General features: G+C 43.7%; 1 protein-coding gene across 4 annotated transcripts; it reads right to left on the bottom strand.

The window, feature by feature from the left end:
• Window positions 1–37,960: 37,960 nt before the first annotated feature.
• LOC147603357 (SNF2 domain-containing protein / helicase domain-containing protein / HNH endonuclease domain-containing protein) lies at window positions 37,961–130,752 on the bottom strand. Of its 4 annotated transcripts, none has more exons than XR_015265617.1 (22): window positions 129,874–130,752; window positions 129,380–129,733; window positions 126,637–126,769; window positions 126,332–126,507; window positions 126,170–126,243; window positions 126,018–126,053; window positions 125,837–125,927; window positions 124,785–124,844; window positions 108,085–108,325; window positions 106,282–106,478; window positions 106,077–106,178; window positions 84,396–84,506; window positions 50,633–50,698; window positions 50,427–50,525; window positions 47,479–47,823; window positions 47,037–47,351; window positions 42,288–42,447; window positions 41,999–42,101; window positions 41,748–41,893; window positions 41,477–41,556; window positions 41,187–41,365; window positions 37,961–39,742 (listed from the first exon to the last, which is right to left on the bottom strand). XR_015265617.1 is itself a non-coding variant. In XM_086796574.1 (22 exons), the coding sequence occupies exons 1-22, from the start codon at window positions 130,504–130,506 to the stop codon at window positions 39,626–39,628; spliced, it is 3,843 nt and encodes a 1,280-aa protein (XP_086652700.1). In that variant the 5' UTR covers window positions 130,507–130,752; the 3' UTR covers window positions 37,961–39,625. The 4 variants fall into 4 exon arrangements, 2 of the variants coding, with proteins under 2 accessions (XP_086652700.1, XP_086652701.1); XM_086796574.1 differs by having other exon boundaries at window positions 42,263–42,447; XM_086796575.1 differs by lacking the exons at window positions 129,380–129,733; window positions 129,874–130,752 and adding an exon at window positions 128,750–129,022 and having other exon boundaries at window positions 42,263–42,447.
• Between the last annotated feature and the right edge of the window lie 13,427 nt (window positions 130,753–144,179).

The raw sequence follows: 144,179 nt of genomic DNA, 5'->3' as shown, positions 1-144,179 counted from the left end.
GCACCTTCATAATATCCTTGGGCTCCGAGGAGCCCAAGATTCTTGGGTACCCGCGGGGGTGAGAGTTCCTGCCTTATGTGCCTCGAGGCCAAAGGTGTACCTAGGGTGGGTTAAGCTTGTTAGTGGGGTTAGTCTTGTGAGTGGGGTTAGCAACCGTGGTGGCGTCTTTAAGGCAAGTTTGGGCAGCTGAGTTGGGTATTGATGAGGTTGTGCAAGACAATTGGGTATTCATAGTGGGGAGAGGCTTCTTTTTAAGAGGCATGGTTCTATATTGGTCGAAGCGCGGAGTGATAGTAGTGGTTAGGGGAGTTGGGGCTATCAACTTGGGGTGGATTAACGGAGGGCAAGGGTTCTTCATCTGTCAGTTAGGACAGTAACTTAGCTGAAGGCCAGTTGTAGGGTGGCATTCCTTACGTCCCAATAATCGATTTGGTAGTAGGTTGTGTCCCAGCCATCCATGCCCTAGAATAATTTCTACACTCATGGTTCTTGCAAGCATCACATAAAACTTCCCTTCTAGGGGGCTATTACTAATGTGGAACAAGGTTGTGATGGTGCCTAAACATTGAATTGATTGTGAGGCCATAAGGGCCTGCCGAGGTAGCTCTTGTATTGAAAAGAGCTAATTTTTGGGTGAAACTTGTAATGGTGGTCATTCCTAACCACAACCGAGCGGGTTTCACTTCCCAGCCTTCTTCTTTGAGGTCTACTACTTGGGCCATGTTGACCATGATGTTTTTGTCTTGAAGTTTTGCTTGCCTCTCGTTGGGCTACTTCTTTCATCTCTTCCTACTGTTTTTTTTGTTGTTTTTTGGCATGAATGGCCCTGAGTGTGGTTTTAGCAGGTAGTGAGTGGGCCATAGTAGTGTTTCAGTTTGCTACCATTAAAGTATCCCACCATCTCGATGCCATCGAGCGTTTCTATGTGCACTGTGCCTTGCGGGGTTATCTCAGTGACTAGAAAAGGTCCTAATCCTCTGAATTTGAGTTTCTTTTTGTTGTTTTTTGTGCTATAGAAGAGGACCATGTCGCCCTCATTCATTTGTTTATCTTTGAGTTGGTCATCAAACCACTATTTACGCCTCAGTTTTTCTACAATCATACTGCATACAACAAGGAGGCATGTTTCATTGAGCCTTTCTAGCTCGAAAAGGTAACAGCCAAGGACATTGCTTGTGAGTTTTTCCTCTACTCCAATTTTCAAGATGTATATCTCTACTCCATAGGCATGACCGCTTCAGTACCATAGGTTAAGCTGAAGGGTGTTGCATTTGTGGTTATCCTGTAGGATGTGTGATATGCCCAGAGTGCAGCGGGCAATTTCTATTCCCAATCATTGCGGCTGGCCTCAATTGTTTTGGTCAGGATGGCACAAAGGACTTTATTTGTGCTTTCGGTTTGGCCATTGGCTTGGGGATAGGAAGGGGAAGATTTTTTTGGGCCACCATAGCCCTGCTTTCCAAGTGGAATTGACACAGAGGTCATCCATGAAGACTTTAAGAAATTTTCGTAGATACTCCTTGTAGTAGGCGATGTGCACATTAGGTGCTAAAAGGTGCCTGGCGCATTGGTTAGCCCAAAGGGCATGACACGGTATGCATACGTGCCCCATTCAGTCAAAGGCTATCTAATGTAGATCCTTTGGATTGATCAAAACTTGGTTATATCCAAGCTTCTTTCCCCGCGACTCTCTTGAGCACATGCTCTATGAAGGGCAAAGGATAGTAATCCCGTATTGTGGCGGCATTGACGTTTTTGAGGTCTATGCACACTCGCACTTTTCTATTCTTCTTGGGCACTATCACTATGGGTGAGACCCATTTTGTGTGTGCTATCTCGTAGATGAATCTAGCGTTATGAGTCTATCAATTTCCTCCTGAACCATCTTGGAGTATTTAGGATTCACGGGGTATGCTCTCTGCTTTACTGGTCTCACTCCATCTACCATAGGGATGGTGTGTTTGACCAATTCGAGAGGTACACTCTTCATATTTGTGTACTTTCCAGGCGAAGTAATCCTAGAATTTTGTGAGGAGAGCGACCAGATCTTTTTCTTCTTTGGCCAAGAGTTGGCTAGACCATCATAAGAGGTCCCTGGCTCTCTGTTGTGGGTTCTTGGGCAAGTCATATTGTACAAAACAATCAGCCATCTTGAAAGTTCTAAAGTGATCAGGGACTTGTTTAATCTCCTCAGCTTTAGCGCTCTCTTCTTCTACCAATTTCTTGGCTTCTTTTTTGCAAGTGCTAACTTTTGTTGCAAGCAGCATAGCTTTTGCGGTTCGCGGTGACCTTATTGATTGGAATAGAGACATCGGTGAGCTTTTTTTGCCAAACTTGGCTAAAGTACGCATGTGCTTCAATAATGGTTCGAGATATGTCGTTAGAGGCTCATCCTCTAGTTGAGCTTGACAATCCCTGACCAACTCTTGAGCTGCCTTTAGCCTCTTCTTTTCCTCAATGGGGTTAGGGTATTCAACTAACTTCCTGGGCAACTGGTTAGGATTAATCAACTCTCTAGCTAAGGGGCTAAAGGTAGTAGTTTCTCCTCTTCAGATGCAAAGGTTGACACATGGGTGGTTGTCCCATCCTCAAACCCACTTTTTTATGAACACCTAGCTCTCCCCTTTGCCTATCTTTGTGGATTTCTTTCACGAGGGACTTATCGCAGGTGCTTGTTCCAAGAGATCCCTTTGGGATAGAAATTTTGCTTGTCCCTAATTTTGCGAGGTCAATGCCTCTATTGTAGCAGTGTGAGCTGTGGCCTTTTGTCTGTTTTGCAATCTAGTCATTGCATTAAGAGGGACCGTGTGGATGAAGCCATCTCTTACACTGAGCAAATTAATGCTAGTGCTAGGATTAGCTTTATGGGCTTTTCCCACTATGCCTGCTCTTAGCGCGGCATGGACACTCTTTATACATGTGGTCAATTCCGCACCTTATGCATAAAGGGGTTAAGGTGGAAGCACTCACAGGAGGACTTGTCATTCCTTTTTTAATCGGACACTTAGTTGCTCGGTGAGGTCCTGCACAATGATATCATTGCATGGGTGGTCGTTTAACCACGTTGTTCAAGTCCCATCCCCGTTGATTTGGCATGGCTAGGTATACGAGGTACATCTAGTCTCCCTCCAACACATAGTGACTTGGTGGCTAGGTATACGGGGTACATATGGTCTCCCTCCATCACATAGTGACTTAGAATCTAGGAGGGTGGACTGTTTGATTCAAGGGGCTCAAAGGTGGTTCCTTCAGTAGCTTCCCCCTCATCACCTTCTTCGAAGATTTAAGTCAAGGTTAATTGACGAACAGTGGTGATTCAAGGTAATGGGAGTTGTGGTGGAAGTATAGGAGGTGGTAAGGGCACTTATGGTACCCTAAGAATCTCTTTCTAGGCCACTTCATGGCCTGGTTGAGGTGTGTTATACCATGCAAGTGTGCTGGCAAGGCCAAAGGTTGCCTGGGGTTTGCAGACAATGCTTGGGGTAGGGCTTGGGCTTGAGTAACTCTTTGTTGGTAACAATTTGCGATTTCATGATTGCCCCATCTTTGGCAATAAGTACAGTAGAGAGTGGGACAAGGTCTCAAATGTGGACACTCCGTGCTAGTATAGTTAGCTTGACAAATCGGGCACCACACTAGTTCCCTCTTGGGGTAAAGATGGAGTTGGCCAACTTGGCTGGTTCTCCAATGTTTTGGTCATTTGCTACATCAATGTTGTAGCCAGCTGTTCAACTTGTTGTCCTAAGGTGGACTCCTTGCCTTTCCCGTCAAATCATGTACTGGTTTTTTTGAAGGAGGTCTCGGACGTGCCCTCATATAGTTTGTGGAAATGGTTTCCCTTGAAATTATCCTTAAATTCCATAGCACTCCTGCAACATTGCTGAAAGGAAGAGCAGGCTAGAGAATATAAGGAATTATGTAAGGGTACATCATCAAGGCCTTCAAGGAATCTCTCAGTCGACCTTTCATCAAAGAACTTGTCTCGATCACTACAACGGGAATGGAGATGCCTCACTCGGTTGATGTAGTCTTGGATGGTTTCCTCATTCTTCTGTTTTACATTGTGCAGTAGCTCAACTGGTCTCCATCGAGTTCCTTGGCGGGAGTATCTAACTTTGAAGGCCTCTTTCAAGGCTTCAAAGGTGGCCTTATCATCTGCCTTTAGGGATCTAAACCACTGGCTAGCTTTTCCATCTAGGGTGAGGCCAAAAGCACTTACCTTGACTTGATCGTTGACATGGCCGAATGCCTCACAGATCTGATTAAACATTTCTAAGTGTGGTATGGGATTTCCAGTTCCATCAAACTTGGTGATGATCAACTTAGAGATGTTAGCTAGTTTGTTTCGCTCATGTCTCGACCCTTGTGTTGGTGGCTAAATTGGTGTTAGTAGTGTGCTTTCGGCATAACTACTCCCTCCCTATTTCCGTGGCTATCCTCAACATTTCAGGAGTTAGTCCTACCATGGCCAGAGCGAGTGTGGCTGGGGTAAGATAGGCGGGGGAGCTAGGCCAGGTGGATAATATACCATCGGGGGGGTCCTTGTCTCACGGGAGGACCCGTTTGTGCTTTGTAAGGTCCCATATGGTATCTAGGGTACACCCCATGAGGCAAGTACTGTTGGTACATTGGTGCAATGGGTTGATATGACTGGGCCGGATACTCTCTCTCTCTCTCTTCGATAGGACATTTTAGGCCCCTAGAGAGCTGGTTCGTGACACCTAGGTTTGGCACTGGCCTATGGTCTTGGTATGCGTTAGCCATTTCAGTGGGGTTGACATGGCCCCTTAGACTAGTGGGTTGGGTTACTTTCACTTTTCCCCATTTTCGGTCTATGGTCTAGAGGTGGCATGGGCTTTCTTTCGGGTTGGCATTCCATTCCTCTATCCCTACAGTTTGGATTGTTTGATTGTGTGTTTCTTGCCAGGATAAAGTTTCGGAGTCTCAAAGCAAGACTTCTTTGTGAATGTGTAGGGGACTCTGGCTCTTGCTCCGAGGTAGGTGGTTTGTCCATGCACTCAGCTCCTGTCTCTAAGTCAGGGGTAGCGCATCCCATGCTAGGATGCTCCTCACTCTCACTAATGTTATCAAAGACCAACACCATTTGGCTCCACGCTATGTTGACCAAAGGGTCTTTTCTTACAAGCGAGGAAGCATAAGGAAGATTTATGTCGTCGAATAGAGGGTTGTTTCGCACCAATTTCCCCGATCGTGAGTGCATGAAGGTGGGAAGTGGTAGTGCTGGATCTTTCTCTAGATAGTTTCTGATTTTTTAGATTTTTTTTGTGGGAAGGTACGACCATATGGTGGCTAAGGTACGGGCATATGCTTGACTCATAGGCATGGCTTGTTGAGAAAGACATGGGCATACTCTTCTAAAGGTACGATTGTACGCTTGTCAGGTCAAGTAGATCTCTTAATGGTGTAGGGTAGACGTGTCTTCTGACAGCCACGCTCTGATATTCCCCTAACAATACAATAGTACCCTATTTATACCCCTTTTTAACGCTCTTTACACCCTTATAAATACAATTTATTCTCCTTAATTCCCCCCTACTCATATTAATCAGACAAATTTGGAAGGTTTTCCCAAGAGGAAGGTATGGACGTGGCTAAGGAAGATACGAGCATGTCTTTGAGAAGCGTACGGTCGTACTCTTCTTAGAAGGCAGACAAAGTCAAAAATGCGCCTATCCTTCCTTGATTTCTGAGGCTTTGGGTCCTTCCTTGATGATTTTTTATGTTTCTCTTTTTGTGAGTTGCTACCCAAAGGTACCTAGAATGCTTAATAAAACCTAATTACCTAAGAATAATTAAGTGATTAAGCTATTTGTGTAAAGTTAGATAAATATTGAAGAAAACAAAAATTCATGAACTTCAAGAGAAAAGTTTAGGCACTTACTTGTGTCTCCCACTTCCGATGAAGACTCCCAAGCTCCTTATGCTCCATTGAACTCCATGGTTGAAGTAGACAAGATAAAAAAACAACAAACATACCAAACATACAACCGTACTCTTCTCAGAAGGCAGACAAAGTCGATAATGTGCCTATCCTCCTCCCCTGATTTCTGAGGTTTTGGGTCCTTCCTTGATGATTTTTTTGTGTTTTTCTTTTTGTGAGTGGCTAGAGCTATCTTGGTACCTAAAATTCTTAATAAAACCTAATTACCTAAGACTAATTAAGGGATTAAGCTATTTGTGCAAAGTTTAAAAAATATTGAAGAAAACAAAAATTCATGAACTTCAAGAACAAAGTTTAGACGCTTACTCGTGTCTCCCACTTTCGATGAAGACTCCCAAGCTCCTTATGCTGCATTGAACTCCATGGTTGAAGTAGAAAAGATCAACAAACAACAAACAACAAACATATCAAACATATCAAACATACAGTCCCACCAATGTATTTGCATTCCAACCAGGCTATGCAATGACTCTAGCAAGTGATAGAGTGTGGCGGACCCTGAGCTAAATGCCCATCCCCTGTAGCGGTGGCGCCAAAGATGTTAACCAAATCAACATGATACCTTACAAAAAGAGAGTGAGAGAAGAAGAGGAAGAAAATTGTGCAAGGGTCGGTTTGGAGGCGGTTTAGAGACTAGCACTTAGCCAACCATAATGAGAGTTTACTCTTCGATGTAAGACCGCTAGGGGATCACTCCACCTCCACTTGTGTCACTCAAATGGAGCTTCCCACAAGCTAGTAGAGAGAAAAGAGAAAGGGAGCTAATGGAGAGCTCTACCTCAACTCAATGCCTATGTGTATGCAAGAGTGATCTCAAGGAGAAGACAAGAAGAGGGAGAAGAGAGGGCAAGACAAGAATCATCACCTACATGCACACACCATAATCAAGCAATTCACCAATACAAGCCTACCACCAGAGTGAGAGAGAGAGAAAAGGCAAAACTCAAATGTGATATTGGGATTGTCCCTTTTTATATTTCATAAATAACTTATATACATGAGCTCTCTTTTTACAATGGCCGGCCACCCATTTACAATTGTGGGCCCAAAACTAACTTCCTAGCTCTATGTACATCTAGGCTCATTCCTGTGAAACCAAAATTACACAAGTTGTAAGCTCGGTCATCCCATATATCTTTTTCATTAAACGCTTAGAGAGGTTGCATAACAATGGATTATAAAGAGCGTAACCGCGCTTGAAAAATGATGTTAACCAGTGTGGTTAACACCAAGTGGGTGTGAAAGACCAATACAAATATGATGGTACAATAATAAAGAAGTACAAGGAACAGATAGTAGCAAAAGTCTTTACGTAGGTCTTGACAAGGGGTTCAACTATTAGGAGACATTGGCTCCCAAAACTAGATTTACCACCATTTGCATCGTGCTAGCTTTGGCTACTCATGGGAAGTGGCCATTAATGAAGGTGGATGTGAAGGATGTGAAGACCACCTTTCTTAATAGACATCTCAAGGAGGAGGAGCATGTTTCAAATCCCCTAGGATCGTACATTAGAGAAGTAAAGGCATGGCTGGTGGTAAATGACTTTGCTAGCTTTGCACAAGTCGAGGGATTCAACTTTTAGGAGACACTTGCCCCCACAACTAGATTGACCAAAATAGTACTAGCTTTGGTTGGTCATGGGAAGTGGCCAATACTAGACATGGATATGACACCTGCCTTTTTGAATCGACATATCAAGGAGGAGGTGTGTGTTAAATATCCCCTAGGATAAGTGATGCCATGCGGTCTCAGATGTTCCAGTTTGCAGAGCAAGTTTCTTAAAGGTATTTGGTATAAGCAATCTGAGAATTAAAAACATCTTAGTAAATGTGGTCCAAGAAAGTTTTTCTTTAACATTTAGCACACATGAAACCCCCCAATATTGTTTCCTAAAGCAATGGTTGGGAAACTTCATCGCCTTCAACGGAGAAGTACTACCTAACTCAAACTTCACACATCTCCCCGACAATTTTACCAAAAGAGAGGTATACAATTTATATGTGGAGTCACACAAAAAGAAAGTCTAAACCCCACTCTCTCACTTCCCTCTTTCTTGACAATATGGAGACAAGATTTCTCTCATAACAAAATTCCCAAGAAGAGCAAGATGGGTGTTTGCCAAATATGTGTGGAGTTGAAAGCAAAGCGAGACATAGCAAAGACTACAGAAGAAAAATGTAAGTTAAGTTTGAAGTTCTAGATCTTTTAAAGTGGCTATGTTGGTTATTTTAAATTAATTTTATATATTGAAAAAATATTGACACTCTTGAATCTCTTTTACATTGCCCATTCCACATGCCGTTGAAGATTCACAAGGAGCAGCAGAGCACAGAGCGCCAAAAATTAGCAAAGAACATGAAAAAGTGTTTAGAGAAGAAGGAGAAATATTTAGGCCTTGTCATTGATGGCATGGATAAAAAAAGAACCATGTAGCCTCATTTTATGCATCCTCTCAAGGAGGAAAATTTTATCCAACTCCATGTTGTAGGAGCCTTAGTTTTCAATGGTGTCATGTTGTAGGAGCCTTAGTTTTCAATGGTGTCATGTCATCAAGGATCTTTGTTAATTTTCTTATAACGATCCTAATTTAACAATAACCATTATTCAAAATATCATCGGAGAATGGCAAGGCAACCGTTCTCTACTTACAACTGGATAACACTAGCAGAGAAAACAAAAACCAAGTTCTCCTTGCGTACTTGAATATGCTGGTACAAAAAAAGATATTCAAGAAAGTAAAGCTTGGATTTTTGTTAGTGGGACACATACATGACCAAATTGACGAGATGTTTAGTAGGTTCTTGATCAAATTGGCAAAGAAAAGTGCATTTCCATAGATCTGCACCTTGCTAGAGTATACATATGTTCCCAAGCCCTCCATCAAAATCATGGAAGAAACATATGATTTTAGATGCTTTGCAACCAGCGAGGCCACTAACATGCCATCACTTGCACAGCTCGATGATCATAGTTTTCAGCATGAATTTAGAATCAAGCAAGGGGAGGAACATACTCTCATGTGGTCCAAAAAATATTCAAGCTTTCAAGATTGGTTGCCAGTAGAGGGTTTGAAGTTCTTACTATTTTTTCCTTGTCGTGAAATTAAATGAGCAACGTACATGCTGCTCTCTACAACGAGCGAGACAAAAAGCTGAGAAAGAAAATCGCTATGTTGATTTTCTGCAATGCTTGAACGAGATCAAGGAGACAATACATGTTGCACATGTGTATTTTCCAGCTAGCTCTCTAGCATGGTGGAAGAGTTTTTTTGCAAAGCAGGAGAAGCTGGTTGAATAGTTCAGGGATGACACATTTCAGCTACAACATGCATTTGTGTGGCACGAGAGTGGCCTTCATGAAAGGAGTGACAATGTTATAGTTGTTGGTGTCAGCAATGTGCCAATTTCAGTAGAGTTATTATCTCTTGTTCATGGAGAAACAAGGGAAATGTATGTTGGTCCTGCACAATGCGTTGACAACAAGAGAAAGAAATGTGGGAAGGAAATGTAAATGAGCTAAGTGAGGGCACAATGATCGCGGTGGTTATTGCTACCAACGATGAAAATGATAATCCATTTTGGCTTGCAAAAGTCACAAAGGTTTTCAAAGAGCAGGATGTATTAAATGTTGTGGAAGTGCATTAGTATCGAACAACTGGAGAAGATCCATTGAAAGGCAAGTACGATCCTGAGATGCTGAAACAAAGCAAAAAGGAGAAGAAAGCTGGAAGTTGTCGCCGTGTGGACACACTGAATCTAGAGGATGTAGAAATCCTTGTGTATGGGTTTGATTTAAAAAAATCTGGTCATTTTTGCACGACAACCATAGAGATATTGAAGCAAAAGGTCAAAGATCTCTCTTAGTTTTGCAAGGAGAAGAATTTATTTTCTGCAATTATTGTAATGTTTTTTGTACTCAAATTTCCTTGGAATGTGATGGTTTTGGTTTGGTCCAAATCAAGTCTTTTTTGAGAGTTCTCTTGATTTAAGCAATCAAATGCATTCTAAAATGTCTGAAAAGATAGCAATATTTATTAATTTTTTAAAGCGTACCTACATAAAAGTGAGTATTTCAAACAATGTCTAAAAAGTAGTCCTTTTTTTATGTTTTTTTTAGCAAAATGGGCTTGAGTTGTCGTTTGCACGATTTTGTTGCCGTTTTTCATGACTTGTTATTGAGGGTGGATAAGGAAGAAAGAGTGAGAGGGGGAAGAGGGTGAGAGAGAGAGAGAGAGAGAGAGAGAGAGAGAGAGAGAGAGAGAGGAAAGAGGGTGGGAGATTGAGAAAGATACACACACACACACACACACACACACACACACACACATATAGAGAGAGAGAGAGAGAGGGAGGGAGAGATAAGGGAGAAGCTAAGTTGGGCTAGAGGGGAGAAAGTGGGCTGGGCTGAGGTAGTGGAGGTTGTAGGAGAGTGGTGAGCTGGACTAGAGGTAGTGGTGGAGGGATTGGAGAGAGAATGTTCACATTTTTAAGAGAAGAGTTATGAGTAAAAGCTCCCTCCACCAAGCTCCCTGAAAAAACACACTCCTTTCAATGATTCTCCCAAGGCTGATTTGAGACACCAACTATAAAGCTGATACCTAGACATGTAAAGAGAAGAGTTGCTAGTATAAAAGCTCCCTCCACCAAGCTCCCTCAAAAAACACACTCGCATCCGTTCCTTTCAATGATTCTCCTAGGGTTGATTTGAGAATCTGATCAATACACCAACTATAAAGCTGATATCTAGACATGTATTGCACATGAAAATCTAACTTTCCATACTCCTTCATATCCAAAAGTGGAGAAGTATCTTTTTTAGATAACTTTGTATTAACCTCCATGGGGGTGCCAACTGACTTGGAGAAAGCTATCAAGCGCGTGGAGGAAGCGGCATGAAGCTTATACCACATCACCCTTGTTTTGAAGCTTTGAAGCTTTTCTGTGGATGCTTTTTGTGTGAAACCCCTGAGATAATACACAACTCTGCTCTGAAGCTTTTTTTGCCCATGTTGAAGCTTTGAAGGTTTTGTGTTGAGTCCCACAGCTGTGCGCATGCGCCGACCTACGATGAGCCATTGATTTGCAATTTGCATGGTTGATTTGCAATTAGCATGGTTGATGTTTTTGTTTTGTATATGCGCTGGCTACATTTGGAGCAGCACCTTCTCCTCTTCTCTCGGCGATATTGGCCACCAAAGCATGGTTGTTTTGTCTTGTTGATGCCTGCGATTGTATTGGCCACCAATGCAATGACTTATCCTCTTCTCTCAGCGGTGCAACCACCCACCTCCGGTTGTTCCGGATTCCAGCAATTTCTCGGCGGTGTTGGCCACACACCAACCCACGCCTCTAGTTCTCTCAGCGATGTCCGCTTATCCTCTTCTCTCGGTAGTGATGGCCGCACACCTAACCCACATGTCCGGCTGTTTTGGACGCCAATGTTCTCTCGGTGGTGCTGGTCTCACACCCAACCGGCGATGATGGCCACACATGCGACGGGGGGAGATGATCTTCTCCTCTTCTCTCTCTCTCTCTCTCTCTCATCTACACATGCGAAGAGGGGAGAGGACATGAGGCGGCCGGTTAGTAGCTAGCATATGGGCGGAAGGGAAGCGGAGTTGACTGGATTTTTTAGGTAGAGAGAAGTGGTGGTGGCCATTGTGGGGGACTGAAGAACCGTCACCTTCCACTAAGGGAGAGTAGTACAGTAGAGAGAGGTGGCTTGCATGTGTGTTTTTTGTTCGCTGGGGGACATGCTAGAGTTTTCCAGAGGGTTTGATGCTTTGAAGGTTTGATGCCCAAGATCACACGCAGCTGCACATGATCACACACAGTTCTGTTGAAGTTTGGCTGCCCATGTCGAAGCTTTTTTGTTGAATCTTTGAAGCTTTCGAGATGAATGATGTTCTCAGCAGATGGGGCTTGAGGGATGAAAAGAAAAATTTCATCCACACCATCAGTTGCTACACATACATTGCCACAGCTCCCTTGCAATCGACCTCGAATTTTTGTGCTACCAAACCCGGTTGCCTACACTAACCTACGTGCACTATCAACCACCCGCCTTTGCAAGATTCTAGAATACCTCTCCTCTTTCTACTATTTTTTTATTCTAGTTTTGTCTGTCACTTATTTTTTCCTCTCTAGTGGATTCTAGAATCCATGATTAACTTGTAGCCATGATTAACTCTTTTTTTGTAGGTTATGGCTTTTTTCTTATTTTTGGATTCTAGTTTTGCCAATCACTTCTCTTATCCTCTCTGGTGGATTCTAGAATCCATGATTAACTTTAAGCCATAGTTGTTTCTTCTTCTTTTTTTTGCAGGTCAATCTTAAGTTTTTCATACAAGCAAGAAGTCTAAAACTTCAAGGCAAGCTTTTGTGCAACCACAACCTGATTTAAGCTCAAGGAGGGGACACTGAGGTGCATTGATGTCTTCTCAGTTGGTTCCCACACCACGGAGTCCGAGTTTTGAAGTGATGAGGCTTTTTGAAAGTTCATCTCATTCTTCTCGTCAAGAGCTTCTACCTACTAAACAATTCTCTCGCGAGCCAGTGACTCAGCATACCAAAGAGCATTGCCAAAAGGTTAGAAAGGGAAAAAGTCAAGACCTTGCACCTGTGAGAGAGGCAGATACCCTTTCAAAGCTCTCAAGCAAAAGACATAAAGTTCCTGCCAAAAGTAAGTACGAGCATGCTTGGACACTCGGCTTTGGGCATCATGGGGATCGTAGGCAATTAATTGATTCAAAAACCCCTTTTTCTATTGTTACAAAACACAAAGGACCTTCAAGTGATTCTAACAAGTACTCTTTTGCTAGACGCATCGAGAAAGTGCCAGAGAAAAAAGGTAAAAATAGGATATATTTTCTTATTGAGCATGATGACTCCACTCGCTTTGCCATTCTTGTTTTATTGACGGAATTTGAGATGGATGAAATAAATCCTATGAGCAAAAAAAACGTGATGATTGATGCAATGCAAACTCGAGGCTTGGTAAGACATTTGGCAAAGCCTATAGTGAGGTGCTAGAGGGTCTTTTTGTCTTAGATAAGAACTTCAAGTGACCACATCGAAGAGGAAAGAGAGGAAGAAGAAGAATCAATTTCTTCAAGTGATAAGGAGATTGAGAAAGAAAGCCTCCCCTCTCCATTGATGCAAACCCTTATCACAGGTAAGAAATGAAGCACAAAGTCAAGTAAATCAAAGGACTCTAAGTTTCTTCTTGAATCAGAGATTTTTCCATCTGATCCTGGTGCCCCCTTACCCGACACAAGAGATTCAAGATCTTTCAATGTTTTAAGAGAGAGGGTCAACAAAAATAGCATGGTGGATCCTTTGCCTATATTTTTGCCCATAAGTGTGATTGAACATCCACGAGTGGATCCCCAAACAGGAAGAAGACCCTTAGAGGTTCGCGCTGTTGTTGAACATTATGTTCATTTTCTAAATGTCCATTTTTTTAGGTGAAGGCCAATGCTGATTCTTGTAGATATTGGGTTCTTGGAGACACTCATTCTTTGCTTGCCAAGCAAAAGTTTGCTATCGAATATGAGCATGTTGACAGTTACAAAATGGCAATGTGTTGGGTGGTGTATGCTGGTTTAACAAATGAGGAGGCAAATGTACTTACTCTTGACCATAATATTGACTTAGACTTTTGAATAGAAATGACTTTCATTCAAAAGATAAGGTTCTTTCATAATGAGTGGGTTGATTCCTTAGCGTGGTGAGAAAATTGATGACAAGTTTTGAGCTAGACTTTGTGAAAAGTGTGGTCTTGAATCAAAAAAGAAAGGTGGTCATAGAGCAAGTCAAAAGCCCAATGTGAAACAATATGATAACTATGTTCAACTTATCTTTCGTGATGGAGAAATTTGGGATCTACAAGAAGATAATTTTAAGGTACATGAACAGGAAAAGTTAAAGGGCCAAAAATTCAGCAACTTGCCTTTCATAATGGAGAAATTTTGGATCTACAAGAATATATTTTTAAGCTACATAAGCAGGGAAAGTTAAAAGGTCAAAAGTTCAGCAAGTCTGTAGCTTCCAAAGGCAAAGGTGCCTCAAGTGATGAAGCACCAAAGCCCATTTCCGAAGAAATGAAGATAACAATGTGGAGACATTTACAAGGAGTTCGTGAGAAATCATTGATCAGTGCAGTTCTCTCATGTTTGAAGGGTGGAAGCATCTCTCTAGAGCAAATGGGAGAAGAATTTGAAAGGTTTATTTGTTAAATTGACTCTTTTATTTTTTAAAGTTTTACTTGTTTCATTAGCTCTAATTTCTTTGGTTGTGTATTAAGCAAAAACCCATGCTTCACATGTAGAGAATAATGATTGAAAAGTTGAATTGCTCTAATTGGGAAGGATGAGGTAGTGCTCTACCATCCAGACTCAAGCAAACCCCAAGTGTTGGAAAAGTACATGCTGTTATTTGGTAACACAGCGAGTTGTTCATCTTGCTTTTAGCTTTGTTTAACAAACCTTTTTCTTTCACCTCTCACAAAAAAGATCCATGGGTTGCCATCAAGCAAATCCCTCTTGATTTTGAGCAATTTCTTTCTTATTGTTGTCTAGAGAGGAGGAGGAGACAACAGCCCCAAAGCATTGAAATCACTCTTGGTCTCACACTTTTCATTCTTGTTAATGTAGAGGAGTCTCCAACTCATTAGTGTGTTCACAAAGGCAGAGTTGAAAACATGAACACTTTTGTCACAACACGTTCTTACACTTTGGCCATTGCAGATGCTTCTTATGGTTTTTGTGCTCCAAACTCAGTCAATGTGTGATGCCTCCTCTACGGCTGCGTCTTCCTCAAGCCGCCATAGCCTAGCGTGGAGAAGAAGAGAGGGTGGAAGTCGGTTCACCTCCCAACCATATAATGACGAGTTAGGGTTTCTCGTTGGGTTTTATACCAAAACCCTGGCCTGTGTCCACACCTCCTAGCCCGGCCGCCCATCTTACTTAAGAGCCGTGCTAACTTAGATGTGTACACACATCGACCAAGCCCTAACGCCCATTAACCCCTGAACCCCGCTAGCACTAATAATACTCTCGAGACTCCGAAAGCTATTAACTTATGCTAGGGTTCGACTTCCCCATCTTACTTAAGAGCCGTGCTAACATAGATGTGTATACACATCGACCAAGCCCTAACGCCCATTAACCCCTGAACCCCGCTAGCACTAATAATACTCTCGAGACTCCGAAAGCTATTAACTTATGCTAGGGTTCGACTTCCGTAGGACCATAGTCCTGACACAATGTGATGATGTGAAGTACGGAGTATTTGCCTACAAAAAAGTCATAGAGGCTTTTAGCAAGGTCACTACTTGTGACCTTGCTATAAAAAAAAAGTCATAGAGGCTTTTAGTAAGGTCACTACTTGTGACTCTTGGGCACTAGTATTTTTTCATGCCCATGATCAAATTACTGCAGCACAAAAAGCCTTCACCGACTCAAACATGACATGTCAAATGATGACATGGTGAGTAAAACTTTTAAAAATTTTGATACTAGCATTAAGGTGGTATTATGTGTTGCTCTTTTCTTAGATGTTAACTTGATTTTATAGGAAAAAGCCAAACATCCATGGTTATAAACTTGATTTTGTTTCTTGGGCTTGTGAGTTTGCTACATTGGTTTTTATTCATCTTTCGGCATGCAAAGTAGAGAATCATAGAATTTTGCTATGAAACCAAATCATACAAATGTTTTTGAACAACCAGGAGTTTGTAAAAAGTTCAAGCACACCAGTGTGGGTCTATAAGGAGTCATAAATTCATATCATGTTACCATATTATAGTAGTGATGTGTGTGAACACACTTAGGACCGCCGGGGCACTTTTTCCCTCACTAGGAGGTTTTTTCCCCCGTGCATTGTATATACGCCCATTATCTTCTAGGGCTTGTGATCTTTCATTTTTGGCACTCATAATACACTACTGTGTTGTGCTCAAGCTTCCTCATCTTCTTGAAGTTGTGTGTGCATTCCTGCAACCCTAATTCCAACAATTGGTATCAGAGCAGGCTTCCTCCTCCCGGGCAGCATCACCGGCACCTGCCGCTTCATCTCCTCCGATTGCGACGAGGTTTCACGAGCGTCTGCAGGTTAATATATGCCGTGGGAGAGCCCGTAGGGCCTGTTCGTTTCAGAATTTTGATCTGAAGTCATTTCGCCCTCCGTTTTTGCATTCCAAGTACTGCGCAGGCAAAATCGTCCTACTGTGCAGATTTTCTGTCAAGATTAAAATCTGCAGGACAGGTGCCCATTCGTCTGTTTTGGGCTGTGCTACATAGCACAGGTCGATTTTATACAGGTTTACCTCTTACAGACAGCATTTACATCTAGTAGTACAGTCATTGGCCATGGCTGACAACAATGATGTATTCCGCATGTTGGCTGCTGAGGATAAGTTGGATGGCACCAACTATCCATTGTGGGCATATATGATGCGACATGTATTGGTAGCAAAGGGGTTATGGAACATTGTGCAGGGTATTGATGCACGTCCTATTGTGGCTGGGAATGCTGCAAACACATCAGAAACAGGTACTGTTGATGATGGTGCAGGCACAAGTGCTGTAGCAGCTGTTCGAGAACCCCCACTTTCAGCAGAGCAGATTCGTTGGGATGGTAGAGATGCGCAGGCTCATGCCTTGATTGCGCTGTCTGTCAAACGTACCATTATCCCACATATTCGCTCCTGCAGGACTTCTAAGGATGCTTGGGATGTACTTGCCACATTGTATCAGGCAAGAAATGAGGCTCGTGTTGCTTACCTCCGAAAACAGTTGGAGAGTGAGCATATGAACGAAGGTGATTCTATGGATAGCTTTTTGACAAAGATCAAGGATTTCAAAGAGCAACTCATTTCTGCAGATGAAATCCTGTCAAACAGTTCACTTGTGCAGACTGTTTTGAATGGTCTACCAGATTCTTATCAGGGTTTTGCTTCCACTCTTCGCTTGATGATGAAAGGCAATCCCAATGCCTTATCATTTGAGGAGTTAGTTTCTGTTTTGCTGCAAGAAGACCAGTCAAGGCAAAACAGGAATATTATGCGTGTCGCAGATCAAGCTTTCGTTGCTAGTCAGAGAAGCGGGAAAGGTAAAGCTGGCTTTTCTTCTAGTAAGCAGAAATCTGCAAATACTGCGCAACCAAAGAAGGAAGACAAAGATGAGAAGAAGGGTGACAAACAGAAGACATTTTGCAAGTACTGTAAGGGAAATGATCATGTCATCAAAGCGTGTCCTAAGCTGGCTGCGAAAGAGGCTAAGAAGAAAGAGGCTGGTATGGCTGTTGCAGATGCCTCTCCTTCTAACAATGAATCTGCTAATGTTGTTCAAGATACAGAATGGGCATTCAATGCGCAGTGCAGTTATGACCCATCTTTGCATGACACATGTATGTCTGCAGTAAATTCAGATGTATGGTACTTTGACAGTGGTGCCACTAAGCATATCACCTCGCAGCGCAGTTTATTCACTTTCCTTGAGTCTGCTTCCACAGGGAATACTGTCACTTGTGCCAATAACTCCTCTTATCCCGTTAAAGGAGTTGGACAGATTGTGCTGAATGTTGCAAATTGCAACACCTTTACACTTTTTGATGCATTGTATGTGCCAGGGATCAAAAAGAATCTGCTGTCAGTCTCCGCATTTGCCAAAACAGGTTTGGTTGTAAAATTTGTGGATGACAGATGTACTGTTCATGATCTCTCTTGTGGTGACATCATTGTAGCATCTGGTTCACTATGTCGAGGGCTGTATAAGCTCAATATGGATGGCAAATGTGTAGAGGATTCAGCATGTGCTATTATGGATACGCAGGCTATTTCAAATGCAAAACTGTGGCCTGCACGTTTTGGTCATCTGAATTTTGCAAGTTTGCTGCGCCTGCAGAAATCTGAAATGGTGTCTTCTTTGCCTAAGCTTGAGGCACCTGTCAAGCATGTTTGTGAGGGCTGCATATTGGGTAAAATGCAGCGTGCTTCCTTTCCCAAAGATGGATCAGTGAGAGCTGAACGCAGATTGCAGCTTGTTCACAGTGATGTTTGTGGTCCCATGCAAACTCCATCATTTGGAAACTACCTTTACTTCGTGACTTTCATTGATGATTTTACCAGGCATGCATGGGTATATCCTTTGAAGGCAAAGTCCGAAGTGTTTTTGTGCTTCAAACAGTTTTTGGTTATGGCTGAAAATGTGTCAGAAAGTAAGATGGGCACCCTCCGTTCAGATCGAGGGGGGGAGTATATGTCTTCAGAATTTAATGCATTTCTGGCTGAGCGTGGGATAAAACACCAATGTACAGTGCCGTATACACCACAGCAAAATGGTGTGGCTGAGAGAAAAAACAGGTCTCTCATGGAAATGGCAAGATGTATGGTTAAGAGTCAAAGTCTACCACATGGTTTTTGGCTTGAGGCTGTCATGTGTGCCACTTATGTACTAAACAGGTGTCCCACCAAAGCATTACAGGTTGTCACTCCATATGAGGCTTGGCATAGCCGCAAGCCATCTGTTGGCCATTTACGTGTTTTTGGTTGCCTGGCATATGCATTAGTGCCTGTGCAACATCGCAGAAAATTGGATGACAAAGCTGTCAAATGTATTTTTGTTGGATATAGTGCTGAGAGCAAAGGCTATCGTTTGTATCATCCACAGACAAAGCGCATTTTGGTTAGCCGTGATGTTGTATTTGTGGAAGATGCAGTTCAGCCCTTGGTTTCATGTACTAAGGAGACAGATATCAGCTCACGTGATGTCTATGATACATTGTTGCCTCTTTTCAGTGGTGCACAGTCAAGTGCAATACCTCATGAGGCAGTTTTTCAGCCTATGCAGGTTTTAAATGATAGCACAGATCAGCCTATATCTGATGCAGATGTGCATGATGCACTTGAGGATGAGAGACAAGAGATTGAGGGCTCTAGGAATATGCCTAGATGGCTGGTGCAGACTTTGCGTGACAGCAAGTTGGATGCCCCTTTGTCTAGTCGCACTCGTTCTGGCTCTCATGGTGCCTCTTATGCGTCAGATTGTTATGCATTGGCTGTTTCTAGTATGTGCGATGAAAGTGAGCCTGTTTCATTTGATGAGGCACAAAGTTCAGAAAATTGGATGGCTGCTATGCAAGCAGAATACGATGCTATTATGAAGAATAGTACATGGTCTTTATGTGACTTGCCCCCTGGCAAGAAGGCCATTGGCACTAAGTGGGTATACAAATTGAAGCGTAAGCCTGATGGCACAGTGGATCGCCATAAGGCTAGGCTTGTTGCAAAAGGTTATGCTCAAGAGAAGGGCATTGATTTTGATGAGACTTTTGCTCCCACATGTCGTATGACCACTGTTCGTAGCATCTGTGCATTAGCAGCTCATAATGGTTGGAATGTACATCAGCTGGACATAAAGACTGCGTTCTTAAATGGAGATTTGCATGAGGAGGTGTATGTATCGCAGCCTCGTGGTTTTGTTCAAAGAGGGCAGGAAAACAAAGTGTGCAGGTTAAAAAAGGCTTTATATGGTTTAAAGCAAGCTCCACGAGCTTGGTATGAAAAAATACATGCATATTTGACTGCACATGGGTTTCAGAATAGTCCAACAGAAAGCACTTTGTATGTTAAACGTGTGGATGGTGTACATCTAATCATTGCTCTCTATGTCGATGACATGCTGCTCACAGGACCAAATGAGAGTCATATTGCTGATTTTAAGGCTGATTTGAATGCCTCTTTTGAGATGTCAGATTTGGGGCATTTGCATCATTATTTGGGGATACAATTTAAGCAGTGTGATGGAGGTATTGCTTTGTGTCAGACAAAGTATATTGAAACATTGTTGCGGAGATTTGGCCTTGAAGACTGCAAGCCTATTGCTACTCCAATGGAGACAGGTTTGAAGTTGAGTCTTCATGATGCTGGAGATCACTTTGATGTCACACTCTATCAGACAGCTGTTGGTTGCCTCATTTATGTATGCATTACGAGGCCAGACATTCAGTTTGCAGTCTCACAGGTGAGCAGATTTATGCATAGCCCAGGCATTAAGCATTGGCAGGCAGTGAAGCGTATCTTTCGCTATTTGAGTGGTACTCGGCATCTTGGGTTGTTTTATCCCAAGGGGGGATCATTGCCGCCAGATTTACATGTTTTTTCAGATTCTGACTGGGCTGGTTGTTATGACACACGCGTGTCCACGAGTGGTTTTTGCTTCATGCTTGGAAGCTCATGCATATCATGGTTGAGCAAGAAGCAGCCTACTGTGGCCACTTCTAGTTGTGAAGCTGAGTACAGGGCAGCTTTCACAGCTACGGTTGAGTGTGTGTGGCTCAGACGCCTTATGGCTGATTTGGGTGTTGGGCAGCCATCTGCCACCACCATCTTCACTGACAGTCAGAGCGCATTGGCAGTTGCGCGGAACCCAGTGTTCCATGCTCGTACGAAGCACATTGAGGTGCACTACCATTATGTCAGGGAGAGACTCTCTGCACGAGAGATCAGTTTGGCTTATGTGCCAACACAGGATAACCTTGCAGACCTTTTCACAAAGGCTCTGCCTCGTGAGAAGTTCGAAGCTTTTCGCAAAGCTTTGGGCTTACTCCCTTTTGTGGATTCGTCCACATAGCTAGACACTTCCCTATACATGAGTGCTAGCTCTTGTTCACCGCATCACTCCAGGGGGGATTTGTTACCATATTATAGTAGTGATGTGTGTGAACACACTTAGGACCGCCGGGGCACTTTTTCCCTCACTAGGAGGTTTTTTCCCCCGTGCATTGTATATGCGCCCATTATCTTCTAGGGCTTGTGATCTTTCATTTTTGGCACTCATAATACACTACTGTGTTGTGCTCAAGCTTCCTCATCTTCTTGAAGTTGTGTGTGCATTCCTGCAACCCTAATTCCAACATATCAAAAGTCTCATCTTTGATAATGGATTTAATTGATTCACTTTCTAGGAAAGGAGAGCGGTTGATGGATTTGTTTGCGGGGACTAGTACCACAACTGTCAGTGTATTGAAAAGAGGTAGAAATGTGGTTGCAATGGAATGTAGAAATGTGGTTGATGGATCTCTTTGCAGGGACTGGTACCACGACTATTAGTGCATTGAAAAGAGGTAGAAATGTGATTTCAATGGAATGTGATCCACTCCAGGTAAAATTTATTGAGAGGTGGGAATGAAGAGCATGGTATCTGATCCTTGTTTTCTTGATGCATCTGGAGAGCCATAGCCTTCGATTGGTAGTGAGAAGGGTGGGGAGATAGTTGACCTTGTGGATTATGAGCCAAATGGCCTAAAGGTTGAGGAAAAAGTTACTAACACTACTCTTGCAACAATCACTTCAATGGGAGAGGAGGCAAGGAATGAGGAGGAAGACAAACTTCCCATTCGAGCATAGTTGTCATGACTTTTTAAGATCATGTTGACACATGCTTTTGGTTTCAAAAAACTTATCATTTTGTTTGGTTGTGAAGATACTTGTTTCAATTTGTAGTTCAAATTGTTTGCAGCAATTGTTTGTTGAAGTTTGGCATGTTTTGAACTTTAATTGGCATGTGATGTAGTTTTATTCATGGGTTGTAAATTCAATAAGCTGCTTGGGAGATTGCATGCATGTAGGCCTAGTACCTTGATATCTCTTAAAGTTTTTTGGCATATTCATTGAATGCCTAGCTATAGAAGCATCAAAACTATGAAAGTTGTTTTTCTAGAGTCTCAAATTTGATTGAGGCTGTTGAAAAAGGCTAATTTGTTGAATGCCTAGCTATAGAAGCATCAAAACTATGAAAGTTGTTTTTTGGCATATTCATTGAATGCCTAGCTATAGAAGCATCAAAACTATGAAAGTTGTTTTTCTAGAGTCTCAAATTTGATTGAGGCTGAAAAAGGCTAATTTGTTTTGCTAAGTTTTGGAAACATAGCTTTGTAGGTGGTGTATATGTTGTTTTTTTGTTAGAAAAATAGCTTGTTTGTCGAGACAGATAAACCATCAAGTAATGATATGAAATTTTACTTTTAAAAAATAGCCTTTTTTAAAACAAAATTGCAACTCTTTGTTATAAATGGATTTACATGTGTGAAAAAGTTACCATTTTTTAAGTTGTGAAATTTTGGATGAGCCCTTGCAAATTACAACTCACGACTCCTGCTAATTTTTTATGACTCGGTGTTCCTCCCTCTAGCTCTGTCTCCTTCCCTTTATCTCTCTCTTCAAACCTCTTCCCTTTCTCTCTTCCTCTCTCTCTCCTTCTCCCACCCTCTCTCCTTCCTTGCCCTCTCCCTCCCTCTCTCACCCTCCCTATGCATAATCTCTCTCTCTCTCTCTCTCTCTCTCTCTCTCTCTCTCTCTCTCTCTCCCTATGCATAATCTCTCCTCTCCTTTTCCCTTTATCTCTCCCTCACCCATCGTCTTTCCCCTCTCACTCTTTATCCCTTATCCACCCTCTCTCTTAAGCTCTCTCCTTCCCTCTATCTCTCTCTCTCCCACCCTTGTCCCTTTCTCTCTCCCTCTCACTCTCCTTCTCCCTCTCCCACTCTCTTCCCTCTCTCCTTCTCCCAACCTCGTCCTTTATTTCGGGTTATCACATGTGCACAAAATATTAAACACCCTCTCTCTCTCTCTCTCTCTCTCCTTCTTCCAACCTTATCCTTTCTTTCTCCCTCTCCCTCTTTCTCCCCTTTTTCCACCCTCTTCCCTCTCTCCTTCCTTGCCCTCTCCCTCACTCTTCCTATGCATAATCTCTCCTTCCCTCTCCCTCACCCTTCCTATGCATCATCTCTCCTTCCCTCTCTCTCACTCTTTCTCCCTTTCCCACCCTCCCTTCCTCTCTCTCTCTCCCCCTCTCCCCCTCTCCCAACCTTTTCCTTTTCTCTCTCTCACCCTCTTCCCTCTCTCTCTCTCTCTCTCTCTCTCTCTCTCTCTCTCTCTCCCCGTATCCCACCCGCTTTTTTGGAATCGAGAGAGTTCTTTCCCCCTCCATCAAGAGAGAGAGGGACGAAGAGAGTGGGAGAGAGAGGGACGAAGAGAGTGGGAGAGAGAGGAAGGGAGAGTCATGACATAATTTAGAGGGAGAGGGTGAGGAGAGAGAGAGAGAGAGAGAGAGAGAGAGAGAGAGAGAGAGAGAAAATGACAATATTACATCCTCAAGATCAAGGTTACTGCTTCCAAGTGGAAATAAAACCAAGTTCATTCACATACAACTTCCAAAGACAACTCTTTTATCATAACTATTATACACCATCATCTTTACTTCTATGGGTGTCGTTTGTCCTCTGGGGTGAAGGCACAGAGTAAGCAAATGGTGTTCGTTCCCTTCCGCACTTCCTCAAGCAAGAGACGCTCAGATGTATCATCAATAAAACCATGGGCTTGCCATATGGCAATTAAGCCCACCACTTTGGTCTTCACTTAAAAAAAATATCATCATCACTACCACGAAGTAAGGATGTGAGACCTTTCCATGCTTTTGCACCATCTACGGTCTTTTGCTTGAAAGTTGACCTCCACATTGGTGGCCTCCCTAGCGATACACGTAGAAACAACTTCAATGCCAAATATTTGGTGAGGCCATCACAAACAATATGAAGGAGGGTTGTGGGTGGTGTACTCTACTAAGAAGGCTTAGCTAAATGGTGGTTAACAAAGTTCTATGGAGGTTATCTCTATATTTATCGTAGTGGGAGAGGTGTACTCTACTTTTGCACAAAAAAAAAACACCTTTCTTTTATTTCAATGTCAATAATAAAGGCATCTTTCCAAAATATCCTACACCCCAATAATAAAGGAATCTTTTCGTACTTTTTTGGGGAAGAGCGAGTATGCATATATATATATATATTTTTTACATCCCATTTTAGAGATAAGTATTTGTGTGCTTCATATACATAGGTACTCCTAATGTGAATACCATTCATTACATGTACTTTAGGAGTATTTCACGTCTATATGTGCATGTGCATATCACTGGATGCCTTTGCATGTGACTTAATGTCATTGCTTCATGTCATAATAGAAACAATAAACAATACAAAATTGAAAAGGATAATACTGCATCCAAAATATAATTTTATTCCCCAAAAGAAATTACATCGGGGTCACATATTGTTTCCTAAAAACAACAAACAACTTAAAATTTGACAAGGTGATTAATAAAAATGACAAGGCAAATTACAATTAAAAGAAAACTTTATTCTCAAAGGGTTGTTACATCATCCTTGCATATTGTTTACTAAAGACAACATGACAACCTTATGTAACTACATAAGAGTTCCTACAACTAAGTACTTATAAGGGCTACAACTTTATATACTATTTACAAAAGACAACCTAACATAACTACATAAGGGTTCCTACACCTATATGCTTTTATGGGCTACTCTATTCTTTAACTCCTCTCATAGGGACTCCTCCTTTTCTTCAACAAAGTACCTGTAACTTTGCTAAGTGCCGATGGTGCTTCCAATCTTCATATTCTAGATATATAGATCTTAGGAATTAATGGGCTCATCTAGGATCTTGCTCCAAAGATTATGAACCTCTGTCATGATTTTTAGATATTCTTTCACATCACCTGACTTCATGCACAAATCTTTACAAACAACATCAAGGGTATCCTTGAGAGTATAGTTGGGACCATTTGAAGAAGACATAATGAGATCCACAAAGATAGAGGATGAGGGAGAAGGTGAGGGTTGGTAAGGTAGAGAATGATGGTGAGGGAGAGTGAAGTGAAGAAGGATGAATAGGGAGGGAGAGAAATACAATAAGAGAGAGAGGGAGGCAATGAGATATGGGAGTGAGGGCTAGAGAAAGAGACAGGGGGTCATATATATAGATACATCATGCTAAAAGCAAAAAGGGATTTTGCATGGATATTTCTTAAATTTAGAAAAATAAAAAAAAGAATAAGTGCTTTGTGTAGGAAAAATAATTGCATGAGTTAGTGCTATATTTAAGAAAATTAATGTAGACATCAACATCGAGAAGATCTTAAAATAATAAATGAAGATATTCCAACCATTGATATACAACCATATTTATTTTCTTACTAAGACATTAAAAAAATGAAAAGTAAATATACCTTTATAGAAAGTTGATAGAACCATGACATAAAGGACATTTTATTATCACAAAATGAAGGACATTTTTAAAATAATAGTACAATGTCATCAACAATACAAGTTTCTTTTCAAATTGTTCTCCTAATGCTAACCATTCTCATCAGGTCCTCCTTTTTTAGAGTGGGTTGATGTATAAACACGTTATGGTTCGCATCTAACCCAATGGCTCATCTTAAATTGCTAAATTTTTGAATACAGTGTTAAGTTTTTTAAAATAATAATGAACTAATTAGGTTCGCACTGACTATAATATTCAAGAATGTTGTATTAAGACATCCATGTGTTGATGCTATCCTTATTAGATTCAATGAGGATAGCGAGGGGGAGGTCCTCATAGTCATAGCTCGCTTAAACAAGTAAGGGGACATACACATTGTGAGAATATATGTCTTAAATCTCTTTAACTTAGGATGGTCCAAGTGTAGTATGTTTTATCTTTCTTCATAACTCATAATTTGATTGCCCCCATAGGATGAATGAAGTGGGATATGTTTTGTTGTCTCTTGTGGACAAAGTGTGCCTCATTATAGGACACTTGGATTAGCAAATAAAGAAACAATTATGAAGCACACAAGAGCGATGAACAAGTCATGGATGGAGAAGCATGCCTCAATGTAAATTAAAAAAAAGGTTTCCCATCCTAGTACAATTGTGAGCTTGCATAACTATCCCAAATAGTATTCCAAGTACAATCTTCTATCTTCTAACATTTGCGATATATGATTAGCATTTATATATTGTTAAACTAATGTAATAACCTGTGAATAATAGGATGAGTACCTCATAGCCACCCGAGAGATTGACCCCCTAGTAGATACCTTGACTGCAAATGAGTTCGAAGACAAATGGAGAACTACATTTTATAAAGATGAGAGAAAGTGGAGGCATGCTACTAGATGGCTAGTCGTGATTGCAAACCCTACACAAGGAGAAGGTTTCTTTGAGTAACAAAGCCTACACTCTTCCCTCTTTGTCTTTTTGGTAGGCAATGACATATTATGGTTTTAATGTTGTGGTTCAATTTTGGTGTTGTGTGTTACAAGCAACTACTACAAGTAAATTGGGATAAGAAACCAGATTGTTTAATGATGGAGGATAGGCTGTATAGCTTAGCATCTAGCTCATTGCCAAATGACCAAAAAGCAATGATTTTAGATATTTGGATTGATGGAGATTTGTAAAGGCTCAAGCACTTACAAATTCCAAAGAGTATGTAATAATTACTTCCCCTATTTTCTTAATATATACAAAGCACCATATTTTGTATTAATAATAATTTCAATGCCAATGCAAAAAATGCAAGTTTATTGAGAGATTGGCTAAGAAGAGAAGTCATATGGCACGAGATTGGAGCACGAGGTGTGGCGGCAGTCCTTCCAAAAATAATAGATAAGTACAAAATACATTTTCCAGATACATTTTAGGAGAACCTCGCCGATCTCAAGAGAATGTATTTTGGGAAGCTGTTTGAGAAAATGGTGGGATTCTTGAAAAAACAAGGTGTGGAAGCTTTAAACCATGCTATCATCAAAGCTACTAAGCATGTTGTGTTTAGGTACGTAACATTCTAGAAAGACCATTTACTACTTACTCATAATCTGAACGAAAACAATCATATGTAGATGGATTAGTAAGTGCCATGCCGAGAAATATATTCCAGTTGTGCCTACCATCATAAATGAGTAGCGCGATCCATAACATGAGAGTACAATGTATACACAAATAGCAGCAACTTCGAGAACTTTGGGATGTAGGGATATACGAGAGATGACCATTATTTCTTGACTTTCCAACAAATGGATAATTTCCCAAGAGCTAGAAGGAGATGTACACTTGGGCTTGTAAATCAAAGCAATCTAAGATGGTATGTACTATATAATTAGATATTTCAGTTCATTTTTAATATTGTATATTATCTTTTCAAATCATGATTTATATTGTGAAGACTCGAATTCGACGTGACCAATCACATCTTTAAGACAAGGGCAAAGGGCTTATGGAAGATCAAGGGGCTGAAGATGAAGAGGATGATGATGATGAAGTGGCAAAAGTGCCAAAGAAGGATTCCATGATGGAAGAGGAAGAAGCAAAGGCACAAAGGGAAGAAGATAGCTATGACGTCTCTGCATCAGAGTATGATGAAAGAGACTCCGCGAGGATAACACTCGAAGGATCAAGGTAACCCCAAAAGTTGACTAAGTGGGTCATGCAACAACACACAGGCAGAACACTCTTTTACTCATGATTGATTAGTTTTATTATTAATAGTTTGGATACTAATGTACATGATTTAGTTAGGGTCCAAAGATGCTTAGCAACACAGGTGAGGGGTTTGATTATTACATAGCTAGAATATTAACGCAAATGAAAAAGTATGGATCCAAATAAGCTTGGCAAGAGGTGAAACACCAAATGCACCATTACATAGCTAGAATATTAACGCAAATGAAAAAGTCCAAATAAGCTTGGCAAGAGGTGAAACACCAAATGCACCATTGCGATATAATAATCCACCTAGCCTAGGTGTTCTGACACCAATCCAAATGAATTTGCTAGGTATTATTTTACTAAATAGTAATGACAATGTAATGTATATGTGCAGTGCATGCACTTACAAAATGTATGCTTTGTAGGAGTGTCTCATCGTACGTCCTCTACAATAGTACTCGGTGTTCCGAGTGTGTTGCAACATCAAAGTGCTAGTTCCTCTACTATTATAGAAGCCTTAGTGTTGGACAGGTGTACCAATCAATTTTGAACACATGTAAGGACTGTAAATGTGTGTCTTTTATATCATGTAATGACAATTTATGTGTAACTCTTCTCAAAACATGGTGTAGCAAGGCATGATTTTCCAAAGGTGAGAACATTTGTTGGGGATCCTTTCAAGATAGGCCGTGCAGTTCATAACTAGGAGTGTCTAGAGGAGGTAGTATGTCTTTTTGATATGTTATAAATCGTCGAAGAGGCAAACCAAACCTTTAATACAAGCGGTGTCAATACAAGCATAGGGTGCGATTGTATTGTAGTGAGGTTGCCCCACAGGAGGTTCCGTTTATAGCTACCCGATAACATTTGCCCACCATGGAATCTCTATACATGTGAGTGATCAAGAGAAAATTTTCATCGTTAAGACCGTAGGTGTTATTGTGTATACGTTGGGTATAAATTCTCACATTTTATGTCTGCCATGTAGACGGAGATGAGCCTTTATTGCTTAAGATTTGTGAGACCATCCTAGACGATAATGGCTCCTCTCTTATTGTCAATGGTATTATGTATTAAGTGACAACCATGATAGCGCATGCCAAGCAATGCAGCTTCGTATTAGACACCCTGGTGAATGTGCAGTGTACAACACAGATTGGAAAGGCATTTAGACAAGAGGTAAGAAACACTAACCATAGATGTGCTTATGATTCTCGTAAAAGGTTGCCATTGAATATCCCTGTCTGTTAAAATAAATCATCTCATACACGTGCAGATATATACCCTCATCGTCTTATTGCTACCTTCATGAGCATAGTTAGAATAAACCATGCACAACCTTTCTCTCCTGATTATATCATTGACCCTTGCACCATGATGCATTGCGGAAGACACCCAGATGGGATAGCAAGGTGAGGTATGGTATAAACATATAAGTTCTCCACATTATGGGTGTTGCATATTATGTAGAATTTAGAGAAATGTTTTCTTTGCAGGTGGATGCCAACATGGATATGGCTTTTGGGATAGCCTATTGAAACATTATGCAAAAGAAGGGAAAGTGATAGTAGAGCTTTATGCAGGATGTGGAGATTGTGCTATGGTAGCACACAAATTAGGCATGAACATTGTTTGTATTGATCCCAAAGAGGATGTTGTGGATAGTTTCTTGATGAAGATGTCATTGTAGTATAATGAATATATTTGTTTACAAATATTCAAGTGATTGGGTTTAACTATTGTTTATGATTATGTTATGATCTTATTTTACATATGAAAAGAGAGAGGGAGGATGAGAGCAATGCATGTTGGGGTTTTGCAATAAGATAGATTGACAGTTTCAACAATGTTTGTGCTCAACATGTCATACAAAGGAATAAAGAATTGAAATTTTCTGTATTGTGCGGATAAATAAGGTAGTGTTAAGTTTATAGACTCGAAGGATCTGCACACAAAACATGAGTTAAGTGTATTGTGTTGAGAAATGAATGATAAGAAGGATTAGAAAAAATGATTTAGGAAGAGAGAGACAGTGATAAGTCACTAATGAAATAGACGAGGAAATAGGGTTAAGGGTCACGGAGACAAGGAGGAGGGAGGAAAGAGAGAGTGAGCAATAAGAGAGAGAGAGAGAGAGAGAGAGAGAGAGAGAGAGAGAGAGAGAGAGAGAGAGAGAGAGAGAGGAGAGGGAGCATAAGACGAGAGGAGAGGCGTGGGAGAGAGAGAGAGAAGCGATGGAGAGATGTGAAATGGCTGAAGAGAGAAAGGAAAGGAAGAGAAGATGATAATAGATAGAAAGAGAAAGGGATGAGCAAGATTGATGGTGGAGGGAGCTGGGTTGGGCTGGGCTGGGATTGGGGCTGGGGCTGGGAGGTGGTGGGCAGAGATGGTGGTGGGAATAGTTAGAGAGAGAGTGTTCAAAGTAGAGAGAAAGGGTAGCTAAGAAAATCTCCCTCTAAAATTCCCTCCACCAAGCTCCCTCGGTGACCATCCCCCCAGGGATGTGATACATCCAAGGTACACTTAGGTACGACATTGCCTACACCACACACAAGAAACTCTTGTGATTCCGATTGGGTAGGAGATTACAATAGCAACAAGTCAGTTTGTGGTTATTATTTTTCACCTCTTGGATCAGTTAAAAAGTACAAGCAGCAGTATGCTATGCTTCTACAGAGATTGAGTACAAGAACGAGGCATGCTATACTTCATGTGAATTAGTCTAGTTGAGGAGAATTTTGGAAGACATGGGTATGCCTCAGGAGTAGCCAACTGAGTTATTGTGTGACAATCAAAGTTACATGGAAATTGCGAGGTGTTCCATGCTCGCACGAAGCACATTGACATACAATATTCCTCAATGCACAAGCTAAACTTGGACAAAGAGCTGGAGCTTCCACCAACAATTGAGAACTATGCAAATATCTTCACACAGGCTTTTGGGAGAGATCTACTGGAGAACTAGAGTGGCATTGTAAGATCCCTGTTCCCACCGAGCAACGGATTCAGGATACTAGCAGCGGAAGTAGCACTTCTAGTGCGGGACAGGGGTCCCACATTCGGGGCCTCACCCACGGATATCCGGATAAGAGGCCAATCCGTCGGTTGTTCCAAAACCGAACCCGGAAAAACTTCCTTTACCGAAAAGCACGGGTGATTCCACCAGGAAAACTTTTTACTCTAACGTAGTCAAGATCATTTCTGATCAAGCTGATCCAATCGCATCTTCAAGATACTTGATCAGATCAAGGAAGAAACTTGCACTTGGATCATTGGGATCAACGCTTTTTTCCCCATTCAAGAGGCACAGCCGTACAACAATTACTGTCCCGGATTTACTTTATCTATCGTAATAACAAAAGTTGAGTCTCGATTTACGGATCCATCAGTCCAGCCTAACCCCATCCGATCCCATGGGTTAGTAGCCAACCGCCCAACCACTGTAGTGATGGGATCCAATTAGGAATTTGGTTAGGTTTTGTCCCGGGTACCAGGGAAAAGAGTTCCAAGGCCCCCTAGCCGGAAGTTCATGAAAATATAAAACTAGTCACACCACTTACACACCTAATATGAAATTGCCTTTTTCTCAGCATCAGCTAACTTTAAAACAATCCTTTAATGAAAACCATTATGTCACTGGTGACAATCTTCCAATTTATCCGGTTGATTCAATTTCCCATCATTCCTTCATCAGAGTATCTATGGCATCATTGGCAACTAGAACGCTCACCACCTGTCCACTCAGGGGCCTTTTCAATAGTTCCTAGCCCATAATACTCGGCAATATAATCACTTATCAAGATGGACTCTCGTTGAAGATCAGCAAGATCAACCAACAGATCCATATAAAGAGCCATGGACTCATCCATTGAAGACCAGCAAGGTCAATCAACCAGATCCATGCCCGGTTTCAGAAAACAACTCTTACTCCTTGTTCCAATATCTTCCTCGACGCACGCGTGGGTATCCTGGGCGACCTAGAGCCCGAGCACCGTATGGTCAGCACCCTCTAGGATCCTTCGCAGGTGACCTAGCGCTTCACTCATAGGCCGTTTCCTTGGCCCCTCATCCACTGTACCGGAAGCTCACCATTTTAATCGAACCGAGGCTGGTTAAGACCTCGGCCGACCTTGCTTTGCGAGACGTCATCCATTGACTCTCCGTCAGCAGTTGCAACTTTATTAGTTAGGTCACCATGACCTTAATCCATAAGACGGTCAAAAAGCTTCCCCAGCATTCTTGACATAAAACAGTCATTTACAAACAGTCACAAAATACAGTTTCTATATCGAACTCCGTCTTTCCACATTATCCCTCCTCAATCCACATTACTTATTCCACATTCCCTTCATATGTACTCATTCTCATCCATTCATTCATATCAACGACACATTATTTCCCATACACATTCACCTTCATAACTCTTCATACATATCCATGCATACACCCATTTTCACATCCTTATTCATACATCCATATCCACATACATACATCCATACATACACATCCACATGCATACATCCATCTACATGCATACATCCATACATACACATCCATATGTCTACATCCACATCCTCATTCGTACATCTACATCTACATGCACATTCATGCATCTTCATCCATACATCCACATTTACATGCACATTCACATTCATACTCCTCTTACATACATCTATTTTTTCCTTCCCATTCATATAGCCCCATACACCTTCACATCTATTCTTTTACATCACATCCATTCTCGCCTTATGACAACCCATATACATCCTCGGGGGGGTCACTATATATAAATCCTCTATATCACGTGCGTTCAAGGCCTATTTAAAAAGTCCCTTATCTGTGAATTTTTTAGTGAATATAATGTATCCTTTCCTATTCAAATCTGTAAATTTTTTTTAAAATACAATAAATAAATCCCCTCTGTAAATATATTTCTGTAAGTTTTAAATATTTAAAATGTCCTTCTGTTGAACCCACGTGATACTTACATATTTATACGAGTGACCCCCCCGAGTATACATCTTATCTCATCACATACACTTGTTATCTCATCCCATACACATCTTATCACATCTTATCTCATCTTATCACATCCTAACTTATCTCATATACATCTTATCTCATCTTATCACATCTCACATTCATACTCCTCTTACATACATCTATTTTTTCCTTCCCATTCATATAGCCCCATACACCTTCACATCTATTCTTTTACATCACATCCATTCTCGCCTTATGACAACCCATATACATCTTATCTCATCACATACACTTGTTATCTCATCCCATACACATCTTAACACATCTTATCTCATCTTATCACATCCTAACTTATCTCATATACATCTTATCTCATCTTATCACATCTCATACACCTCTTATCACATTTCATACACCTCTTATCACATCTTAACTCATCTTATCACATCTCATACACCTCTTATCACATTTCATACACCTCTTATCACATCTTAACTCATCTTATCACATCCTAACTCATCTTATCACATCCTAACTTATCTCATATGCATCTTATCTCATCTTATCACATCTCATACACCTCTTATCACATCCTAACTCCTCTTATCACATCCTTACTTATCCTTTATGCATACCTTTATACAAGAATTTCAATTATGATAAAAGTAACACTTTTACAATAAAATAATTATTTTTTTAAATAATATTTTTATAATAAAATAATAATTTATTTATTTTTTCCATTTCTATGCACGAAATTCAATATGATGAAAATAACATTTTTATAATAAAATAATCACTTTTTTTTCTTTACAGTTTTAATATTCATCTTTTATGCATACCTCTATGCATGAAGTTCAATTATGCTAAAAGTAATACTTTTATAATAAAATATTCATCTTTTATGCATACCTCTATGTATGAATTTCAATTATGTTAAAAGTAACACTTTTATAACAAAATATTCATCTTTTATGCATACCTCTATGCATGAAATTCAATTATGCTAGAAGTAATACTTTTATAATAAAATATTCATCTTTTATGCATACCTCTATGCATGAAATTCAATTATGCTAAAAGTAACACTTTTGATATAAAAATTTATCCATTATGCATTCTTCTATGCATAAAAATAAAATGATAAAAGTAATACTTTTGATATAAAAATTTATCTTTTATGCATAATATAAAAATTTAATTTCTCCATAATTACAATGAAATTCTTTCAATTAATTTAGGATGATAATTCTTAGAATATGGTAGGAAGTCCTCTTTTCATGCTTTGAATGAAATTATTTTATGTGTAAATTTTTATAAAATTTTACCATAGCTCCGCTACTATGACTGATAAATCTTAATTATTTTAAAAGATAAAGCTTATCATTAATGGAATGATTAGAATGATCCCTAATTGGATCATTAACCCATAATGGATTGAATCAAAAATAATCATGAAATACATAAACTAAAAGCATAGATTAAAAAAACTATTAATTTGTTCTCAAGCATAGATTAATCTTGGATTAAGAAAAAGCTTTATGAAAAGCTTCATTTGGATTGGGTCATGAGTATGACCATTTCTTAAGTGAGAGAAAGAAAAAATTAAACATAAATAGAAATTTATGTAATTCTTTACTATCATTAATCAATTAACTTCAATAGCATTCAAAAACCATACCAATTAAGCTTCTCAAGCTTGAGAGGGGTTGAGAAGAGAGAAACATTGAGAAATTATAGAAAAGATCAAAATTCACCATACTTACCTTACAAATAGCTTGATTCTTTGTTCACGGTAGAGGCCCCTAACCAATCAATTGGTTTAGTATGTTGATGGAGCCACCAATGGGGATTGAAGAAGAGAGAAGTATCAAAAACTAGTGAATTATTAAAGAATTCACAATTCTTGGCTTAGGTGGAGTAGAGTAACAATGCATAAGACACTATATTTTTTTCAACAAGGGGAGGCTTCTATTTATAGGAAAAATTGAGCTCCTAACCAAACAAACTGATTCTAGAATTTTTCAAGTCAGTTTGGTCACTTTTTGACCATTTTTAGGTTAGTTAAGCTAACTTTTTGGAACTAGACTTGAATGAGGAGAGAGGAGAGATGAAATATCTCAATTTTTATGAGTTTAAAACTCATTCAAGCATGTGATTTAGGCGCCTCATTGAAGGCCCTCCTTTTCCTTACTGATGTGTCAAAAATGGAATCCTTACACTTAAAATATCTCATATTTTTATATTACTCATAGTTTTTTACTATTAAACCTTGTACATTTTCAACTCTTCACCTTATGTGAGCATTTACTCATTTTTGGGTATCTTCTTTTACAAAATTGGATTTATCTCCTCCCTACACATGGATTGATCCTATTGGCCCCTAGGAACCTTAATTGGACCATAGTCCAAAGATTTCTGAAAATCTAGACCCTTAGACTAAGGTTCTTTATACCTATTTCCAATTAATTCCAATTGCACATTGGAAAATTCTTTCTAAATTTCTGTTTCAGGGGAATTCATTTTAATAAGGTGAGATATTTTTCTATCCAAAAATATTCAAAATCTGAATATTTTCTCTCTAGAATATTTTCTCTCTAGGTTAAAACAGTTAGAAACAAGGTCTTTATATTTCTGAAGAGGGATTGATTACAGGGGAATATGCTGGACATTTTGAGAGGCTGGGGAGGAATCTTACAGGCATTTTCATCAACTCGGTATTAGATTGAAGAGGTAGTTCATCTATGGGTGGACATTTAGGGGGATTGGGGGGTGTTGAAAGTCAATGCTCCATCCTTGCACTACCATTGTGCAGGTGAAAAGTTGCTCTATTTGTAAGGTCCCCTTTATGAGAAGTAGTTGTTATGTTGAGCACCCGAGCAGTGCCAGTCCCCAGTTTAGACATTGGGTGTTAGAAATTTATGGGGCCGGATGGTTACAACTTGGCACCAAGCTAAGTAGGATGGATGTAAGTGCGGTTTAGAGAAGAAGGATTGGGTTATAGGATTGATTCATGTACCCATGTACCCATATACCTACTTGGAATATGGTTGGCCACAATTTGTTGTGGTCTAACAATAGCGGATTGGTACATTTTTGCCACTAAGAGACTACATATGGTCTAATGGTGGCTCCTACTTGTATATCTTATCTTGTAGCCAGATATTGAGATCTATTTTCACTACAGTAGTGCACCCTTGTATACACATGATATCCTCCATCTAGAGTCTACCTAGCACAACATTAAAGCTCCTTGTTGTTGGAGCACATGGGTGCGTAGACGCCATCAGTTTGTAACTTTGGTTTGCAACAGTAATCCAACATTATTCTCCATATCTCTTGCTTCAAAAACTTGTCTTAAGCTCAAGTTCCCCTTAGTGTATTTTCTTAAAATGGATCCTCTTATGAAATCATCTTGACCCTTCTTACAAATCACACCTGATCTCAATCCATAGAGAGAAGCCTTCTTAATAAGATGTTTGGCTTTATCCTTTGTGATGGGAAGGTCTTGGAGAAGACCATTGGCCCTTACAGAAGCCCTTAAGGTAGTGGGCGATGTCTTCTTGCCATTATGGACGTGATCAAGATGGAATAAGAGAGTATTGGAAAAAACATCTTCCACTCCTAGAGTAGAATTCTAAAAAGATAATTGGACATGCAATGACTCTTTTCTCTTAATGGAAAAGTCAAATTTCAAAGAATATGAGTAATCATGTCATTATCTACCATGTTGCACAAGGCTTATTTACTAAGTATAGTAATGCTTAATGGTCTTGACAAAGAATAGACTTTTTTTTAGCAAATAGATAGTGTCTTTAGTTCTTTATAGTGTATTATAGTTGCACTCAATGTCATTAACTTAATGGCTACCGAAGCTCATAGGGAAGTCATGTTGTTGTCCCCCTGGTTGTGCTAGCACATATCCAATAGCAAATGGTGATGCGTTAATGTTAACATGGAAGATCATCTAAAATTGGTATTTGAGGGGTTCACTGCGATGCAAGAGAGTGTGCATCTTTTTAACATTTGCATAAGACAACGGAGATGTTCTTTCCATCCACCTTGAGTGTACACCAAGATCATCTATGAATATCTCCAAGATATTTAGGATAAGATCCTTGAAGGTTGTACACATCAAACATTGGAATGTTAGCAGAGACATTGGTAAAAGTAAATGGCATTATGCGGTCTGCATAGACACCCATTCCGTAGCAAATGTTGTCTTGTGTTGATCAGCAAGATCAATCATGACCTAATTGTAGCCTAAGAAGCCATCTACGAAGTTATAAGCTTCTTCTTTGGTGACTCTCCACAACACACGATCTATGTATGGGAATAGATAGTGATTGCAAACTTTGGTGACATTAAACTTTTTGAGGTTGATGCACACTCTAAGCTTTTTGTTCTTCACTTGAATAATCATGATTAGCAATATGCATTCGGTATGCTCAATCTCATAAATGAATCCCACATGAATGAGCTTGTCCAACTCATTTGAATAATCATGATAAGCAATATGCATTCGGTATGCTCAATCTCATAAATGAATCCCACATGAATGAGCTTGTCCAACTCATCCTTGAGCAATGGGCCATATTTGGGATTGACGTTATAAGCTCTTTATTTTGATGGTTGTGTGTCTTCCATGATAGGGATGGTGTGTCTCACAACTTCCAGATGAGATCCCTTCATACCTATATGCTTCTAAGTGAAAACATCTTGATATTCCTTGAGCAAAAGTCCTTCATACCTATATGCTTCTAAGTGAAAACATCTTGATATTCCTTGAGCAAAAGTTATCAATTCACTCTTATCTGGCATAAGGTCTTTGGAAATGAATTCTTCTTGGGGTCTTCATGTCGATCATCAACGAATATATCACCAAAATGTTTCTTTGTATTAATTAATTATTGTCGGTGAAAATATTTTGGAATCTCTCTCCTCCAACGACATGTGGAGTTGCATGCATTTCTGGAGCTTCTCTCTCTCTCTCTCTCTCTCTCTCTCTCTCTCTCTCTCTCTCTCTCGCGCGCGCGCATGCGTGCAAATCATCCATCCCTTTCGCCTTTTCCGTTTCAGTTTGATGCCCCCTTCTTTGCCAACATAGTTTCAAGTTCTAACTTGTACTATTTTTGTGATGGTGGCTCCCTCATCTTGAACCATCTCCCTACTCCAAATTATAATAAAATCTGCCTTGGACCTTCCAAATCGTCCATGCAAAGCATACTAATCTTTTGAGGGCTAGTGGTATATTCTCAATCTATGTCAAAGCCTCGTATAAAATTTGCATTCAAGGTTGATTGAGCTTGCCTTTCTTCAATTGTATTTTCCAAAATCATTCTCCCGGAATCGTCAAGGTCAATGCACAACACACATACACATATACATACACGTGTTCTCCCGGAATCGTCAAGGTCAATGCACATACACATACACATACTTTTTTGGTAATATCCAGTGCAGTATATTTATATGCTCATAAGTTTACATGATGGGAGGTCTCCGAAATGGATACACATACACATACACATACACATATGCATACCCATACGCATACACATTCACATACTTATTATATATGGATGTATGTGTGCACGCAGTGTGTGTGTGTGTGTGTGTGTGTGTGTGTGAGAGAGAGAGAGAGAGAGAGAGAGAGAGAGAGAGAGATGTCCATGAAGAAACCAAGAACCATTTATCTTATTTAATGTGAAAAGAAGAAAAAACCTTTTTGCGATTGCATATTTTCATTAGTAGAGTTGGATTCAAAGTCTAGTTCTTGCCATCAAACGTCTTTTCATGGATGGGACTTTTTTTAATGCATTTGTATCAGTTTTATTCATTAGTGTAGAAGAAAGAATTGAAAGCTGTTTGGAAGTGGTCCTAATGAACTAGGACCTTTACATGTATGTAGTTGCAACATCTTCCCTTTGCCTTGGCTTATGGAAAAGGACCACAGAAATGAAGAATACTTCATTTCTCAACTAGGACCTTTACATGTAGCTACAGAGATTCCAAATATCTCACTTGCCATGGCTTATGGGGAGGAAAGAAGTGAAGAATACTTCACGAGTGTCATACGGGAACAGATTGGCATGGCTTAGGGGAAGTAGCAGGAGTGAAGCCACTTGAATGATTAGTAGGGCAAGATAAGAGAGCCCATTGTGTCATTATTGACACATCGTTCTCATGAGTGAGCTAATGGAAGTGCATGTGTCTTGCACAACCCCTACTTGCTCACTTCAGGCCTGAACATTTAGCAGACAAGAATTACACCATATACAATGATTTGTTGGATGGCATCGGTGATCCTCTTCCATCGCTACCGGACTTCAAAACAGACTTTAGCAGATTTCCAAGTGGAATCTTTGAACAAGCATCTAATCTAATCCACTTGTTTTCTATATGTCCTTTTCTTTTCATGTGTGTTTCACTTCAATGGCCATCCATCCTGCAACAGATTATCCCTGTTTAACCAAGGACCCTGATGCCCCCCCCAAAAACTGTGCAATTGACCGACCATTTCAACAACGGGGCATAATGAAACCCACTCTCTGTACACCTGTATATTAAAGATCCCATGCCATTCTGTAGAGATACATAAGATATGTAAAAATTTGCTGCCATGTGTGGAACATCTTCCATGATCTTGCTCACTAGGACGGGTGATAACTGTTGTGTTGCTCCATGAGTTAAAGGTTCATTCATGCCTGGATTCAGCTGACCATTCGGGACATGTGAAGAGCGGTGACTTGTTGTGTTGATTTTGCATCGATATTCCTGCTTGCACATGTCATGACATAAAAGCATAACCACTCAGTGCAGTAGATGTCCTGCTGTTGCAATTTGTATAATGACACCTTGAGTATGATGATGATGATGGACTCCATGTCATGACATAAAAGCATAACCACTCAGTGCAGTAGATGTCCTGCTGTTGCAATTTGTATAATGACACCTTGAGTATGATGATGATGATGGACTCTAGCTCCTTATCAGTACAACACTGTATGGACTGAAATCAGAAGCCTTCAACATAAGATTCAAGAAGCATCCATATGACTCTCTTTCATTTCCTCCGACTTTAAAGGTGGCCTACAATCCATTGAAGCCCACCTTTGAAAGTCCATTGAGTTCCAGCTTTTGAGCTTAAAATCCTGCTCACTCCACTTTGGTGCGCATTCTTCATACATCTCTAATAGCATCTTTGTGCATAGCAGCATGTGTCCAAGTGACAGCAAAAAGTTTGATGTCCGTCGTGAATCTGTAATAGCACCTTTGTGCAAAGCATGTGTCCATGTGACAACTTGAAAACTGACACGTAGAAGATTCTTTGGTTTGCCTATGCTGCCTCCTCTCTCTTAGAGTACACACTGCCAGTTATCTCAATATTAAGAATATCAGTATCAGTCTCATCCTCACTGAACTCTTTTTCCAAAGGGAGACTTGGATTTCCTTCCTGCACACCAATTAGAAGGCCAAAACTTGAAATTACTCTCTCTCTCTCTCTCTCTCTCTCTCTCTCTCTCTTTGGCGTAGCAGTTTGGATTTAAACCGAGTTCAAGTTCCATTCCCTGCACTCTCTCTCTTTCTCTATCTCTCAGAGTGGAGGAGATAGGGAGAGCAGAGAGGGTATTGCTCCAAAGAGGTTGACACGGAAGAGCACTACATTTGCAGATGCCTGTTACTGTTAGCCCACTGTCCAGGTTCATCAGCTTCCCCCACCAGCACTGCCTGGCTACCTGATGGAGCCCCACAGACACAGACTCCCTCGTCACTGATGGCAGAGCCCAACCCCAAGATGCCTCTCAGTTGTCCATCATGAGCTTTTTCAAGATACTGGAGGGCAGCACCAGACGCCAACCTCGACAGGCATTGGAGGCCAAGGACCCCCTAGGAGGTCCCACCAGCTGCAGTGCACCCGGGATCCACAGGCCTCTGGTCCGTGGCACCTTTCCATGTGGGAGCTTCAGATCAGGAAGAGTCTTCAGTGACACAGGGACGCCCCCCCATGAGTAGTGGACATGGCGAGCCTCTTGACAGTCATAGACTCCCCTATTTGAGATATCCTGGGATGGATGAGGAGGAAGTCCCTCCTCCTGATGCAATTACTTGCACTCAGCTCTACCTTGTATAGTACTCTCCAACGTATCCACATGATCACTATGCTGCCAAGATAGGCAAACAGCTAGTCACTTTTTAAGTTTTCCATGGCGTAGATTTTCCATGGACTAGGACCTTTACACGTACTACTTTTGGTTTCATAGACCAATGTCAGCCCAATCTGAAGGAGAATATGCAGAAGCTTCATAAAATTACTACAAAGCTATGCGTTTAGAGATTGATTCTAACGATCGGAGTTACATACTTCATAATATAGGTCTTACTCATACTAGTAATGGGAAACATGCAAAAGCTTTGGAATACTATTTTCAAGCATTGGAGCGGAATTCTTTTCTGCCACAAGCTCTTAATAATATGGCTGTGATCCGTCACTACGTGCGATTATCTATACCTTAGGATCTTCCAGTTTGTAACTATTCAACCAACGAAAAGGGCTTCCCACAAACAGACTTTCGGACAAAAGTTGTCACAAGCTGTGGGGAATCCAGTACCCCCTCCCCGGCACAACCCAAGTTTGATAGACCATTGGGTCTTCTGAAGACGTTACTATTAATTTCTTTACTCTCTCTCTCTCTCCAGCTAGTCTCTTTATGAGTATTTACAGTTTTTTCCACGGCTCAGATTTCCATGGACTTGGAACTTAAAATATACTACTTTTGGTCTCATAGACCCATTGCATCTTCTGAAGCTGTTAATATTACTTTCTTTCTTTTTCCTCTCTCTCTCTCTCTCTCTCTCTCTCTCTCACACACACACACACACACACACCCCACACCCACCTGAGGTGTGTATGCTTGCATCCGTTTATCACACCACTTCTCAATAAATTTCTCGATTGTGGCTTGAAAACCTTGCTTCGCTCTAGCAAATGACTTGCGCCTTTTATGATTTTGTTCAGCCGTAACTTTCGCATGGCACATCACACAAAGGGTTCTCATGTTATGCAAATTGCATTCACCTGCAAACAAATGTACACTCCTGAGCAAGGTCATATGAAAGCTTGCGTAAGGAATAACTTCCTGAACACAGCAGCATGCCTTCTTTAGTACATTCTCTCTCTAAAGCATACCTCCACCCTGAAAGACAGCTACAATATGATCGGCATGCCATGCATTTCCCTCCTTGGCATCAGACACCAGTCTCTCTAATCTGCAAATGTTGATGTGAAAAATGGTGACTTGGGTATATTTTTTCATACTTAATTGAAGTCTCAAAATGGTGACTTGGCATCAGACACCAGTCTCTCTAATCTGTGGTGAAATTTTAAACATTTTGTTTATCATCACTAAAAAGAAGTAGAGGCTTTAAGAAGAACCCAAGATGACTGGAGTGTATATTACAGGCGGTTGTGTTTCTTGAACTTCGGAGCTTTCTGCAAGATGTATTGTCGCCTCTGTTCATGAGGCAAAGGACGAATTTTCTGTATGAGTTCATGACAATCTAGCTTACATATGGTGCAAACCCCTTTCTCCAAAGCATAAAGCTCCTGCAAAGTAGATAAGAAGTGAAAAGCCCAGCAAAACTCATGATCTAAGCTTTCTTTTATACTTTGCAGATAAATCCAGATTTAAAAAGATTATATTTTCCATACTTGCCGCAGATATGCTTGGCTAGTCTTGATTCGGAACTGTTGGTAGCATTCCTTTTTGCAGAACAAATCCTCAAAATACTCCGGATCCTTTGCATTGGATAAGCTGCAAAAAATAGGGAAAACATCATGCAATGAAGCTTTCAAGACAAGGTTGTGTAAAAACGTAGAGATATAGGGGGACTCACAAGCATGGACTGTAGCAAAGCTTACAAAGCATGGACTCACGAGCAACTGTAAAAACGAGGAGATATAGGGGGGACTCACAAGCATGGACTGTAACAAAGCTTACAAAGCGGCTCTTCGCTAGTGCTCCAAGCCTGTTGTATATGTCTTTCTTTGAAAGACTGTCGGCGTAATATTATCTTCCTCCAAGTTGCACCCTCAGGAAGACTAGAGGTCATTTCACTTGCAGGTGTAACACGCCGTTTTGAACCCCCCTTTACTAATCCCTGCAACATTAATATTCAGTTAGCATAGCATCACTGTCTTTAAATGAAATATATACTCTAGCATTGCTTGTATCCAGATCAGGTGGATCTCCACTGCCTGACAGACGCTTAAAAGAGTGTAATATCCAGTAAAGTTTGAAAGAGATTACATAGAAAGAGCTGGTCAAGATCCTGCCCTGGAAAGGTCTAGCAGAAAATAGTGTGGGGAAGATCTCTGATCCCATTAGTGGGTTTTCCAAAAGCCCTATGGTGATAGCATCCTTGAGGTTGTGGCACTCTTACAGGAGGACACGTATATCCTCCTTTATTTGGCTTTAGACCTCATTGGGAGGTTTATGGTATCACACTTGACATTCAGAGGACTTTTTGGTGGAGGTTATGGCACCACACCCAAAGTCACTAGAGAAAAGGGCATAAGAATGCAATAGCCATGATATGAGACACAATATTGCTACAAAAAGTGGGGAGAGTGAAGGAATTGTGTGAGGGAGAGTGGATAAAGAAGAAGAAGTTTCAACTTCCCCTCATCGAAAATCACACGACTCTTCAAGTCACTTTTATATTCCTTTATAAAGTTTTTTTATTACATTGATTTTAGAGCCTTTGGATTGAGGCTTTATTCAAATGGAACCTAAGACTAAAGTTTTTAAAAAAGTTTACTAAAGCACTAGGAGTAAACATAACATGTAGGAGGACACATATATGATTATATCCCCCTTAGTGGGTTTTCCAAAAGCCCTATGGTGATAGCATCCTTCAATTCCAGAGAGTCCTACTCTTAGACCTTTTTGGGAGGCTTATGGTATCACACCTAACATTTAGAGGACTTTTTGGTGGAGATTGTGGCACTCTTACAGGAGGACACATATATCCTCCTTTATTTGGCTTTCTCTACTTGGTGGTCTCGCCACCAACCAATGTGGCATATTCTGGAAGGGGTATTCAGGTTTATGACACCCAGTGTAATTGCAATATATGGATCTTGCAACAGATTGGAGCCTTGTTCAGCTTGGGCAACCTCCCTTTCAGCCTCGTTTAGCCTGGGCTTTCCTCCTGCGTGACAGCAAGAACAGCTTGGTGCAAGCCACAGAAACTTTGAAGACCTGCATTTTTAGGCGCATCAGTCCAGACCTGCAAGCAGCACGCTCTCGCAGCCCAGGCGCAGCCTTCAGACTTGTGTTTTTGCTGGGCACACTCCTCAGACTTTGTGTTTCAGCAGCAGTCTTCAGCCTTGTGTTTTTGTCAGGAGTGTGCCAACCCTGTTGCTACCAATGCCCATACCTGCTTCGTCTCCATCATCTCAGCTGGGGACAACTTCATTGCAAACCTTCAGGCAGCGATGGAGCTTTTTTACTGCCGCTTGTTATCTGCAGAGACTCACTCTCCTCAAAGGGATAGGGCACAGCAGAAGGTTTGGGAGTCCTTATACCAAGGCTGATCTCGGATGACATGTCTGCACTATTGATGCCCCTTTTTCAGAAAATGAGCTTAGACATGCAATTCAAGCATTACCACATGGTAAATGTCCTAGGAATGATGGCCTCTCTCCCACGTTTTTCATGAGTTTTTGGGATGTCATTGGGGATGAGATCATTGAAGCCCTTTCTCAGCAGATGAGATTAGACATGCGATTCAAGCATTACCACATGGTAAATGTCCTAGGAATCATGGCCTCTCTCCCACGTTTTTGATGAGTTTTTGGGATGACATTGGGGATGAGAATACTGTGGCATTACAGGACATATAGAACATGGGCTCTATGCCTCCTTTTCTTACCGAGGGTCTTATCCACCTCATTCCTAAGGGTGGTAATAAGGCTAACATTTCCCAGTGGAGGCTTATCACATTGCTTGGGACTGAATACAAAATTCTTGCCGAGGCAGTGAGCATGAGATTGCAGCAGCCAGTGTTACAAATAGTCATCCATGACACACAAAATGGACTCCTACAAGGAAGAAGCATCTTTGATAACATCTTTTCCTTTTTTTTGGGAGGCAAGAGAGTGGGCCAAGGCAAGTAATCAACCTTTGGCAATCTTGGTACTTGATTTTGAGAAAGCCTATGGTAGAATGGATTGAGACTTCTTAGAGGGTACTCTCGCACGTATGGGATTTTCTCGAGATTGGATCAGAGGTGTCTCTTGCCTTTATTGGGAGGCTCACAACCTTGTTCTTGCGTGTGCAGGTCGAGGTGAGCGCTTTCAAATTTCTCACTCCGTATGGCAGGGCTTCCCTTTAGCTCCACTATTGTATCTCATTGTTGCAAAAACTTTGAGCATTTTCCTTCGCCCGAGTGCCAGAGTATCTTGATTGAGACTACCACTGCACACAAAGGAACAGCTTTTGGACTTTGAGTTGACTGATGATAGATGCTTCTTGAGGCATCTTTCTCATGTCTTTGCTCATTCTGCACTGCCTTGGAAGAGTTTTGTCTAGCAACAGGGGCCTTTATTAATGGGCATAAGTCTGTCGGATTAGTGACTTTGAGAGGATCGATCTGGCATCTAGAGCCCTGGTAGTAAACCAAGTGTTTCTTGCCATAGCGTGGTATGTCCCTTCTTGTTGGTGTTATGAGACCGTAGATGCATTAGACAGTTGTGGAGGGTGATCCACAACTTCTTATGGTAAGGACTTGAAAGTTGATGGCACATCAGAAAACCAGAGCCAGAGTTGCTTAGGAAACTATTATCCTTCCCAAGCATGAAGGGGGATTGAACATCATTGATTGAGAGATCCAGTGCAAAGCTTTTCTTTGCGAGTTGGTAGTTAGAGTATTCCTTCCTGGTACTGAGCCCTCTGGATGTACCATATTCTTAGATGTGTCCCTAAGAGCGGTGGTGACTGGGGGCACACCACACGTTTTAGTTTTTCTTGAGGCAATTACCGCCCCTTGTCCTCCCCACTGGTTTCTTCCATTATCCACCAAGCTTGGAGCAGTATGCGGATATTTCTTATGGTGGCACATCCAGGGCCAAAGTTGCTTAGGAAACTATTATCCTTCCCAAACATGAAGGGGGATTGAACATCACTGATCTAGAGATCTAGTGCAAAGCTCTACTTTGCAAGTTGGTGGTTAGAGTATTCCTTCCTGGAACTGAGCCCTGGAAGGATTTCTTCATGTACCATATTCTTAGATGTGTCCTTGAGAGCAGTGGCGTGATTGGGGGCACACCATATGTTTTATTTTTTTTAAGGCGATTTACTGCCCCCCGTCCCTCCCACTGGTTTCTTCCATTATCCACCAAGCTTGGAGCAGTATGCGGATATTTCTCTGTCACGGACCCCCAAGCTCAGTAGAAGAGGTTGACATGCAGTATGCGGATATTTCTATGTCATGGACCCCCAAGCTCAGTAGAAGAGGTTGACATGCAGCCCATTATGTGGAACGACCTTATCAGAGATGATCTTGGCAGCCTCCTTGGTGCAACAGGATATATGTGGTGGCCAGGCTAGGAGAGATGTGCAACGACAGTACTTGATTGGAAGAACTTTAAGTGCCTTCAAGATGATGAGAGAGAGGAAGCTACCCAGCATCTCAGAGGGAGTCACCGATGGATTGCCAGATTGATGCAGCTATACCCAACCACTGGATCACTGCTGGTACATTTTTACATGAGTATCATCACTTGTGTTGGGGGTTTTTCTGGGACAAGCATGCTGGGTTTTTTCAGGGACAAGCGTGCCCCTTCAGATGTTTGGATTCCTGAAGCCAGAGGAGGAAGAGGGTGTTGCTTTCTATTCCATTCAGTCTGGATGGTGGATAGAGGGGGTTGATTCCCTAGTGATGATCACTCATGCTTTGTGTGCCTAAGGCTAAATGGTGGATGCCCTATAAGATGTGACTAACCCGAGAAGGAGCATACCTTTCTTCAGCTACACTATGCTTAACACCAGGTTGCTCATGCTTGGACAGACTAGAGAGTTCCCACTCTTAGGCCTCACTATGAGGCATATGACGTTACACCCCACATTCAGAGGAGATTCTAGTAGATATTTTGGCAGAGACTCCGGCACTCGTACAAGAGGGGTCAGATTTCCTACTTCTGGCAATGGAGATCTATTTTTTGGCATGGATCCCTCTTGTCTAATATGCCCAGCTCCATCCGAGACAGTGTATCATTGCTTATGGGAGTGCAAAGGAGAACAGAGGATTTGTTCTTTCATACTTTATAGAAGTCTCTTTCTTGCAAAAGAAGTTACTTTTGCTAGACCACAGATTTACCGACATGGTCTTTATGATATGTAATGTGTCTCATAGGTCATTTTGGCCTTCCATTGACGCTAATATAATTTTCTTCTCTCTCTCTCTCTCTCTCTCTCTCTCTCTCTCTCTCTCTGAAGACGTTAATATATCATTTCATTTCTCAGTGTGTGTGTGTATGCATGCACACACACAAGCAGGCATATAGATATAAGAACGTCCAAAGGCACCACACAATGAAACATTAGAATAAATATTGACATAACCCTTTAATACCTATGTGGAGCAAATTGACGCTCTCTGGAAAACTCAGACAGAGACATTGCAGTAAATGTGAAAAGATGGAGGATGTAGAGGTCCTTATGAACTTCATCTTCAGGTGCACTTACCCCATGAACGTAAGGAAGTTCAGCCTTGCTGCATTCCAATTCAAGTGCCAGAGGCACTTGAAGGGGCCTTCCGAGCAAGCAATTCCGATCAACTGGCCGTAGGGCATTCCATTGATGAACAAATGAAGCTGCACAGTTGTAATTCTCGGGACTCTCTCTGAGACAATCAGGAAGGGCAATGCAATTATGTGAAACAGAGAGTTCCCTAGAAAGCCATAAATCCTCAGGAAGGAAGTTTTCTTCCAGTGGTGTAGGTCTGTATCCATCTGAATTTGATCTGGCATATAAATGGATACGTCTTGTGTTTGCACTAACCTGCCAACATCAAGCAAAGCCCCAAGTGTATCGGCTTAATAGCCAGATAAATTTTGGTAAAAATAAAATAAGCGGAAAGATAATTGAGAGAAACAAAGATTTGCAGTTTACTGGTTGCAAATATCACCTCAAACATAAGGGAATCGGGGCATATAACTGCATGAGATTCCTCTGGTTGTGCTGTATCAGTAGCAGTTTTAGCACCCATTATGGCCTTGCCATCCCCACAATCAAGACCTTTGACAGTTGAACATTCTTCATTTTCGCCTAGTTCATTTCCATCTGAGATGCATTCCATCAGAGTCTCTGTCTCTAGGACTTCAACTATTCCCCCTTGGCTTGAACTTTCTGGTTTGTCCATTACCTGTCCATAACCTTTGCTTGAGCTACTCTGAGCTATTCTTTTTTCATGGTTATCGATAATCGCTAATGGATTCTGGTCCTCATGTGAGGTCTTCAAAACAGCATCAACCTGCATATATATAGACAATACTACTATCTTAACTTGACTGTTTAGAGATTTAAAGAATAAAACCTTCCTTAAACAACTTAAACAGTATAGTTTTCCAATCACATATGAACATTACTATGTATGTGACTAAGATGCAGAGACCCAAGATTGTACTAACTGCAAGAATTAATTTAGCACAATTTCTTGTTGCACAGAAACAAAACTAAAATGAAGTATGTTCACAAATGAAGAACATGTCATGACTGAAATAGAATCATGCTGAAGGTTTTGCCTATAGTTGCAGTCAACTCTAGTATTATGACAACTGTGTCATTGTTTTTTTCCTACGTCAATTACTTAAGCAGTTAATATATATACGTATATACACACATGAATGTACGTACATACATAAATCCACACATGCATAGAAACACACACACTTTTTTTTATAGTGAAACCACTGTCTCATTAAGAAAAAAGAAATATATATTCATACCTGTCCCAAATCAGGACAGCTATACGTATATACACATACGAACATACGTACATACATGAATCCATACATGCCACACTTTTTTTTTTTGGGTGAAACCAATGTCTCATTAAGAACAAAGAAATATACATTCATAGTTGTCCCAAATTAGGATAGCTACTACTAAGATCAGAAACAATTGGAGAACACTTCTAACTGCTGGAAGGTTAGTCCCCGATTTCATGAGAATCTCGGAGAGACTGGAAAAGGAAAGCATGTGATCTCCTAAAAAAAGGAAAGCATATAATCTCCTCATGACTGAAAATGAGCTGATTTCATGCATGGTAGATTGTCCACAAAGCCTAGTATCCAGTCCAAGAAAGGAAAAGATTGTAATCCGGCAAAGGTGAAGAAAGAGGGCCGAACATCGAGAAGAATTTCCCGAAGATGCTGTTGGCAAATCGCAATCTCAAGTGCCCTGATAGTCTGTCCAAGAGAGCACGAGAAGAGGGGGACCCCATAACAAATGAATAGGTGATGAGAACACATCTTACAAGAGGAAGGTGCAATGTTTCTCTTGGCTAAGAAGGTGCCAACTGGCAATGCACCCACAATGCATCTCCACAAAAAAAGTCTATGTTTGAGGGAAAATTTGCTTTTCCAAAACTGCAGTCAGATAGGCCTTCCACCATCGAAGAGGATTGTTTGCAAGCCACAAGTGATTGTATCCGAGGTGGAGGAAGCAAAATTTTATAGTCTCTAGACAGAGGATTGACACCGGTTGGGAGATTATTGCCAGTATTACAGCATGGAAGATCTGGAGAGCTAGATGCACGGATGCTATTGAGGGTGTCCAAATTTTTGGGTCTCAATGCATTAGTACTATATGAGGTGATATCATCCACACTCTTATGGTCTCTAGACAGAGGATTGACACCGGTTGGGAGATTATTGCCAGTATTACAGCATGGAAGATCTGGAGAGCTAGATGCACGGATGCTATTGAGGGTGTCCAAATTTTTGGGTCTCAATGCATTAGCACTATATGAGGTGATATCATCCACACTCTTATGGCTACTTGGGCTCGCATTCAGGGGCCCTCTCGTTCTGCATAGGCGAAGCCTCTGATATTTATGCGGGAATGGGACCATGGCATCTTCTTTTCCTGTAGTACCACAGGTCTTACATGGCATCATGATGCTCCTCAGTGGTTGAAATCACCTTACATATTGGGGTGATTCTATTCTTTTCCGGCTTATAGCTGTGATTATTGTATGTTTTTCTCATACTTAATAGAAGTCTCTTTTTGAAAAAAAAATAAAAAATAAAAATAAAATTTATAGTCTCTAGCTGCCGTGAGGTAATGGAAAGAAAAGAAGAATAACCTGGAAGTTTCCTATCAAATTCCCACTCTCTTAATCTTTCCTCATCCTCAAGTGGAGGCACCAGCTGAAAATCTTGCAATATAGAGATTATTTCATGCCATACATGCTTGTGATGCATACCTAGATTATATATTCTAACAGCCTGTGGAAAGGAGAATACATTGCCTGGATCATCAACAACATCATCAACCAAACGTACACCTAAGTTGGAGAGGAAGAATGCTTTTCTAGGTTGTAATTTAGCCAAAGAATGTTGAAATGCCCTGCTCCAATGAATACTTTCTTTTTGCAAGGAATTTCCTCTATCTGGAGGTTTGCCAGACCAAGAAAGATGACAAAGAAGCATTTGCCAGTCATGTATAAGCTTTGTGGAATAAGGTAAGCTCACAATCCAACCTACAAATTTTCCAAATATGACATCATGGTGAGAAACTATCCATTCCCCAAAAGCTTTTGTTTTCATAGTCACAATCAAATGTGCCAGCATTAAAGGCCAAGGTTGCTTTTGATGAAGGAATTCAAGAAGTAAAGTTGCCTTTCTTACATTGACATGGTAGTGGATATTGAGTATATTCAATTCTCCACACACACACACACATACACGTATGTATTCATATATATACATGTGGATGCACGCACACATGTATACATACATACATGTGTGCGTGTGCGCTTATGAAGAAAAGGCACTAAAAGACAATGGGAAAGGATCAAATTTCGGAGAACATTATTGGAATATAATGTACCAGATAACATTTTCAAAATACCTGAATCCCAGTGATGGCGTATTCTGAACCATTGGTCATAGTAGAAATGCGCTCCAGACTTTTGCTAAGGCTTTGCCATTGCATCTCATCCGATGTATCCTGCATACAATTTCTCATGAGTCTGAAATGGCTCCTCTTTTGTAAAGATAAAATTAGGTAAAAGAAACATGAGCAATTATAGAGCACCGAGGGTGTGAAAGAACTACCTTTGCACAAAAAAAGTATATATTGACTGCACTCTTCTGGCCTCGTCTGTGAGCTCTATCCTCTGCCTAAAAACAACAAGCATGCAAGAGCATGAGGTGCTGAAAAAACAAAAACATATGTGGAGTACAAGAACATGAAAAGAAAAGGTTAAACAACAGAACTAGTATTTGCAAAAGAATGCCTCACCTGGGAGATCATGGTGAAGTGTGGCATCTTGAAGGAGAATGTCTAGAGGTGTTATTAGAATAATAATTGCAATGCTCAAGTCTATACTTCCCGAGTATGAGGGTGCCCAAATCACCTTTATGATGGATAAGCTTATCCAATGGTTGATATCCGATCCCACCTCTAAGAGTGATCCCAAAATCACCTCTATGATGGATAAGCTTATCCAATGGTTGATAATGATTTCGATGCCACCTTCTCACAAATAAACTCTAAAATAGATGAACATAAAACCATCAAGAGGTGCAGAACCTTTGTTAGATACTTGGTCCAGATCAAAACTGCTCGATGGTGGTACGATCGAGCTAAAATTCTGATGTCTGGCTGAAGTGACGTGAACCTGCACTGCTGCCCCCGCCTGCCCTCTGTTGCCTCCGCCTGTTTCTCTGCTGCTCCTTCCTGCCTCTGCTGCCTTCGCCTGCCCATCTGCTGCCTTCGCACCCCCCTTCGCCTGCCCAACTTCTGCCCTTCGCTGGCCTTTCAGTCCCTGCCTGCCCTTCAGCTACCCCCGCTAGCCCCTCTGCTGCCCACCGCCTGCCTTCGCCTGCCCCTGCCAGCCCCCCTTTTGCTGCCCCGCCTGCCCTTCAGCTGCCCCCGTCAGCCCCTCTGCTGCCCCCCGCCTGCCTTTGCCTGCCCCCTTTTGTTGCCCCCGCCAGCCCCCCTTTTGCTGCCCCGCCTCCCCCTTTGCTGCCCGCCCCCTGCCTTCTTCAGTCCCCGCCTGCCCCTCAGCTGCCCGCCCCCTGCCTTCTTCAGTCCCTGCCTGCCCCTTTGCCCTTGCTTCCCCAGCTGCTCCCCCCCTTTGCCCCCCTTCCTCTGCTCCCGTTTTCCCAGCAGCTATTTTATCTGGATTCAAGTCGGCCGCCCACTTTTCTTGATTGGTCTTATGGCTTTTTCTGCCGCAGCCAATCTCTCATCACCCCCACTGGCCGGGAGAATCATCAATTTTTCACAAGACGAGCTCACTTCTCTTCAGCACGACATTGACCTTGAGGTCCAGACTACCCTTGTAGACTACCCTTGTTGCGAGAGTTTATGGTTCCCACCCTTCTCGTTCACAGGCCCGTGAATGGCTTCTAGCAGCTCTCCCTTTGGAGCTAATTGTGCACTTTCAGGATACTCGTTTACTTGGTCGAGGCTTCTGCCAGGTGGATTTTTATTCTTCAAAAGCTACTTCTCAGGCTTTGGCTAGCAGCCCCTTTCCTCTTGGTCCTAGGAAGATTTTCTTCTTTCAGTACCAGGAAGGCTTTGATCCAGTGGTGGAGGATCAGCTCTCACTACGGTTCTCTGCTCTTCCTCGGTCCTATTGGAAGCTTTTAGCTTCCATAGGGCATCCTTTGGCCAAGTTCTAGAGGTAGCAATCCTCCCGAGCTCTCCTGCCTCAGCTTCCGCGGCCGTTACCGCCACTCTTGATGGTGTACCCCGGGTCCTTGTGCTTGTTCCTGATCCATCGATTACTGATGATCATGTTATGCTTCAGAGACATGACAGATCTCATTTCCGCCAGAGGATGGAGATTGCAGGCAGACCTGACCAGTGTCGGATTTGTCGTCGAGGCAGGGTCACATTGCTAGAGATTGTCCCAGATCGAGGGGCCATGCTAGGAGGCGGCATGGTCCTGCCCATCAGAGGCCGAGACTCCAGCTGCTCCTTTGCCACAGCAGACCACACAGCGTTGGGTTGTGGTTAGGGATGGAAGGCACCCTCGGACCCCCGTACCTGCCCCTTCACCCACACTCCCTGTGGAGCACCCTAACCCCTATGCCTCACAGGATGTTGATCCTTTTTTGGAGGATGAGGCCTTGCAGGCACATGATCTGGATCCCTCACAGGAGGATGCTGCATTACAATTACAGGATGATTGCATCCTTGAGGATTATGTTGCACATTCGCATTGTCATGGTACCTCTCCAGTTCTAAGGAGTAGCCCTGGCTTTTTCCCAGAGTGGGAGAGAGAGGTAAGGTTTACATCGTCAGATTTTCCCTCCCTTACCTATGTGAGACGTACTTCCGCCTCTAAAGGGGGTCCTTCGTCGACCACGAGATCTGGTCATTCCTACTCTGAGTCTTTATGAGGATTGTCTCTTGGAACATTCAGGGTCTTGGGGGTTTTTTTCCGCGTCGACGGAAACAAATTGTAAAAACCCAGCTTCATTGTGGACCTATGGATATATTACTCTTGCAAGAGCATAAAATGGATGCTAGTCAGTGTGGGAGATCAGGCAAGCTTCTCTCGTGACACACCTTTTGGTCACCTACTGTTGGTACCAAGGGTGGTGTTTGTATCTCTGTTTCAGCTTTGATTTTGCCTTGCATCATTGGACATGGTGTCATTTTGCCTGCGAGAGCGCAGTGGATCCTTCTTATGCAAGGTACTACACGCATTGGTATTCTCAACCTCTATGCTCCTAACCATAGAGGTGAGAGGATTGCCTTTTGGAAATCTCTCACTACATTGATGCCTCTTGCCGACCATTGGATTATTGGTGGGGATTTCAACATGGTTGAGATGCCAACGGATAAAAGAGGTGGACATGAGGGCTTGGTGCATCCTCTTGAAAGAGCGTCTTGGGAGAGGTTTATACTCTCCATTCGTGGTAGAGATTGTTGGCATGAGGATGACATTTTGAGGAGTCCATCCATTCTTCTTTATTCATGGTCTAACAGGAGAAGAGATGTAGGATGTATCTATGCACGGTTACACAGATTTTATGTGGATGATTGGGTGCTTGACCGAGGTGGACATACTTTGATTGCTACAGGCACCTCCAAATCGGATCATTGCCCAGTGGTTTTATGTATTAGAAATCTGAATTGCCATGGATCAGCACCCCATGTACGCATCCCTGATCATTTGTTTTCAGATGCAGAACTATCGCATCGTATCCTTGATATTTAGAGATCTCATGACTTCTTACAGGCCTCTCAAATCCTGGCCTCTACTCTCTGTGATATTAGTGACTTTTATCACACATGTGCCCTGTCTAAGAGGCAAGAGGCCTTCGACTTAGAAAGGGCTATTAGACGTAGATTGGCTGCCTTGCAGAAAGAGCACAAGAACATCCTCATGCTCAATGGGTTGCAGATTCTTTATGTACACTATTAGAGCAGAACTTCATCACTCTCTTGAGAAGCACGCGGAGTATCGTTTCCATGCCCAGGAATCCTTTTGGACACAGATGGGTGGCAGATGTAACAAACATTTCTTTGATTCTCACGGCCCATCTCATGTCAGAGATAGTGTCAGGCAATTGCAAGATTCACATGGCACTCTTCACTCAGATTCTCTCATGGTTAGACAGATTGCCACCGATTTCTACTGCCAGCTTCTTAGTGCTGAGCCGCATTCTGATCTAAGACACAGGGCACAGAGGAAGGTTTGGAATGCATTGCCACATTTGATCACCGAGGAGATGTGTGCCACTCTGGATGCCCCTTTTTCTATGCAGGAGTTCAGTCATGCTCTTCATGCCTTACCTCATGGTAAGTGTCCAGGGGAGGATGGCCTCTCCCCTGTTTTTTTCACTACTTTTTGGGATGAGATTGGGACTGAGATAACATCGGCTTTGCAGGAGATGTGGGACACAGGTTCTATGCCTTCTTCTCTCACTGAGAGGCTTATTTATCTTATTCCTAAGAGCGGGGATAAGACATTGATTGGCCAATGGAGACCTATCATCTTACTTGGGACTGCCTATAAGATTCTTACTAAGGCAGTGAGCATCAGATTGCAGCCAATTTTGCAGGATGTTATTCATGATACCCAGAATGGATTCTTATACGGCACAAGCATCTTTGATAACATTTTCTTGTTTTGGGAGGCCGTCGAATGGGCTAAAGTGAGCAATCAGCCCTTAGCCATTCTGCTCTTGGATTTTGAGAAGGCCTATAATAGAGTGGATTGGGACTTTCTTGAGGGTACTCTTAGTCATATGGGCTTCTCTCAGAGATGGATCAAGGGAGTTTCATGCATGTATCGTGATGCCCACAGTAGAGTTCTTGCTTGCGGTGATAGAGGAGAGCGGTTTCACATTTCTCGCTCAGTACGACAGGGTTGCCCAGTAGCCCCTTTATTATATATCATAGTTGCAGAGGCCATGAGCATCTTTCTCCGCTCCACTGCTGGTATTTCAGGATTGAGGTTGCCTCTTCGTAGTCACGAGGAGTTGGTTGACTCTGAGTTAGCTGATGACACGGCTTTATTTTTGGAGGCTTCACATATATGCTTATGTTCCTTCCGGGTAGCACTAGAGGAGTTCTGTTTGGCAGCAGGGGCACTCGTTAATTGGCACAAATCTATTGGTTTTTGGGTTAGTGATTCACCGAGAGTTGATTGGGGTGCAGAGCTTGGTTTTACTTGGATCAACAGAGGATGTACTGCTAGATATTTGGGATGCCAAGTTGGGATTGATATTTCTCCTGCACAGCAATTTGCTCCGGTACTTATGAGTATCCGGAAGAAGCTCCTCCATTGGAGCTCCAGGAGATTAGATTTAGCCTCCAGAGCTTTGGTGGCTAATCAGGTTTTGCTTGCCTCAGCAAGCTTGGTTTATTGCCTCTTGTTGGTGCTTCTCTCGTGCGTGCATTGGCCAATTGCGGAGATTGATCCGCAATTTTCTCTGGTCGGGCTTGGATGGCACCTCAGACACTCGTGCCAGGGTAGCTTGGCTCACAGTTATTCAGCCCAAAAGAGAGGGGGGCTTGAATTATCGATCCGGATGTTCAATGCAGGGCGTTGCTTTGCAAACTTGTGGTCAGAGGTTTCCTACCAGGCACTGAGCCTTGGAAGGATTTTTTCTTGTCTCAAATTTCCAGATGTACACCGAGGGTCGGGAGAGACTGGATGTCCAACACACGTTTTTTGTTCACAGAGGCTGATATTAGGGCACCATCTTCCCCTCTTATTGCAGCCATTGTCAAAGCATGGAGAAGCATGAGATATTTTTTGCGACAAAGGCTTCCTAGGTCTTTGGACGAGGCTGACCGACAACCTATTATGTGGAACGAGTTCATTAGGGATGAGGCTGGTCGGCCACTTGGTGCATCTCATTATATGCAATGGTCAGGATGGGAGAGATGCGCATACACAGTTCTTGCTTGGAAGACCTTTAAGAGTCCTCCGAAGGATCGAAGAGTTGCATCCACTCAGCATCTTAGGGGCTCTCACATTCGTATTGATCAGATTGATGCAGCTATTCCGCATGAGTGGCTTTCTGGGACCTTTCACGGAGACTATCATCCGAGTTGGCTGGGAGTTTTTTCGAGGATAGGCATACCTCTACAGGTCATTGCTCTGCCAGGCCAGGAGGATACAGATTTCCTTATGTATTCTATCATGCCTGGTGGGAAACACTAGGCTTAGTCCAGTGAGGATTGTTGGTCGCTCGGGAAAGCACTGGTTCATTGACCCTTCTCCTCAGATAGTGACTCATGGCTCTTGGTGTTTGTGGCTATATGGTGGCAGTTCTATCAGATATCTTCAGTGGGATCCAGGAGAGTGGGAGTGGATTGATGCCTTCGATCCTTTGAAAAGCCTTCCTTTTTTCAGTTTCACTGTTCGGAATGCCAGGCTTCTCCTCACTCGACAGATGCATAGGATCCCTACTCTCAGGCGTCATTGGGAGAGCTATGATATTTCTCCAGTGATACAGCGCAGATAGTGGCATAGACTTTGGCATTCATACAGCATTCATACAGAAGGAGCCATATCTCTCATTTCTTTTGGTTATTCTTACATGGTGGTCTCCCCACCAATCAGTGGAGATCAGTTTTCGGTGTAGCACCTTCTTGTCCTAGATGTGCGGCAGATTCTAAGTCCGTACAACATTGTCTATGGGGGTGCAGCATTGCACAGCAGATTTTGTTGGAAATAAGTGCTCACTAGGAGTACTTTTAGTCTTGGTCATCTCAGTGTATGCCACGTGGCACCTCTATAATTGTCCCATAAGTCACTCTACTCTATCTTGTACTTCTCACCTATATATTGTGGGTGTCACATCAATGAAAGTATCTATCTTGTGTCTTGTCTACACTCATCTCAAGGTATGTCTAAGCTTTGTGTTTCTTTTTTAGTCTTGCTCTCATTTCAGTTTCAGTTTTAGCTTTGTCTCTCCCCCTTTTCTTACATGGTATCAGAGCAGGTTTATCCTGGCTCCCTTCAACCCACCATAGCCTCAGCTCACCGACTATCTACTCGCTGCTCTTGCTCTCCACAGTCCATGGCAGCTCAAGTTCTACCCATACTGACTCAGCCGTTGCCATTCCTAGTTCGCCCCTGTTTCCTGTAAGCGACAGCCTGCAGTCGCTTGGTTCAGAACAGGCCGCCGCCTTTGCTGTTGGCCGCCGCTTAGCTGGCCCTGCTTTTGATAGTCGACCTGCTGCTGTAGCAGCCCAACAACTAACTGCGCTTCTGTCCTCTAGTATTGCACATGCAGCAGCTCAGCAATTTTTTTTGGAGCCGCCTCAGCTTTGGACGTTTATCGTACTACCCTGATGCGTTCCTTTGACTGCCTTCTTCATCGACTCAAGGGGCTGTCTCTGCCTGGGATTTATTGCGCTTGAAAAGTCTACAAGGTACTGTCTCCTTCAGTTTGCTGGTCAGTCCCTTTGTTATCCTCATATCTGCAAACTGCTAATTCCTCATGCTTCGATGGGCTGTCACATGCTATGGCCTTGACAAGTGGTGAGAGAGCCGGCTTCTAAAAACAATTTGGATCTTTTCTTTCATTTATTTCTGCAATCTTGTAAGGGAATAGACACTACCCTTGCATTTTAGCAAGAGGTAAGACCTTCCCACATGGCCTCTTCTACTCATTCTATCATGTCTATTGACAAATTCAATGGGTCCAACTTTCATACTTGGCAAATCAAAATCAAGTGCCATCTTATGAAAGAAAGTCTTTGGGACGTTGTTCACCCTGCTGCTCCACCGAAGATTCCGACATTGAGCAAGTTATCACTTATGCTCCCACTGCCAAGAATGACAAAGCCTATGCTATCATCTTGCTCGGTCTTGGAGATGATTACATTCATCACATCTCCGACATACAGTCTGCTTCTCGAGCATGGATTACTTTGGATACCCTTTTTGGACCCCGCTCTAAAAACTCTAAGATTGCACTTATGATCTCATTCTTTGATCTATATATGCAGGAGGGAGTTACTATAGCCTCTCATGTCAATTATTTTCGCAGTCTTATGGTTCAGCTTGCATCAGTGAAGTCCCCCATCTTCGAAGATATTGCTATTGCTGTGCTTCTCAAAAGCTTACCTGACACCTATGCTACACTTGTCACTACCTTCAAGTATCACAATAATCCTACTCTTGAAGGTATCATCAATGCTCTCCAAGAAGAGGAAAGAACAAAACAACAAAAGGTAACTGACACTGCATTTCTAGCAAAGAAAGGAAGTTCTAAGGTAAGAAAGCCTTGCACCCATTGTGGAAAAACTAATCATATGGAGAAGGACTGCTTCAAGGCTCATCCATGCACCATTTGTGGCCGTGATAATCACCGGGAGAAGGACTGCTACTCTAAAACCTCTACATCAGCCCCCGCATCTACCTCAGCCCATGTTGCTGCAGCATCTTCATCGGCAGATCTTGCTGTTCATTCCTCACATGATGAGGAGTGGGCTTTCTGATTACTTCACCTTTCTTTTCTACCACTTTGACCACCGATGATGTACGTCAAGGGGTTCTAGTGTCTTACTTATTATGCTTTTTGACCTCTCTCTTGTCCTTACCCAAGAGGCAAAGATTGCCCTTGAGGAGGGGATGTCTTCAAGGTCCATCTTTCTGTCTACAGTCAGGTCTACAGGCAGTCTTCTGTCTATCTAGTCTTGTCTGTCTGTCTATTTGTCTATCAATCTGACTGTGTCTTGTTTTAGATCCATCTTGTCCCTATCCTTGTGGACCCATATGAGAATATCACTTGAGGAGGGGTGTCTCAGGATCTTTTGTCTGTCATGTCTTGTCTCTCAGTCTATAGGTCTTTATGTCTATCTTCTAGACTTGTCTTTCTGTCTTTCTCCTAGTGTCCACTTAAGGAGGGTGTTGGAAATAAGTGCTCACTAGGAGTACTTTTAGTCTTGGTCATCTCAGTATATGCCACGTGGCACCTCTATAATTGTCCCATAAGTCACTCTACTCTATCTTGTACTTCTCACCTATATATTGTGGGTGTCACATCAATGAAAGTATCTATCTTGTGTCTTGTCTACACTCATCTCAAGGTATGTCTAAGCTTTGTGTTTCTTTTTTAGTCTTGCTCTCATTTCAGTTTCAGTTTTAGCTTTGTCTCTCCCCCATTTTTCTTACAGATTTGGGGTCCTGTAGCCCAACTTATGGGCAAATTGAGTGGCCGAGCCATGCATGTGACTTGGGGGCAGTTGCTTGGCTCTCCCAGTCCGGTCCACAACTTTTTTATGAGGGCAGTGGTACAGATTCTATTTTTTTCATTCGTAGAGGTATTGCCCAGCATGGTTTATTGCAGGATGTTCCTCACTCTGATTATACACCCCCTAGACAGAGGATTGACACCAATTGGGAGATTATTGCCAGTATTACAGCATGGCAGATCTAGAGAGCTAGATGCACGGAGGCTATTGAGGGTGTCCAGATTTTTGGGTCTCAGTGCATTAGTACTATATGGGGTGATATCATCCACACTCTTATGGCTACTTGGGCTCGAATTCAGGCGCCCTCTCGTTCTGCGTAGGCGAAGCGTGTGATATTTATGCGGGAGTGGGACCATGGCATCTTCTTTTCCTCTAGTACCACAGGTCTTACATGGCATCATGATGCTCCTCAGTGGTTGAAATCACCTTACATATTGGGGTGATTCTATTCTCTTCCGGCTTATAGCTGTGATTGTTGTATGTTTTTCTCATACTTAATAGAAGTCTCTTTCTGAGAGAAAAAAAAAAACCATCAAGATGAGTTATATCTACTTTGACCTATGATGCACCTTTTAAAGTGGCATCATACTCACCAACCAAAGGACTTGGACCTATATCAAGCCTCTTCTCAAGCATTGTGCATGTAATGGTTGCTATAAAAGTGGCGTGGTTAGTGGTTTGTACTCAACCACTTGCTCAAGTAATGGCTTTAGCTTAGCCTGCACCTTCACAAGATCTTGGGCTTATTTCATATGTTTCTTTTTAAGGTTTGCATAGTTGATGGGCTTCTTTTATTTGGGAACAGCCGGTTTGAGCAGAAGATCACTCGTCTCTAAGAGGGAGGCAGCTTCAGAGCTCTTGGCCGAACCATTTTCAATGGTTACAATGTAATTTTCTTTGACAACTGTTCGTGCCTTGCATTTCTGAGTGCTCTTCATCGGAGTCTCAATGGTGTGAAAGGTTATTTAAGTCTTTAGGTGTGCTCAATACATTAGGTGTGAACCATCTCTTATATTAAGGGACATGGTGGAAGTCTTGGATATAATTCATTCGACATTGTGTTTCGCAATCACTCTCTCTCTCTCTCTCTCTCTCTCTCTCTCTCTCTCAAGCACTATGTTAATCTCAACATGGTATTAGAGTGACCCTATCCACCTCTCACCTGTGTTTTCCATCCCACCATGCTCATGCCTAACCCTCCCTTTTTCTCCACATCATCATGCTCATCTACTTCTTTGTGTTTTTTGGGGTTTTTTTAGGGTCTGCATTTTTGATGCCTCTTATGCCCACCATGTAGCACCACACATAGCTATGTTTTTTGCAATATAAGAAGGGTGTTCTGTTGTCCATTAGCCGTTTGCTACGGAAGTAGGTTGTTATGTTGTCCATCAGTCGTTTGCTATGGAAGCAGGGTGTTCGGCTGTCCATCCGCCGTTTGCTTGCTGCCTCCATGCATAAGCATGGAAGCACGGTGTTCGGCTGTCCATCCGCCGTTTGCTTGCTGCCTCCATGCATAAGCCACCACAAGATCATACATACGCTGCGTTTTTCTTGCTACATGAGCTGCATTTTTTCCTTCATCTACAACACCCATTTTTTGCAACTTTGGGATCTTCTTGAGGATCATGGGCTTCATTGATAGTATCTTCCTTGAAAATATGCATGAGCTCAAGTCACATTGGCTTGTAAATGACAATGCAAAAGGATCTTCATCAGCATCCTTCTTCCTCTACTTCTAGTACTTTTTTATTTGAGTCAAGGGTTCTCAGCCCGGGATGTCTCCTGAAATCTGAATATTTTGTAGTCATGGGTTTTCAGCTCATGTTGTCCTACAAAATCTGATTATTTTCAATATGTTGTAAAGCCTCGATGCTATAAAAGCCAAAGATGTATTCTTATCCCAGTTAGTGTAGCAAGGTGGTTTGCCCGGATGGGTAAGAGGAAGATGTGTGTGTGTGAATGGTGCCTTAAAGTTGTATAAAAAGGCATGTATTGGAGTTTGAAGAGTATTATTGTGTGGGAATGTGGGAACACCCCTTGGTGTAGTTGAGGTTTGAGTCATCATTGATGTCATCAATGTCCTAATTTTTGTATAAAGGGACAGTCCCTATCGTTGGCAATTAACAAGAAATTCATCATCTCTCTTCGTGTCCTTTAAATCATGCTACAGTTACGAGTTGGGGAGGGGGAGGGGGTTGACTAAGCAATAATCTTAGCTTCGGTCATAAGTTGATTGAGGGAATAGCATGGCACGGGAGGTGTGCATGGCTAGCTCGCCTCTCTGTAGTGTTGTGATGGAATTGGAGGTTGGTTGTTTCTGTTGTGTTCGGGTCTCACCATCTTTGCTCTAAGGAGGGGTGTTGGAATAGCCGGAGTCTCAATGGTGTAAAAGGTTATTTAAGTCTTTTGGTGTGAACACATTAGGTGTGACAAAAGATAGGGCCATAGTGCCTATAAAAGCATATAATTCATTGATCATTGTGTTGTGTTCTTCCACTCTCTCTCTTGCTCTTTCTCTTTCTCTCCTCTCCCCTGCATATCTCTCTCTCTCTCAAGCACTATGTAATCTCAACACCACCATATGTGAGCACACTACTGTGAGCATCCTGATACAGGCATGAAACACCTCTAATCCAATTCTGAGAGAATCCCATACATCTAAGAGTTCCTACAAGGAAATCCTTGGACCGTTTAACTGCCTCCCGAAAAGAGAAGATCTTATCCGGGTCCGTTTAACTGCCTCCCGAAAAGAGAAGATCTTATCCGGGTTGCTTCCTCCTTGAAGGAACCCATTCTATTATCAAAGATGCTTCAGGTACCCATTCAACTCGACTCTACTATATGAGAAATGTTGAATGCTCGGCTTTGAGTGTGGCGCCAAGCCCACCGTTGGACTGCCACTTTTATACGTAGATACCAATGGAGCAACGCTAAATGCTTGATTTTGATTGTGCATTTCTGCTTTGCTATTCATAGTGCCTTCCTTTTTGGTGAAGACGGACCATCAGAGCTTTGTCTCCTTTGTGTGGTCGGCCCGAGTTGTTGCTGTGTAAGCTGTTACTCTTAACTCCCTTCTTACTCTTAACTCCCTTGATGTTAAGACTTAGCGCTAGTGAAGTTACTACTCAAGTTGTTATGATACTTTTGCTATAATGTTGAGAAATGCAATGTGTGAGCATGCAACATGTGTAGAGCAAGGGGAGGAGCATGCACATTAGATAAGGAATAGACTAAGGGTACATTAGCAAAGGGAGAGGGGTGTGTAGCAGTACGGGGAGCTTCGTCACCAATCAACGCTCTTTTCCTAGGTGGTATTTTTGTTGCAACCCCCTTTCCCATAATAAACGCCATCCTAAGCATGTCTTCTGTGTTAAAAAACCAAGCCTGATTAAGCTCAAGGTGGATCAAAGCATATAAGGAACGTGATTGATTAAGATAATACACATAATAGAATTAAGCTAATAACAAGATAATGACAAGTGATTAATCACAAACCCACATAATCTCATTGCATAAGAGTAGATCCAAGTACATCCTTTTATAGCTCTCATGGAGCTCCCAATCCATGCTTTGTGTGCACCCTAGTGCCAACCATGTGTCCATAAATGCTCACACTACATGTGCTCCCCTACACTTTCCATGTGCTACCTTTTTTGACCTTTGACTTCACCTTTTACAAATGACCAAACAAATCAACCTTTGCCAATGTACCCTTAGTCTATTTCTCTTTCTAATGTGCATGTTGCTCCTCCCCTTGCTCTATTCATGTTGCACCCTCACACATTGCATTTCTCAACACCTCCCCTTAATGTGATGAGGGTCTAACACCTAACATGTATTGACCTGACCTACACTCCATACTCATATGGTTGAAGCGGTCCGTCTAGGTTGGTCTACAAGCTACATTGTTGGCTTTGTCTTGACACTTTACACACCAGGAGAGTGGGGTTACAACTAGGAGTTAGCAGCTCCTCATATAATCTAGAAAAGATGATTAGTGTTGCCTCCATCTTGCGAGGCCTCATCATTGTCTTCCCTCTTTGACATTACATTGGCTTCTTCAACTCTCTTTTTATGCCAGCAATCCTTTGCTATGTGACCAATCTTGCCACAATGATGACAAGTTATCTTTGTCCTTGGTCCTTCTCTGGTCCTCAGTCCTGGTTCTCTTGAGAAGAGTGCTTTCTCCTCACTCGAGGAAGCTGGATCCGTCTTCCCTCAAATCCGCTTCTCTTCTTCTATGAGTGCTACTTACACTCTTGCAATGGTTGGATCCGGGAGGTTCTTCAAGGTAGCCACTAAGGGTCCATACTCTTTAAGTGTCATGCTTTTTAACAATATGGCTATGGCATCCTCTTCTTCTACTGGTGTCCCAATCCCAGCCAATTGTTGAGTTATGCTCTTCATTTTTTTAAGGTGTGCTGAAAATGATTCACTATCCTTTATGTTCAAGCCAAAGAATTGTATTTTTAAGCTTATTTTTGAATTCTTTTGCTTTACTCCAAACAACTTCTCTAGCTCATCCCAAGCATCCTTTATGTATCTTGTGATGCAATGTGATGAATAAATCCATCACCCAATCCTAATGCAATGATAGCTAATCTCTTTTCATTCTGGCGTCTTTTCATCCCCTTTATTCTCCGGGCATTTTTCCCTTCCATTTACAATGCCCCATAGCCTATCCTTCATTAACATGAATTTAATTTTAACGTGTCATGTGTGGAAGGACTCTCCTTTGAATTTTTCAAGCATAAATAAAGTAGTCATTTTGGGTTTGAGAAGGTCTTAACACTTGATTACTACTCAAGGTCAGTGTCTAATCTCAATACAAAGGAGATTTGAATGCAAGTGACCACTTCTTGTTGCAAAGCTTAGTTCTAGTTTTTTAATTTTACCTTTAATTAATCCCAATTTTCATTAATTATATCTTAATGACAAGATTAATATCCCAAAAATTGGGATTAACAAGCTATAAGCTTGAAGCCTTCAATTGAGCTTATAGGAGCCATTCTTGATGGGGATTTTCACACACATTGGATGGCTATTAGGAAATGATACCTCAATTTCTCCAAAAATTGGCACTAGATGACTGCAAATCAGTGATGACTGGTCTTTTCAATGCTATGAAGCGCATACTTGATGAAATCCCATGAGCTTCGAGCTGTAGACTCCTTAGGGCATGCTCACAAAACGGCTTGGCCTAATTGAGCGTGTAGACAGAGAACGGCGTAGAGAGGCGGATTGTTAAAAGGGTCGTCAACGAAATTAATTAATCCCTCCGGTGATTAACTCCGCCTTGATGTGACCAAGATGCCCATAAGATATTGTGGCAAATGATTAAGTGTGAAAGGAAAGGAGCATTGCCACTCCAAGATCTAGTGATTTAGGAGAGAGAAGGATAATGTGAGATTAGTGAGCTTAATTAAGATTAATAGACCCTATTTTAGCTAATGGCTTGAGATGGGATGAGTGAAGAGGCATGGCTCTGATACCATGTTAAAAAACCAAGCTTGATTAAGCTCAAGGTGGATCAAAGCATATGAGAAACATGATTGAGCATATTGATTAAGATAATACACACAATAGAATTAAGCTAATAGCAAGATAATGACAAGTGATTAATCACAAACCCACATAATCTCATTGCATTAGAGTTAATCCAAGTACATCCTTTTATAGCTCTCATGGAGCTCCCAATCCATGCTTTGTGTGCACCCTAGTGCCAACCATGTGTCCATAAATGCTCGCACTACATGTGCTCCCTTGCACTTTCTATGTGCTACCTTTTGTGACCTTGACTTTACCATTTACAAATGACCAAATGAATCAACCTTTGCCAATGTATCCTTAGTCTATTTCTCTTTCTAATGTGCATGCTCCTCCCCTTACTCTATTCATGTTGCACCCTCACACATTGCATTTCTCAACAATCTGCGTATTCATGTGGGCGGCGGAACGTAAGGTAGTGGTTGTGCAAAAATCTCTTTTTTCAGAGTTTTGGGGTTGGGGATTGCTTGCTCCATGGGTTCGGGCTGTGCAGTTTCCAATGGCACTTGTCCTACGCTGGCCTAGTTGGCTTTGAGGCTCCAGACTCGCTACTGCCAAGGACATGTTATGTGAATGCCCTTGTGGATCCCTTATATCAAGCCCCCAGGCCAAGAAACCCTACCAGTATAAACCAAAAGGAAAACACACAAAGACTCAAGTATATCTAGCTCACCACCCAACCATAGAGCCACTCAAGCTGATGCCCAATCATAGAGAACACGGAGAAAGTAGCATTAGAAACATGGTAGTTGGGTTGAGGGGGACCTTCACGCGCGCGCGCGCGCACACACACAGCTTAAGATACACAAGAGAGAAAGAGAGCTGGAACAATGCTTCTGGATAAGCAAATGTGAGAAGTGATAGTACAATACTCTAGGGTACTCAAGTACTCAAATACCTAAGAGGGCGGTCACACAGCGAAAAAATCCTTCCCAGCAAGAGTCCGTTCACACCAAAACAACCACGAGAGTATACACAACACTTGTAACAAATCCCCCTAGAGTGACCCGTGTACAAGAGTCCGTTCAGACTAGAACAACCACGAGAGTATACACCACATGTAACAAAACCCCCTAGAGTGAATGATGTGAACGTATATTCTTCATAGTCAATCCCTTGTCTTTGGGCATACCCCTTTGCGACTGGCCGTGCCTTGTAGCAATCAATTAAGCTTGTAAACCCACTTAGTGCATTTGGCATGCTTGCATGGTGCTATGGGCAAGTCAGATAACTCCCAAGTGCCATTGTTATGAATAGAATTGATTACCGATTGCATGGCAGCCATCCAATGCTCACTTTCTGAAGCATCTTCAAAAGAAACAAGCTCCTCATTGCATGTTGCAACTATGCCAGATCAACAGCCCTGTGCATGGTGAGTAGCTGATCTTGTTCCATGGCATAATGTACCACTAATGACAATGATATCCCCTTCACGTGACAATCATACATTGTGCATCTGTCATCCACAAACTGAACAACAAATCTTTCTTCTGCAATTGTCGAAACCGAAATGAGGTTTTTCTTAATGCCAGGTACATACAAATGGAACACCAATCCTCTAGGCATTTTGGGGCACAAGTCCCAGCAGAAAGCCAAGTCCACAATATGACATGAGTGGCATCAATCCTAAGCATATGCAACTGCTATGGACGCCAGCCCAATATGCATACATAATAAGAAAGCACAGATGGACCAATTGGGTGGCCAAATGGTGACAGACAATCTTGCAGACCAAGGTTTAGGCCTCCATAGATGTGACTATCAAAGTGAGGAGCTGGAGGTCCGCTTCTGAAAAAGAAAGGCAAGGGATGGCGGCCTCAGTCAGGGATGACGGAGCGGTTGCTGAATCTTGCCTAAAAGAGAAAACTATGTGAGGAGCTGGAGGTCCGCTTCTGAGAAAGGCAAGGGTTGGCGGCCTCAGTTAGGGATGACGGAGCGGTTGTCGAATCTTGCCTAAAAGAGAAAACTATTTGAAAGCTTAAGGTTCGATCGTCCGATTGCCCATTTGCAATCATCCGATTGTTGTCCTCCGATCGTCTGATCCATCATCCCTGATCGCTTGATTGTTCATCTCCGATTACCCGATTTCACTTCTCCAATCGCTAGATTCCTGATCATTGATCATTCCAATTGCTTGAGTTCGAGCATTTGATTGCTCATTTGCGACCAATTGCTCATCTCCAATTGCTCGAGTCTAGTAATCTGATTACTCGAGTGTAGTTGTTCGATTGTTTGTGTCCGGTCATCTGATTGCTCATCACCGATTGTTCGATTCCTGCACTCAGTTTGTAACAGTCATAGTCCATCATTTCCATCCAGTACTCGCTCTTTTTTCCTTGCTTTTTGTTCATACATTGCGTACATTTGCAATAGTGTGTGCAAAATTTTGGGGAAACATAATGGTAAGAAGCAGTGCTTTGTTTGGCATGCTTGTGGTTGTTGAGGATATGTTGGATGGCACCAACTATCCTATGTGGTCATACATGATGCGACATGTATTAGTGGCAAAACAGCTTTGGGTCTATGGAGCGGGTTCAGAAATGCGTCCTCTATCAAGAGCATTGCTCGAGACTACCGATGTTGTAACTGCATTGTGTCCACTTCAGTTCCTTTTGCACTTCCCTCACAGGAGCAAGCCAAGTGGGATGGCAAGGATGCATAGACACATACATTGATTGCCCTATCATGCGAGAGGCACATCATCCCGCATAATCGGTCGTGTCGTTCAGCCAACGGGCATGGGATATACCGCTTCGCTGTATCAGGTGTGCAATGAAGTGCGTGTGGCTTATCTCAGAAAGCAGTTAGAGAGAGGAGCACATGGTAGAGGATGATTCAGTTGATGCTTATATCACGAGGATCAAAGTCCTCAAGAAGAAGCTGGCAAACATAGATGAGATCATTCTTGGTAGGAGGAATAGTCTTTGGTAAATTGGTCAAGCATGATTTTTGGAGATCAAGCTTTTTGCTGCCTCACATGAAGGTAAGGGCAAGTCAAGAAAGCCATCAGCCACCAAGCCTAAGGGCAAGGCCTCCACCAAGATGAGGACAAGAAGAAAATTCCGCTTGTTGCAGTGAATGGAGATATTGTTACTCTCAAATTTATCCTTTATGCATACTTCTATGCATGAAAATAAAAATGATAAAAGTAACACTTTTGATATAAAAAATTTATCCTTTATGCATACTTCTATGCATGAAAATAAAAATGATAAAAGTAACACTTTTGATCTAAAAAAATTTATCCTTTATGCATACTTCTATGCATGAAAATAAAAATGATAAAAGTAACACTTTTGATATAAAAATTTATCCTTTATGCATACATACTTCTATGCATGAAAATAAAAATGATAAAAGTAACACTTTTGATATAAAAATTTATCCTTTATGCATACTTCTATGCATGAAAATAAAAATGATAAAAGTAACACTTTTGATAAAAAAAAATTATCCTTTATGCATACTTCTATGCATGAAAATCATACTTTAGAATATAGAAACCATAAGGATTACTCTTTTAGAATAAGAAAAGATGAATTTTATTTCACTAATTTCTAAAAATTTCGCCATAATCTCCTTTGTATGGCTGACTATTTTTCAATTTTCTAAGTCTTTAAAACTAATTAAAAGTGCACCCAAAGTATTGAAATTATCCTAAAGTAAACATTTTTTCACTTAATTGAAAAAAACTTGACATTAATCAATTAACCATTCACCTAGGATAGAGAATGGTTGGTTTTGTTAGAGAAGAGAGGGGAATGTCTTTTTGTTATGAAGCATAACATTTTTAGAAAAGACATAAAGCATAAAAACCATTTAAAGCCATATAAACCATAAAATAAGTGAAAAGAAGAATCACCAACTTACTAATGACTTTGAAAGCTTTCCTTTGGCTTGATGGTTTGAGGGTTCAACTCTTGTTTGAACAAGAGTGGCCAACCAATCTTTGGAAGAGGGAAATGTCAAAAACTAGTGAATTATTAATAAATTCACAGTTCTTGACTTGGGTGGAGTAGAACACTATTATTTTTCAACAAGGAGGAGGGTTCTATTTATAGGAAAAATTGAGCTCCTAACCAAACAAACTGATTCTAGAAATTTTCAAATCAGTTTGGTCAATTTTTGACCATTTTTAGGTCAGTTAAGCTAACTTTTTGAAACTAGACTTGAATTAGGAGAGAGGAGAGATAAAATATCTCATTTTTGATGATTTAAAACTCAATTTGCACATGTGAAGTAGGTGCCTCATTAAAGGGCCTCTCCTTCCTTACATATGTGTCAAAAATGGAATATTATACTCAAAATATCTCATATTTTTAATATTGCTCATAGTTTCTTACTAATAAACCTTGTACATATTCAACTCTTCATCTTATGTGAGCATTGGAGGGACTCCCCTTCCTTACATATGTGTCAAAATGGAATCATTATACCCAAAATATTTCATATTTTTAATATTGCTCATAGTTTCTTACTAATAAACCTTGTACATAGTCAACTCTTCATCTTATGTGAGCATTTACTCATTTTTTGGTATCTTCTTTTACAAAATTGGATCCCCATCAGGCTTTCTCTTTCGCCGGAAGAGGAAGCGAGCCTCACCGCAGAGGTGGAACGCCTCCAGGCTCATTCCACCATCTGCCGTATAGTCGGCACTCGCCCCAGCAGAGGGGAGATCAGGGATCTTCTTCAGGCTCGCCTTCTTGCAGATGTGGGCAAGATCCTGGATGTACAGCTCCTGGGCCGGGGCCATTATCAGATCGAGTTCGAGGCCGCCCAGAGCGTTGCCAAGGTCCTTGCCATGAGTTCTCTGGACATCAGGGGTGCTCGGGCTTTCTTCAGACCTTGGCAGCATGGATTTGACTCAGCAGCGGCGGAGCAGGGAGAGCGCCTCTTCTATATTACAGTTTGTTTCCCTGGTCTCCGCCGAGAGTATCTTCCGCTCCTCTCCAGGCTCGGAGCATTGGTGGGCTCGGTGCTAGAGACGGGCCCCTCAGCAGCTTTAGTGGTGGCCAGAGCAGCTGGGCTACCTTCCGTCAGAGTGTTGGTGTCTGACATCTCCTCCCTTCCTAAGGTCATTCAGCTACCTAGGATAGGGGGGGGGGGTGGATAGATCAGAGAGTGGAGTTCTCGGGGCTCCCGAACCAGTGCTTCATTTGCAGGCAGGTCGGTCATCTGGCCAAGGCCTGCCCTCGCAGGAGACCTCGAGCCTCACCACAGCAGCAGGCTACTGATGGCCCGCCCACAGATTCGGCTCGGCAGGCTGCCTCCGGGACACCTGCTCATGCCACAGAGACCTCGGAGTGGCAGCCTGGACAGGGGCGCCGCCGAGGGAGACAGCCACAGCAGCACGCCCAGAGACCGCTGCAGCAACAACCACAGTCTCAGCCTCACTGGGTTCCCCTAAGGAACAGCTTTGCTCCCCTTCAGGAGGAGACGCCTGCAGCGACTAGTTTCTCTCGGTCGGATCGCCGGCAGGGAGGGACTAATCTATCACGGATTGATCGCTTTTATGTGGGCGACTGGTTAGGGGAGCGAGGGGGCTCCGTCGGCATTCTCGCTGGCACCTCATTTTCAGATCATGCGCCAGTTATATTGACATTGGAGGAGGGGACACGGGAGCCCAGCTTGCAGTTGAGGATCCCAGAGAGGGTACTTACAGATCCTAGTCTCGCTGAGGACATTGAGAGGATCTAGCATGATAGTCAGTGCTCTGACCAGGATGCAGCGGGCCAGTGTGCCCAGGGACTCATTGACCTTAGCTCTTTTCTACACGCTGCAGCTTTGACACGACTGGGAGAGATTCGCGAGCGGGAGCAACGGCTGAGACGCAGCCTTGCTTCGCTACAGCGCCTTCAGGAGCAGCAGCCTGCATGTGAGTGGGTGGCGTCCCAGCTGAGCCAGGCACGCCAGGAGGTTAGAGAGGAGCAGAGACATGAGTTTTACTATCGTCGTCAGGCCTCTCAGTGGACGCAGCTTGGTGATAGAGTGACTGGAGAGTTTTTTGAGATCACTGGATCCCATCATGCGCGAGCAGGAGTCCGCCAGCTTGGTAGACCGGATGGATCGGTAGCTACTGAGCTCGGGGAGATCAGAGCCATTGCTACTGCATTTTATAGTGACCTGCTTTCAGCGGAGCCAACCACTGAGGATCGAGATGTTTGCAGACAGACTGTGTGGGCCCATGTGCAGAGGAGGGTCACAGACCATATGCGTACAGTTCTAGGTGCGCCTCTATCAGAGATTGAGCTTGCCGAGGCCTTGAGGGTCCTGCCGCGACATAATTGCCCAGGGGAGGACGGACTGACGCCGGCCTTTTTTATGCGCTATTGGGACCTTTTGGGGCCAGGCCTCCGCAGGGGCTTTCAGCATGTTTTGGACACTGGGGTGATGCCGCAGAGCTTTTCAGAGGGCTTGATCTATCTTATCCCCAAGGGGGAGGGAGTATCAGATGACATTCGGCATTGGAGGCCTATTACGATCCTCAATACTGTCTACAAGGTCTTAGCAAAGGCCTTGAGTTTGAGGATCCAGCCCTTCCTGGGGGAGTTGATTCATGCTACTCACACAGGATTTGTCAAGGAGCGCAGTATCCTTGACAACATCTTTACTTTCTGGGAGGCGACGGCCCGAGCTAGATTTCTTGGCGAGGACTTGGTCGTGATTGCTTCTCGATTTTGAGAAGGCATACGATAGAGTTGATTGGGGTTTCTTAGAGGGCACTATGCTTCGCCTGGGCTTTGAGCCAGGATGGATCAGAGGGGTGGCAGCTCTGTATTCCACAGCTCGCAGCCAGGTGCTGATTGCAGGAGGACGGGGGCCGAGTTTTGAGCTGACCAGATCAGTCCGTCAGGGGTGTCCTCTCGCCCCTTTCCTTTTTCTCTTCTTTGCGGAGGCTATGAGTATGTATTTGACGGCAGAAGAGGTTGGTTTGCGAGGACTGGTTTTCCTAGTCCGGGGGGAGGACCTGCTTGATGCTGAGTTTGCAGACGACACGGGCTTATTTTTGCATGGCCATGAGGCCAATCTTATTCGGGCTGAGCAGTCGCTCCAGGTTTTTAGTGCAGCTTCGGGAGCACTGATCAATTGGCGCAAGACAGTGGCCTTTTGGATCAATAGCGCTCCCACTCCGGCATGGAGTCCGGACCCCGGTTTTAGATGGATTCCTCCAGGCACAGCAGTGCGGTATTTGGGATGCCAGATTGGCCTAGATTTGTCACCTGAGCAGCAGATTGCCCCGCTTCTTCTGAGCATTCGGAAGAAGCTATTGTATTGGAGTACAGCTCGACTATCCTTGGCTGGGAGGGTGGTGGTGGCAAATCAGGTGTTATTAGCGACCATGTGGTACATTACGTCGTGCTGGATTTTCTCGAGCTCTTGCATCAGCCAGGTACAGAGGCTGATCAGGAACTTTCTGTGGTCCGGGAGGGACGGTCAGCCAGCTCGGGCAACTTCCGCTGGCTCAGGGCGGTTTGGGCATTATAGATCCAGTCGATCAGAGTAGAGCCTTATTGGGGAAGCTTATTGTTCGGGGGTTGCTTCCAGGCGCTGAGCCTTGGAAAGAGCTCCTCTTGCAGCGACTGCAGGCTCGGGCGTCCCCAGCAGGGGGTACTTGGGCACCAGAGATTCGCTGGATCTTCATAAAGATGAGGAGGACAGGCCTCAGTAGAGGATGGGAGGACAGATTTGCTTTGAGTATCCTGAGAGCTTGGGAGCTGCTGAGACCGGGGCGCTCTCAGCGGCCTCCTTCTTGTGTTGAGGAGCGGGCCAGACAGCCGCTCATCTAGAGCCCAGCGGTTCGCACGGAGCAGGGTCATATGCTGGGTTCTCGGCCTCGTCTAGCCTGGGGACCTTTAGCGGCAGGCCCAGCTCGTAGTTTTGGAGACTGGCAGGCTTTCTGCAATCTACCAGAGGAGATCCAGGTGGAGAGGCTGAGTCACTTCAGAGGGGGGTTGATTATGAGGAATGATATACAGGAGGCACTCACAGAGGAGTGGTTCACGCCTCTCGAGCCAGTGGCCCCACGGTGGATGGGAGCCTTTACACAGTTGGAGATCCTGAAAACTGTCAGAGCTAGCACTGAGGATGGCAGATGCCTCTACTATGAGATTCAGGATGAGGGCAGACTCCAGAGAGTGGAAGTGGAGTCGCCTTTGGTTGCAGAGTGCACCTTTCAGAGGATTCGGGTAGTGGCCGCCGCTTCTCGGAAGTGGCATATTGACCCCGACCCTGCTGATGTGCTCCCGGATTGGCGCATATGGGCATATGCAGCGCGCCCCTTGGCCCGGCTACAGTGGGACCCCGGGGAGTACGAGTGGCATGATCCTTATGCATCCCTTGAGGCCACAGAGATCACCTTTTTCTAGTATACTGTTCAGCTGGGGCGACATATTTTGACGACGAGGAGGACGGTTTCTCCAGCGGCACAGCGGGGCATTGGCGACTACAAGGACTCTCACAAGAGTTCCTGGAGGATTTCTGGGCTCGGCTCTGGGCTAGTTGGCAGGCCCGCAGGATCTCGGCTTTTCAGTGGCTGGTCGCCCACAGGGGCTCAGTAGTTGGCACTTGGCTTGTTTACAGCGGTCTTCCGGCGGCCTGCGTCCGATGCGGCCACCCTATGGAGACACATAGACATTGCCTTTGGGACTGCCCTCAGGCACAGCAGATTTGGCTGCGGATGCTGCGTATTCTGGCCCCCCTCTCTCCAGAGGGTATGTTTACGTGGGGTGCCGCTGCTTGGTCGACTTCGTCAGGGCCTGCTATGGGCTATGAGATGGAGCAGGGCAGTCAGGCCATCAGATTTATTAGGGGCCAGCCTCGCCTGGTTCCGGCACCGGATTTCTCGTCCGCCAGCTGGACACAGGAGAGGGATTTACGATGGGAGCTCCTCAGCAGCCTCACCATCTGGTTCACCTGGAGGGCCCGGTGCTTTACGGCCTTTGAGGGGAGATTGGAGCCACCAGCAGAGACTGTACGGGGGATTTGGCAGGAGTTGATACACACCCTGCGAGGACAGTACGACCGCATCCGGGGAGACTCGGATGAGGCGATCTTACGGCGCCAGGCCTTTCACACCACTAGGCGCTGTGGCCCTTTCTACACCTTACACACGGGATCCCCCCGTTGGCACTACAGGCCACCTGTTTGGCTCTTCCCCCCCCCCTATTGTATGATTTAGCCGCTCAGTTCTTTGTACTGATGCTTGTATTTTGCAGCACCTAGGGAGAGTCTCCCGGGCTGCCATGATGTATTCGCTGCTCTATCTCTCTTAGGAGCAGGAGAGATCTTTTGTAGCCCTTCGGGCGTTTTTATATAACTAATGAAAGGATCTTTTCTCGGAAAAAAAAAATGCATAAGAGAAATTCTTTTATTCTAAAAGTGTAATTCCTACTAAATTGAATTTATGCATAAGAAGATGCATAAAAGATTGATTTTTAATTCAAAAGTGTCATTCTCATCTAAATTGAATTTATGAATAGGAAGATGCATAAAAGATTGAATTTTAATTCAAAAGTGTCATTCTCATCTAAATTGAATTTATGCATAAGAAGATGCATAAAAGATTGAATTTTAATTCAAAGTGTCATTCTCATTTAAAATAAATTTATGCATAGGAAGATGCATAAAAGATTGATTTTTATTTCGAAAATGTTAGTCTCTCTAAACGGAATTTATGCATAAATAGATGCGTGAAGAAATCTTATATCAAATATAAGAATTCTCCTGTATTCTATAAATAGATATGGGAAATGATAGGATATGATAAGATGCATATGAGATGTGATAGGATGTGATAAGATGCATATAAGATGTGATAGGATGTGATAAGATGTGTATGAGACGTGATAGGATGTGATAAGAGAAATTCTTTTATTCTAAAAGTGTAATTCCTACTAAATTGAATTTATGCATAGGAAGATGCATAAAAGATTGAATTTTAATTTAAAAGTGTCATTCTCATCTAAATTGAATTTATGCATAGGAAGATGCATAAAAGATTGAATTTTAATTCAAAGTGTCATTCTCATTTAAAATGAATTTATGCATAAGAAGATGCATAAAAGATTGATTTTTATTTCGAAAATGTTAAGTCTCCCTAAACGGAATTTATGCATAAATAGATGCGTAAAGAAATCTTATATCAAATATAAGAATTCTCTTGTATTCTATAAATAGATATGAAAAATGATAGGATATGATAAGATGCATATGAGATGTGATAGGATGTGATAAGATGTATATGAGATGTGATAGGATGTGATAAGAGGTGTATGAGATGTGATAAGATGTGATAAGATGAGTTAGGATGTGATAAGATCAGTTAAAATGTGATAAGATGTGTATGGAATGAGGTAAGAAGTATATGTGATGGGATAAGATGTATATGGGTTGTGATAGGGCGAGAATGGATGTGATGTAAAAGAATAGATATGAAGGCGTATGTGGATGTACGAATGAGGATGTGGAAATGAATGTATGAAAAATGAATGTGGATGTATGGATGTAGATACGGACGTAGATGTATGTATGTGGATGTGGATGTATGAATGTGAACGTGGATGTGTGAATGTGAAAATGAGAGTGTGGATGTATGAATGTGAAAATGAATGTATGCATATAGATGTATATGTATGAATGTGAATGTGGATGTAGATGTGGATGTATGGATGTGAATGTGAATGTGGATGTGGATGTATGCATGTAGATGTAGATCTATAGATGTGAATGAGAATGTGGATGTGGATGTATGCATGGAGATGTGGATGTATGCATGTAGATGTAGATGTATAGATGTGAATGTGAATGTGGATGTGGATGTATGAATGGAGATGTGGATGTATGGATGTGAATGTGGATGTGAATGTGGATGTATGGATGTGTATGTATGAATGCGGATATGAGATTGGATGTATGATGTGGATGTACGAACATGGATGTATATGAAGAATAATAAATGTGAATGTGTGTGAAATAATGTGTCGTCGATATGAGGGAATGGATGAGAATGAGTACACATATGAATGGAATGTGGAATAAGTAATGTGGACTGAGGAGAGATAATATGGAAAGATGACAGTTCGATTTAGAAACTGTATTTTGTGACCTGTTTGTAAATGACTGTTCTATGTCAAGAATGCTGGGAAAGCATTTTGACCGTCTTGTGGATTAAGGTCATGGAGACCTAACTGATAAAGTTGCAACTGCTGACGGAGAGTCAATGGAGGACGTCTCGCGTAGCAAGGTCGACCAAGGTCTTGACCAGCCTCGGTTCGATTTAAATGGTGAGCTTCCGGTACGGTGGATGAGGGACCAAGGAAGCGGCCTATGAGTGAAGCGCTAGGTCACCTGCGAAGGATCCTAGAGGGTGCTGACCATACAGTGCTCGGGCTCTGGGTCGCCGAAGATACCCACACGTGCGTCGTGGAAGATATTGGAACAAGGAGTAAGAGTTGTTTTCTGAAACCGAGCATGGATCTGGTTGATTGACCTTGCTGGTCCTCAACGGATGAGTCCATGGCTCTCTTATGGATCTGTTGATTGATCTTGCTGATCTTCAACGAGGATTCCATCTTGATTTTTATATGTGAAAATATTGCCGGGTACTATGAGCTAGGAACTATTGAAAAGACCCCTGAGTGAACAGGTGGTGAGCGTTCTGGTTGCCAATGATGCCATAAGTACACCGATAAATGAATGACTGGAAATAAGGATTCAACCAGAGACTTTGAGGATTGTTCATCAGTGACATAATGGTTTCATTAAAGGATTGTTTTAAAGTTAGCTGATGCTGAGAAAAAGGCGATTTCATATTGGGTGTGTAAGTGGTGTGACTAGTTTTATGTTTGCATGAGCTTCCGGCTAGGGGGCCTTGGAACTCTTTTCCTTGGTACCCGGGACAAAACCTAACCAAATTCCTAATTGAATCCCATCACTACAGTGGTTGGGCTAACCCATGGGACTGGATGGGGTTAGGCTGGACTGATGGATCCGTAAATCGAGACTCAAATCCTGTTATTACGATAGATAAAGTAAATCCCGGATAGTAATTGTTCTATGGATAGGAATCAACGGCTGTGCCTCTTGATGGGGAAAAAAGCGTTGATCCCAATGATCCAAGTGCAAGTTTCTTCCTTGATCTGACGAGTATCTTTATAGGTGCAATCGGATCAGTTTGATCAGTAATGGTCTTGACTACGTTAGAGTAAAAAGTTATCCTGGTGGAATCGCCCGTGCTTTCCGGACAAGAGAAGTTTTTCCGAGTTCGGTTTGAAAGAATCGACGGATTAGTCTCTTGTCCGGATATCCGTGGGCGAGGCTCCGAGTGTGGGACCCTGGCTCGCGTAAGAAGTGCTACTTTCGCTGCTAGCACCCCGAATCCGTTGTGCGGTGGAGACAGGGATCTCTCAGTTGATATCAGAGCAAATTGACTAATAAAGATCAAATGAGAAGCCAAATATGTCAAAAATTTATCAAGAAGCACAAAAAAGGTTGTAATTGTGTGATATAATTCATACAAATTCATATTCAAACTGAAAATTCGTAAATTAGTAATTGGGTCTTCAGATGGAAGTACCGCAATTGTATGGAACCCTGACTTGCTTGAGGCCTAGACACGATGGTATTTACCTTATAGTTCCAAGTATCATGACTACCGTATATACTGAGGGTATAACTGCAGCTCTTTACCGGCACTATATACGAGTAAATCTAAGACTTGAAATTATAAGCATTAATGCTATCTAGATGATGAATTCGAATGTGGTTGATATGATTCTTAATTCTGTTTGAGAACTGATGAGTTGATTTGGATTCTGATTGAAAAATGATGATCCCTGAAATTGGTTGAAATGTAATAAGCTGAGCGAAACCACAATGAGGATGAATGGGACGAGTCCCTGTGATGATATTCATAACTAGAATGATGATAATGATTTCAGCAAATCACTATGAGATTAGTGGATTGTGCTGTCAAATTGCTACTGTTAGCACTTAACACGGTAGATCAAGTTAAGGGATGACAAATTGAGAGCTTGCTTGACTGAAATTTCCGTGGAGGAATGTTCAAAAAGAAATTTTTTCGGTCTAATGGACCATTATCGTATTAAAGATATGAATGATATGATCTGAACGAATTGTTATTTAACGATGAGTTCTATATAAGCGATATTTATCCCAGTATTCTGTTGAGTTGACCAGAATATAATGAACCTCAGAATAAATTGGATCTTAAGAAAAAGAGTTGCCCTCTACTTTGCGAGATGAGGACTGGGTTGGTCTCATAGTTGTTCCCTTCTTGAGGCCCTTGGTCTCCCTCAACACTTGACATGGTTCTGTCACCCCAGAAAAGATTTCTTCGAGAGAAATCCCTGCTCTAATACCACTGTAAGCCCAACGAAGCGTGAAGTGATGACAGATTTAACCACGTGTACAAGAGATATAATTAGAGAGAAAGAAGGGGAAGAGAGAGATGGGAAAAGGGGTTTCACACAGTACACGCTGAGCGGGGAAGAGGCCCCACCCCCTCTTCAAGAATTTATTTCAGGAACAATCCAGGAGCTTTTCCAAGCCAAGATCAATACAATTAATGAATACAATATCAAACAAGCGTGCCGATATCGAGGTCGGGCCGAAGTTGATGTCGAGGCACAAGATATCTGATGCCAAGCTCACCACTAGGATGACCCACAAGAGTCTTATACCGGGCTAGTACCAATTTCCATTGCCTGAACCAAATTCTGAGGCTCTCAAACTCCCACAAGAATTTGGCACCCAATATAGAAAGGAATCCCAAGAGGGCAAACACCAAGGTGGTGACTGCTGGTGTAAGATTCCTCCCCAGCCTTCGAGGTATACAGGAGTAAGAACCTGCCTTTCTGATCTCATAATTATTCTCTCTCTAAGATAAAAGAAAGATTCTGTTTAAGAAAGGAAGACCCTTTCCCCAGAATTCTTTCTCAGGGGGTCCACCTGTTTTAAGGATTCAGAACGATGAGTTCAAAAGTGAGAACCGGTGTTTTGGGTGCCAAGGTTTTGGTCATCAGTTAAAAGACTGCCCAACTCCTGCCATGTCAAGAGCACAGGGAAGTCAAGAACTCCAAATTCAGAAACCAATCCCTTCATACCAGTCTAATCAGGGTCCGTCTCGCCCAAGCCAGGGTAACCCCAGAAGAACTCCAGCTCATCCATCTGCCTTTGTCCAGAACTGGGGCAACCAAAGAGAAAGAATTCCGCCTCAGACTGCAGCAGCTAGAGCAGTCGCAATTTCAGATGTAGTAGAAGAGGAAAAAGGACGGATCTATACTACGATTGAAAACCAAGGGCCTAACCGACAATTCTCAGTCATCCATACTCTAGCAGAGTATCAGGGTAAACCAAGAAATCAAAGATGCACTTCGGTCATGCTGTGGTGGCAGGGAACCCAAGAAGTGGCTAAGCTATCTGCACCTAGTCGAGTTCGCCTACAATGCTTCTTATCACAGAAGTATTGGGAATGAATCCTTTTAAAGCTCTGTATGGACAAGATTGCTTAACTCCATTAACTAGGTCCGACCCATTGATTAGGGTCGAGATGTCCAGACAAATGCTTGACGACATGGAGCAGCAGATGCAGGTAATTCATAAAGATATAAAAGCTATCCAGGATCGACAGACGCAGTATACAGATAAGAAGAGGACCGTCAGAGAATTCAAATAAGTAGATATGGTCTTCATTCGAGTACGACCCAAAAGAAGTTCTTTATCTCTTGAGAAGTATAAGAAGTTATCCCCCAGATATTGTGGGCCATATCTGATTTCAAAGAAAGTAGGTGACTTAGCCCGCGAGCTTCTTTTACCTCCTCATCTCAAAGTTCATAATGTATTTCATGTAAGCCTTCTATAGAAATATGTGCCAAACCCAAATCATGTAAAGACGGTAAAACTTCAGTGGCAAGATACACCGTCAGCTTCTAGGATACGCTAGCTCCTTCCTTTATATAAGGCGTAACTCTTACTTGTCGCTCGCAGTAATCTTACTTCCATCGATCTCCTTTCTTTCTTAATCTCTTTTATGGCTTGGTAGCAAGACTTGGTTTTATCCATGATGATTTCTCACCTTCAAGACGCAAGCGAGTCTGTGAAGAAGGATTTTATAGAACTGTATGAGCGCTCACTTTTCCCTCACTTGGGAACTTCTGTAGCTCAGACCAAATGGCGGACCTATCAAGACATAACTAGGGTAACACCGTGGGGTCAGCAGCACTTTCGTAACAATGTCCGCTTGGCTATGGTTATTGAAGCTTTGGGTTTGGATCCCCGATACTATTGCGTGATGAGATCAAGGCATGTTGGGTTTTCTGAGCGGGTCTTCTTACTTGCGTGTTTTCTTGCTCACCAGAAGATATGCCTTTATCCCATTTTTGGCTTGCCTCTTAGAGGTCATTTTGTTAGATCACCTCATACCACTGAGGTAGGTACTGCAATAAACAGCCGAATTATTCCCATAGATGAGTTACCTTATACGTGTGCAGCTTGTGAGTGCTGCTTTTGTGACCATATGATGGACGGGCTTATGGAATTGTAAAAAGTTCTTCTATCTTTGCTGTAGGTGTTCCAAGAGTGAATAAAGTTAAAATCTTTGTTCTTGTCTTGAGTCTTACTCTCTTTGAGACTTTTCTTGGTGGTTAATCTTAATTAAATTTTCTCTTAGTCTCATATTCGTGCATCTTGCGAAATTACCCCAGTTTGCGAGATGAGGACATCTCGCGTTTTTCAAGTGGGAGAGAATGTAAGATTCCTCCCCAGCCTCTCAAAATGTCCAGCATCTTCCCCTGTCCCATAAGCTCGTCCATCATATGGTCACAAAAGCAGCACTCACAAGCTGCACACGTATAAGGTAACTCATCTATGGGAATAATTCGGCTGTTTATTGCAGTACCTACCTCAGTGGTATGAGGTGATCTAACAAAAGGACCTCTAAGAGGCAAGCCAAAAATGGGATAAAGGCATATCTTCTGGTGAGCAAGAAAACACGCAAGTAAGAAGACCCGCTCAGAAAACCCAACATGCCTTGATCTCATCACGCAATAGTATCGGGGATCCAAACCCAAAGCTTCAATAACCATAGCCAAGCGGACATTGTTACGAAAGTGCTGCTGACCCCACGGTGTTACCCTAGTTATGTCTTGATAGGTCCGCCATTTGGTCTGAGCTACAGAAGTTCCCAAGTGAGGGAAAAGTGAGCGCTCATACAGTTCTATAAAATCCTTCTTCACAGACTCGCTTGCGTCTTGAAGGTGAGAAATCATCATGGATAAAACCAAGTCTTGCTACCAAGCCATAAAAGAGATTAAGAAAGAAAGGAGATCGATGGAAGTAAGATTACTGCGAGCGACAAGTAAGAGTTACGCCTTATATAAAGGAAGGAGCTAGCGTATCCTAGAAGCTGACGGTGTATCTTGCCACTGAAGTTTTACCGTCTTTACATGATTTGGGTTTGGCACATATTTCTATAGAAGGCTTACATGAAATACATTATGAACTTTGAGATGAGGAGGTAAAAGAAGCTCGCGGGCTAAGTCACCTACTTTCTTTGAAATCAGATATGGCCCACAATATCTGGGGGATAACTTCTTATACTTCTCAAAAGATAAAGAACTTCTTTTGGGTCGTACTCGAATGAAGACCATATCTACTTATTTGAATTCTCTGACGGTCCTCTTCTTATCTGTATACTGCGTCTGTCGATCCTGGATAGCTTTTATATCTTTATGAATTGCCTGCATCTGCTGCTCCATGTCGTCAAGCATTTGTCTGGACATCTCGACCCTAATCAATGGGTCGGACCTAGTTAATGGAGTTAAGCAATCTTGTCCATACAGAGCTTTAAAAGGATTCATTCCCAATACTTCTGTGATAAGAAGCATTGTAGGCGAACTCGACTAGGTGCAGATAGCTTAGCCACTTCTTGGGTTCCCTGCCACCACAGCATGACCGAAGTGCATCTTTGATTTCTTGGTTTACCCTGATACTCTGCTAGAGTATGGATGACTGAGAATTGTCGGTTAGGCCCTTGGTTTTCAATCGTAGTATAGATCCGTCCTTTTTCCTCTTCTACTACATCTGAAATTGCGACTGCTCTAGCTGCTGCAGTCTGAGGCGGAATTCTTTCTCTTTGGTTGCCCCAGTTCTGGAAAGAAGTTCTGAGATTATTCTGGACAAAGGCAGATGGATGAGCTGGAGTTCTTCTGGGGTTACCCTGGCTTGGGCGAGACGGACCCTGATTAGACTGGTATGAAGGGATTGGTTTCTGAATTTGGAGTTCTTGACTTCCCTAAGGAATGCCCACACCGCGGGGAGGGGGGGGGGGGTGGGGGGGTGGGGGGGGCGTTGTTGTTGGGGGAGAGAACTTTGACTCCTGCATCTCTAATGCATAGTACTGTTGGGCAATGGTCAGATTTCAAGTGCAGAACCACCTTTGTCAAGAACCCACTCGTCAACATAGAGGTGGTTGAGTCAGGCATAAATGCAAGCTACATCTCTCATTCGGTTAGTCTAGGAGAAGAGGAGCGAGTTTGGCCTCCGGTGGATGTCATCCTCTTGCCAATAGTCTTTGCCATGTATAGAGAGGATAAATCTCTCCCAACAATGCCCTCATACCCTCCTTTTTTATTAGCAGGTTGCTCAACCATGGTCTAACTGAAGGAGAGTCTGTGATGGAATTCCAAAAGGATATCCTCTCCCCTCTAAGATTAGGGGCATACACATTCAAAATGCCAGGTTTCATCCAACCCTGCATAAGAATGACCCAACTTGCTTCTCGCACGCATAATGACCATATGGCAAAATAGTGATTGGCACAATATACATCACCACCTTTGGTCCCATCACGACCTGACCAAAAACTGTGCCCAGATAAAGTCTTCCCAGATCTATTACACTAACCAAAAGCAAGTCAGTGTCCCTACCATAGTAGGATGTCCATAGGACCTTCCGTAACTACAGGGTAGAACCGGTTCCTAATGAACTGCTTCCAGTGGCAGGAAAGAATACCATGATATCTCTAGCACCTCTCAAATGTGTGAACAATGCAAGTAAGGGGTGGAAACTGCTCTGGGATGTTGGCAACTGACCACCATTACCACAAGACTGCGATGCAGAGTATCACCAATTGCACCTTCATCACCATGACACTGCAGTGCATGTACATTCAAATGCAGAGTATCACCAAGTGCACCCTCACCACCAAGAGACTGCAATATGCATGTACATCAGGCTCAGTAATAAGACCAATTACTGCACATCCTGAATCATCGACTTCTACTGAGCCCGGCATCATCAACGAGAGAGACATCGGGGTTAGGGGTGCTCCAATAAAGGGTCTGCTGCAGCGGGAGGAGGTCATCTGCCGTCTCTAACCATAACCCAATGGGGTCTGGGGTGGAGCAGCACAAGGCACATGTTCTGCATGTTGGTCAGGTATGTGTTGCTTGTCCACCGGGCATCTGTTGCTGCCTCTTCTCTGCCTGACAGACATGCACATGTCCGTCAAGTAGCTGTTGTGCATATCCACCATTGGCATTGGTTGCTCGTCTACCTCTTCTCATCCTGTTTCTATGACACTCCTTGGTGGCCCATGTAGTGGAGGGATCTTGGGTATGGTGCTGAAGGCAGCTCCTATTGCCCTCAGCAAATTACGCTAGGCCCTTGGGAGGCCAGGAAATGTAAGTGTAATGGAGGTGAGGCATCGGTCTTCTTTCACTGGATCAAAATCTGTGTAATACCTGAAGAGGCAGATCCTTTTAGGACCAAGTGGAAGGGGACTACTGGCCAAAGCCCAGAGCACTAGTGGCTTCTAGTGAGTCAAAGCCTATTTGGAAGAAGCGTCTACCAAGCAGGCGCACATCCTGGAAATGTTCTGCTGCCACCTCCATGGGTAGGACTGCCAAATGCCAGTCCCACACTTGACGGCAGCAGGGTAGGATCCATAAATCGGATCAAAAATGTTGTGCGGAGTTTCCTGTTCAATGTCAATTTGCAAGGTTGTGAAAAGTTTATAGTTCTCCCGGCCGAGGGGGGTGAGGAACGACTGGCATTGGCAGAAGCCATATTGCCAATCAAAAACTAATGTATTCCATACTAAAGACTGCATGAGGGTGGAAAGAGGGCTGCTGCTGGAGGAGGAGGTCGGCAAGAGCAGGACAGGAGGAAGGGGCGGGCAGGAGGAACCATGGGCCGCGCAGAAGGAGAGAGGTGGGCAGGAGGAGAGGAGGCGCAGCAGCAGGAGGGAGGAGACGCAGCAGGAGAGAGCAGGTGGCATCCTCGCAGAGTTTTCGCGGCACCTCTAGAAAAGTTCTCAAAGTCTCCTTAAAATGCATGACAGCATATTGTGGTTCTGGCCATTTAATGGGTAGACTAGTCAGTCGCATGAGTAATGTAAATGTAGCATAACCTACAGCCTCGCTCGCTGCCTTTAGGTCTACCTGGCAGCACAGTACATTTCTGGAAGAGGATCACGACTCTATTTACACAGGACTGGTACATCATCAATTTGAGCTAGAAATTTAAATTTTCCTTTAGACGAAGCAGTAGTTTCATAGAAGCATACATTACCTGAATTAGCTCTGATGACGACTTTGGTAGCTCTGTAAAAACCACTGTTTGAGCAGAAGAGAAGTCAAGTCCCACACCCCCGGCAGTCAATCCTATGATGGCAATTTTAATCTACAACCAAGAATTTAATACCCGTAAACAAAAATGCCCCCTCTCACCTCTCTCTCTCTCTCTCTCTCTCTCTCTCTCCATATACATGGATCAGCAGTAAAGCATCAATGATCAAACACACACATTGCAACGAGTTAAAATTTTTAATTATATAACAGCACCCTTTTTTTAGGTGGCCATTGGAAATTTTTATACATCACTCCCCATTAGACCATATCTTCACACTCAGAGCTAGCATTGAAGAAGCAAAACATATGGGACAAAATCTCGACTGTAGCTTTGTGGATTTTTGCACTGATTAGCCGGTTGAGGCATATAGCAGTGGTCATATGGACCATGATCACACTCTATGCACAGGTCATTGGCCAAAGCCACACATATATAGAATGGGCTTTCAGAAGCCAGTATACAACACGACTGGGAAGAAACAAGGCTAGCTGGTTGAGGCATATAGGGGTGGGCCATGATCGCACTCTATGCACAGGTCGTTGCCCAAGTACACACATGGCATGTGCTTTCAGAAACTAGTATACAACACGACTAAAATGGGTAGGGCGGAATGCAGGCGGTGGTGTCCATCCCTGTTATGAGATGATGTAGAACTATTGTCACGTACACTTGAGGGCTTACAAAGACATTGGCATTCTTTGCAAAGAACAAGACCAAGGTTATGATCTTCCACTGATAATATTTGACAACCAGCCAGTGAAGTTGGGGGTACTCTTAGTCATATGGGCTTTGCCATCAGGATACTCGTTGTCATATGCATACTTGAATAGTTTCATCATACTCATAGCATGCGAGTCATGGAAACATCAAATGTATTGTAATGCTTGTGAAGCATAGTGCTTTTGTGTCTTTTTCCTGAGCATGGTGAAACATTTAAGTCCCGGAGTACTTGTAGCTGTCTAGGAAGAGCATGGTGAAACATTTAAGTCCCGGAGTACTTGTAGCTGTCTAGGAAGAGCTTATAGTCTGTTGGGGTCTTGTGTGTCGACAGAAAGGGCCCAGGGGGCCATGGATGGTGCCTGAAGTGTGGACCTTGGTTAGGGAAAGCCCTAGGGCTAGGTTTTTGTATGAAAAGGCATTATGGAATGGAAGGAACATCACTTGTTTTGGCCCTAATCTTGGTTTTTGGCATCTTTGTTATTGTTTTAGTATTTTTGCTCTTGCTTTTAGTCTTATTTAGCATAATATTCATCATGGATTAGAGTCTTTCCATGGATCAGGGCTAGTTTACTCATGATTAGGGAGAGATTAAGAAATCCTAATGCAGTTTTCTACAACTTGAGGAAACCTAGCAATACTCTTCTGAGGACAGCTGTCCACTTGGAATCCTTGAAAGGTGATCTGCCAAGAGATGTTCTTTGCCTGGTCTCACCATAATCTCGAAGTCCACCAATTCTCCAAAGAAAAGTAGCCACCACCACACTCGACCAGAGACCTGGGCCTTGTTGAGGAGATACTTCAAGGCTTGGTGATCTGTAATCACCACAAAGTGGTGGCCCAATAAGTAGTGATTGAATTTCTAAAATGAGTAGAGAATGACCGGACCACCTCGCTCAGTGGTGGAGTAATTACGCTCCGGCCTTTTGAGTTGTCTACTCGCATAGCGTATTGGTATGTCCACCATCTTCAAATTTGAATCTGGTTGGGCTAACACTGCTCCCACTGCCAACCCACTAGCATTGGTGTGCACATGAAAAATGACCTCCCAGTTAGGAATAACCAGTGCAGGTGTGTGCACCAGCATGTCCTTAAGGAAAGCAAAGACCTTCTCCTAGTCTGAACCCCAATGATATGGCACATCTGCATGCAAAAACCTGTTGAGAGGGAAACAAATGTGAGCATACATCCTTACAAACCTCCTCTGGTAGCCCGTGTGTCCCAAGCCCCTTGGGGTTGGTCGGTGTAGTGAGTCGAAGAATTACACCGATCTTCTCCAGATCTAGGAAGAGCCCTTCTACCGAGATCACACGCCCCAATAAGGTATAGAGAGTTCTTCCAACATCTCCTCCTCTAGCCATTGCAACATACTGGACATCGCGAACTCAGCTATGTCCACCATGTTGCACTCAAACCCTTGACAGGACTCCAACCATTTGCCACTCCTATGATGGAAACTCACACCATGATAAGATAACTCCTCTGAAGATATCTTCTCCTGCTCTGCATCAATTTTCTTCCCTATGGGGATGGTATCATGCAGAGTGGCTCCACCGAAGGCCTCATCAATACAGTTCTCTAGAGATAAGGTCTTCAGCTGTGGGAACATGTAAGTTGTCTTGACCCCAATCATGCACCACTCGAGTAATTTGCAAACCATGGCCTACCTATCAATAGACTATATGCTCCTCTGGTCAGGGACCACAAAATTCATCTAGAACATCATTCCTACCATTCCTAGAGGCATGACTTCTCTTTGGTTGACCACTCTAGTGGCAAAGGGGGCTGGGTCAGTGATGCAAAGCACCAATGTTTTCCTAGTTGTCTCCAGCATGACTTCTCTTTGATTGACCACTCTATTGGCAAAGGGGGCTGGGTCAATGATGCGAAGCACCAATGCTTTCCTAGTTGTCTCAATGACTCCAGAGACTTCGGTTCCACCAATGGAGACTGTCACCCTTGGGCTGCAATGGTCCACTACTCCTAGAATGCTTGTTTTCTATATTTTTTCCAAATCTAGCCCCATTTATGGTTCGCGTCAAATCCGTAACTTAGAAAAAAATGGACCTAACGGATGTGAAGCAAACTCTAGCTTGTTCCTGGGGTCGTCCACCACTACTAGGAGAGCTTTTACTCTGGATGGTTCTAGGATGAATCCACCCTTTGAGCCAAGATTTGAAGATGCTCGGCTGCTTCTAAGCTCAGACGACACAACTAAAAAAGCGGGATCTCCACCTTCATCCCTGACATTATTGCTTGCCACCCTGCCATGGACGAGGAGGAACTTTCAGATGGAACGGTGCCTCCCAAGACTGAGATGGATGGCTAGGGGAGTGAAGGTGCCTCCCAAAGCCTGAGAGGTAAGTTGCGCATCAATTTTCATGGGAGAGTATGGCTCAACTACTCCAATGCTTTCTTAAAGACCTGCTCCACCAGGCTTGGAACTATGACTATCGAGGGTGGGGGAGGTGAGGGGGCTCTCAAATCCCCTTGGGCCTGGGAAGCTCTTGATTGTAGGGGTGGCCAGAATGGGTTTGGGGCAATCCCAGGTGTAGTGATCTCTGCTCTCTGGAGGCAATGCAAGCACAGTGGGGTTGGTTGGTAGGACGCTGGTTGGTGGTTCTTTGAGGTGGCCTGGCCCCATATACAAGATTAGTAGGGGAAGCAGCTGCATACACCACTGGATTTCGTTGGTCGACACTGGCCGCATTGAGAGATTGGCATGTCCGGAAGATAGGATTCATAGGTGGGGAGTGTACCAACTTGGTATTGCACTTGCACTGGAGGGGGTGGGGTGTATGTCACTTGTGGTACCCCTGGTTGTGGAGCATGGGCATATGTGAGTGTCACCCACTGCCTTAGGTGTGCAAGATGAGGGGGTTGGGCGTAAGTGGCTGCACACAAGGCTAAGTAACTGTTAGAGGCGGCATCCAAAGCTCGATGGTGTGCAAGAAGAATACGTGAGTGCTGCCACCGGTGGGTTCGTCACTGGCACTGAGTAAGTGGTCATCAGGGCATGTGTGGCCATGGTAGTCCTAGTGGGAGACCCCAGTGGTGCAGTGGTTGGAGCCACCATGTCGTCTTTAGTGAAAGGATTGAGAGGGGTGGCTCCTTGGTGGTGCATTAGCCAAAGAACCTTGAATAGCATTCCTTATCCTCATGGCCATCTTTTGAGCGGAACAAACAATCCTTCTTGGAAGGACACTCATGTGGGAAATGGCCTTGAGAGTTGCATAGAGTGTGCACCATGGGTTGGCTTTGGTATCTTTGGTCTTGAGTTCTTCGATCTCTTTCTTAAGGTCCGCCACGGCCGCATTTTCTTGTTTTTGAGACGACCTCTGATAATCCTCAAGCCCCTTCTTGAGCTTCGCCAGCTCATCCAGGGAGGCCGATGTAAACACTACTGCAAGAGCTAGCAGGACCACAAGCGAAGCCAAGGTTGGGGATACCACGAGGCCATGCGGTATAGCACTCTTCTAATGAGTCAAGCATTCTCCAATTAAGTGGTCAGGTCAAAAAATCTTGCAAAATGTGCTTTGTGATGTGATAGTGGATGGTGTGCGGGAAAGGTTGGGGAAGAAGCCTAAGCGGGAGGTGGTAGGAAAAAAGGATGCAGTGTAAACGGGGTGTCGAGGGATGGAAGGGGAGCCTGAGTCAAGGATGGGGAGAGAGGCTGCACGAGGTAACCAACATTAGTAAGATGGAACTCAGTGTAAACCAATGAGGTCACCAAGAGGGGCCAGCTCCGAGAAGCTGGAAGCGTGGGGGGGGGTGTCCATGCTAGCATTGGGACAAGTCATAGGCGAGGATGGTGATGACTAGGTGCTCGAAGGGGGATAGAATCTGTAACCAATGATGGGGGCCATGAATCCACTAATGTGGTGTGAGGAGTCACTGTCAACGGGGAGGTTGGCGGGGAGAGGAGGGAGATAAGGAGTGGAGAGGGTGCCTCCTCCATGGAGATTCGTGGTAAAAGTATGAGTACAGTGGAGGGTGACGGTGAGGCGGGTTGCAACGGATCCCGGACCACTCGAGCCCGCGGATGTAGAGAGTGTCAAGATGGTGGTGGTGATGGGTGTTGGTGGGTTGTGATGTGGTGAGGGTAGCAGATGGTGTGTTGTAAAGCCAATGACGAGGAGTAGGGAAGCAACAGTCCATGATCTGGTGATCTTAGGACCACTGTAGCGGAGATGAAAGCCATTGTAGATGTAGGTGAGGCTAAAAGAGCCTCAGTCAGTGCCGAGGAATGTTGCACTGGGATGGTGGAGTGAACGATCGGTGCAGTGGAAGGGGGCTGTTGTATGGTGGGTGGCAAGGGATATCTCGTGGCCACCCGAGCTTGCGTGCACGAATGCAAGGCAGTAGGGGTATCCATGTGTTGAGATATCGAGCTCGTCTAGTGAGGCGGTGGCCACTGATGACCCGCCTGGGAGATAGGCCCCACACTTACACCACTGGCATGGTTGGTGAGATCTTGGGTGATATGCGGCCAGTGGGATGACAGGCTGTGTGACAGCCATTCTAGAGACTGGCATAGTTATAGCGCCAGCTCATTTAGTCAGGTTCACACTATAGAGAACCCGTGTATGTATTGGTTGAGTACCTTTCATATTATGTGTACTCTTATTCTTGTATATGGTGTGTTGAGTGTTGAGTGAAGAAGAAAAAGATTTTCAGCCTCTCATCTTGTGTGTTCTCTATTAGGGTTTTGTGAGTGTGTGTGCGCGCTTGCAAGAGCTCAAGCTCTCTTCCCCCCTGCATCTTTTCATGGTATCAGAGCCTGGTTTGTGCTAAGGGCGGAGCTGCAAGCAAGAGAACCACAGGAAGCGGTACGAGGGTAAGAGCTTCAACTACTCTTCCCTATTATGTTGGTGACTACACCCTTGTCGGGAGCTCTACGGGAGGCACCGGCAAACGGTTTCTGATTGAGGAGCTTTCTTCGCGGGAGTAAAGCTATAGGGCAACTATAGCTTTCTGGACCTCCGTTTTTCAGAAAGCAGGTGATTTCGAGCACTGTGGGTAAGTCATCGATTCTCTGCAGAACTCTGTTTTAAGAACTACAGGAAGACAGATTGACTGTGCAGACACTGTGGGTGCTGCAAAGAGGTCTACAGTTGCCATTGGGTGTATGTATGCACATTGAAGTCACTGGTTGTGACATTTGAGAGTACTACAGTACCGCTGTGCAGAAAATACTGCAGGTTGTGCAGAAAAACCAGAGTGCAGTTTCTGGTGAAATTGTGTGTTTGGCAAGATGTCTAATGATGGCATAACACAGATTGTGGCTGAGAAGCTGGATAAGAATAACTTCCATGCTTGGAGGTTCAGGTTGACAAATTTCCTGATGGGAAAAGGTTATTGGGACTACATAGAAGGTGAGAATGAAGAGGCACCGGAGATACCGGATATAAATCCGACTGCTGCAGATGTGAAAGAGTTTAAAGACTGGAACCAAGGAGCCAGGAAGGTTATGTATTGGCTTTCCATTAGTATACAGGACACCATGATTGGGCACATTCAGGATGCCAAGTCCCACAAGGAGGCGTGGGACACCTTGGTAAAGCTTTATGAAACAAATACCAAGGCACGTAAGATACAGTTAAAGAATGAACTTCATACTGTGGAGAAAAAGAGCATGTCTATGAATGACTATGCGCTGAAGATAAAGGGTATTGTGGAATCCCTTGCATCTATTGGTGTGTCAGTAGATGATGATGACAAGGTGGAAGTCTGTCTACGTGGTCTCGGGCCACAATACAAGGCGTTCAAGACGTCCATTCAGACTCGGGAAAACATTCCCAACTTTACAAATTTGGTGTCTATGCTGATTATCGAAGAGAAGAACTTGGGTGAAGACCAACAGTCTTCACAAAGCAAAAACAGTTCAGAGCAACAGGCCTTCTACACGAGTTCAGGAAGAGGACGAGGTAGAGGAGGCCGTGGACGCGGTCAAGGAGGTGGCCGAACAGGTAATCAGAATTATGGCCAGCAGCAGCAACAACAACAACAGTCCCAGAATCAACAACAACAACAACACGCAGGCGGAAAAGGCAAATTCAGAGGCAGGGGGAGTCAAAGAGGCCGTGGAAATTGGCAAAGGCAATATAATGATGCACGTGAATGCTATTATTGTGGTAAGCCTGGACATGTGCAGTCAGAATGTTATAAGAAGCAGGCTGACATGCAAAATGGGAAAGTGCAGCAAAACAACTATGCATCCTCAAGCAGAAATAATGAGGATAATGAAAGGTTGTTTGTTATGCAGCATGTTGTGAATGCCATGTCTGAAAATGTTGATGCAGCACAAAAAGATAATGTATGGTATGTGGATTCAGGCGCTTCGAACCACATGACGAGTCATGGGGAGTGGTTCAAGGAGATGAAAAACCCGGAAAGACCAGGTTTTGTGGAAACAGGGGATGACACTGCTCATCCAATTGCCCACATTGGAGATGTGCCATTGTCTATGTAGGATGGCAAAGTGAAGTACCTTGCAAATGTACTTCATGTACCGAACATAACAAAGAATCTGGTTTCAGTTGGCCAGATGATTGAGCAGGGTTTGCAGGTTCGGTTTAACCCTGATGGGTGTTATGTTGAAGATTTTAAAGACAAGTGCAGGTTGGTTGCAAAAGGCAACAGAGTGGGCAGAATGTTTACATTGAATGTAGACATGCCTGAAATGAGTGCTGCGATGTTTGCAAATGGTTCAGGTGTTGTTGCAGACACAGACATATGGCATAAAAGGATTGGACATATAAATGTGCAGAGATTGAAGTCTATGCAGACAAAAGGAATTGTGACAGGGCTGCCAAAATTTAAAGTGGAAGGTATGCAGAAAATATGTGAAGCATGCCAATTTGGGAAGCAAACAAAGCATGTGTTTCCACGTAACAGATATGTGAGCAGAAATGCACTAGATGTTGTGCATTCAGATGTATGGGGTCCTACGAAGACCATATCTATGGGAGGCTGCAGGTATTATGTGACTTTCATTGATGACCACACAAGGAAAGTGTGGGTATATTTCATGAAGGAGAAGAGTGAGGTGTTCACTCACTTTCAGAATTTCAGAGTTTTGGTTGAAAAGCAATTAGGGAAATATGTAAAGTGCCTAAGGTCAGATGGAGGGGGAGAGTACTTCTCCAATGAGTTCTCTGAATTTTTGAAGAAGAATGGTATTCGGAGACAGTTTACATGCAGATACACTCCGCAGCAAAATGGAGTTGCTGAGCAAAAAAACAGGCACATTGCTGAGATTGCGCGAGCATTGATGGAAGAGAAGAATATGCCGCATTGCTATTGGGCTGAGGCTGTTTCTACAGCAGTATACATCATGAACAGGACTCCAACTACAGCCATACATGATGTAACTCCAGAGGAGAGGTTTACTGGCAGAAAACCAGATTTATCTCATCTGAAAGTCTTTGGATGCATTGCATATGTGCATGTGCCAGATGAGCTGAGAACTAAGCTGGATCCAAAAGCTGAAAAATGTGTGTTTATTGGATACTCCCTTGAGCAAAAGGGATACAGGTGTTATAACCCTACTACACGTGAGTTGAGGGTAAGCAGGGATGTTGTCTTTGATGAGATGAGCAGCTGGTATGCTGCTGAAAAAGAAGCTCTTGGGGCTGATGTGAGTGGAAGTGTGGTTGCACAGAATGCAGGTCAGCAATCACAGTCTTTGAGTGGACCAGGAGAGTCCTCATCTAGTGGGTCTATTGATAGACCATGGAGTGGCAGGCTGCGTCATAATACCAGCCCTGCAAATGTGATTAGTACATCACGTAAAGGAAAAGAGAAAGTGGTTGAGCCCCTTGGTATGCCTGACATTTCTGCAGGGCATTCTCATGTTGATGGAGAGTCTAGTGGCTCAGATATGAGCCTTGATGAGGAGCTTGGGATCCCAGCTATGAGAACACCTGGTGTAAAGAAGGCTTTGGAAGCCATGAATGAAAAGCTGCGAAGATTAGGGAGAGTGAAGAACCCTGTGCAGAGATTTACATATGATGGTTATGTGGCACATCACTATGCATATATGGCAAAGGTTGTGCAGGTTGTAGAGCCCACATGCATTGATGAGGCTGTTGGAAATGTGTGTTGGGAGAAAGCTATGGATGAGGAGATGGATGCACTATATGGAAATAAAACTTGGGACTTAGTGCAATTGCCTGAAGGCAAGAAAGCCATTGGATGCAAGTGGGTGTACAAAGTTAAACATAACAGTGATGGAAGCATAAACAGGTACAAGGCTAGATTGGTAGCCAAAGGATATGCGCAGACATATGGGATTGATTATGAGGAAACTTTCAGCCCAGTTGCCAAGATGGCAACGGTGAGAGTTATGATAGCAGTGGCTGCGTCAAAGCAATGGTCTTTACATCAGATGGATGTAAAGAATGTATTCTTGCATGGGGATTTGCAAGAAGAGGTGTATATGTTGCAGCCACCTGGTTATGAGGATGTGGGTCACCCCGAGCATGTTTGCAGGTTGAAGAAAGCCTTGTATGGCTTAAAGCAAGCACCAAGAGCATGGTCTGACAAGATTTCTGAATATCTTGTCACTATTGGCTTTCATGTAGCCAATGCAGATTTCTCATTGTATGTGAGACATGGTGATAGAGGAGTTGTGCTTGTTGTCATCTATGTAGATGACTTGATCATTACGGGGGACCATGATGCAGAGATCTTTGATGTAAAGATCTTCCTTAGACAGAAGTTTGAGATGAAGGATCTGGGGGAGCTCAGATATTTCTTGGGCATTGAGGTGATTAGGTCACCACATGATATTGGATTACTGCAGAGACAGTATGGCTTGGACATGTTGTCCAAGTATGGTATGACAGGCTGTAAGCCTATTTCTGTGCCATTGGATCAGAATGGCAAGTTGAGTGCAGATTCAGGAGAGATCTTGGAGGATCCTACTATGTACAAGAGCATAGTAGGAAGTTTGATCTACATGACGATCACCAGACCAGATTTGAGCTATGTTGTTGGGTTGGTGAGTCAGTTTATGCAGGTTCCACGGAAACCGCATTTGGATGCAGTGAGACGCATACTGAGGTATGTGAAGTCTACTTTGCATTGTGGACTATTCTATGAGACTGGGACAGAGATATGTGTACATGGGTACACAGATGCTGATTGGGCTGGTAGTATCTCAGATAGAAGATCTACCAGTGGATTCATGTTTTCTTTGGGGAGTGCTGCTGTGACTTGGAGCAGCAAGAAGCAGCCTACGGTTGCTCTATCGAGTACAGAGGCCGAGTACAGAGGAGCTGCTATGGCAGCATGTGAGGTAGCTTGGTTGAGGAAGCTACTTGCAGATTTGGGTCTATCAGTGGATAGACAAGTTGTCATTTTCTGTGACAACATTAGCAGTATACAGTTGGCCAGGAACCCAGTATTTCATGCTCGTACAAAGCACATAGAGGTCCACTACCACTTCGTCAGAGAGAAGGTCTTGGCAGGAGATCTTGACCTTGTTTATGTCAGCACAGAGGATCAGGTAGCTGACATCTTCACCAAAGCATTGGGTACAGAGAAGCTCCGCAGATTCAGGGCTTCGCTTGGTGTACATGAGATGGAGTTGAGCTCGAGGGGGAGTGTTGAGATATCGAGCTCGTCTAGTGAGGCGGTGGCCACTGATGACCCGCCTGGGGGATAGGCCCCACACTTACACCACTGGCATGGTTGGTGAGATCTTGGGTGATATGCGGCCAGTGGGATGACAGGCTGTGTGACAGCCATTCTAGAGACTGGCATAGTTATAGCGCCAGCTCATTTAGTCGGGTTCACACTATAGAGAACCCGTGTATGTATTGGTTGAGTACCTTTCATATTATGTGTACTCTTATTCTTGTATATGGTGTGTTGAGTGTTGAGTGAAGAAGAAGAAGATTTTCAGCCTCTCACCTTGTGTGTTCTCTATTAGGGTTTTGTGAGTGTGTGTGTGTGCTTGCAAGAGCTCAAGCTCTCTTCCCCCCTGCATCTTTTCACCATGGGTGTCAGCCCATCCCCTCGGAGGGTTTGACGATGGTAGAAAAGCAAAAGACAACAGCATAGATCTCCCAAGAAGGTCCTGCATAGATCCTGAGAAGCAGAGGTCATGTCGACGGTATCAAAGAAGGCCAGCAAGCCCACCGTTGTCAAGAGACAAGAAGGAACCTAGCACAAGACTAAGAGGATGGCATGGGAAGGATACCTCTGCGAGTGGTGGTGCCATCGGAGTGATCAATGACCATTGCCCCCATGAGGTGCTGTAGGAGTCGAGGGAGTGGGAGGGGATTGTCTGAGTGCCAGCGTGGGTGTGTACCCATCAAGGAAGCCGGCACTAATGGAGTGCAGGTTGGAGAAACTAAGGTCAGAGATGGGCATGCGAGTAGCAACACTTTGTTAGGGAAATCATGACCTACAAGAAGAGAAGACACCGCTAATAGTATTTGATTAGAAGGAGAAAATACTCCCCAAAAAAAACATATTCTTCTTAGTTACTTTAAAAACAGGTGGGGGTTTGTTTGGTTCTAGAGCTTGCAAAATACTAGCTGCTCTACAAAAAGATGATCCCCGGCTTCCTCCTTAAGGTTAAGGAAATCCTTGGAAGAGCTTGCCAAACCTTCTGGCTTTGAAGAACTAGTCGATTCTTAACCAATCATTAAATTAGCTTCTTAACCAATCCTTAAATGCCTCGAAGGATTGTTTTGAGGGGGCGGTCCCCCTGCTGCTGATGGACTATTTTCTTGGCTTTCAGTCTCCAGCATATCGCCATTTGCTTTGTCGTCTATATGTACAAGTAATTGCTACAAAAAAAATGATAGATCTATAACGTCCAGAAAGAACTCGGAGCCTAGCTCAAATGATAGATAAGGGACGCAATCTCTTATGAACCCTATTGCTACGGTCTAGGTTCCCTCCAGGGAATCCAGAGCTACGCTTGCTTCCCCCGGCTTCCATCTTTAAGCTGCCCCTGTGCGGCACTGTTCGCCGCCCTCTCGCCCAGCTTGAGAGTGATGCATATTGCAGTATGCTACTTCCCACCAGAGAAATCAGAATATGCATGCAGGTTGACAAAGAAAGGGAAGACTCCCTATGCGCCATTATTTGCAGACATTGCTGAGTTCTCCCAGTCCTCCTATTAGGAGACTTTAATGCACAGACAAAAGGGGAACAAGTGCAGACATATGACTTCTAGGGAGATGCCATTATGTTGTCAGAAATTGAGTTGGCTTAGATGGGCCTCCAGAGGGCCAACCAGGATATGGGGAATGCAACATCATATGGTAGACACTTCTTGGAGATGGGGGCTATGCATGAGCTGGTTATATATAATGGGTTGTCCAGATAGACGCAGTCGGACAGCCTTAATCTTTTCTGCATGGTGGAGGCACTAGTACAGTGGATTACTTCATGGGATCTCCCGCTCTTATACCACACATATCAAACTTCACCATCCCTCCTCCCCCCATACTAGCTGACCACGCATTACTTTCTTTCACGATCTTATGCCCCATCGTACCGCCCACACCCACACCCCCTGTCACCACCTTCACCCAGATTCATTTCCATCATGATCTTGACCACATCTATGAGGACCACCTCTCCCGCCACATTTCAACTCTCGACTTATCCCTCCCTATCTCCACCATCACATCCCAACTTTCCTCCATCATCCATGACTCCGCCAATGCCAGCTTCCCCTACACCACATGCTCCACAACAAGTTTGCCAGTGGGATCCCAACAGAGAATGGATGGTATGATGAAGAGTGCAAAACCACGAGGCTTCGCCTCCCTAGCCCATATTGAGAGACAGTGTTTCCAGGCACATTTCCAAGAACCCCGCACTAAGTACGACCAGCGGCTATGTATGGTGCAGCCCTTTGGGGACCAAGCCTAGGGAAGGATCATTGGAGGAGCATAGAGAGGCTACATGTGATGATGTTGTCATGCATGATCAGGAGTAAGCCATCTATACCACATGACATTCTACATGCAGAGTTTGGGGTGGCCCCACTGGTTACAGATGCCCTTTTTCAGACTGTCACTTATATTCAGCGTGTATACACGCTTGACAGAGATCGCCTCCCATGACTAGCACTAGAGTCCTCTATGCAATTATACGGCGAGAGGGAGAGGGAACGATTGACACAGCCACCACCATTACCGACACATGCATGGTACTCTGAGGTAGTCGAGTGGTTTCATGCACATGGCATATAGATGGACTGTCCCCCCCCGTTTCAGTATAGCCTGGATTCCCCATACCTTGATCTCTCACGTCACGAGATCAACCGGATCATCCAGTTAGACCTACTCGGGCTACACGTACACCAAACATGGGTGTCTCCATCAGAGATTGGTAAGAAGTGTGAGTTCTACGGAGATAACTTCTTGAGACTCTCCGAGGATGGACTCTTTGAGATCCCGGGATACATATAGATGCGCATGTATGCGTATCATGATCGGCCAGCTCAGGGTATCCTCCCACCGCCTCAGAGTAGAGAGTGACAGAGCTGAGGATATCCAACATGAGGAGAGGACATGCATAGTATGCATCATAGGAGCAGAAGAGGATGAGGCCCATTGTATGCTCAGTTGCCCGGCTTACTATGAGATACGGGGGAGATTCCATTGCCTCTTCCGAGAGGGACTCGGACCACTCACACGGGTGATATAGTTTGAGGATCAGAGGTGCTTGGGCATGTACTTGATGAAGCTCAGACGACAAAGGTATGTAGTGTTGAGGCAGCATGCTGACAGACAGCCCGGGCTCCAACATGACACCTCAATAGAGAGCCATCACAGATTTCTTTGTGATACATACATCCACATCAGAATCTACTGCCCACAATAGTTCCTCTACTACGACATTAGAGCCCACCACCCGTACCCATGCTCCAGCTCCACACCCTAGAGGAGTTCTTAGTGAGAGAGCTCGATCCATTCTGCGAGCCAGACGTCCCCGACCCAGAACGTGAGGACCCTCCACCACACAGAGACAGATTCGTGAGGTTCTCCGCCGACATGTCACGCTCCCATCACAGAGGCCTGACATTCACTCCACCATCAGATCGGTTCTGGCCGAAGCGGGTATCGACATTAGCTGATCACAGCATAACTCACTCTACACAGGATCATCTGTTGATCACATGTACTTTCAGATGTTTTCATTTTACTTTTTCTTTCAGTTTTCCATAGTACCATTGTATTACTTTTGGTCTCATAGGCCCTTGGAGTCTTCCGTAGACGTTAATATAACTTTCTTTTTCTCTCTCTCTCTCTCTTTAGTGTGAGGGCCCCTTATAAAGGCCATGATCCACCCGAGTTCAAGTTGCCTAGGGGCATGCCTGGCAGGGGTGTTGATACCCATCTTGTTATATGCAGATGATATTGTTCTAATCTCAGACTCTCTGAAGGGATTACAGAGACATTTGGATGCATTACAGGCACTTTGTGTAGATAGAGATCTGACAGTGAACCTTGGGAAAACCAAGGTTATGGTGTTTAACACCACACATGCATGGGTAACGAGATCAGAGTATCAATTCACTTTTTGAGGGGAGCCGTTTGAGTACGTCAGGTTACTTTGGGAGTTACTTTCACACGACCACGTTTCTCCCTGAAGGAGGGAGCAGCAGCTAGATTAGCTCGAGGGCATGCAGCCTTGGGGGTACTTGAGAGGCAGTGTGCACACATACAGTTTTAGGAGCCGCGCACCAAATTGTGGCTATTTGATACACTTGTCACACCGACGCTCTTGTATGGAGCTCCAATTTGGGGGCCCATCATACATCACAGATCTCAGAGAGGGACGGAGGCACATGGAGAGACCACTAATTATGATGATTGCCCACATGATTCGGAGCAAATCATCGGTAACACAAGAGATCGTTCGGGAGTTGGGTGCCACACCAGCATACATCACAGATCTCAGAGAGGGACGGATGAGGGATGGAGGCACATGGAGAGACCACTTATTATGATGATTGCCCACATGAGATTGTTCGGGCTGAGTTGGGTGCCGCACTAGTAGTGATCGAGGCCCTATTCCAGGCAGTTACCATTTTATAGTGGCTATGGGAGCTCCCTCAGCAGAGGTACTCCTGATTGGCGTTGACCTCATCCATATAGTTGGCAGAGGATGGAGATACTTGTTGCTGGTATGCTCATATGAGATCATGGTTTGACCTACATGGTTTGCGGATAGAGGCACTCCCGCCCTTTCAATACAGCTTGGATTGTCCATTTTTGGATCTCACCTGCTTAGAGCAGAACCGCGTGATTAGGATGGATATCGTTAGAGTGGACATAGAGAGGACATCGACTAGTCCCCTTGAGCCCTTAGGCACGAAAATGGCTCATTAAAAGAGCCATTTTTGGCACCTCTCACCAGTGGTTTTATCACCCGCCCAGCGTACATGGATGTACACCTATCACATGGGCAAGAATAACAGGAAAAGTGAACCACCAGGAGGAGGAGATTCGGATGTTGAAAGAGACCCAGACGCAACAACAAGAACTGCTCGAGGCTGCCCCAGTTGTAGGGGTTCTGAACTCCACGTAGAAATGGAAGCTCTAAAGGCTATGGTCAAGGACCATACAATGGAGGAAGGGAAACCAAATATTCAGGAGGGTCTAAGGACGAACTTGGAGTAGCTAAAGGCTGTGAGTAATAAGTTGCGGAAAGAACTGCATACCACCACAAGAGATTGGGTGGAGGTGGTGAAAATGCTCAAACACCCACAGAGCATCATACATGTGACTCTCGAGGAGGAGAAATGCAGGAAGGATAGGGCCCCTCCATGTGCGAGTGTGGGGGCTTCCCCCCAAGGTGGATGCCATGACGCTTTGCTAGATGATAGGCATGGACATGATCGCACCCCAACCCCGCCGAACCCCCCCTCCCCCCTTTGCAGATACATGGAGGGTAGGCAAGGAAATGACACGAGAGCGGCCCCTCATCATCAGATTTCCTGATGCCACTAGGCAAGACTTCTTAGACAGATGGGCAGCAAGCCCTCAAGGGCACACATGTGTATGTGGGAGATGATCTCACCCCAACATAGGTGGCACAACAGCGTGAGGCGATGGTGGTGATAGTTCATGAGGCCCGTAGAGCAGGCAAGTGGGCGGGGTCATTATCATTGTGCGTTGTCCCAAATAGGTATGCGGGGTCTATGAGACCAAATGCCTAGCAGTATGGAACTGCAATGGCACCCTGTGGTCGACGAATCTAGGAGGTTTGAGTGAGATTCTCACAGGCAGGGATGTCATTTTCTATATAGAGAGTGTCATCGGAGCCCTGAGAGAGGCTTACCATACATGTCGGTTCTGAGTGGGAGTCAGCTTTGTGAGGCGAGACTCTCACATTAGGAGGAGTAGTTGTCCTTTTAGATTCGGATGAGGATGCACGGTATCTTTGGGTGCAACCACAACTTAGCAGTGACAGAGTCATCCACATTGTGGTGTGTTATTTTGCACCACACCACTCCCTTACACCGCTTACACCGCACAACATGGCCAGTCACCGTACTTACCATTATATGGGGATATTATGGATTTCATCACAGGACCGTGAGGAGGTCACGGTGTATGGGAGATATTTCTTAAAGCTAGGAGCTTTACATGGTCTGGTTATCTATAATGGGATGTCCCAATGGCCCTCCTCCAACGCACTCACCTCCTTCCCTCACTCAAGAGGTACTAGCACCATGGACTACGTTATGGGATCTCCGGCTTTGGCACACCTTCTCCCTGACTTCTGTTCTAAGCCCGAAAAGAGGATGAATTATATTGACTTTTCTTAGGCCCAAAATGCAAAGAGGCCTGGAGGAAACTTCGAGAACATCCCCCCACACCTATCACCTACTCGGACACATGGCGCTCCTATGCATGCTCCCTCTATCATATCCCCGATCATATACGAGATCCCTGCCCCACCACCTCCACCTTCTTCACTCACAAAGGGCATGGTCCTCAAGGCCATTCGTAGACTATGTAATGGGCGAGCCCAATATCATGAGGGACTCACTGCCGAGTACATCTTGCATGTCGATGATACCATGGCACCCATGTTCAATAGAGCCCTTTGTGAAGGATTTCCACCCTCTTGGTGCACCAACACCATCGTTTCATGCATGTATCGTGATGCCCACAGTAGAGTTCTTGCTTGGGGTGATAGAGAAGAGCGGTTTCAGATTTCTCGCTCAGTACGACAGGGCTGCCCATTAGCCCCTTTATTATATATCATAGTTGCAAAGGCCATGAGCATCTTTCTCCGCTCCACTGCTGGAATTTTAGGATTGAGGTTGCCTCTTCGTAGTCATGAGGAGTTGGTTGACTCTGAGTTAGCTGATGACACAGCCCTGTTTTTGGAGGCTTCACATACATGCTTATGTTCCTTCCGGGTAGCACTAGAGGAGTTCTTTTTGGCAGCAGGGGCACTCATTAATTGGCACAAATGTGTTGGTTTTTGGGTTAGTGATTCACCGAGAGTTGATTGGGGTGCAGAGCTTGGTTTTACTTGGATCAGCAGAGGATGTACTGCTAGATATTTGGGATGCCAAGTTGGGATTGATATTTCTCCTACACAGCAGTTTGCTCCAGTACTTATGAGTATCTGGAAGAAGCTCCTCCATTGGAGCTCCAGGAGATTAGATTTAGCCTCCATAGCTTTGGTGGCTAATCAAGTTTTGCTTGCCTCAGCTTGGTTTATTGCCTCTTGTTGGTGCTTCTCTCGTGCGTGCATTGGCCAATTGCGGAGATTGATCCGTAATTTCCTCTGGTCGGGCTTGGATGGCACCTCAAACACTCGTGCCAGGGTAGCTTGGCTCATAGTTATTCAGCCCAAAAGAGAGGGAGGCTTGAATATTATCGATCCGGATGTTCAATGCAGGGCGTTGCTTTGCAAACTTGTGGTCAGAGGTTTCCTACCAGACACTGAGCCTTGGAAGGATTTTTTTTTGTCTCAGATTTCCATATGTACACCCAGGGTCGGGAGAGACTGGATGCCCAACACACGTTTTTTGTTCACAGAGGCTGATATTAGGGCACCATCTTCCCCTCTTATTGCAACCATTGTCAAAGCATCGAGAAGCATGAGATATTTTTTTGCGACAAAGGCTTCCTAGGTCTTTGGTCGAGGCTGACCGACAACCTATTATGTGGAACGAGTTCATTAGGGATGAGGCTGGTCGGCCACTTGGTGCATCTCGTTATATGCAATGGTCAGGATGGGAGAGATGCGCATACATAGTTCTTGCTTGGAAGACCTTTAAGAGTCTTCCGGAGGATCGGAGAGTTGCATCCACTCAGCATCTTAGGGGCTCTCGCATTCGTATTGATCAGATTGATGCAGCTATTCCGCATGAGTGGCTTTCTGGGACCTTTCACGGAGACTATCATCCGAGTTGGCTGGGAGTTTTTTCGAGGATAGGCATACCTCCTGGTTCATTGACCCTTCTCCTCAGATAGTGACTCATGGCTCTTGGTGTTTGTGGCTATATGGTGGCAGTCCTATCAAATATCTTCAGTGGGATCCAGGAGAGTGGGAGTGGATTGATGCCTTCGATCCTTTCAGAAGCCTTCCTTTTTTCAGTTTCACTGTTCAGAATGCCAGGCTTCTCCTCACTCGACAGATGCATAGGATCCCTACTCTCAGGCTTCATTGGGAGAGCTATGATATTTCTCCAGTGATACAGCGTAGATATTGGCATAGACTTTGGCACTCATACAGAAGGAGCCAGATCTCTCATTTCTTTTGGTTATTCTTACATGGTGGTCTCCCCACCACCAATCAGTGGAGATCAGTTTTCGGTGTAGCACCTTCCTGTCCTAGATGTGCGGCAGATTCTGAGTCCGTACAACATTGTCTATGGGGGTGTAGCATTGCACAGCAGATTTGGGGTCCTGTAGCCCAACTTATGGGCAAATTGAGTGGCCAAGCCATGCTTGTGACTTGGGGGTAGTTGCTTGGCTCTCCCAGTCTGGTCCGCAACTTTTTTATGAGGGCAGTGGTACAGATTCTGTTTTTTTCATTTGTAGAGGTATTGCCCAGCATGGTTTATTGCAGGATGTTCCTCACTCTGATTATACACCCCCTAGACACAGGATTGACACCAGTTGGGAGATTATTGCCAGTATTACAGCATGGCAGATCTGGAGAGCTAGATGCACGGAGGCTATTGAGGGTGTTCAGATTTTTGGGTCTCAGTGCATTAGTACTATATGGGGTGATATCATCCACACTCTTATGGCTACTTGGGCTTGCATTCAGGGGGCCTCTCATTCTGCGCAGGCGAAGCGTGTGATATTTATGCGGGAATGGGACCATGGCATCTTCTTTTCCTCTAGTACCACAGGTCTTACATGGCATCATGATGCTCCTCAGTGGTTGAAATCACCTTACATATTGGGGTGATTCTATTCTCTTCTGGCTTATAGCTATGATTGTTGTATGTTTTTCTCATACCTAATAGAACTCTCTTTCTCCAAAAAAAAAAAAAAGGCTGCCTTCTATCACCCACTCTTTTTGGCCTCTACATTGATGGGATCTCGAGCTTCATTGATGGGATTAGGTGGGGCTAGTCCAACACCGGCTGGCATATTGATCCCCATACTACTTTATGCAGATGACATCGTCCTCCTCTGAGATTCAGTCAAGGGTCTTCAGAGACAGTTGGATGCCTTACAGGGCTTCTACAGTCTCAACGAGACCTCTCTCTTTGGTAAAACCAAGGCAATGGTGGTCTTCAATACTTCCCGCCCCTTCACATCTAGATTGAGCTTCACATATAGAGGGGATCCTGTGGAGATTGTCTCGTCCTATGTCTACCTTGGTAACACTTTCAGTGGCCCACGCTTCACCATGTTTCCCGCAACACATGCCAGAGTGACACGGGGATGCTTACTTGAGCGGCAGTGCTTCCAGGCACATTTCTAGGAGCCCAGGGCAAAGGGTTGGCCCCCCTTCATCCCACTGCCCCTCACCTTTTCTCTCTCATTCTCTCTGGTCTCATAGGCTCATTGGGTCTTTAGTAGATGCTTAATCTCTCTCTCTCTCTCTCTCTCTCTCTCTCTCTCTCTCTCTCGCTTAATCTCTTTAGTGGACCCTTTACCCCACCCCACCCCACCCCACCTCTCCTCTCTCTGCATAGACGGAGGTTGCAGCGGCAGATTCAGATTATTCTTACGAGACATGCGGGACACCCAGTCAGGGTGCTGACCACAGAGGATATTGAGGAGATCCGCCAGCGTCCGATGCGGCACATATTATGAGATGGAGGCACCTCCATAGTGTAGCAGGGTGCCAGCACACAGGGGTGCGAACAGTAGTAGCGGCGAACAGGGGAAGGGAAGGCGGCAGCGAGCGCACAGGATGGAAGAGAGGGAGAGAGAGAGAAGCGTGGTAAAACCTGCTTGCTGTCCAGAACTGTCTGCAGCTCTGTGTCTCAGTAGCCCAGCCTGCCATGCCAGCCTCCCCAAATCAAGAAAGAGAGAGAGAGAGAGACTGTGGGTGCTGCCCGACCAGCCCTCCAACCTGTTGCAAAGAGGGAAGAAAAACCTGTGTGTGCGCTGTGCGCTGCAGCGCAGCCCACCAGCCTTCCCACAAAAGCAAGAGAAAGAGAAAAGCCTGTGTGCCTCCTGCAACCAGCCAGTGTGAGCAGCCCGACTGTGTGCCCAGAAAAAGAAGCCGTGTAGCTGCAGCCTGATTCTAGCAAGAGAGAAAGAGTCCACGAACTGTTCAGCCCGTCCAAGAAAGAAAAGCACACACGTAACTGCTGCAGCCGACTCTCCTCCAAAAGAGAGAGAGAGAGAGAGAGAGAGAAACAGAGAGTCTACTAAAGACCCAATGGGCCTATGAGACCAAAGTGATACAATAATGTCCATGGCATATCCCATCATGGAATGGAAAATAAAACAAAAACAAAACATAGCTATCTCACTGAGCTGAGGCGGGCCGGGGGGGGGGGGGGGGGGGGGGAGGGGGGGGGGGTGGTGGGTTGTGTTTAGGATGGCAAGTGGGATGGCGGGGTGCACAGGGAGTGAGAGAGAGAGATATAGAGAGACGTGAGCGGGGGGATACAGTGCCCCCTTCTGATGTGACTGTTGCTTCTTGCAAAGATTTGCATTGGAATCAAAGGGTAGGATGATGGCAAGGGTGTGCAGGGCAAGAGAGAGAGAGAGAGAGAGAGAGAGAGAGAGAGAGAGAGAGAAAAGGAAAAGGCGTGGGGGGGAGTGGCAGCTAAGATGGCAGGTGGAACAATGGAAGTATCGTCTACCCTCCCTCACCCCTCCCCCCACCCAACACCCACCCCACTGCACCCACCCCCGCCCCCCCCACAACTCCAGAAGTATGCAAGGTATGTGACATAAAGAGATTGATATTGAGGAGCATACATTCTTTGGTGCCAAATATTCTACTAGTTCAGGGGTCACTTCCATCATCTATTTAGAGGAGTTTCCTCTTCTCTGCTGAGTTTGGAGTATGAGGACCAAAGATGTGTGGAAAAAACACTCATCTTATCTTTTTCTTAGAATGTTGAGCAAGGTTGCCAAGAGGAGGAGGCACAAAGACACCCAACCACAACATGCCTTGAAGGACCCCCACCCCAGAATCAGTTGAATCTAGACGCCCACTAACTTGTCTCACTACATCACATAAACCTCCAACATCCATAGACCTAAGATTAGCACATCCATTACACAAAGGAAATCACAAAGATACTTGAGAAGGATTATGAACATGCTCACAACATAGCCCCTCGAAGGACCCGATTTTCACCCACCAGCTCCAAACTTTTATGTAAACAAGGACCATTCCAATGGGAAGGCGCACACCTCAAGATGACCATCAATAAAAGGACCACTGTTTGAATGATTTTATTGTAATGAGAAGGCTCACCTCATCTTTACAACGAAACATATCCACAGCTTTCTGTCGATCACTTGTGATAGTTGATCCATCAATACGAACGTACTCCAAACCCTTACTATGAACCATTTCCTAGTTTTTTTAAAAAATATTTAAGCACCCAAAAAAAAGAGAAATCTAAACAAAATTGGAAAGAATATACTATGTGATGTATGATGGTAGCAGCCTAAGTTACCTGAATAGAATCCAGCACCTTGATATGATGACCAAAAATTATCATTTTTTGCACTTGCTCATGTGCACTTGAAACACTTTTATCAAGGTCGGATAGTAATGGATGATTCAAAAACCATTCACGGACACCTCTCAGCTTGGCAACCCCAATCTCTTGATATGACAATGTGGAAGGTGCAAGTCTCTCTTTTGATTTCCCTAAATTCAAAAACAAGAGAAGAAAGATAAATTCCACTGGACAAACAATATTTGATATGACAAGCAGTTGGATGGTTGGCCATGAATAATTGAGACCCACATTGATAACATAAGAAATGTGCAATGCCCAGTGAGGGAATCTCTTGGAAACATTGCAACAAGGGTGGGCATTATGTACATCCTAGGTGACTTGCCTTCCTTCCTAGCATCCAATATGAACGTTCCACAACCTCATGCCCTTCAGCGCAAGCCCACCTCAGCCCCTAAGAGAGAAGAGGGGATGGAACTTATGAAAAACCAGCTCATAAGAGCACGTAGGCAACACAAAACTACCATGACTCCTTCGAAACGCCAAAGGTTTTTCTCCTGTTAGAATATGTAAGGAGAGTATATCATCTGCAGAATCTGCATCCATGAGCTTGTTAGAATGTGCTACAAAAGAGCATAACTCAGAGATTACAAATCCTTGTTTCACATATGCAAAGGGGAATGATTTTTCCATTTGGAGCCCTCATGTCCAGCCTGCTTGCTCCAAATGGAAAAATCATTCCCCTTTGCTTCCCAAAAGGCCTTGAGGTTGCCTTTTCTTGCAGCTGTTCTTTCCTTCTTACAAACCCATCTGAGTATCCAAGATTCCTCCCTATTAAGACCTTTAATGTATAACCCTCCAAAAAAAGAGAACTTCCTTATCTTCTTCTTTAACCAGCATGTAATGAAACTTCACATACACTTATTTTCCAGCATTTAAAATTGCCCCCCCTCAAACAATAGTTAAAAATAAATCTCTTGTAGCATGTGCATGAATCTTGGCTGTAACACGAGACAAGGCACCTATGCAAGTGCCATATATGAAGAAAAGGCCTAGAATGTCTCCACCTCTGCATTGGATTTATAGTTGTGCAACATCAACACTTTTATCCTTCCTAATACCTTGATGATGTGTATCTTCTTCACCAAAATTCTTTTGTGCAAATAAATGCTTTGGAATCAAAGGGTGGGGAGAGAGAGAGAGAGAGAGAGAGAGAGAGAGAGAGAGAGAAGAAGAAGAAGAAGAAGAAGCTCTTTTAACGTCGTAGGAACAATCCCAAGAGACCAAATATGATCTATCCGACGGGAGTGAGATTCGAACACAAGACGTGTTGAATAACAACTAGAGAGAGAGAGAGAGAGGAGGTGTGTGTGGGGGGGGGGCAGTTGGCTTTGTTTTTTCAGTGCTTTTAGCTTCTGTGACTGCTTTTTTTAGAAGTTTGCCTCTTCTTTGAGGGCTTCTTTCTTTGTATAGTGAAGTAAAAGAACATAGCCTTTTACCAAAAAAAAAAAATGTGTGTTTGTGTGGGGGGGCAGGGGGTGAGGGGCCAGGATGGCGGGTGGCGCAGTGGACGTATCGTCTACCCTTCCTCTACCGACTTTGGAGATTTTATCCCGCAAGGCACTTCCGCCACTAAGTAATGTATGCATCTCTTCTGTGCACCTACGCTCATTTCCAATTCATGGGCAGATGGAGTTTTGATCTGTATTATTCAACTGTCTTATTTACTCAAGAAGAGTATAATTTCAGTATTCAAGAAAACACAACCATGAATGAAGAAGAACTTTAATGTCTTACCTTGCTCATTGACAGAGTCATTTTCTGCACTATCACAATTGTTCTCGTCATCTTCATCATCACAGTCACAACATCCTTTGAAAGAAAAACCACAAGTGCATGGGTGTGTTTTTCTATTCGCATTATGTTTTTCTGTATAGTTTTTAACTTCCAATACGTCTGATGCCTCCAAAGTCAATCTGATTACTTGCCGACGTTTTGGAGGAAGTTGTGCCAACACATCTTCTTTCAATCTTCTGACCTACAAACATGAGAACCATACTCAACTCATCATAATATAAGAAGACTGTCAGACAAAATAAGCACACAAACTTTTAGAGAAGAAAAAATTATAATGGCCCAAGCTCCTGTCTTTCGTTTTGCCTTAAGAGAATGCAAAAACTTGGCAAACACCTACTCAAAACCTTATCAAAGCCTAAAGATAAGGTTTCCGAGGTGATAACCATACTGAACACAGCGAACTATAGCAATCGCGTTGAGACCTTTGGAGCTGGTAACTGATTCACACAAGCCCTTGCACAAAGACAAACAGGATTTTCTGGTTCGATCTGGGCGCGAGGTGGATCACTAGAAATAGCAGACTCTTTGCTTAATTTGGTGACAGCCATCACTGTTTGTTGATTTGAGCTGGGACCAAGCCTAGTTGAGCTTCTGTGGAGCAGAGCCCCCTTCAACAGAGCTTCAAATTGGAGCTTCCAGACCTGGTTGGAGTACTGTGGAATCCTCCGATAAAGCTATGGACCAAGTGACTGGCTAGTAGAGTCTCCCCCAATGATAAAGCATTGACCCCCTGCTAGACATTGGGAGTGTGCCTAGAACGGAGAGGCGGAAATTCTGAGTTAGGCTGGCTGAAAAGAGAGAGAGAGAGAGAGAGAGAGAGAGAGTAAAGCTAGCAATATTGGATATCAAAAGGCCACAAGGTTCTATGAGACCAAGGTGGTACATCATAAGTGTATCTTTTCTTTACCAAGAACACAATGCTTTCATCAGTCAAGAAAAGTTCATCTGATATCAACCCCTCACAAAGAGCTTAAATCCACAAAATCTATAAGACCAAAGAAAACACATCCAGAATGTCTACGAATGATCCTTCCATTAGTAAAGAAAAGTCCACTCTGATATCAAGCTTCACAAATAGAAGGGTCTATGAGACCAAGAAAACACATCCAGAATGTATTTTTAATTTCCGACGAACAAAGTCATTCCATTAGTAAAGAAAAGTGCAATTGATATCTAGCTTCACAAAAAGTTAAATCTGAAAATAAAGAAAACAAAGGGGAAGCAGACACGGGAAGAGAGGGGGGGGGGGGAGGGGGGGGGGAGGGGGGAGGGAGGGCGCATGGGTGAAATCCCAAATGGTATGGTGGTGATCTCTATCGAAGAAAGGGCCAGACTCCAGATGTGCAAAAAAGCAGCCCACCTCTCTTGTATGGCTTTGGAACTGCCCTGAAGTCAGTCCATATACAGCAGATGGACTTGGCAAGAAGGTTTGCCAATCTCTTAGGAAGCCCACCAAACCTACCATGCCACCAGATGGACTTGGCAAGAAGGTTTGCCAATCTCTTAGGAACCCCACCAAACCTACCATGCCACGATGCTGATTATTATATCCCACCAAGAACTGGTCCATTGCTTTCTGTTGGAGGGGGGGGAAAGGGGGCTGGGATGAAATGCCAGATGATATGGCCTGGCCCTTCCAGATGTGCAAAAAAGTAACCCATCTCTCTTGCATGACCTTGGAGCCACCCTGAAGGTGCTCCTTGTGGTCGCCTTATAGACCTTGCAAGAGTGGATGCCAAGCCCTCGACACGGCCTGCCAAATCTACCATGCCACTATGCTGCTCATCAAATCCCACCAAGGATCAGAGGTCATTGTTAGCAGCCATGGAGGTACTCGCACCTCCACGGATCACAACACACGTCCTCCTCATAGTAAATGGCAAGGGCCGCCTCCATCATCCACAACACACTACCACAAGTGATGAAGTGGTCATTATGTTCATCCACAGTGAAGAGGTGTAGGATCGACCGCAGCTCTTGCTTCACATAGACAGTGGTGCTGGGACTCCCATGGGGCTTTGTCACCATGGCAATCTACCATAGTCACATGGGACGCGAAATGGGAACAGGGAACGGGGACGGAAAAGATTGAGAATGGCCATTCCCTGTGACTATAGAGTGACATGGGACGGGAATGGGAACGGGAAGATGCTGCCATCCCCAACATTCCCAAGTCTAAAAATGCCCATTCCCTGTGACTATGCAATCTACCCATGTGTTCATAGTGGTGAGCCAAGCCCCCATAGCAAGACCATAATGAGCAAACCCTCCAATGTCACATACTGGGGTCCCGATGCAGCTGTGAGTGATGACAATTCTGGTTAGGTGCCTTGCCCCCAAACTCTACTGCAAGATCTATGGGGATATCCTCAAATAGATGCTCATAATGGTTTGCCAAAGGAACTGCTATCTCAGGCTCCATGTCTGAAAGGTTGACGCCTACCACATTGCCCATGCCTGCGGAGAAGGGGGGGGGGGGAAGGGGGGGGGGCTACACCTTCCACTCCAGCTCTGCGGTACGCTTCTATTGTTGCTCCTGCTAAGGGGAGTGGCCGTTGAATGAGGAAGGGCTCAAAGGCGGTTGAAGGCAGTTGCGGCTGGGGCAAGAGATGGTGGGCTGGACATTGTGGACGAGGTGGCAAGCATTGCCAAGCTCTGTTGTTCTGTTGAGTTTCCCACAGCAACGAGGATAGGAGCGCACTAAGTGACCCATCTGACGACAAAAAGGAGGGCCGTGGGATCATGGGAGGTTCTCCAATGAAGCAAACTGTGGGGTGTTTTCCTGCCCTTGCAATAGACTGCCCAGCTGCTGTTCGGGAAGACTCTAAGAGCAGACCAATAGACTACCCTGCCCTATCATCTGAGAGAAGCTCGAGGTACTCCTTAGGTGAGCCAAGGAAGCAAACCATAACTGGGAATCCAATCAGGCCCACCAACAGACCACAGTCCAGAATCGTCCCCTTCCTTGAGCTGCTACTGCCACAGAAGCTCGAGGTACTCCTTAGGTGAGCCAAGGAAGCAAACCATAACTGGGAATCCAATCAGGCCCACCAACAGACCACAGTCCAGAATCTTCCCCTTCCTTGAGCTATTCCTGCCACTAGTTCAACTTTCTTAACCACTTTTGGTTAACATGGTTCTTCACCGACAACGTCCACACATATTGTAATGAATGTCTTTACTTATATTGTAATTTCCATCAGTTGACATTGTAAGAGCCCTTTAAGGTTGTATGGTGGATGTCCTATCAGATATCTTCATTGGGATCCTCATGAGTGAGAGTGGATTGATGCTACACTTTCCGTAATGCTAGGCTCCTACTTGGGCACATTCAAAGGACTCCTACTCTCATGCCGCACTAGGACCCTATAACATCACCTCATTGATTCAAAGGAGATTTTGGCACAAACTTTCACACTCATACAAGAGCCAAATCTCTCACTTCTTTTGGTTATTCTTACATGGTGACCTTCCGAGGGCTATTTTTGGCCTGCTGCCCCTACTCTCACGCCACACTTGGACCCCATACATCAACCCATTGATTCAAAAGAGATTTTGGCATAGACTTTCACACTCATACAAGAGGAGCCACATCTCTCACTTTTTTTGGTTATTCTTACATGGTGGCCTTCCCACTAATCGATGGAGGGCTATTGTTGGCCTGCCCTAGATGCCAAGTAGCTTCTGAGGTAGTGCAACGTGTATTTGGGGGTGTAGAGCTGCTCAGAGGATTTGGGGCTCTATAGCGCAGCTTATATGCAAATTGAGGAGAGAGACCATTTATGTTACTTGGGGCTCTATTGCTTGGCTGGTCCACAAATATTTTTTGAAGGCAGGGATAAGGACACTACTATAATGATATGTAGAGGTGTGGCCCAATGCTGCATGCTACAGATACCCAGTGTAGACCACCTCTGCAGAGGAATGATACTACTTGGGAGCCAATTGCTCATTGCTAGTATTACAACTTGGCAGATTTGGAGGGCCAGATGCAAAAGAGGCTATTGAGGGCACTCAGATATACAACACTCAGTGCAATCACACTCTTATGGCCACATGGGCTCGTATATAGGATCTGTGCATGCAAAGCACATTGTTTTCATGAGGGATCTCTTTCTCAACAACCCCCACAAGACTCTCTTGGCACCTTTGTGCCCCATATTGGTTGAGAACAACCTATATTTTGGGAGTGTTTTTCTCTGACTTCCAACCATGATGTTGTAAGCTTAGTTTATTCATACTTATAGAAGTCGGCTTTTTGCCAAAAAAAAAAACGCTCTTTAGACAACCCCAAGTCTTGTACTACCCCTTTGCCCCCCCACGAACGCCCCGTTGTTGCCCGGTATTCCCCTATGCCTCCGAAGCGGAACACGGCTAGGTATTCCCCTGTGCCTCGGATTAGGAACTCGACTAGAAAGGCCATGTGAAAATGCCTTGTAATCAGTTGTGGCAACCTCCGGTTACTTTCTCGACATTGTAAGCGCTCTTAAGACACTCCCAAGGCTTGTACTTCCCCTTTGCCCCCTGCGTACACCCCGCTGTTGCCCGGTATTCCCCTATGCCTCGGATGAGGAACCCAGCTTGAAAGGCCACTTAAAAATGCCTTGTAAACAGTCATGGGCACCAATTGTGGCAACCTCCGGTCACTTTCTCGACATTGTAAGCGCTCTTAAGACACTCTCAAGGTTGTACTTCCCCTTTGCCCCCTGCTTACACCCCGCTGTTGCCCGGTATTCCCCTATGCCTCGGATGAGGAACCCAGCTAGAAAGGCCACTTAAAAATGCCTTGTAAACAGTCATGGGCACCTCTGCTCACTTTCTGTCGAGCGTACTAGTGAGAAAAGACTTATGAAGTATAAAAGCCAACTTCTCATGCTTATAACTAATTATCCTTATTCATGCAATAGAGTTTAGTGTTCTCTCTACTCTCTCTTGGAACTCTAATCTTGAATATGTGGAAATATTTAGGACTAGGATTTGGGTATGGTTTGCACTAATCAATGTGTATTCTCCCACTTATCCTTCTTCTTCTCTCTTCCCTGAATGATTAGGCATTGAATTGCGATCGGTAGCTTCCCGGCAAACCATTGATTGCACCACACATTGGAGGAAGATCCGCATAGATGTGATAAAGAGTATGGGAGAAGTAGCACTGAGCAGCTCTGTAAACCAATCAAAATGCAGTCCCTAACTGCTCAAGAAAGATGGAAGAGGGAAAAAGAAGGAGAAGCATGAGAAAACAAGCCGATTAGTGCAAAGCATACCCAAAATCTAATCCTAAACACATTCACGCATGCTTGATTAGAGTTGCAAGAGAGAGTAAAGAGAACACTAAACTCTATTGAGAAGTTAGCTTTTATACTTCATAAGCCTTTTCTCACTAGGCGGCTTGAGAGTAAGTGACCCAAGGCGCCCATGACCGATTACAAGGCTTTTACAAGTGTTTGGCCTTTCTGGCAGGTTACTATGTTATGACCTTGAAGTCCAAGACTTGGAAACGTCTTAAGAGTGCTTACAATGTCAAATGACGAGATTTACAATATAAGTAAAGTCACTCATTACAATGTGTACAGACGCTCTTGGTGAAGAACCATGTTAACCAAAAGTGGGCAACATACTTCCCTTCTTCTTGTCGATAGCTTCCTTGTGATTGGTTGGAGAAGTTGGCAGAGGAAAGTGGAGAAGCTATCACACTTGAAGTGGAGACTGTTGTAGTTGTGGAGAATATGCATAATGGGTCTATTGTCCCTCCGAAAGAGATGAGATGGGGGTTTACTATGATGTAAAAAGTTAGTGGAGTAAAAGTATTTAAATATCCATCTAATCTACTCATGGTGTAGGCCTATGAGTCTTGAGATAATTCTCTTTTATTTGTGACCCTTATTGTACTTAGGACTTGATTTCTCTTTCTTTTTCATTTTTCTCATTTGACTTTTATGGTTTTACATCCTCTTTTGAGGAGGAATCTTGAGTAAAGTCCACTAGAATGAAACTCATAATTAGCAGTAACCTACTGGAAAAGATGTGGAGTGAGTTAAATATTATTTAGTAGTGGAACAAGAACATAACCTCTTTGATGCCTACATGGATTGCCAAAGATGAAGACATGGATTGGCTTTTTCATCCTCAAAAGGTATCGTCTGCTCTCTATGAGTAAGAATTATGCGAGGGAGATCCCGTGGAACAAGAACACAACCTCCCTTTGATGCTTCATGGATTGCCAAATATGAAGACATTGATCAGCATTTGCATCGTAAAAAGTTATCGTCTGATCTCTACGACTTGAGGCCTTTTGGATTGCTAGTGCTCTCTCTACTTTGGTTTTCTCACTTTTATGCGACCTCTTTTGGCGTTGTAGCACTTGTGATTGTCCTGGCCGTAGAGATTGAACGAGCTCTTGGTGAGGATCTCTTGATGAAGCAAAAATTGTTTAAAGTAGATTGACAAGGCTTTTCAAGGTGTCGACAGCTCTCGGGGGGGGGGGGGGGGGGGGGGGGGGGGGGGGGGGGGGGGGGGGGGGGGGGGGGGGGGTCACTCATAAATATGTAAGCATAGCACGTGGGTTCAACATAAGGGATTTTAAAAATCCTTCTTTTACACAATTTTTACATATAGAAGGGTATTCACAGATTGAATAGAAAAAGGGTGTGTTTTATTCATAAAAAATTCACAGATAAGGGGTTTTTAAAGTAGGCCTTGAACGCACGTGATACAAAGGGTTAACCCCCCGAGCGATGGCTTTGCATTGACTTTATATTGCAGTCAACCTCCTTTGGTTTGAACGGCCAGAAGATTGCACACATGATGTCACCCTTGATGAGTTAATGCCCTAAAACAAGACGAGTTAATGCGCTAAAACAAGACGATGTTGAATTAAGGATTTGGTTAGCGTGGTGGACCGTATTACCTCATTATCAACCTGTTGAGAGTGTAGGTGGCAATAAAGAAAGCCATCATGTAGTGATGATCATGGTTGGTTGACACCATGGTCGATGATATTGATATTAGTTGATGCAAGGCTAGTCGAGTGCCGAATTCAGTGGGACAGAGACTTTGGGTTCTCCTTCAGTCACGGTGTTTTCCGCAGACTCATAATTCTATACCTAGAGCCAAGTAGATTTCTTTGCTATTCAAGGTGGCATTTTGTTTCAAGTAATCAGATTGGTAGGTCCTCTTTCCGAAGTGTATCCGGTATCTGCAGTACTGGAGTGTCCATGGTTGCATCTTCATCAACTTATCTTCCTCGGACTTTTGCACATTATGAGATACAGAGAGGGTGTTAGAATTTGTGCATCTCAATGTTTTTGGGATTCGGTACTGTTAAGCTTTCCATCAGCACCAAATGGTGGTAGGAAAGTTCTTAGAAAAGATGTCATTTCTCTAAGGGATTTCTAGACAGCAATTAGCCAACGAAGTTTTAAACCAAGCCAGAGCTCTAATGCCATGTAAGAGGATACGATGTGCAGTGTATACAAGAGAACATGCAATGTATACAAGAGAACGTGCACTGTATACAAGAGAACACTCACAAGAAGTAGGGTCTTTCAAAGCACAAAACCTTCTTCTTTTTTGTGAAGATGTATTTTTATTAATAATAAGAAAAGAGTACATTTAAACTGTGGGATAGTCTTCTCAAACAATCAAGAGAAGAACTACCCACAGAAACTGCTCAATCCAAAATCCTCTTAGTGAGTAAGTAGTTCATTGCATCTGACTCTGGTCTGTTTATACTCACCAGACTAGCAATGTTAGCTTTCACTACACAAATAACTTTCTTAGGATCTACACTTTGCATGCCATCATTAACAAAGACCAGAGTGTTCCTCGTAGACCATATCTCCCACAGGCATGTAAATCTTGCAAATCCAAAAAGGCTATTACTCTCCTCTGCTAGACCAATCTTTTTACCCAAAACCCAATGGGACCATGTACATTTGCAGCCCAAAAATGTTCCCCCCCCATTTAGAGAGCTGTGTCCAAAAGGATCTTAATGCCGGGCAATCCCAAAAGGCATGCTTGAAATCCTCGATGGCTGTTTTGCATCTTGGGCATATCCCTGAGGCCATATTTCTGATCATCGGCTTACAGCCTAACGGAAGAGCCCCAACCATGATTCTCCACAAAAAAGTCTGAGCATGTGTTGGCAGTTTGGATCCCCAAATTCTTCTGCATTTGGATTCCCAGCATTTGTCCGACCAAGCTACTATCCATATTGTATTGAAATGTTTAAAATCTTCTCTTCTCTTGCATTAACATCTGATAAAACTTGGCAGTTGATTCCCGACCAAGGGGAAGTCCATTTGTCCACCCCCAATCTTTGATCCACCTATCCGTAAGCTTAGAAGTATTGATAGTTAGCGTCTTGAGCTTACCAATAATTACATGCAGATGATTCTTATCAAATCTTGAGAGACCATACATGACAAATAGCTGATCCTCATCTCTCCACCCAAGAAGAGGACCATCCCAAAAATCCTCAAATCTGTTTATCCCTTTGTTGTTGAGTCTTTTGCTCACTTTGGGCTCAATGAGGGCTAATGGGGGGGGGGGGGGGGGGAAAGGGGACCACCAAACATTATACATGAATAATGAATTTCCCATGATTCTGGGAGATCCCTGCCATTGAATGAGGGGAATGATCCTCTTCCATTTCTTAATCAGAAATTCAGCAAAGGGCATATTTTTAAGGACAAGAGGAGCATGGGAAAAAATCTTATCAATCCAAGAGAGTCCCCTCCATTTGCCTTGCCAACTCACAGTCATATTCAGAGAAAGCTCTTTAAGCATCCTAGTCCAAGGTTGACTCTGCCGTAGAAAGGAGGTCAACATTTTTGGCATTCTCGCCATTCCATGTGTTTCCATGTCTAGGATGCCAATTCCCCCATCCTTCTTGGGTTTACACACCTTCTGCCATGCCAAGAAGAAACATGGTCTCTTCTTGCTCTGCTTATTCTTCCATAGAAAGGCTTTAGCATAGCTTAAAGCTCTCTTCCAGAGGCATGCTGAACAAGGAGTAAAGAAGTGAAGCATGCCAACAACACCATGTTTACTATTACTACCCTTGAATGAAAGGGAAGAAATACGTTGTCCCAAGCTCTAAATTTGGCTATGAATTTGTCCATAAGCATGTCTTTACCTGAAACATCCACTCCCAAGGGGCATCCCAAATGTCTAAAGATCTGGCCTTTGTTCACAACTTGGCATCCCCATCTGGTTACATCAAATGATTCATCCTTGGTTAAACTGATTAACCTTGACTTGTGAATGTTACATTTGGAGCCAGAAGCATCTGCAAAGACTTGTACACCAGGGTCGGGAGAGACTGGATGTCCAACACACGTTTTTTGTTCACAGAGGCTGATGATATTAGGGCACCATCTTCCCCTCTTATTGCAGCCATTGTCAGAGCATGGAGAAGCATGAGATATTTTTTGCGACAAAGGCTTCCTAGGTCTTTGGACGAGGCTGATTGAAAACCTATTATGTGGAACGAGTTCATTACGGATGAGGCTAGTCGGCCACTTGGTGCATCTCGTTATATGCAATGGTCAGGATGGGAGAGATGCGCATACGCAGTTCTTGCTTGGAAGACCTTTACTTCTGGAGGATTGAAGAGTTGCATCCACTCAGCATCTTAGGGGCTCTCGCATTCATATTGATCAGATTGATGCAGCTATTCCACATGAGTGGCTTTCTGGGACCTTTCACGGAGACTATCATCCGAGTTGGCTGGGAGTGTTTTCGAGGATAGGCATACCTCTGCAGGTCATTGCTTTGCCATGCCAGGAGGATACAGATTTCCTCATGTATTCTATCATGCCTGGTGGGAGATTGAGGAGATGTAGTATGGAGGAGATCATACCAAACACTAGGCTTAGTCCAGTGAGGATTGTTGGTCGCTCGGGGAAGCACTAGTTCATTGACCCTTCTCCTCAGATAGTGACTCCTGGCTCTTGGTGTTTGTGGCTATATGGTGGCAGTCCTATCATTTCACTGTTCGGAATGCCACGCTTCTCCTCACTCGACAGATGCATAGGATCCCTACTCTCAGGCCTCATATTGGCATAGACTTTGGCACTCATACAAAAGGAGCCAGATCTCTCATTTCTTTTGGTTATTCTTACATGGTGGTCTCCCCACCTCAGTGGAGATCAGTTTTCGGTGTAGCACCTTCCTGTCCTAGATGTGCGGTAGATTCTGAGTCCGTACAACATTGTCTATGGGGGTGCAGCATTGCACAACAGATTTGGGGTCCTGTAGCCCAACTTATGGGCAAATTGAGTGGCCGAGCCATGCATGTGACTTGGGGGGCAGTTGCTTGGCTCTCCCAGTCTGGTCCGCAACTTTTTTATGAGGGCAGTGGTACAGATTCTGTTTTTTTCATTTGTAGAGGTATTGCCCAGCATGGTTTATTGCAGGATGTTCCTCACTCTGATTATACACCCCCTAGACACAGGATTGACACCAGTTGGGAGATTATTGCCAGTATTACAGCATGGCAGATCTGGAGAGCTAGATGCACGGAGGCTATTGAGGGTGTCCAGATTTTTGGGTCTCAGTGCATTAGTACTATATGGGGTGATATCATCCACACTCTTATGGCTACTTGGGCTTGCATTCAGGGGCCCTCTCGTTCTGCGCAGGCGAAGCGTGTGCTATTTATGCGGGAATGGGACCATGGCATCTTCTTTTCCTCTAGTACCACAGGTCTTACATGGCATCATGATGCCTCAGTGGTTGAAATCACCTTACATATTGGGGTGATTCTATTCTCTTCCGGCTTATAGCTGTGATTGTTGTATGTTTTTCTCATACTTAATAGAAGTCTCTTTTTGAAAAAAAAAATGCCGTGAGATTCCCAATGGGGTCTAAGAGTAGGGACACTCTAATTGTGTCCCAAGATAAGATGTCTGGCATTCCGCACCGTATAACTAAAAAAAGGAATGCTTTTCAAAGGGTTACAAGCATCCTTCCACTCCCACTCACCGGGGTCCCAGTGCAAATGTCTGATAGGGCAGTCACCATACAACCAAAGGCTAATACTCTCTGTGATGACCCTTGGGGGGGGGGGGTGTCAACAAAGACGTGCTTCCCTAACCTGCCAACAACTCTGACTAGACAAATCTGGGGGCCCTCAATAAGGTCCTCCACGTCACATCTCTCCAGCTGCCATCCATTGTGTACAGAAAAAAAGACCGGTACATCATCCTCCCTAGGCAAGGGGAGACCCATGACCTGAAGAGGAACACCTGTCCCAGAAAAAACCCCAAACCAAGAATGATGACGGCCATCCAAGAAAGATCCAGTAATCCACTGGTTGGGAATGGCTGCATCAATCTGTGCAATCCTCCGGCTAGAGCCTCTCAAATGCTACGTGAAATCCAATCTTTGCACCTCGGTGAGGCTCTGAAACCTCTTCCAAGCCAACACTGTGGGGCATAGGGTCTCCCAGCCACCCCAAAGAATATGCATAGCTGCCCCAAGAGGTCTACCATGCACATCTAAGATCAAATCATTCCACAGAATGGGCTACCGGTTAGCTTCCTCCATTGAACGCGGGGGAATGTGTACCAAAAAACTCCTCAAGCAGTCCCAGGCCCGTAGGAGGGACCTAACCAAGGGGGGTGAAGGGGAGCGGTGAACTGCATCCGAAAAAATAAAGCGTGAGCTGAGAGCCCAGCCACCTCCACGAACAAGGACACACTTTGTGATCTGCTGCATGAGAAAGTCCTTTCACGGCTCAGTGCCTAGAAGAAAGCTCCTAACAACAAGCTTACAAAGCAAAGCCTTACATTGCACCTCAGGGTCAATGATATTCAATCCCCCTTCCTGCTTAGGCCTGATAATGGTTTCCCAAGCAACTCTGGCCCTGGTGTGTGCATTTCTATCAAGCCCTGACCAAAGAAAGTTCCGAGTAAGGCGACGAAGTTGGCCAATGCATACCTTATGAAAAATCCAGCATGAAGCGATAAACCAAGCCGTGGCTAGCAAAACTTGGTTAACCACCAAAGCTCTAGAGGCCAAGTCGAGCTTCCTCCTACTCCAATGATGAAGTTTGCTTTTAATGCTTAAGAGCACTGGAGCAAACTGTTGTGCAGGGGAGATGTCAACGCCCACCTGACAACCAAGGTATCTGGCAGAGCATCCTCTCTCAATCCAAGTAAAACCAACATCTGTACCCCAATCTCCAAGAGGAGAATCACTCATCCAAAAACCAACTGACTTATGCCAATTGATAGTAGCTCCTACTGCCAAACAAAAGGCCTCCAAGGCTATCCCAGAAAGCACATAAACAAGCATGTGAAGCCTCAAGCAACAACGCCGTATCATCTGCTAACTCAGAGTCCAAAAACTCTTCCTCCATGCATAAAGGCAGCCTGAGACCCACAACACCAGGGGCAGCCCGAAGAAACCTGCTCATAGCCTCAACTACAATGAGGTACACTAAAGGGGCAAGGGGACAGCCCTGCCTCACTGAACGGGAAATCTAAAAACGCTCGCTGCACCCCCCACAAGCTAAAACAGTGCTAGGAGCCTCCTTGTATAGGCAGGACACCCCTCTGATCCAGTTTTGGAAAAACCCCATGTGTGCCATAGTGCCCTCCAAAAAATCCCAATCCACTCTGTCATAAGCTTTTTCAAAATCAAGCAAAAGAATGGCAAGAGGCTGTTGACTAGATTTTGCCCACTCGACAGCTTCCCAAAAAGAAAAGATGTTATCAAATATACTCCTTCCTTGGAGGAACCCATTCTATATATCATGGATAGTCCTTTGGAGAATCGGCTGCAACCTTATACTCTAGGCTTTAGCTAAGATTTTATATGCAGATCCAAGGAGGGTGATGGGCCTCCATTGCTTGATGTCAGTCTTGTCCCCACTCTTGGGGATAAGGTGAATCAGCCCCTCCGTGAGGTATGGCGGCATCATACCCGACAAGAACATTTCCTAAAGGGCAACAGTGATAGCATCTCCAATATGATCCCAAAAAAGAATAAAGAAGGCGAGAGAAAGACCATCATCCCATGGGCATGAACCACTGGAAAGAGCATGCAGTGCGTGAAGGAATTCATCCTTCGAGAAAAAATCTAAAGCAATACCCCTCACATTATCAAGCTCAATATGAACCTCACCCTATGAATCCTGCAAGTACCTCACAGAATCCCTGCTATGGGAAGGCCTGTGTGCTGAGAAAAACTCTTTGTTGCATCTGCCACCCATCTGAGTCCAAAAAGCCTCATTCGCATGAAACGCGAACTCAACCCTCCTGTCCATGGCCAATTGCAGCTCTGCTCTAACTGTGGTCAAGAGGTCTGTAATCCAAGACGCATGTGGATGCTTTTCATGTTCCCTCTGAAGAGCAGCAATCCTACGCCTAATAGCTCTCTCCTTGTCTAGAGCCTCCTTCTTCTTGGACAAGGCAGTGCTATGATAATAATGGCTGGTCCTCTCAAGAGCCAGTGCAATATTATGACAAGGATCAGGACCGTCACAAGATCTCCATATCTCTCTGATCTCAAGGGAGATGTCAGCATCTAGATAAAGAGAGTCAGGGATACGGAAACGGGGAGAGGCCGTGCGAGCCCCAGGCTCCCTGAGACACAAAACGACGGGGCAATGATCGGATTTGGTGGTGTCAGGCATAATAGCAATGGTGCCTCCTCTGTCCAAGGACCAATCATCCACATAAAACCTGTCCAGACGTGCAAAGATGCTATCATCCCCGCTCCTGCGGTTATGCCAAGAGAAAGATAAGGAGTTTGGCCTTCTCTGGAAGTCATCCTCAATCCAGCAATCCCTGCCAAAAAAGGAAAGCATGAACCTCTCCCATGAGGTTCGCTCCAAAGGGTGTAAACCCCCTTCGCGTCCACCCTTCTTGTCAGAAGGTTGCTCAACCATATTAAAATCTCCTCCCACTATCCAATGATCAACCTCGGGAATGACATTTGTAATGGTGTCCCAGAAGATAGGTGCATAGATATTCAAGATTCCCAATTTCTGACCCTCATGCATGATCAAGATCCACTGCGCTCTAGCAGGGATGATAAATAACATTGTGCCCAGTAACATGAGGCATAACAGATGCTGCCACTGAAATGCATAACAGATGCTGCCACTGAAATGCAAACACCCCCTCTAGTCCCAACTGCCGAGGACCAGAAGGTGTGGCCAAAAAGCATCTTACCAGTTTTGCCACACTTAGATCTATCCAATTTGTGTTCCTGCAACAAAAGTACATCCACAGACCCTCCTGTAACAGCAGGGTGAAGCTGGTCCTTCAGAAGGCGCTTCCTACCACGGGTGGGAAGCCCTCCAAGGCCCTGAACATTCCATGAGACGATGACTCTCATGGAAGAGAAGAAGGTTTGAACCCCGATCTAAGAAGACGATGGGCAGCCTGAGGACGCCTCTCATAATGCTGGAGAACGGGATAATCCACGGGGCAAAGTCCACTGACATGCAATGGCATCATGCTGAAAATCCTGCAATACATGATCCCCCACTGCGTTGAACATCCTGCATATTGCCCCCTCCAAGTAGAGAGGACTCAACAAAATCATCCTAATCTGAGATATCATCTCTCTGCAAAGATGCATCAGCTGACACATCCCTCTGACCAGAAACATCATCTATTTGTACATGATCCAAGGAGGCCTTCCCATCAATCGCACCAGGGGGGGGGGCATGAGAGACAGCTCACCACACCTGGCGGACTGAAGGACGAGAAGGAACCAAGGGAGGGAGGTGGCGCCTGAGAAGCACGCTTGTGAGGCCTCCTGCTGCGACCCCGAGCCCGAGGGCAATCTCGGGCTAAGTGACCCTGTTGGTGACAAACCCGGCACTGATCGGGTTTACCTGCAATCTCCATACGTTGCTTCAAAGGGCCACAAGGGCCCGGAAGCAAAACATAGTCCTCAAAGAGCTCAATGTCACGGGCAAGAACCATGACCCTGGGGACAGCATCCGCCGAGGCAGTGACCACCTGGGCAGAAGATGTCGGTAAGGCGTGGAGGGGGGGCACTTGAAGAACCAGCCCAAAGGCGGACCCGATGGCCTCTAACATGGGCCAATATGCATGAGGAAGACCTGGGATCTGAGAGTAATCGGGCAACGGTTCCGGTCTTCCTCAACAGGCTCAAAATAGCTGAAGTAGGGAAGAAAGAATATCTTCCTCGGGCCCAATGGCAAAGGGCTGCCCTTCAAAACCTCTGAGGCTGCGTCCTCAGAATCAAAATCCACTTGTGCTTGGAAGAAACCTCTTCCAAGCAAACTAACATCTCGAAAGTGTGAGGTGAGGTCGGAGGGCAGAGCCGCCAGGACCCAATCCCGAGCCTGGAGACGGGAAGGGTGAAAGATCCAAAGATTCTGGCAATGAGGGTCGTTTTGGAGTCTTTCTCGATTTCGGCGTAGAGGACCGCGAGCTCGGCTTCAGAAAAAACAATGGTTCGCCCAGCCGAGGGAGATTGATTAGCCGTGATGCTAATCGACGAAAAAGGCCGACTTGAACCCGGATGAGGAGCAATCCGAACCAAGGGCTTTTACCAACGTTTTGGATTCTCAGCCGTGCACATTGAGCTACACTTAATCAATTAATCCCTTCACTTTGACTGCAATATCTCACATGACTTGCCAGTTCCATGAAAGGAATCTGCCTTTCCATCTCTGTGAAATCACACCCCATGTTCTATGCGGAATAAACCCTTCAAAACATGAAAAGAAAAAGTCATGTCTAAGAAGCATGGCTCATGAAAAAGTGATTCCAAGTTTTGCACTACTATACACAAGCCAATATAAAGGAAAGGCCCACAATGAGAACAATAAAGGCTGTTAACAGAAGCCAACGTAAAGGAAAGGCCCACAATGAACAACCAAGGCTGTTATGACAGAAGGTACTGAAGTGGGATTCCCACAGCTAAAATTTAAGCACATGCAATTACAAGTGTTGTCCTAGTGCACAAAGTCAGCCCTCATTGGCTGGCCACACAATGAGTTACCTCGTAAACACACTGACTCCAAAATTGCACTAAATTTGACTGATGAAGTTTATTGATTTGGTATGTGAATAACGTCTACAAGACAACACTATTTTACACTAGGGTCTCATACACGCGCAGCCACACAGGCTATAGTCTACATGATCACTGCAAGCTTGTCATATGTTTATCACTATCAAAACCCTAACACCCACAGCCAGACAGGCTATAGTCTACATGATCGCTGCAATCTTATCATATGTTTATTTATCACTACCAAAACCCTAACATTACTCCTGGGTTTAATGTTGTAAATCTGCATCTGCATCCTTACACTCTGGGCATTCATTGTCTCAAGGCTATTGTTTAGACTTTAAGTGAAGTATATATACCAGAGAAAAGTAATCAGTATAAAAACTAACAAATTACCCCTATGAAAAATGCAGCAAGCAAAGAGAATTATAGTGAGAATAGCACAATTTAAAGGTGATATATGCACAATATAAAGAGGAAGATTTCTAGGCCCAAACTGAGGCATTCTATAAGGACTTCAAAAGAATTTTGCAAAGCTGAGAGGGAACATAAAATTTGTCTTGAAGTCATAATGTTTTAAAGTGTATGCAGTAAGGTTTAATAGCAAAAACAAAGAAAGGACAAGTAGAAAGAACCATTATTGTCTCCTTTAGCAGTATGTTCAGTTCATGTAGACGTCGTCCTTTGGAGAAATCCTACATGACAGCAGCACCAGAAAAACAAAGAAAGGACATAAGTGCATTATAATTATAAGTCATGCATGTAGTGACCAATTCTCTACTTTGCACTTTAAAAACAAAACAGACCCATCAGAAGGATATGCATATGGCTTCGATGTCTCGATTTGTGTTCCATCTCTTATACTTCAAAGCCCATTCAGAATCACTTATGCCAACTTATTTATGACCAGAATTCAAACGTATGTATCTGGGTGGTGTTTCATATGGCTAAGAGGAAGGACAGAAACCTAGCCACTCTCCACAAAAGATCATTGAGCTCCTTCTGGACATGACTTCACCACCTCCAATATTCTCAAGACCCTATGATGGATGATAATTTGAAAAATGCATCCACTCAGAGATGTGGAGGGATATGTTATTCTTTTGTGTGGCAAGGGCGAGGGAGTTGAACATTTCTCATGGATCATGTTGATAGCTCTGCACAAGTTGTGGGCTCCCTCTCAACACGGCTGTTTCAACCTCAAGTTTAAAAATTTACCATGGGTAAGAGACAATAGCTGTGTACAGATAACCCAGATGAGCATTTGCCCATGGTGGGATCCCTATATAGTTCAAGATCTAACTCGAAGGTTACATTACACTACCAATAACCTTTTGAACAAGTTGTTTTGGGCATGAAATACTTAAATTTCATCAGCTGCAGTTTATTGTCCGAATTCTTGGTGTAAAAAGCAATTAGTTGCAATAGTTATTTTGGCTAGTCTATAGAATGTCGCAATCGGTTTATTGCATTTCTTTGTTAATGCTATTATGCATGATGCATATTTTGATGGCCTCTCATGGACAATTGTTTCCATAAAACAAACTCTCTCTCTCTCTCTCTCTCTCTCTCTCTCTCTCTCTCTCTCTCTCTCTCTCTCTCTTGTCAATGTAAAAAGAAGTCATGGAGAGGCTTCTAGAACAAAACAAAGGTAAACCATATATCGTCCTTACAAAAGAGCATGTACCTTAGTCCAAGAACCTTGACCTCCTTCTGATGGTTGTGTGGAACAGTAATTTTGAGCAAAATCATACTTGCTTCTTCCAAGTAAACAAGGACTGCAAAAAAACTACGTCTTGTTGAGAGTCTTCATCAAGGGTTTAAAGGACTTGAAAGCTCACTTTTGAAGATGAGATAAAGTTAACCACCTTAGCATATTGACTTGGTGAAAAATATCGAAAGGCCTGCAAGGATTGAAAAACACACATCTAACATGAGCATTCTTTCACCATTCTCGTGTCAAAATCTTCATGACTTACCAGCAATGATGCTTATGAAATACATGAGGAAAAATGCTGACCTTGACAAAGAGGGTGTGCCTGACAACAAGACAATCCGCTTGACATTTTGAGCAATATCAAGAATCGTGGTGGTCTGCATCTCAAAGAAGTTAAATTAGTAAAGCAGAGAGTTTTAATAAAGCATGTCAACTAATGGAGAGAAAAAAACTAGTAATAAGTACCTCCTCACATTCAACTTTGCTTCTTGTACATCGCAAATTGTGGGATTCATCCACTATCAGCATTGCCCACTTGCGTGATATCATGTTTTTCCTCAACCGTCGTAGCATTGTGTAGGATATGACTACAACTTTGGGGGTTTTCACATTATCTGGGATATTGTTTTTACGCCCAAACACTGCAACATTGATTCAAGAAATCAAGAAACAGCATGCTAATACACAGTACTAATTGTAGATTGTGCTTATTAAACCCATTACCAAGATGTACAGCAAGAAGGGACATGATAAAAAGCCAAATTTATTACCCAGATGGATATCAACAGGCAACAAAAAAGGAAGCCACCGCTCCAGCTCCTCAGCCCACATCAACCGCAGGCTAGCTGGGCAAGTGATTAATATGGACCCCTCTTTGGCATAGCAAGCTGCCAATGATATCGCCTACAAAAATCATACAAAGTGCGGTTATTGGGCTACTACTAGATGAATTTTCTTGCCTATCCCAAGACTATCTGTAAGGTGTGGTCAATTCAACTGTTTATCAGAGCACTCAGGTTGAATGTATTGCTTCCTACGTAGATGGACAGGTGGAAATGTCAACTAAATGGATGACCTGTTGTGTCAATAACAAAAAACATTTACTCTATGGGGTTTGTTGACAAAAATCTGTCCATAAATTCTTGACAAGTAAATACATTGTGTTTACCTATGTGTGGGTCTGACAGATATGCACATTGTGCATGGTCATCATCTTATACCAACTAGCTAACAAGATTTTTGCACAGCCGAATCTCTCACACCATATATAAATTTACAATCTCTCACTTATACACGCTAAAGCCAGGATAATAGATCGCAAGGAACTTATGCACAAGATGTTGCAGACGATAATAAGAGGATTCTCTTCTTTTGGACCACAAGCATGATGGGTGCTTTTTTGCCGAGGATTGGCCACTTTGGGCCACAACCATGGGGCAACAAACCCCTCCTTAAACACCGGAGTCTCCATGCGCTCACCGGGCAATCACTTTGCTCCCCCCCCCAAGGGATGATCACAGAGAGTGTTAGCCTTTGGTTGTATGGTGGCTGCCCTATCAGACATTTGCATTGGGACCCCGGTAAGTGGGAGTGGAAGGATGCTTGTAACCCTTCGAAAAGCATGCCTTTTTTCAGTTATACGGTGCGGAATGCCAGACATCTTATCTTGGGACACAATCAGTGTCCCTACTCTTAGACCCCATTGGGAATCTTACAGCATTTCGACTGACATTCCGAGGTTATTTTGGCGGAGATTGTGGCATTCTTATCGGAAGCCACAGATTTCCTCCTTTATCTAGGTTTCTCTTCATGGTGGTCTGGCCACCAATCAGTGGAGGTCTGTTACTAGTGCATGCTTGCCCAGCATGCCCTAGATGTGCAGGAGTTTCGAAGTCAGTTTACCATTGTTTATGGGAATGCAGGGAAGCACAGAGGGTTTGGTCTGCGATTGCACACCTCTTTGGTAGGATTAAGAGGGATACTATCATTTCTTTTGGTTCTATCATTTGGTTGACACAGTCTGGGCCTCAGCTGAGGTTCGAGGGGACTGATAGGAGCTTGGCCATTATGGTTAGGCAAGGAGTTGCTCGGCAGTGTTGTCTTCAGGATTTGCCACTTTCACACTTTGTCCCTCCGGCACAGAGGTTAGACAACTCTTGGGAGATTATTGCTAGCATCTCAGCCTGGAATATCTAGAAGGCTAGATGCACTGAGGCTATTGAGGGTACTCCCGTTCTTGTTTTTCAGTGTCTTTGGTAGGATTAAGAGGGATACTATTATTTCTTTTGGTTCTATCATTTGGTTGACACAGTCTAGGCCTTAGCTGAGGTTCGAGGGGACTGATAGGAGCTTGGCAGTTATGGTTAGGCAAGGAGTTGCTCGGCAGTGTTGTCTTCAGGATTTGCCACTTTCACACTTTGTCCCTCCGGCACAGAGGTTAGACAGCTCTTGGGAGATTATTGCTAGCATCTCAGCCTGGAATATCTAGAAGGCTAGATGCACTGAGGCCATTGAGGGTACTTCCGTTCTTGTTTTTCAGTGTCTTTGTAGGATTTGGAGTGATATTATTCACACCATTATGGCTACCTAGGCCAGAATCCAGGGATCTTTGAGGGCTGCGGAGAGGAAGCGCGGCCAGTTTATGAGAGAGTGGGACATTGGTATCTTTTTCACATCCTCTCATTCAGAACCCTATTGGCAACACAGGGCTCCTGATTGGTTGAGATCTCCACCTTGCTTGGTGTGAAATCTCCATTTTGTAAATTTTTTCATACTTAATAGAAGTCTCCTTTTCAGAAAAAAAAAAGACCCCTGCAAGAGTTCCACAATGCATGGCTCTGCTCCCGCGTCAAACCAACTGTCCATGTACAAGAAATCACCAACCTGGCTAACTGGTGGAGCTCTCAAAACCATCTTTCTCCACCGTGAATCTTATATCACATCCCCTTCTGATCTTAAGATCTTGCACAAGCACCAAACTTTGAGCTCCTTAAACATGGGGCTTCTCAACTCCACAACTAGAGCAAAATGAGAAAGAAAACCATGGTCTCTCATTTCAAACCAATAAAGAAGGAGAACCCACTGCAACTCGATCAAAATTTTCAATGGGCTTTTGCAATATTTCACAGTCGACACCAAAGAAGTTAATTTCTTTTTCTGCCATATTGACAACAACAGGCTGTAAGAAACTAGCAGCCCTACACATACACGCAAATCTGTGCAAGTTTTACATGCATGCATATGTGGGGGTGTGCACATATTATACCAAACCTATATTTTTTAGTTTTACATGCATGCATATGTGGGGGTGTGCACATATTATACCAAACCTTTATTTTTTAGTTTTTATTATTTTTTAAACAGTTTTTTTTTTACAGTTTCAACTGTAAAAATAATTGATGACTGGGAGCTGTGTGTGCCATGCAGGCATCTAGTAGCAATGCAAGTTTCTGAATGTACTTCTTTAAGAAAGATGAGTTCACAAATGAAAAAAATTTGCTTCAAAGTACAAACCTGAATTGTCTTTCCAACACCCATCTCATCAGCTATAAGACATCGTCCACCCCTTCTCAGACCATATTTTACACCTTCCAGCTGAAAAGGCAATAACGTTGCCTTCAACTTGCAGGGTATTTGTTGCATCAGCTCATCAACAGCAGTGTCTGAAATATGGTTTGGCATGAAAGGAACCCACTGTTGATGAGAGTAATTGACTTGTAGCATTTTTTGAACTGTAGACAGGGTACTATGTGGCAATTGGTCCAAAATGACACCAGGTGTGTTTCTCAGAATGTGAAGCACAGTCTTGTAGTCCTTTACATGGTACACAGTAGTGCTCTGTGAACTCTCTCCACACAAGGGCTTTACCTGGACATAAACACTACATGCAGTAAGAATTATGCACAAGGGTAAAACTTTGGCATGAACAACTATATTAATGGTGAGCAATTGCATAAATAAAATCAACAGATAAATTCAGCATAATTTATGAGATTTTTTGCACTTACAGAGGCGAAAATCCGACTGAAAATATCCGTCGCAGTAGCACTGGGGTCTGGGATTTGAACTGTGAATTGGTCCAGGGCCAGAAGCTCCAGAGAGACCTCTATATGTTTCAAGGGGGTGGGCTGTGCAGCAAATATGCCACTGTTGATGACTGGACCTAAACCCAACTTTGGGCCAGTTTCACATTTGCTGGTCAAGATCCAAGAGTCCTGGCTTGTCCGAGGCTTCTTGCTTGATGGGTACCTCCTCTCTGCTTCCAGCATGTAATTCCTGTGAGAAATGGCGGCAGGACCAGAAAGGAAATTACGCTTTTCTGGGTTCTGTATCAGATGATGTCCCACATGATTAAGGTTTTCTGTGTTCTGTATCGGATGATGCCCCACATAATTAGGATTTATTGCGTTCTGTATCGGATGATATCCCATGTAATTAGGGTTTTCCGTGTTCTGTATCAGATGATGCCCAGTTGTGGGCACATAATTAGTGTGAGAAAGGTGATAATTAGGGCTAGGTTTTACTGGGCTCTGTATGTGATTATGCCCAATTGTGGGCTTAGCATCTGCTTTGGTTTTTAGCCGAGTGAGAGCGGCAACTCTGTTTTCTTCCATTCGCTTGCGCTGCTCTTCAGAAATCATTTTTCTGTGCAGCACCAAAAAGAATTTGGCTTGATTTCTGATGATACCTACCTTGCTGCACAATTTGCATCAAAGCTGTTGTGAATTTGCGTAGCGATATACAGTGAAGTCGAGCATAAATATGACCGTTGGAAAAGCACAGAGAATTAGGCAAGGCTCCATGGAGCGCCCGGAAGAAATTAGACACCAGATAAATATGACCGTTGCCAAGACTCTATGGCATTTCCTCTCTTCAATACTTGCCCACCAAAAGGCTGCTATACCCTCTCTTTCAATCAAAAGACTCCATTAAAGCAATAGTTATAGTGGCCACCGGGATGAGGGCCCGCGAACCCATCGTACATGCTTATAATCAACCCATCAAAAGGGTTGGGAGTAGAGGGGTCGCCTCCACCTCACGGAGGCTGGGTGTGTGTGTGTTTCTAAAATTTCTTGTACCCTCGAAAAAAAAAATAGTTATAGTGCCCACACCCTTTCAAACTACATTGGAAATTAGAAGTTGTTGCCAATGGCAGCAAGTGCCATCTCGGCCACAACTTATCGCTCTTGTTACGCCCCTACACACACACACGGAAATTAGAAGTGAATGTGATAAAGCCCGCTTCACAACGTGGGGATCCTTTGACCTTCAAAAGTCAGGACCAAGTAGAGCAAGCCTCTCCGGAAAGAAGAGATCTGGAACAAAATGACTTAAGTCTACGGTGACCGTTTGTGTGATGGCAACCCATCCAAATCGAACACAAGATCGCTAGGTTGCTACTGACCACTCATAATCAAGATAAAAGCCATAGTAGAACATTCAATTGATTTTCTTGATTGATAAATCTCTCTCTATTGGACATGAAATATATTGAACATTGATCAACTTATCAAAACTTTGATCAATATTAATAAATCATGAAAACAACTTTGAAGTAAGTTACAACGGCAACAGCACAAATGTTAGCACCCTAAGTGTGACTAATCACCAATAGGTCCCAGGTATCATAGGGGTTGACGGAATACAAGTTTCAAAGGACCTTCCTTTTAAATTAATGAAACGGTCACCTTCTTTTATTGATGCAATTGCATGAAATGCATACATGTATATTTTATTTAGATTCATAAAAAATGATAAGACTTAGAGTATGACAGTTAAGGTAAACAATTGTGAATGTGTTCCAAGGGGATACAACGTGCAACGTATTCACATGAAGTAGGTTTTTCCCCAATGTAGAACTTAAACTCAGATTTTTTAAAAAAATAAAAAATATGGAGAGTAATATGTAGAATTCAAACTCACATGAAGTAGGTTTTTCCCCAATATAGAACTCAAACTCAAATTATAAAATAAAAATATGGAGAATAATATGGAAAAAATAGGATTTTATTAGATTTCTTGATTATTTCCAAGAAATAGAATTATGATTGATAGTAGTTTTTATATTACTTGTGGGATATATGAGATAGCTATAAGTTCTCCTTTGACGGGAGCATCTAAATAGACTATTTGAATCACTCTTAATCTAGATGGTCATCCATGATGACCATGTGTGGTAGGTGCAAAATGTGTCAATATAATTGTTTTATGTCCACTAGCCAATAATGCCAATCATAAGGTACCTTTGGTATTTATAGCTGCCGATCCCATATGAGTGCCCATTGGTGTTCCACAACCTCACAATAGAGTGTCCAAGGGTAAAGTCAACCAAACTCTTATTAACATGGTTTCACTCGCCCAACCTACCATAAGACGCTTTGCCATCTTACCTACTCTTTACCTTTTGCGAGACTAGGTTGGAACATAAAAAGTAGCCTTACCTTGTACTTAATGTCAAATAGGAAAAGTCGAAGGATTTCGCGTACATACTTGTTTAAGACTAGTAAGAGGCCGGATCATTTTTAAGTTTGGGTGGCCTAGTGTAAAAACTAGTCACTTATATATGTGTCATTTTTGACAATAAGCAATACACAATCATTGTAATAGTTTACTTGTGAGCTCTTATTTTCCCTCTTCTTGCTTGCATGTATGCTATTGAATCTCACATGTTTGATGGATGCTTGCTAGTAGATAGAATTGGTTGTAGGTTGTCTTCTTGCATTAGCTTCCCCTTCATTCCCCACCTTTTATGAGAGATGTTGAGATATCGAGCTCTAGTGAGGCGGTGGACACTGGTGACCCGCCTGGGGGATAGGCCCCGCACTTACACCACTGGCATGGTTGGTGAGATCTTGGGTGATATGCGGCCAGTGGGATGACAGGCTGTGTGACAGCCACTCTAGAGACTGGCATAGTTATAGCGCCAGCTCATTTAGTCGGGTTCACACTATAGAGAACCCGTGTATGTATTTGGTTGAGTACCTTTCATATTGTGTGTACTCTTATTCTTGTATATGGTGTGTTGAGTGTTGAGTAGAGAAGAAGAAGATTTTCAGCCTCTCACCTTGTGTGTTCTCTATTAGGGTTTTGTGAGTGTGTGTGTGTGCTTGCAAGAGCTCAAGCTCTCTTCCCCCCTGCATCTTTTCATGGTATCAGAGCCTGGTTCGTGCTAAGGGCTGAGCTGCAAGCAAGAGAACCACAGGAAGCGGTACGAGGGTAAGAGCTGCAACTACTCTTCCCTATTGTGTTGGTGACTACACCCTTGTCGGGAGCTCTACGGGAGGCACCGGCAAACGATCTCCGATTGAGGAGCTTTCTTCGCGGGAGTGAAGCTATAGGGCAACTATACAGTCCTACGTTTCGGGCGCGTCTGGACCTCCGTTTTTCAGAAAGCAGGCGATTTCGAGCACTGCGGGTAAGTCATCGATTCTCTGCAGAACTCTGTTTTAAGAACTGCAGGAAGACAGATTGACTGTGCAGACACTGTGGGTGCTGCAAAGAGGTCTACAGTTGCCATTGGGTGTATGTATGTGCATTGAAGTCACTGGTTGTGACATTTGAGAGTACTGCAGTACCGCTGTGCAGAAAATACAGCATTTGTGCAGAAAAACCAGAGTGCAGTTTCTGTGTGTTTGGCAAGATGTCAAATGATGGGATAACTCAGATTGTGGCTGAGAAGCTGGATAAGAATAACTTCCATGCTTGGAGGTTCAGGTTGACGAATTTCCTGATGGGAAAAGGCTATTGGGACTACATAGAAGGTGAGCATGAAGAGGCACCGGAGATACCGGATATAAATCCGACTGCTGCAGATGTAAAAGAGTTTAAAGACTGGAACCAAGGAGCCAGGAAGGTTATGTATTGGCTTTCCATTAGTATACAGGACACCATGATTGGGCACATTCAGGATGCCAAGTCCCCCAAGGAGGCGTGGGACACCTTGGTAAAGCTTTATGAAACAAACACCAAGGCACGTAAGATACAGTTGAAGAATGAACTTCATACTGTGGAGAAAAAGAGCATGTCTGTGAATGACTATGCGCTGAAGATAAAGGGTATTGTGGAATCCCTTGCATCTATTGGTGTGTCAGTAGATGATGATGACAAGGTGGAAGTCTGTCTACGTGGTCTCGGGCCACAATACAAGGCGTTCAAGACGTCTATTCAGACTCGGGAAAACATTCCCAACTTTACAGACTTGGTGTCTATGCTGATTATCGAAGAGAAGAACTTGGGTGAAGACCAACAGTCTTCACAAAGTAAAAACAGTTCAGAGCAACAGGCCTTCTACACGAGTTCAGGAAGAGGACGAGGTAGAGGAGGCCGTGGACGCGGTCAAGGAGGTGGCCGAACAGGTAATCAGAATTATGGCCAGCAGCAGCAGCAACAACAACAACAGTCCCAGAATCAACAACAACAACAACACGCAGGTGGAAGAGGCAGATTCAGAGGCAGGGGGAGTCAAAGAGGCCGTGGAAATTGGCAAAGGCAATATAATGATGCACGTGAATGCTATTATTGTGGTAAGCCTGGACATGTGCAGTCAGAATGTTATAAGAAGCAGGCTGACATGCAAAATGGGAAAGTGCAGCAAAACAACTATGCATCCTCAAGCAGAAATAATGAGGATAATGAGAGGTTGTTTGTTATGCAGCATGTCGTGAATGCCATGTCTGAAAATGTTGATGCAGCACAAAAAGATAATGTATGGTATGTGGATTCAGGCGCTTCGAACCACATGACGAGTCATGGGGAGTGGTTCAAGGAGATGAAAAACCCGGAAAGACCAGGTTTTGTGGAAACAGGGGATGACACTGCTCATCCAATCGCCCACGTTGGAGATGTGCCATTATCTATGCAGGATGGCAAAGTGAAGTACCTTGCAGATGTACTTCATGTAGCGAACATAACGAAGAATCTGGTTTCAGTTGGCCAGATGATTGAGCAGGGTTTGCAGGTTAGGTTTAACCCTGATGGGTGTTATGTCGAAGACTTTAAAGACAAGTGCAGGTTGGTTGCAAAAGGCAACAGAGTGGGCAGAATGTTTACGTTGAATGTAGACATGCCTGAAATGAGTGCTGCGATGTTTGCAAATGGTTCAGGAGTTGTTGCAGACACAGACATATGGCATAAAAGAATTGGACATGTAAATGTGCAGAGATTGAAGTCTATGCAGACAAAAGGAATTGTGACAGGGCTGCCAAAATTTAAAGTGGAAGGTATGCAGAAAATATGTGAAGCATGCCAATTTGGGAAGCAAACAAAGCATGTGTTTCCACGTAACAGATATGTGAGCAAAAATGCACTAGATGTTGTGCATTCAGATGTATGGGGTCCTACGAAGACCGTGTCTATGGGAGGCTGCAGGTACTATGTCACTTTCATTGATGACCACACAAGGAAAGTGTGGGTATATTTCATGAAGGAGAAGAGTGAGGTTTTCACTCACTTTCAGAATTTCAGAGTTTTGGTTGAAAAGCAAACAGGAAAATATGTCAAGTGCCTAAGGTCAAATGGAGGGGGAGAATACTTCTCCAATGAGTTCTCTGAATTTTTGAAGAAGAATGGAATTCGGAGACAGTATACATGCAGATACACTCCGCAGCAAAATGGAGTTGCTGAGCGGAAAAACAGGCACATTGCTGAGATTGCGCGGGCATTGATGGAAGAGAAAAATATGCCGCATTGCTATTGGGCTGAGGCTGTTTCTACAGCAGTATACATCATGAACAGGACTCCAACTGCAGCCATACATGATGTAACTCCAGAGGAGAGGTTTACTGGCAGAAAACCAGATTTATCTCATCTGAAAGTTTTTGGATGCATTGCATATGTGCATGTGCCAGATGAGCTGAGAACCAAGCTGGATCCGAAAGCTGAAAAATGTGTGTTTATTGGATATTCCCTTGAGCAAAAGGGATACAAGTGTTATAACCCTGCTACACGTGAGTTGAGGGTAAGCAGGGATGTTGTCTTTGATGAGATGAGCAGCTGGTATGCTGCTGAAAAAGAAGCTGTTGGGGCTGATTTGAGTGGAAGTGTGGTTGCACAGAATGCAGGTCAGCAATCACAGTCTTTGAGTGGACCAGGAGAGTCCTCATCTAGTGGGTCTGTTGATAGACCATGGAGTGGCAGGCTGCGTCATAATACCAGCCCTGCAAATGTGATTAGTACATCACGTAAAGGAAAAGAGAAAGTGGTTGAGCCCCTTGGTATGCCTGACATTTCTGCAGGGCATTCTCATGTTGATGGAGAGTCTAGTGGCTCAGATATGAGCCTTGATGAGGAGCTTGGGATCCCAGCTATGAGAACACCTGGTGTAAAGAAGGCTATGGAAGCCATGAATGAAAAGCTGCGAAGATCAGGGAGAGTGAAGAACCCTGTGCAGAGATTTACATATGATGGTTATGTGGCACATCACTATGCATATATGGCAAAGGTTGTGCAGGTTGTTGAGCCCACATGCATTGATGAGGCTGTTGGAAATGTGTGTTGGGAGAAAGCTATGGATGAGGAGATGGATGCACTATATGGAAATGAAACTTGGGATTTAGTGCAATTGCCTGAAGGCAAGAAAGCCATTGGATGCAAGTGGGTGTACAAAGTTAAACATAACAGTGATGGAAGCATAAACAGGTACAAGGCTAGATTGGTAGCCAAAGGATATGCGCAGACATATGGGATTGATTATGAGGAAACTTTCAGCCCAGTTGCCAAGATGGCAACGGTGAGAGTTGTGATAGCAGTGGCTGCGTCAAAGCAATGGTCTTTACATCAGATGGATGTAAAGAATGCATTCTTGGATGGGGATTTGCAAGAAGAGGTGTATATGTTGCAGCCACCTGGTTATGAGGATGTGGGTCACCCCGAGCATGTTTGCAGGTTGAAGAAAGCCTTGTATGGCTTAAAGCAAGCACCAAGAGCATGGTCTAACAAGATTTCTGAATATCTTGTCACTATTGGCTTTCATGTAGCCAATGCAGATTTCTCATTGTATGTGAGACATGGTGATAGAGGAGTTGTGCTTGTTGTCATCTATGTAGATGACTTGATCATTACGGGGGACCATGATGCAGAGATCTTTGATGTAAAGTCTTGCTTAGACAGAAGTTTGAGATGAAGGATCTGGGGGAGCTCAGATATTTCTTGGGCATTGAGGTGATTAGGTCACCACATGGTATTGGATTACTGCAGAGACAGTATGGCTTGGACATGTTGTCCAAGTATGGTATGACAGGCTGTAAGCCTATTTCTGTGCCATTGGATCAGAATGGCAAGTTGAGTGCAGATTCAGGAGAGATCTTGGAGGATCCTACTATGTACAAGAGCATAGTAGGAAGTTTGATCTACATGACGATCACCAGACCAGATTTGAGCTATGCTGTTGGGTTGGTGAGTCAGTTTATGCAGGTTCCACGGAAACCGCATTTGGATGCAGTGAGACGCATACTGAGGTATGTGAGGTCTACTTTGCATTGTGGACTATTCTATGAGACTGGGACAGAGATATGTGTACATGGGTACACAGATGCTGATTGGGCTGGTAGTATCTCAGACAGAAGATCTACCAGTGGATTCATGTTTTCTTTGGGGAGTGCTGCTGTGACTTGGAGCAGCAAGAAGCAGCCTACGGTTGCTCTATCGAGTACGGAGGCCGAGTACAGAGGAGCTGCTATGGCAGCATGTGAGGTAGCTTGGTTGAGAAAGCTACTTGCAGATTTGGGTCTATCAGTGGATAGACAAGTTGTCATTTTCTGTGACAACATTAGTAGTATACAGTTGGCCAGGAACCCAGTCTTTCATGCTCGTACGAAGCACATAGAGGTCCACTACCACTTTGTCAGAGAGAAGGTCTTGGCAGGAGACCTTGACCTTGTTTATGTCAGCACAGAGGATCAGGTAGCTGATATCTTCACCAAAGCATTGGGTACAGAGAAGCTCCGCAGATTCAGGGCTTCGCTTGGTGTACATGAGATGGAGTTGAGCTCGAGGGGGAGTGTTGAGATATCGAGCTCTAGTGAGGCGGTGGACACTGGTGACCCGCCTGGGGGATAGGCCCCGCACTTACACCACTGGCATGGTTGGTGAGATCTTGGGTGATATGCGGCCAGTGGGATGACAGGCTGTGTGACAGCCACTCTAGAGACTGGCATAGTTATAGCGCCAGCTCATTTAGTCGGGTTCACACTATAGAGAACCCGTGTATGTATTTGGTTGAGTACCTTTCATATTGTGTGTACTCTTATTCTTGTATATGGTGTGTTGAGTGTTGAGTAGAGAAGAAGAAGATTTTCAGCCTCTCACCTTGTGTGTTCTCTATTAGGGTTTTGTGAGTGTGTGTGTGTGCTTGCAAGAGCTCAAGCTCTCTTCCCCCCTGCATCTTTTCAAGAGAGAGCTATCATAAAGAACCATCTCTTTTTTATTCCATCTAGGCATAGAGAGCTCTATCTTCAGCCGAGGAATTTTTTTCCGTGATTTGCAAGCCTTTTAAAGCATCTAGCAAGCTTTTCATGTGAGCTTTTTAGAGCATCTAATGACCTTTTGATGAGGAAGGCCTCGTGATATTTTAGTAGGATACCTCAATTCAAGAAACATTATTTAACACCATGGCACCTTTGAAGCAAATATATTTTTGTATATTGAAAAAACATGGCAATAGCAAATGGATATCTAGATCTACATAATCAAAAACCTAATAACAAAGCTTACGTTATCCAAAAAATTATTAATACCATGGTACATTTGAAGCAAATATATTATTTTCATATTAAAAAAACATGGCAATGGAAAGTTGATAGATCTACATAATCAAAAACATAACAACAAGGCTTATGTTATCCAAACATTATTCAACTATAAGTGTCATAATATCAGCTCTACATTATCCAAAAAACTATACAATCATAAGTGCTAAAAATTTATGCAAGCATAAGCATAAGTATCATAAGAGTAGATCTTCTCTTTTCCACCAAGCACAAAATCACGGATGGGCCCTTGGACGCAATAGAGTCATGAACCATGTTAACCCCATTTTGGGATTAACCTAGCGTCTCTCCATATTACACATGAGAGATATCATAATGAGTGTCATGTGATGACACTCTAAAGGTTATAATTATGAGAATAGCTAGTTATGTGGCAAAACCATGTAATTTATAACCATTGAGTCCATCTTTTATTAAGTTTCGGGTGCCTAAGTATGAATAAGGGCTAGATATATAAATAACACTATTCGCAAAATGAAAGACACAATCCCCCTATGTGCCAATTAAGTTTAGTCTTATCTCCTTGATTTCTTGCTTGTCTATGGTGAGAGAGAGAGAGAGAGAGAGTTGAGAGGAGAGAGCTACATTCTTAGTTCATGTTCCTTTCATGCTTGTGTACTTGAGTGTTAGAGTTGAGAGGAGTGAGTGTCCTTGTGTGAAGCATGGCAACCTCATGGTGACATCTTAAGGAGGAGGCAAGAGAGTGGTGCTACCACTAGCAAAGCTTGGAGTCTACAGAGATACGAGCTTGGATACCAACAAGTACCCCACACCAAGTTAAGGTGACATTGTCCTTTGCACTAGGGGGGGATAGTGTAGCCTGTAACATTTATGGCGCCGCCGACTACCGGGGACACACCAATATTTTCTACTCTATTTGCACTCACTAACATCTTCTTGCAAGAGCAACCTCATGGTGACATCTTAAGGAGGAGGCAAGAGAGTGGTGCTAGCTACCACTAGCAAAGCTTGGAGTCTACAGAGATATGAGCTTGGATACCAACAAGTACCCCACACCAAGTTAAGGTGACATTGTCCTTTGCACTAGAGGGGGGGATAGTGTAGCTTGTAACATTTATGGCGCCGCCGACTACCGGGGACACACCAGTATTTTCTACTCTATTTGCACTCACTAACATCTTCTTGCAAGAGCAACCTCATGGTGACATCTTAAGGAGGAGGCAAGAGAGTGGTGCTAGCCACCACTAGCAAAGCTTGGAGTCTACAGAGATACGAGCTTGGATACCAACAAGTAACCCACACCAAGTTAAGGTGACATTGTCCTTTGCACTAGGGGGGGATAGTGTAGCCTGTAACATTTATGGTGCCGCCGACTACCGGGGACACACCAGTATTTTCTACTCTATTTACACTCACTAACATCTTCTTGCAAGTCTCTTTTCCCTTGCTATGGTTGTTTGAAGTTGTGAGATTGGTTGAGAAGAGAATAAGTTGTGGATAAGGTTGAGGAAAGTGGAGAAAATGAGGAAAAAGATTGCTTTACATTGTTGTCATTTGCATTGTTTGTAGGTTAGGTAATCAACTAGTTTAACATTTGCATCAATATTTGCATGGTGAGAACTCCATACTCACACCAGTGATTGTGCAGGGAACACCCATTTGCTAGATTTTTTAAAATCTCAAAAATCACCAAAATTAAGAACCATTGGTTCCGTTGCTTGTTGTCATTAGAACATCCATGTTGTAAGGAATCAATCTAGAAAATCTGAACTGGAAAATTTAAAATTTGCACCCTAAAACATTGATTTTTTGGTCGAGACCTGCAAAATCACGCTCACATGATTCTACTGACTGCAAAATCACGCTCACGTGATTCTTAACTGCAAAATCACGGCCACAATTTCTGTTCATGGTGTGATTCTCTGAAAACTAATCCGGGTCCTTGGGATGCAACCAAGTATCCATTGCACCTAAGAACCAGCATAAAACTGCCTTCACCACAACTTGGGGAACTTTTACATATAAGGTCATGCCATTTGGATTAACCAACGCCCCCCCCCCCCCCAATCTTCTAGAGATTAATGAGCACAACCTTCAAGGATTATCTGCAGAAATGGTTGGAGGTATTTATTGATGACCTCTATGTACATTGCAGTGGGATTAGTCCATCTAACTTGCCTGAAAAAGGTGTTTGAAAGGTGTCGATTATATTGCATATCCTTGAGCCCTTTAAAATGTCAATTTTGCATAAAGCATGGAGTGATACTAGGGCACATTGTGTCCAAATGGGGTCTCCACTGATGATAGTGAAGTAAAGCTCATTACCGCCATCCACAAATTACAAGGGAGTACAACAGTTCATGGGACACATTGGCTCTATTAGCGGAGGTTTATCATATTCTATGCTCATATCACGCAAATGGAGAGACCTAGCTCTATCTTGTAGAGGAAACACAATTATTCTAACACAAATCTATTCCTCCAATCGACTGACACTCATGTGCGTGATCAATGGAACAAGTCCGCACTTCCTTCATAGAAGCCAATGCCTTCCCTTTTTCTTTACGAGGCATGGCCGCTGGCTTGATCCCCTAAAATGTAACTCGTGTGGAACCCTATTTTTACTATTGATCGTAATACTTAAATCTGTTGGAAAGTTACCCGACTCATTGAGTCCACCTATCCATAGGATGGTGCCATCAAGGGATCCATCCACCCACTTTCCATCCACAGTTGATGCAAAAGCATCTAACAAGAGCAAGGTTTTGGGAGAAGATCATATTAATGATCTTTATGAAAAGGGTTTATGCTACAAATGTGGTGACAAGTGGAACAAGGATCATTAGAAGGTTTGTAAGGCCAAGAAGATGGCCCTAAGCATGATTCTCACCGAACCTTGCCATGAGGACCTTAAGGAGGATGTGGATGAGTATGAGGAGTACTATGAAGATGCCAACAATGAAGTTGAGGATGTAGAGAAGGATGCTAAATTTCCCTTTGATCCAGGTGGATTAAAGAAGGGAAATATTGACTATGATGATGGGTTACCAATACCTATATGAACTTTTCATGACAAAGACAATATGGCTACTCTATGCAATATCTCAAGTGATGCCTATACTGGTTGTAAAGGAGCCAATACATTAAGATTGAAGGCATGCATTAATGGAAGGGTAGCACATGTTTTGATTGATAGTGGAAGTACACATAGCTTTATCAACACCAAATCCATGTACAATCTCAAATTACAGCCCATAGCTTTATCTTTGTGGCATGAGGTTTAAGTGGCTAATGGGGCAAAGATGGATTGCACAATGGAATGCAAGAATGTGAGGTTGATTCTCACCAATGATTATACCTGCAAGGCTGATTTACTTGTATTGGATATGGGTCCCATTGACATTGATGCGATTGGTTGGAAACTCTTGGGTTGTTTCAAATGAATTTACAGCAAGGGTATATGAGTTTTATGTATGGAAACCATGAGGTTACATTGACCGGAACTCGTGTGCCTAGTTTCAAGATGATCAATGCCACACAACTTGAGAGGGAGCTAAAGAAGATGGGATGCATATATGTTTTATAGCTTTGCAAAGAGGAAGGAAATGAACAAAAGAGTGAAGTTATGCATAAAGATATGAAGGAATTGTTGAAGGAGTATGAGGATGTGTTCCAAATTCCAAAGTGCTTGCCACCAAAAAGGGAGGTGGATCATGGGATAGAGCTGGAACCGCATACCAAACCCATCAACAAGCCACCTTATAGATTATCAAAAGTGGAGAAGGATGAGTGGCAAAGCAAGTGCAAGAGCTTATGGATATGGGATGGGTTACTCTTAGCCAATCACCATTTGCATCACCCATACTCTTGGTCAAGAAGAAGAATGGCACTTTTCGCATGTGCATGGATTATAGGGATTTGAACAAATCTACAATCAAGAATAGATTTTCCATTCCACGAATTCATGAATTGCTTGATGAGTTGAAAGGTGCATGTTTCTTCTCCAAGATTGATTTGAGATTGGGTTATCACCAATTGAGAATCAAGGAAGGTGATGAGTACAAAACGGCATTTCGGACCGAGAGGGGTCTCTACCATTATTTGGTTATGCCGTTTGGGTTGTACAATGCGTCGGCAACATTTAAAGCTCTAATGAACAAGGTGCTTGGACCTTTCCTCTACAAATGGGTACTTGTATTCTTTGATGATATTTTAATATATAGCAAAGGGAAGAAGGAGCACTTAATGCATGTAAGGGCTGTTTTGGATGTTTTAAGAGCCAACATTTTATATGCAAAGAAGAGTAAATGTACATTTATGGCACAAAAGGTTGAGTATCTTGGTCACGTAGTGAGCAAAGAAGGAATTATGGTGGACCCTAAGAAGGTTGAGTGTGTTCAGAATTGGCCCACACAAACAAATACCACTAAATTAAGAGGATTCTTAGGCTTGCCATCATTCTATACGAGATTCATTAAGAGTTATGCTTATATTGCCGCACCTCTCACTGCTGACAAGCTTAAGAAAGAGGCTTTCCTTTGGGATGCTATAGCCAATAAGAGCTTTCAAGAGCTCAAGGAGATGCTCACATCAGCCACTATACTTGTATGCCCAGACTTCTCAAAGCCATTTGTGGTTCAAGCCGATGCATGTGGAAGTGGCATTGGGGCTGTTTTGTTCCAAGAACATGTAGTGATTGCTTTTGAGAGTCAAAAGCTTGATGAGAAGGAAACGGTTATGCATGTATATGATCAAGAGATGTTGGCAATACTTCATGCAATAAAGAAGTAGCATCATTATTTGTATAGAAGCATTTCTTTGTAAGAGTGATCATAGAGTGCTTCAATACTTTTTGTCTCAACCTACACCCTCTCCCAAGCAAAGAAGGTGGGTGGCTACTGTTAACAATCCAAGAATGGGATTGATCATGGTGAAGGACACAAGATTAAGAATAAGATTAAGGTGGATTATACCACACTAAGAACTCCATAAGTGAGAGAGAGATTGCACACTCAACACCAAGCTCTATTCTATTGCATATCACAATGAACCATACAATGATATAGGCCCTCTAGCCTTATCCCACTTTACACATCATCATCCATGTGGCACTCCCTTTTCCACTCTTTTGGTCAACACTCACACACCATTCAATATTACATGTGGCATTCCTATCTCACCACTATATCTTGCACCTCTAGGGTACTTTTCCACATACACACAACACCACGATTACATCTTTCAACACCCCCTCTTAATCGAGGTGTTCCACAACTCACCCATCACCCATATCAGTGTAGCATTGCACAACCGCAATCGCTACCTCTCAACACTCCCCCTCAATGATACATTGGAGTGTCCATCAACCAAACATGTGTGCGCGTGTCTACCATCTTAGACACCGAGTCCATTTTGAGCTGACTCGCTCACAGCGGAACCACTAAGTCCGATTTAAACATGGAAGTTCGGGTGGGAACCAACCCATGCGCATGCACCTCACACGTGCATCATGCTGCACACATCACGCAACAACCATTTCGAGCTTCTAGGTGAGCTCGGGTAGGGCAACCCTCATACCAATGGGTGAA

This window comes from Cibotium barometz, chromosome 64 (genome assembly GCF_041138505.1).
Source record: "Cibotium barometz isolate CiBa-2024 chromosome 64, ASM4113850v1, whole genome shotgun sequence".
Taxonomy (NCBI): Eukaryota; Viridiplantae; Streptophyta; class Polypodiopsida; order Cyatheales; family Cibotiaceae; genus Cibotium; species Cibotium barometz.
This window is presented reverse-complemented; position numbering and strand designations above follow the sequence as displayed.

Excerpts from the sequence above, each read along its gene's own strand:
- LOC147603357 (XM_086796574.1), bottom strand. The coding sequence starts at position 130,506 with ATGATTTCTGAAGAGCAGCGCAAGCGAATGGAAGAAAACAGAGTTGCC. Across the intron at positions 108,326-124,784 it reads TGCTAAAGGAGACAATAATG|GTCAGAAGATTGAAAGAAGA; the intron begins GTTCTTTCTACT and ends TCATGTTTGTAG. Across the intron at positions 47,352-47,478 it reads CCGATTCCCTTATGTTTGAG|GTTAGTGCAAACACAAGACG; the intron begins GTGATATTTGCA and ends TGATGTTGGCAG.